This window comes from Mytilus trossulus, chromosome 8 (assembly GCF_036588685.1).
Source record: "Mytilus trossulus isolate FHL-02 chromosome 8, PNRI_Mtr1.1.1.hap1, whole genome shotgun sequence".
Lineage (NCBI taxonomy): Eukaryota > Metazoa > Mollusca > Bivalvia > Mytilida > Mytilidae > Mytilus > Mytilus trossulus.
The window spans coordinates 80,199,684-80,343,862 of record NC_086380.1 but is presented as its reverse complement, the minus strand read 5'-3'; the positions used below and the strand labels follow the sequence as shown (position 1 = coordinate 80,343,862).

Here is a 144,179-nt window from a genome sequence, read left to right as displayed (position 1 = left end):
CCAAGTCAGGAGCCTCTAATTCAGTGGTTGTCGTTTGTTTATGTGTTACATTTTAGTTTTTTCGTTCATATTTTTTTTATATAAATAAGGCCGTTAGTTTTCTCGTTTAAATTGTTTTACATTGTCTTATTGGGGCTTTTTATAGTTGACTATGCAGTATGGGCTTTGGTCATTGGTGAAGGCCAAACGGTGACCTATAGTTGTTAGTGTCTGTGTTATTTTGGTCTCTTGTGAACAGTTGTCTCATTGGCAATCATACCACATTTTTTTATTTATATTGACAACAATGATTATTGGGGTATATAGTTTAAAAACTGTGGTCTATGACCTGGCCAACCATGGCTAACAGAGTAACATAGCAAAATATGCAGATTTTTTGCCTATATCTCTGAAACTAAAGACTTTAGAGCAAATCTGACTTGAGGATAATTGTTTATCTGGTCTAGATCTATCTGCCCTGAAATAGTCAGAGGAATAAAACAACCCGTTGCTGGGTTGCTGCCCCTGAATTGGTAATTTTAGTGAAATTTTGCAATTTTTGGTTATTATCTTGAATATAATAAAACATAGAGATAAACTGTAAATAGCAATACTGTTCAGCAAAGTAAGATCTGCAAATAAATCAAAATTACAAAAACTGTCACTTTTAATTTCTATACAGTATGCATAATCAAAATATGTATAGAAATATATCTTCTTGAGCCGCTTGTAGGCATATTTGAGTTTTATTTTAACCTGGTAGAGGAGAACAATTCCTGAAGTTAACACAGTCATTGCAAAATATATATGGAAACCATGTGTTCTTTTTTTATTGGAGGGGGAGTGGGACAAAAGTAAACAATCTTAAGGCAAAACACTAGTACAGTTACAATTTGACTGTTTTTATCAAAATTAAAAGCACATTTATAAAGTTTCTCTGAAATTCATGACATTTTTGTCTAAGACGGTAGACATTAAGATAACACATTTTTTATATTTCTTTATACAAAACTTAATACCGAATACAATAGGCTAAATGAAGTAGAGATGCGATTCGTCAACTGAAGACCAACACAAAACCACTACACCCTCCTTACAAAATTCAGTTACAAATTGAAACAAAGTAAAAGTTATGCATTCATTACGAATCTTAAATAAAATCACGAATAGCTTGTGCAAACTAAAGAAAAAAATTGTTAAGCTATACAATTATATGAATTAAGCATGTTAAGTGCAAAATTACAAATACAAGATTTTTTTGTGATTTCGATTAATTATTAAACGTGGATGTTGATTTTCCTTTTAAAACATTCAACAAATAATGCTGAATTATATTCCTAATGTCTCATGATTGAAATTAAAACCATAAACATACAAAACGCACATTTATATGCCAACTGACACAGAGCTGCGTACAGGTACAAATATAAGTAATTATCTACCCTTGTCTTACTTGACTGAATACACTGTTGTAGGCTTCAGAACACAATTATTCTCCCCCTTAGCTACAATGCATTTTTTGATTAAAGTCAAAGTGAATTAAAAAATTTGCACCGCCATAAACATGAAATAAATTTAACTGCTTATAGACCATTATTATTCCAATAAAATATGCTTGTCCCAGGACAATCCATAAGTGCTTTTTCTTTTGAGAGCCGTATTGACATGCCAATAGTAGGATTTGAATCTTGAATAAATGACGAGGGCTAATTTCTACCCTACTTTCATTTTGGCCAAATCACTACTTTCACTTTCAACAATATTTGTTTTCCACATGTTTTACTTATTTCAATATATATGCAACTGTGAGGACCAATCAAATAGTAAACATTTCAAAGATAACAGTAGACATATTACCTAGGAAGAAAAACCCCATATAATAATTAGGAACTATAATCCTAGACCACGAACAAAGGGAATTAATTGCAGTGCTCTAGCTAGAATTCAAAAGGGGCAGAGTGCCAGTGAAGGGCAGGGCGTTTTTGTGATAGGAGAAGGCACTGCTCATTTCTTTTGTCTACGTCCCCGCCAAAATTAATTTCCAACATGTTTACGTTTGCTTGTCGCTCACAAGTTGAGATGGACGATGTTTCTGTGAAGGCAAAGTTGATTACTTCAATTCAATTCTAAATTCATGAAAGTCTTCATTCATACACTCTTCCATTGTGACTATATTTATGACAAAAAGGTACATTGTCTTAATTAAATTACCTAGTAATTAACACCTTTGAAGTCTAATCCACAATAATTGATTGTAATGACATGATTAACCTCGTTACCTGGGGGCAATCACCAGGTGTCATATATGTAATTTAACTTCTAATAAGAAATCGACGAAACAAAAAGGCAATTTTACCAAAACGGCACAAGGTTTTCTTTTTAGAAAACGGCGTCAGGGCAGAAGGGAGCGACTAAGGGCACACATGGCGCTGCTTAGGGCACCCAGTGCGCGGCGCCCTTCTATTTTGGGCTAACGAGACCACTGAATTGTGATTTTAGGCCTATAAGACCTAAAAATAAATAAAGCATTCTTATGAAACTTCACAGTTACTTAGCATGATATCTTAGTAGAATAAATGCCAAATTTTATTACATTCTGACAAATATTAAAAAAGTTTGGAAGGTTTTTAATGAGTATATCTGTCTGAGGAATATGCTATTTGCAAAGTTTTAAGAATTCAGTAAATATTTGATTCAGAAAATATTTTGTGGGTACTTTTTTTTTACCAAAATAAGCCTTGATCCAGTAAACATAAACTGTCTTTAGTTGAAATAAGACAATTTCTAAAGCAAACTGCCACTTATGTGGCATTACTTTTCAAATTTATATCTATGGTTATTAAATCAGAATTGGTCAGTATGATAAAGAAACAGACATAAAAAGCACAATTGTGGATAAATAAACACTGAAAAATTGATGTATTCCCTTTATTCTATCCCACTCATTGGTTATTTACTTCTAAAAAACTAAAAGTAATTAAGACTTGACAATTTTAAATTTTTGAGACATTTTACTTTTCATATTTTTAAATGTCTCTGTATGTTATGTTATGTCCCAGGATCAACTCACTTTTGTTAAACCTTATTTAATTTGCATTTATAAAGTACCCTAACTGATTAAATGAAATAATGTGGTGCATTCTTGCAATTTTTTTCCTTTAATTTTCATTAGAAATCATGTAAACTATAAAAAAAAATGCCAAAATCTGCCTCATATGCCCAAATATGGTAAAATGTCTTATTTTGATACATTTTGTGTAATTTCTTTTATCTTTCTTAAAAAGTAATCAGACAAAGATCATGTTATACCTGTTAGACCCTTTATTTACAATAATTGTGTGTTGTCCAAACTCATCTCCTAGGCCTCAGAACACAATTATTCTCCCCCTTGGCTACAATGCATTTTTTGATTAAAGTCAAAGTGAATTAAAAATTTGCACCGCCACAAACATGAAATAAATTTAACTGCTTATAGACCATTATTATTCCAATAAAATATGCTTGTCCCAGGACAATCCATAAGTGCTTTTTCTTTTGAGAGCCGTATTGACATTCCAATAGTAGGATTTGAATCTTGAATAAATGACGAGGGCTAATTTCTACCCTACTTTCATTTTGGCCAAATCACTACTTTCACTTTCAACAATATTTTTTTTCCACATGTTTTACTTATTTCAATATATATGCAACTGTGAGGACCAATCAAATAGTAAACATTTCAAAGATAACAGTAGACATATTACCTAGGAAGAAAAACCCCATATAATAATTAGGAACTATAATCCTAGACCACGAACAAAGGGAATTAATTGTGATCTTAGGCCTATACTGCAACAATATTGATTATAAAACTGAGGAAAAACATCGGTAATTAATCTACTACATAAGTGGATAAGGGCAGCTTGGTTACAAATTATAACATGGAAATAGCACAAAGAAACCTAAGTTTAGTAATCATTGGGAAATACACTTAAGAAAAGACGTGAATAAAACGAGAATGAAAACCAGGATATACTTCCTGGTACAAATTCAAAACTAGTTACTTATACATGGGTGTAACAGTCACTGTCTCGCTATGGCGGTCTATATCTATCATGTCTATCTTAATTGTTTTAAAAGATATAGAAGCAATTACATTGATTTGAGATCATTCAAATCATTTAAATATTACGCATTGAGAAAAAAAATGTTTTGAACAAAATGTTGTGATACACCTTGGACTTTTATACTAACGGGACTGGAAACTGATCGATCTGTTACGATTTCAATGCCCCGATAGCTGGATTTTTTTATCGTTTAAAATGTCAAAATTCACTAATTTGTGGAGAATATAATGCGCTCATTTTTTACATATTTAAAATTTTGTATATTTTGTCTTTTCTAGGATATGGCATCAAAATCCCCAAGCAAGACGTGCTGTGGAATCTGTTCTAGAAGAAGTAGAACCCCCAAAGCTGTAAAGTACTGAACAGACTGCGAGTACGGGCTATGTACAGAATGTTTAGATTTTCATTGACACATTAAAACATTTGATACTCATCATATAATAGACATTGGTGTCGTTGAAGGTGAATCATTTGTTGTCAGTAAATCCTGCAAAGTTCATCCTGATATGGTTTTAGAATATTTTTGCATCGATCATGATAAAATTTGCTGTCGTTTATGTATGTCTAGCGCTCATCGCTCGTGTGAAAAGTTATTACCAATTGAAATGTCTGCAAAGGGAGTCAAAAGTTCAACCATGTATGAAGAAATTGTCAAAGATGTCACCACACTAAATTCTGCAATAAACGAGCTTCAAGATAAACAGAGAAAAGGTATGAGAAATCTTAAGGAAAGTAACATGGCTTTTATGCAAGACGTTAAAGCAAAGTTGCAAAAACTCATTCAGGAAATAGAAGCAGCTTTAATGTCTGACATAGACAAACTCCATACAGACCTCTCAAACGAAGCTAACGATAACCTTGACAATATATCTGATCAAAAACAAAAGATACAAAATATAACTGAACAGTTTGAATCTGTATCGAAACATGGATCTGAAAGTCAAATATTTATGCTGATAAATAATATCAAAGAAGAACTGAACTGCAGTACGAATGATTTCCAAGAACTCATGTCGGCCCAGAAAGACGTTTCACTCTCGTTTAGAGAATTTGATTCACAGGCCCTAATGAAATCATTTGGTTCAGTGGAAATTAAGGAGGCGTCCCTTGTTACCAATTACAAACCGTTTAAATTCCAATGAAATTTGCGTTAGATGTCAAATTCAAAGTAGCTGGTTCATACCTTGTCGGCATTGGTGTGACTAAAGACAATAGATTATCCCTGTGTAATTGGAACGGTTCCACTTTATTTGTGATGTCTGACAAAGGAAAACAGCTGGCAACAGTTGAAATTGATGGGAAACAGTGGGGAATAGCTATGGAAGAAGACAAGAATACAGCATGGGTGACACTACCAAATCAACAGTCCGTCCAGGCAGTAGATTTAGCTACAATGGAAAAAGGCAGACTGATAAAAGTACCATGCACTTGTTATGGTATTACTTTTTTTAACGATCAAATTGCTGTTGGAGGGTGCGGCAAGATATACATTCTAAGCAAAACAGGTGACGTACAGAAAACACTTGATGTTGATATATTTAAAGTTTACTCCATATCAGTTGGACAAAAACATCAACTTTACTATGCTCAGGCTGATATAAGGAAATACATTGGATTAGATGGAACAGTTACGTATGTCTCTACTGAAGTGGTCATGGCGTGATTGGTGTCAACAGCGATGGAATAGGAAATGCATATTTTCTTGAATGCGATGATTCAAATCTTAAGCTATTTTCATTTGAAGATAAATCTATCAAAACTTTATTGACATCAGCAGATGGACTTAATAGTCCGTATGGCATCGCTTTCAGTAAATATTGGTCTAAACTTTTCATTTCAAATCACACTGCAGGTGGGATATTAGTATTTTTGTGTAATCAGAAATAAAAAGAACTGTAACTTGCATAGAAAACGAAATCTAGGCCTCTATATAATATATTTAATTGTATCAGATTGAAGAAAGTATACCAAATTGTTATGGCCATAGAAAAAGTAGTAAAAAAGAAACATGTTGGTAGGTCCAAACAATTGATTGCTTTGTACTGTTTGATTATTATATAAAATGAATGCGAATAACATTTATTAATAAATAATACTGAGTGTTAATATTCGTTTAAAAGTGAAATGGAGAATATTGTATACAAACGTGACAAATATTCAAGAATAATATAGCTGTTCAATATCATATCATAAATAAAGAAGATGTGGTAAGATTGCCAATGAGACAACTCTCCAGAAGAAACCAAAATGACACAAAAATTAACAGCTGTAGGGTACCACATGGCCTATATTAATTATACCCCCGCTTTAAAAAAGGAGGAGGGTATACTGTTTTATCTCTGTCTGTCTTTCCGTCAGTCCGTCAGTCCCATGAATATTTTTCGTCGCATTTTTCTCAGGAACTACAATACAAGGATTTCTGAAATTTGGTTTCAGGGTTTATCTAAGTCAGCTATTCCGTGTGATGCGTTGATCACTTGACAACTTCCTGTTTACCGAACACTTGTAGGTTTTTACACATGCTAGCCAAGTTGAAAATTTTCATCACATTTTTTTAAGGCACTACAATAGAAGGATTTCTGAAATTTGGTTTCATGATTTATATAAGTCAGCTATACCGTGTGATGCAACTTTCTGTTAACCGAACACTTGCATATTTTTACACTATTAATATTATACACTTGCGGCGGGGATATCATCAGTGAGCAGTAGCTCGCAGTTTCACTTGTTTATATTGAAATAAGTTCTTCGCGATATATAGTTTAGTTAAGGTCTAGATAAAGTCAAGATACGTATATAAAACTAGTACACTGTCCTTTTTTCAGTCGGAAACTATTGAAATAATTGCTGAGACAATGGAAACTGGAGTATTAACATGTTTAACCCACATCGTAATAAAAGATAGTTAATGCTTTTGCCTTATTCCCCCCCCCCTTTTTTCCTCGGATATCTCAATTGAAACAAAACATCGGTAATCATCATTGTTATTTATTTTATTGAAATTTATACCAAGTGAGAAGAAATACTACATGAATCTCATTTACAATACAATATATTAAAATATAATACATTATTTTTACTCTTCAAAAGAGTTGACTTCGGAGAAAGTCTCTGGGTGTCTTATGTTTTAAAGATGAAATAAATATAAATGTCAGAGAAGTACGAACAGAATTGAAATGATAAAATTCTCGTCATGTCGCTTTTAATTTGGAATTTGAAGATTACCAATGCGTTATTGAAAGGTTTCCACCAATGACTGTATCATTAGTATGGACTTATCACCGACTTTATTTTACAATGAGAAACACAATGGTTGTCACTATGGTTGCATGATCTTTTGACTTTCTTACTGCACTTGAGATGGTTCCGGGTCTTTAGACGGTTTCATATTGCTCTGTCAATAATTTTATATGTATTTTGGTTTTTGTCTTAGTATCGATGTTCTATATAAAGCAGATTAGTCGGCCCTGGGTCATAATAATGTGTCGAGATAGGACGGCATGACTCCTATTGCTTTTGTAAGATGAGTGATGTAGTAAGTCGTTTAGTTTTTGCAAAACCTTTCAACTCCAATCTTAAATGACGGATATTAGTATTGATTTCTGCTGATGGTCGTAGTGTCTCTCTATGTAATTCAGCTTCCTCTAAAAAAATACATGGCCACCAAGAATATCAATTAACCAATAGAGATGAAAGTGTAAAAACAAACGATCAATATATCCTTCAGAAAGATGTTTTGTGAAATAGCATTTTGAAAATTTGTCGATAAAGAAAAACAGTGTTCAAACATATAATTTCGTGCGGATTTGCATGTAAGCTTTTTCACTGGATTTTTTTACATATCTCAAAACAAATCTGTGGGGCCCTGAAAAATTTCTAAGTTCAGTATTTTTGTGATTTTACTTTTTTTTCTGCACTATACGAGAAGTTTGTTTCAACAAAATCTATCAATTCAGTTCAAAATCTCAGAATAAAACGGTTTAAAACGTTTACTAAACATCTTTTTTTACTTCTACCCAACATTAATACTTATATACAGATAATTTCAACGTTACAAAAAATCAATGCTTTAATATAACAACAGCAAGCTAAATAACATATCAGGAAAATGAAATATTGAAGCCTCGAACATGTGAAAAGTAAAATAACAAAAATACTGAACTCCGTGAATAAATTCAATCGTAAATTCCCTAATCAAATGGCAAAATCAAATGACAAAACACATGAAACGAATGGACAACAACTGTCATATTCCTGACTTGGTACAGGCATTTTTCAAATGTAGAAAATGGTGAATTGAATCTGGTTTTATTGCTGTAAAAGAAGCACGAAAGATACTAGAGGGACAGTCAAACTCCTAAATCGAATATAAACTGACAACGCCATGGCTAAAAATGAAAAAGACAAATAGACAAGCAATAGTACACATGACACAACATAGAAAACTAAAGAATAAGCGACAAGAACCCCACCAAAAACTAGGGCTGATATCAGGTGCTTCAAAAGGGTAAATAGATCCTGCTCGACATATGGCACCCGTCGTGTTGCTAAACCCCTCACTTATATGACAGTCGCATTAAATTCCGTTATATTTACAACGATGCGTAAACAAAACAGACATAGAATATTCCTCAATTCCTCCATTTTTTTTAAAATATTTCTCAAACTTAACTTCGTCTATCTGTGCTGAATGTGAGAGAGTTAATTAGGCAATTCCTACCACAGCATTACACACACCCCTCCTCATCCCAAAAAACAATCTAGAGTAATAGTAAAGGCTGGCACAATTCAAATTCTAAATAAATTAATTTTGGTTATTAAACCTCAAATGTCAAGTGGATGTTAATATTATAGTGTTATTAACTGGCTGTTTCTGTATTGGCACTGGTATAGATTCAAGGTTTGCTGTATTGGCCGCGAGACCCGTAGGTCAAACCTCGCACTTTAATTGGCAAAGTTAAATATAACATTGAAATGACAACATAATATTACAGGAATACAATACAAATAAATAGGAGAACATATTAGACAAAGAAAAACATGATAAATAGATAACAAAAAGCATCAGGTTTAAAATTCACCAGTGACGCCTAGATATAAAAGATCGAAAGTGAAAAAAGTACAAAGTTATACAGAACTGAAGATCAAAAGTTGAAAAGGTTTCGCCAAATACGTCATTGTTTTTATGCCCGGGATAAGAACATTCTTATTATATAGAACAATTCCTGCTATTGCAAACAGTAAATTTAATCAAATGAATATGAAAGAGATATACATAAAGAAACTGAAGTATTAACTAATTACAGAAAACTAAACCCGAATACATAACGCCCAGATATAAAAGATCGAAAGTGAAAAAGGTACAAAGTTGTACAGCACTGCAGATAAAGTTGAAAAGGTTTTGCCAAATAAGGTATTGTTTTTATGCTCGGGATAAGAACATCCTTATTATATAGAACAATTCATGCTATTGTAAACAGTAAATTTTAACAAATGAATATGAAAGAGATATACATAATGAAACTGAAGTATTAACTAATTACAGAAAACTAAACCCGAATACATAATGCTAAGTTTATCACAGAATAGACACACCCGAATCAGTCCAGGCGTCAACGTAATTAAAAAAAAAGATTTGTGTTTACACTTTTATTAAATGATTATAAGAAAATTAAAAACCGGAAGTGTCCATGGGCCAATACGGCTTTTTCACGCTTTTTTCTGTATTGGCCCTGTTTTTTTTCGTTTCAAAACTTTAAGACGTTACAAAACATTGCACATCATTTCACCTGTTTATTTCATGATTTTAATTTAAAAAATGTTATACAAATGTTTTTATGCATAACGATACCTTCAAAATTAAGTAATGGCGTAAGAAAATTGAAACCGGAAGTGAACGTCCTGTATTAGCCCTAGGGCTAATACGGCTTTTTTCCCGCTTTTTTCTGTATTGGCCCTGTTTTTTCCGTATTGGCCCTGTTCGAAGAGCAATATTAAATCTTGATTTTTATCGACAGTGGGACGTTTTCAGTATTGCACATGCTGATTTATCCGTATTAGGGCTTATTTGCTCATATCATTTAATAAAAGATCATACAACACTACCATTATAACATAACAAATAAAGGGAGTTGTGAAGACACATGCATACTGCCTGCCAGATGCCGGGTGCGTTTCAGTGACGACGACAATGACGGTAGGTCGTACTTTGCTTTAAATATAAAAAAAAGAAGATGTGGTATGATTGCCAATGAGACAACTTTCCACAAGCTGATTTTAAACAAACTATTAAAAACAAAATATAGCTGTATTTAAAATAAACTTATACATTTTTTTTATTGTTCACTAAGTCATGTTAGTGTTCTCTTCCCTTTTATTGATGCAAAAGGCAATACACAATATGAATCCTATGTCTCCTTGTAAGATGAACAATTGTCTGTAACATAATCTAAAGATAATAATACGTGTCGATTTCGGAACGAGAACATATCGATTATTATCAATCAAAATAGTATTTTGTCCAAGGGAACAAGTCAATGAGAAATATCTGTTTATTTTTATGCTTTTTTCATACCTTTTACTTAAGAATCGAACAGTAAAGTTACATTTGAGAAATATTTAAAATGTTAGAAGGAATGGAACAATATTCCATGCATAATGTCATTTATTAACGACAGAGAAACCAACGATAAACACTGAAGAATGCTTTCCATTTGTTACCACCATTCCGTTCGTCATAAACTAGGTCGTTAGTTTTCTTTTTTGGACTGTTTCACATGTGTTGTGTCGTCGGGTTTGATAACTGACTATATATAAGGTATTGGTTTTGTTCATTGTTGAAGGCCATACATTTATTTCCTATGTATTAAATTCACGTTTTTAGTTCGTAATTTTGACGCCCTTTATATTACTGTTATTTGATCTTCGTCGCAAAGATAGCGTAAATCACACCTCTTTACAGTATAAACAATTACAAAATAAGGAGGACATTAGTTATTCACTCGAATGGAACATATCCGGAATAAGCAGCATTTGTCAAATATGTATGAAATGCAAAAATGGTTAATCATTTGTTAAAAGAATATAGTTTTTATTCTTAAATGATTTCTAAAAATTATCACTAAGAATATAAAAATAAAGGACGGAGTACGATTTTGAATGAAACAACTGTCCACGAATAGAAAAGAATCGAAAGATAAATGTACCAAAGGGGGATCCAAACTCACAAGTCGGAAACAATTTAAACTGACAATATCATGGCATAAAACAAAAAACACACAAAAAGACAAACAGTATATAACACATATCATAGACGACTCAAGTGATTGGTAGAGTGAAGTGCCATTACCACATTGCACATTTTGAATAGAAGTGGCACATAATGCATGCAGAGTGAAAATTGTCGGCGCCAGTGAAGCGCTTACTATGTTACACTACGTATCTAAACTTTCAGTATCTAAACTTTCAGATATCGTAAAATGTATTTCTGATATTGTTTCGTGTCGCCATATATTTATGTACAAAACGCGCAGCAATGACAGTAGCACCACCTACATATCAATGTGCGGAATATCTGATTACCTTAAAAACCTTATTAATCATCGTCCATCATCCAGATTTTCAAAGTAAACAACTTTAATTCTGTGAAAGTTGGCTGGTAAAGACGAGATGTTCAGAAATAATAATCTTCCAAGTAATCTGGCTATATGCTTTCTATTGAAAACCCAAGAGCCTTTGTAATGCAGTATTTGTCTTCACAAGATTGGCTTAGCTCTCGTTATTTATTGCTAGGTTCATTTATAAAGTTTGAAAACATGCCTGCAGCAAATTGTCGTGTTATTTTATTCTAAAAAATCTTTCTGTCTTTTTTTGGTTGCGATATATAATAACAACTATACAATATATATGTACCTGTATGTTAAAGTTTCGTATGTTTTCAAAAGCTTAAGATGAAATCAAATATCATAGATTGTTGAACAAATAATGGTACAGATTTATAAAATCGGTCCAGATCAAGTATCCGTTTTTGAGTTATCAAGGGTACCAGGATTATAATTTAGTACGCCAGACGCGCGTTCCGTCTACATAAGACTCATCAGTGACCCTCAAGCAAGTGAAAAGTTGAAGAACATTGAGTTTTCAAAATTTCCAAAAGTTGTGCCAAATAAGGCTAAGGTAATTAATCTATGCCTGGGATAAGAAAATCCTTAGTTTAAAAATTGACCACTGGGCTGGTGATACCCGCGTGGACGAAATGTCCACCAGTAGTGACATCGACCCAATGGTGTAAATAGTTATCAAAGGTACCAGGATTATAATTTGGTACGCTAGTTTTCTTCTTAGCGATAACGTTACATTTCATGAACATTCTTTGTTATATCAGTCCATGTTTTGGTGGGGTTCGTGTGGCTTAGTCTTAAGTTTTTTATATTGTGTATTGTGTTCAATTATTTGCCGGTTAGTCTTTTTTTCTTTTGTAGTCATGGCGTTGTCAACTTATTATCGATCTGTGAGTTTGACTGTCCCTCTGGTATTTTTTTTCGCCCCTCTAATATATCAAAGAAATATATTTTTGTAGGTCTTAAGCCACAAAAATCACCATGAACTAAATTGACTTTTATTCACCGAAACTACACAAGCACTAGAACAATACCCGTGATATCAATTAAAGATCAATAAACTCATACAAGTTGGTACTTCTTTGTTGAAACATACTCTTTTTCAGTTTTTGTTATAAATCAATTACCCACTTTTTTCACAATATGGACCATTACTTCTAAGAAGATAAGGGTGGCGACCATGTACCCATAAAAATAATCTTTCCAGAGTACTACAGTATGTTCTTGACTTTTAAAAATAAACTTTTAAGGTAATCAAAAAGTCGAAGGAAATTTAGATGAACGTGATGAGAGATTCCAATTTTAATGCAATAAAAATGCATGCAGAAAAAGAATCAACCATTGCTTACCTTCTTTCAATAATGACATGAAATTCCCGAAGCAGTAGACACTCGATTGGAAAGTAAAAATTTGGCCAATGTCTTTTTGGCCTAAAAGAAGAAAACCCCCATTTTAAGTGCTGTAGTAGTCTTTTTTGTTATTGCGCAATATGACATCATAGACTATGAAGATATTTAAAATCACGTATAAACCCTAACCCTAACCCTAACTCGAGAAAAAATTTAAATTAAAAAAAGATACCATACTATGAACCACTATTAGTAGATAGTATGTGCCTCTTCTACTGTATCGTATGATAGTACAGTTTCATGTTGATAACGAATTTATGTCATATGACCGAACACTGCTGTCGATTGGAGTAACACTCTGAATTAATATGTGTGTCAATATCCAAGACTCATTTTTCTAACACTTCGAAACAAAAACTCCTATAGATGACTCATTGTCAAATCTGGTTTCTAGAACAGAAGTTTACCATGTAATAAGTAGAAATGTTTATTTATGAAGATGTTATGTCTGTCGTTTTATTCTATGTCGTTTATGCTTGGATTGTTGTCCCCGTGACGAAATATTGAAATTCACATTTAGTTATGCCATTTTGCATAATGCTTCATATGTTTGACCTGCTGGTACATAATTCTTTAAATAATAAAACTATAGGATAAACTGCAAAACATTATACGCCTTCAAAATCGACATCTTAACAAAATTAAAAGTATGCATTTATCAAGTATCTGTTTATGACATTTGTGTGGGAAAAGTAAGCATTTAAAATTACCCTATGTTTAATTTGTTCTACACAACTTTAATACAGAATAAAAAGCCTAAAATGAAAAAAAAAAGACAAGATTCGTAAATTCAAGATCTATTTAGAAAGTATGTATTTTTGTATATATCGAGAATTCTGTTGAATTTTAAATCATAGATATCATGGATAATGTTCATCGTGTTTACCTGTAGAGAATGAATTTTTATGGATCGAATATAGGGTCAATCAAATGATTTATCTTTGTTCCAATTTCAATCTTGACATTCTGTTCCTTATATAATAATAACAAGTACAGGGACAATGAGCGCGTTTTCCATCTATAGCTATGGGATTGAATTGAACTTCAGAGGAATACGGTTTTAAAGGGGCACTAGCACTAGCTAACGAGATATGTAAAAAATCTAAAGTATGATTTTTTTGTTCAATCATTAGTTAAAGTGAAATAGTGAAATACTAATTTGCTTTTATCAGCTAAAATGGTTCAATTATGTCAAATTAAGCTTATAAACATTGATAATAAATTATTTAATTGCAAATGAATAATTTTAACCTCATTAAATCTGTATTCATGTGAACTCCGATTTAACCCCGTAAAAAGAGATAGAATAACGAATGCATTACCCGTGTATGGTTATTTAAAGGAAAAGAAAGTCAATATTGATGGTAAATAATTTGATTGATTAACTCGATCCACACATTTTTTTTATCTCATAAAGGTAAAAACGACGATAAACATAAATTTATAATCTATAAAATAAAATTTAACAGACCGAAAAATCCAATTACACAAGTTGCCAAATCTATTTATATCTATGTTTATGTTTATGATCATAAAGGTCAACTCGATAGTTAATTATATGGCGTCTTGGCTAAAATTCTTACGAAAAGAAATAACATTTCAATTGTTTATTTTATACTATTGAATAGTTTGGAATAATGTATTACATTGCTATAAATAAAATATTAGAATTTTAGTCAAATCGGTGAACATGAATTTGACAACTATTGCCCTTTAATGATGTCGAATTACTCACTTGAAACTATTATTTCATTATTTAACGTTCATTAATGACTGAACAAAAGAAATAGTTAGTCTTTAGATTTTTTTATATATCTCGTAGCTAGTGCCCCTTTAAACAAAGTAGGCGTTTTACAATTTGAAATTATCATTAAACATAGATAGTAACGATGGATAAAATAGAACAATAGAGCAAACCACAGCAGGGTTACGTACAGGTGGAAAATATTTTTAGTAGTTATCTACTCCTATCTCGACTGAATACATGGGCGAACTGTGATGATATTGATTAGGATATTAAGGTAAATTGTGTTTAATTAACTAAATATATAAGTATATAATTGTGGTCCAGTAACAAATATCAACAAGTAAAATAACCACGCGTCTGAATTCGTTAGGAAAAATGTTAAGAAAAAGACGTAAATAATCGAGACTGATAATCAGGATATACTTCCTGGTACAAAAATAGTTAATTGTGTCAGTATTAGTCACTGGATCAACTCTGTCTCCCAATGGCTGTCTTTTTTTTTTAATTGCTTTAAAAGTTTGAAAAGCAATTTCAATCACTTGTAAATGATTCCAAACATCACTTACGTGTCGAGAAAAATTGTTTGAAAAGAAATTTTACATCTAGGCTTGATAATTTGCTTTAATTTCTTTGTGTATTAGTTCTAATAATAGTACAAAATCTTTCATACGCTTTCATACGCTATATGTTCAACTTGAATGTGTCTGTCTTATCATCACGATGCCTTCTGTGAGTAAGAGAATGAAGTTTGCATCAGTACTTTTATTCTTGCTAGTAGATGACCGCAAATTCGCGGTACAATTTGGCAAGTGTTGAAAAAAGAGGTTTTTTTTTAATTTCGCGGTCAGTACGTCGACTGACTATGTGCGGGCGTTTTCTGTTGTAAAAATGTTGATTTAAAACATTGTAAGGAAGTACAAAACACTACATTTATACATTATATCACAAATATTTCCGACTTTGTATGGTTTTAGAGAAATTTCGGCTCTATGAAATCTTTCTCATCATACTGCACATATCTGAAATTCATTTAGTTTCTCTCATTTTTCCCTTTTTCAAAAGAACTTATATCTTTATCAAATGCGGTTTTAATAGATATATCCATATTCACAAGCGGTCGTACTCAAGCAATAAATATTTATAAGAAGAATGTGTCCACAGTACACGGATGCCCCACTCGCACTATTCTTTTCTATGTTCATTGGGAACATGTGTACTGAGTTTTAAGTTGATAAGACTTCAACTTCATCAAAAACTACCTTGACCAAAAACTTTAACCAAAACTAGCACTATCTTTTTCTAAGTTTAGTGGTTCATAAAATTTGAGTCAAAATTCTAAGTTGGCATTTAAATTAGAAAGATCATATCATTGGGAATATGTGTACTAAGTTTCAAATTGATTGAACTTTAACTCCATCAAAAACTACTTTGACCAAAAACTTTAACATGAAGCGGAACAGACGGACGGACGAACGAACGAAGGAGTTATTGTGCTTAAACGACAATGTTAAATTACAATTTTGTTCACAAATAGAACCTGCAGACAGCAAAATACTTTTAGCGAAGATAGCCATTTGTGGCTGCCTGCTCTTAATAAAGGTACTTGATTGAAGAGAGTAATTAGGTGTGATACATGAATAATTTTATGCTGGTAAACTATACTTCGAGGATTATCGTCTTCCTTTCTCGATAAGCTATTCATTCCATAATTGCGTTCTGGTTTTACCCCCCACGTAATTGGTGAATAGAGTGTTGATTGTTGAATCGTAATTTCGCCGATCCTCGTCATATTTTCCATACAAATGCTCATCTATTTTGAAAGATTACAACAACAAAAAATCAGAAAATAAAAGAGACAAATGCATTATTGTTGTTATTTTTCAGTTTTCAAGGTTGCATGAATATTTTAACAAATCTGTGACATAGCCTATTTAATGTAACTTGTCAAGTTGACCTCAAACCATTAAATACCATGTATCAGATATACATACACTGTCCACATTACTCTACAAGACACACTAATTTCGAATTTGATTAGTTGTTCAATCATTAAAGAATTATGGGTAACTTTTAAATGCTCAAACGATTACCCATGGATTTCGTAGAGTAAGTTCTGAACGCATGGTTTTGTTGGTAATTAACATGTATTGACCCGTGTAAAATGTCAACACTAACTAATTTGCGGAGGAGGGTATAAGTAACTATTTTTTTAAATATTTATAAAATTTTAGTTTTTTTTATCTTTTTTAGGATATGGCGTCCAAATCCCCGAGCAAGTGTTGTGGAATCTGTTCCAGAAGAAGTAGATCCACCAAAGCTGTAAAGTATTGTACAGACTGCGAGGACGGGCTATGTACAGAATGTTTAGATTTTCACGGACACATTAAAAGTTTTGATACTCACCATATAATAGGCATTGATGTCATCGAAGGTACTTCCTTTATTGTCAATAAATCCTGCAAAGTTCATCCCGATATGGTTTTAGAATATTTTTGCTCCCACCATGATACAATGTGCTGTCAGTCATGTATGGGTAGTGATCATCGCTCATGTGACAAGGTACTCCCAATTAGAGTATCTGCGAAAGGGGTCAAAAGTTCAACCATGTATGAAGAAATGGTCAAAGATGTCACCTTATTAAATTCCGCAGTAAACGAACTGGAAGATAAAAAGAAAAGGTCAATTGTCAGACTTAAAGATAGTAAGAAGAATGTTCAGCAAGACGGTAAAAACTTCAAAGCACTATTGCTAAAACGCATTGAAGAAATTGAAGCAACTTTTACGTCTGAAATAGAAGCAAATCATAAAGACCTCTCACATGAAGCAAACGACAATCTTGAAAAAATATGTGATCATAGAAATAAAATACAAAATATATCCGAACAATTCAAATCAGTTTCGAAATATGGATCTGAAAGTCAAATATTTATAATGATAAATAATATAAAAGAAGAACTGAACTGTAGTGCAAATAATTTTCATAAACTGCTGTCGTCTCAAAAAGATGCCACTTTATCGTTTAAAGAGTCCAATTTACTGTCCGTTATGAAATCATTTGGTTCAGTGGATATCAAAAAGGCTTCCCTTGATGTCAAATACAAACCGTGTAAAGATCAGCAAGCGCAATTCCATCAACAGCAGCGAAAGCTTCCATCGAAATTCCAGCTAGATTGTAAATTCAAAGTACCTGGTGCAACCATTGCTGGCATAGGTGTGACAAAAGACAAGCGATTATTCATGTGTCATCGGAACGGTTTCGATTTATTTGTTATGTCTGAAAAAGGTTTACAACTGGCAACAGTTCAAATGGGCGAGAGTCAATGGGGGATAGCTATGGAAGAAGACAACAATACAGCATGGGTCACACTACCAGATATAAAGTCCATTCAGACTGTAGATATAGCTACAATGCAGAAGGGGCCGCTGATTAAAGTACCCGAACAATGTTATGGTATTGCTATTATTGACGATCAAATCGCTGTAGGTGGGTTCGGCAAGATATACATAATTAACAAAACCGGTGACTTAAAGAAGACACTAGATGTAGGAGGAACCGCAGTTAACTCCTTATCAGTTGGTAAAAAAAATCAGCTTTACTTTGTTCAGGCTGATATAGGAAACTCTAAATTGAAATACATCGGATTAGATGGAACAGTTGCGTCTATCTCTGCTGAAGATACTCATGACGTGATTGGTGTTTTAAGCGACAGAATAGGAAATGTATATTTTCTTGAATTCAGAGCATCGAATATTAAGCTGTTTTCATTTGAAGATAAATCTATGAAAACTATATTGACATCAAAAGATGGACTTAATGACCCCCGTGGCTTCGCTTTCAGTAAAGATTGGTCTAAACTTTTCGTTTCGAATTACACTGCCGGTGAAATATTGGCATTTTCGTGTAAATAGAAATTACAGACTTGTTAAGTTTTATAGTTTATGAAAGTAATGTCCGTGTACTTTAGTATTCTAGAAATTAAAAAAAAAAGTATTTTAATCTTTTTTTGCCACAGAAAATAAGTAAGGAGAAAAAAATATACTAAGAATTCATAACAATCATAGTGTCTTTTATTGCAATTCATAATCCTGCCAGTCATCAATTGGAATGAGTTCCTTGATATTCAATAATACCACTACATGGGGGGGGGGGGGCATTATTATGTTGAAATATAACGGGATTGACAAAAAAATGTACCTTGGACAGATAAAAGTGTCAGTTTCATTATACTTTAATCAGAATCGCATCTAGAAACAGAGTAGATCCAGATCAGAGTACATGTAAACCCCAAGGGTGACTATAAGGTCACTTGGTCTTCCCCCGACCGGTATTAAAACGCTTGCTGAAATTGGGCGTCCGTTTGGCTGAGCAGGATATATCAAGTTCGCAGTCACGTCCGGTCAGAATAGGGACGTTTAATCAGATGCCACGTGTAAAGAGAGTGCCACGCTTCTTTGACCGTTAAGAACCCTTGCAACAACTCTTTAAAGTCTGTTGCAAGGCAAAATTTCTGTCCCTATCCAATCTATCCTCATTTTCTAGTAGCAGTCCAATTTCTCCGACCATCATCCCTAATAGCCTCTATTTATTTTTACAAGACCTTCCTATCGTATTTATTGTGAACTTGTTATAGTCCTGAATATTTATGAAGAATTTGCCACATCGCTGGACGTTAAGCAACCAACACTCAATCAAATCAATAAGAGTACATGTAACAGTAAGTTTAGAGATAAGCCTTGAGCTCGGATCAGGTCTCCAATTATACCGTTAATTATACGATTTTGATTTAATTACATATATAAACTTCCTGTAGCAGACGATGCATTTTTGAAAGTCATCATGACAGAAGATTCTCAAATTATATCAATTAGAACTCTTTTGTTGCTCCACAAAGACGAACATTATGTGTCTTCCATTGTGCTAAAGGACAGCGAAAACTTCACTGACAAACAAATTTAAAAAATATGTTATCAATTTTTGAATTAATGAATCGGCCTGCGAAAAAGGGATGGGGAGAAATGTTCATACAAAGATAGGACGACAATACAAAGATATCAAACATTTATACACAGCATCAATGGGATCACATTCCTTCAAACTGAAAGATCAAATTTGATAGGTACATGCAGAAAATTATCTCTTTCTGTTATAGTACTAATTCACGCAATCAACTTGAAAATATCGTTTGATGTTTGTTATTAAAGTTGTACATATACAAAACCTACCCCCCTCCTTTTTTCCCTAATCGTGTGCATCCAGTTTCTTATAAGGCTAAATTCTTGTATTGACTTGAGCTTGAGTTGGCCAATTTTCTGACTGGCTACTGAAGATTTATGTGAACAAAACTAGTCAGCTTGACGTTACGGTTATACTGATTATACATATTCAGATTGTTTACGCTGAAAGACTTTGAACATCAATCATACCCGAGACGTTTAAATCTTAAGCATTGAAACTTTAAACTTAAAAATTGGGGAACACATTTATCGGGATCGGGATTTTTAACAAAATATGTCCGGGATTTCGGGATTTTCCGATATTAAAACCGGGAAATCGGGATGAGACCCCTCTAGCCCCCCTCCCTACATTGTGTCATAGCTACAGTAAACGGTCGTTAGAGCTTTAGCCGTCACTTTGCGTACGTCGTCGTATCTTTAAAAATATGTATTTCTCTGAACCAACCATTTTAAAGGTTCATCAAACGTTGTAGCTCAAAATAAAAATGTATAGGTAAAAAAACCTTTTTCGTATATCTCATAAAAACTATTTGTTTTAGCAAAATCGTGAGGGAAAAATACCAACAGGTCAAGGTTCAACTCCTATATAATAAACAGAAAAGTAGGACGACCCATTTAGGATTTAATGCCTCTCAAATATAAATTGTTGGCAATTAATTATTTTTTTAGCGAATAATATAATGCATAGAAAGACATTGCGAAGATAAAATGTTAAGAAAAATAAGATCAACTAATAAGACAACAAGGCAAAATTGATAGTTTAGCCCTTACAAGAATTATTGTCCAGATTATTTTTACCCATCTTTGCGGAATCAATAAACGATCGAGAGAAACTGTTAGTTCATAAATGTTCAGCTCAATACGATCTACATGTAAATAACTAAAACTGTTAATTTCCCCGTAATTTAAATAGTTTTGATAATTATGATGTTAGTCTTTTATGCCCCCGTCGCAGCAGAGAGGGCATTACGTATAAGATATAGGAAGATGTGGTGTGAGTGCCAATGAGACAGCTCTCCATCCAAATAACAATTTAAAAAGTAAACCATTATAGGTTAAAGTACGGTCTTCAACCATTGACTGTTTGTCCGTCAGTACGTCCGTCCGTCCTTCCCAAAATAAGTTTCCGTTTATTTTGCCACAACGAAATGTTTTGAAACTTACAATCAATCCTCAAAACACAGATTAAGTTCGAATTTGTGTTGCGTGACTGTTACATTTCTTGAGTTATGTCCCTTTATGCAAACACATTCTCCATTTATTTGCATAAACCATAATATAAAGATTTATATACCTATATGGAGTTATTTTCTTTCAGAACGTCAGGTCATCCTTTTTCAGAATCAACCCGGACGATACCATGTTTCAATGGTATATGCTCCAAGGCAGAAAATAATTACCTGTGTAGGGTCATTATTTTCCTTGATAAACATGCAATTTATGATTTACTTCAAAATTTTATACGTCTAATAGTTTTTTTGCTTGCCGATTTGGAAATTTATTTTCTAAAGTACAACCGATGATAGATGTAAAAGAAACCGTCATTGTAGACCCGCAATTTAATTTTAGAAACAAATAACGAGAAGTTTTGTTGATTTACCGCTTTAATAAAGAAACATTATCATATAGGTCAGATGAATTTTAATGAAGACTTTCATAAAATAAATCCAGATTTAACATGTGTAAGATTTTGAAAATCTAAATAGATTGATTGCTTAACGTCCAGTGGCAAACATTTCATGCATGTTCAGAACGATACACACTGAATAGAAAATCATACTGTGACCTAGATGTATTTATATTCGTCTTCGTGTCAGTTCGTAACTTTTTTTCAATTTATGTATACCTTTTACTCTATCAAATGATCAACTAATAAAATAATCTTATATTCTATTGAATAACATAAACATAACTCACGAAAGGGTCGGGTGCGGAGGGGATATCATTTTATCCTGATTATCTTTTAATAAAATGTATTGCTATTCGAAAGACAATCTTTCTGAATTTTTCATTCGATTCAAGTAAAATGGTTAAATAAATAACAACTTTTCCGCGATAGAAATAAAATAACAAAACGAAACGAAAAAACATACCCCTCCCCCTTTTCCATAAGCTAAGAGGTACAATAAATAACTTACAATGTGTCTTGTATTTGTCATATACCGTTATCGGGTGGTAATAATACATTTGTGTCTTACTTCATGCAGTTACAGTAATATTTTTATTGTGTATGGATAACAATTTTTAAAAGGTTTATATCTTAATTATTTAGTGAGTTTTATTTCACATTTTAAATGAGCCACAGGGCGTATTAAAACCTGAACGCATTAGAAAGGAATATCCCACTTTTAAATAAGTGTTGTCGGTAAAAAAGGATACTAAATTTTACAAATCTTTATAAAATTAATATTTTTTGACGGTATATAAGTCAGATAATGCATATTTTAAGGTTTTCCTTGTCGTAGAACACACCTCGGGGTGTCAGGATTGTTCAAAGAAAGACCTCCCTCCGGTCGGTCTTTCATTTGATCAATCCTGACACCCCTCGGTGTGTTCTACGACAAGAAAAACCTTAAAATATGCATTATCTATAACAGAAATTGTAAATAGCCAAAATATTCAGAAAAATACAATCTACAAATAGGTTCCCGTTCGAATAGTTTTACACAAGTATTTTTTAGGGGCCTATATAGCTTGCTGTTCGGTGTGACCCAAGTCTCCGTGTCGAAAACCGAACCTTGACCTATAATGGTTTACTTTTATAAAGTGTGACTGGATGGAGAGTTGTCTCATTGGCACTCATAACACATCTCCCTATATCTATTTACACGGCCCCAATCGCGTATTGACATAGCTTTTGACTTCCCTTTGGAGTTATTGCCCTTGAAAGATAGTTTTTACCGATTTTGTTTGTAGAATGCCATATTCGATAGAGAGAGATTGTATGTATCAAAGATGGTCTTTATAATAATATCTAGAAAGAGCTCAACATTGCCAAAACTGACAATGTCTCCTTATACATGTAAGATTTATTACCGCTGAGTAAAAGCAAGGAATTGTATATTTAGATATACAATTCCTTAGTAAAAGTAAAAGTGACTACAGAAATTAACAACTATAGGTCACTATAGGTCACCGTACGGTCTACTCTTCAATAATAAGCAAAGTCGATACCATATAGTCAGCTATAAAGGGTCCTGAAATGACAAATGTTAAACAATATTAAACGATAAAACTAACGACCTGATTCATGTACACTTGAAAGAAATGTACAAAAAAAAATATGATACATAGAAACAAACGACAACCACTATATGTATTCGGTTGACATTTGTTTGTCCTTTCGTTGTTTTTGGAAAATGACGCAGTCATTATTCCAATACTGGCGAACTGAACTTCATTACATGTCTTTGCCTACCGCGCTTGGTTTCGTATTTACTATTTTCCATACAAACTGAATCTGCTTGTGTAATCATTATGCATGATCATTGTGTAGTAATCAGCCAGGAACCAGTTTACACTCGGTTTCATATTACTGATTTCTGCTTGAATTCCAATACACTCGAACAAAGTGTTGTAGTTTGACGGGAACCAGTTTAGAATTTGTAAACTACAAAACGTAATCGGTTATTGTTCATTCCGTTTAGGTGTTTCATACCGACTTTGAATAAGCTTAAGACCCTTCCAACATTAATGTTATAGGTATATTAAAGACTGTTTACAAATCCAAGTGATTTTGAAAAAGTTATTAGAAAATTTAAAGTGTACTATCTCTATTTTGTCCGAAATTGCAAATCCTAGCTTTTTTTACCAACATTTCTTTAATTCTTTAATTTTACAGCAATACAATAAAAAAGTAAATGAAATAAGATTCAGTAAGCTTGATATATATCTAAGATAGCTGCATAGTTTGATGAAAATCCAAGTGATTTTGAAAAAGTTATTAGAAAATTTAAAGTGTACTATCTCTATTTTGTCCGAAATTGCAAATCCTAGCTTTTTTTACCAACATTTCTTTAATTCTTTAATTTTTACAGCAATACAATAAAAAAGTAAATGAAATGGGATTCAGTAAGCTTGATATATATCTAAGATAGCTGCATAGTTTGATGACAATCCAAGTTGATTTGAAAAAGTTATTAAAAAAATTAAAGATGCCTATCTCTATTTTGTCCAAATTGCAAATCCTAACGTTTTTTACAGAGATGACTTTAATTCTTAAATTTTACAGCTATACAAAACAAAAGTAAATGAAATGGGATTCAGTAAGCTTGACATATATCTAAGATAGCTGTATAGTTTGATGACAATCCAAGTTGATTTGAAAAAGTTATTAAAAAAATTAAAGATGCCTATCTCTATTTTGTCTGAATTGCAAATCCTAGCTTTTTTACCGAGATGACTTTAATTCTTAAATTTAACAGCAATACAACAAAAAAGTAAATGAAATGGGATTCATTAAGCTTGATATATATCTAAGATAGCTGCATAATTTGATGAAAATCCAAGTGATTTTGAAAAAGTTATTAAAAAAATTAAAGATGTCTATCTCTATTTTGTCCAAATTGCAAATCCTAGCTTTTTTTGCCGAGATGACTTTAATTCTTAAATTTCATAGCTAAACAACAAATAAGTAAATAAAATGGGATTCAGTAAGCTTGCTATATATCTTAGATAGGTGCATAGTTTGATGAAAATCCAAGTTGATTTGAAAAAGTTATTAGAAAATTTAAAGATGCCTATCTGAATTTATATAATAATTTTTATTTTTACCTATTGTAAAAAAAATTTTTTTATTTCACAGCCAGTAATCAAACTACCTAATAAGCTTGAATTTTGTAAGATCAATATTTAATTTAGTTAGATGGGCTTCTTTATACCAGTCAAAACTAAATTTGAAGGTCAAGACTAGTCGAGACAGGTCGAGACTGGTTCAGACTGAGTCGAGACTAGTCGAGACAGGTCGAGACTGGTTCAGACTGAGTCGAGACTAGTCAAGACAGGTCGAGACAGGTCAAGCCTTGGTCAAGACCATTTCAGACTAATTAAGTAAAGTCGAGACCTAGTCGAGTACACTTAAGTACAGTTAAGTCCAGTCGAGACAATGTCGAGACTAGTCGAGTAAAATGTGTGCTCGATTTTACTGGTCGAGCACAAAAACTGGTCAATTCAGACTCTGAGCAGTTTGTAGTGAAAAGGATGGAACTGTTTTACTTTCAAAGTCGTACTATAGTGATATCTGTCATGTACGGATTTCCACTCTTACCGGTTAATGTCTTCATTTACACGTGCTTTTGAAACTTCCTGTTTAAACATCGGAAGTTTCAAAAATGTTTTTTGAGTGAATTAAACTTATTTTAACAATCCTAAACGTTCCAGAATCATTTTAAAGCAGTTTCTTCTTCTCTTCGATGATGGAAAAATTCCTCAAGAAAATACCGCAAACAATCGCAGAGGAATTGAAACGTACAAGTCCAGTCGGCACCTGGTTAAATTGGCATCTAGTCAAATCGGCACCTATTTGACGTCCATTCGGCATCCAATAATATTTGTTATTATATTTTCTATTCAATTAATTAATAACTGTTACCAAGTACATAGTGAATATGTTGTTGTGTATTTTGGTAAACAACGAAACCAAAGTGAATATGTTGTTGTGTATAAAGGTAAACAACGAAGCCCTTACCCAAGCTGTAATTTTAACAATTAGAAAATTTTTAAAATAAAATGGAAAACTATGAGTCCCTTTCAATAAATCAAACTTTCATGCCAAATAATTAGCAAATTTAAGGGGTTTTTTTTCAGTGAAGTTTAAACAGCATTAAACCAACAATCCTGTAAAATGCTCAACTGGTTAAAATAATGCATAAAAATATCCAATGTCTCATGTATTAGTCCAAATAATTATGACGTCTGGCAAGGCTATTTTATTTTTTTCTGGGACGCCTTCCTACGATGTTCTTTGGAAGGCGTCCCAGAAAAAAATTAACATAGCCTTGCGGTCATATGAAGGTGTCCCAGAATAAAATTTAAAAAGCCTTGCCAGACGTAATAATTATTTGGACTACTCATATATATATCATTAAAAATACACCAGAAAGTCATTTAGTTGAGAAAAATAAATATATACAAAATGTACATGAACACCTAAAAATGTGAAAGTTAGTATTTAACTCTTTTTGCTTAAATACTGAAAAAAAATCTGGCAACCCCTTTCTTTTTTACTCTTTTTGCTTAACCAGGTGCCGGTTTGACTAGAATTCTTTGATAAATGTTTGAAATTACCTGAGTTTCATTAGACCTGTGATAACAGTAACAAAAAGATTAATATATACTTAATATTTTGTGGGAGAAGGGGGTTCAGACTATGTGGTATCAGGTCTGTTCGCGCCCAATACACTTTCGCACCCTACACGTTTGCACCGCGAACGTTCGCACCCAAGGTCCGTTCGCACTCTACTCATTCGCGCCCAATTGTAATTCAAATTCAAGTTGAATAATTCGAAAATCATGATTGTTGTTTTAAATTGCTTTGGTGTAAATACTGAATGTATTTATAGCTTGGTATGAGTAAAACATTGAAGATTTTAAAGGAAAAACACAAAAGATAATTGTTTTTGTACCTGTTATCTTGACACTGAACAGCCAACTGAAAAAAGTCAGGGAAAAAGCAACAACTATCATAGCAAAACCTAAATGGACTGACTGCGACCATCAAATTTATAAGGAAGTCATCAATAAAGAACTACCAAAACTCATGCAAAAATCAAAAGGAATTATTGAGAAAGATATAAAAAATCTAGAAAAACTGCTACATAAAGCCGGAGAAGCAGCAATCCCAAAGTATAGAAGAAAAATCAAAATCAAATCAAAGGGAAAGGCGATATGGAATTACGTATAGATAAGGCATCAAAGCAGTAAAAAACTGCATTTAAAGTTTGGAGGCAACATGGAGCACCTCAAGAAAGAAGTAATGAGCTCAAAATCAAAATGACAGCTGCAAAAAGAATACTTCGAAAAGCACAAAGACAAGCTTATGCCTCGCAGAGAGAATCAACAGCGGGAAAAATTATGAAAGCTTCAAACTCAGATACAAAACTTTTTTACAAGCTTATCAATATGCAAAGAAAAACACCACTTATTAATACCAAGATACTGAAACTAAACGAAAAGACTGCTGAAGATGGACCAAGCATAATGAAAATCTGGCAAGAACATTTCCAACAACTAGCTACTCCAACAATAGAGGAAAATTTTGACACTGAAAAACTAGAGCTAGTAGAGATACAAAACAATATAATAGAATCCATAGAAAGGGAAAAAGGTCAAGGCATAGATCTTGTTAATGTAAAGGAAGTTAATAAAGCTATAGAAAAACTTAAAGCAGGAAAAGCACCCGATGAAGATGGAATTTCGGCAGAACACTACAAACATGGGATGGAAGAGTTAACTCCCTTTATAGTACATTTGCTAAATTTAATCTTAACCTATTTGGATGTACCAATCTTCCTAAAGACAGGGATTTTAACACCAATCTTAAAGAAAGAAAAAGACAAAACATTACCATCTAGCTATAGAGGAATAACTGTAACTAAAACCTTTGCAAAAATATTACAAAGTATATTGAAGGATAGAGTTGACTCTGTATTTAACAACATACAAAACTCCCTGCAAAGAGGCTTTACAGAAGGAGTATCATCACTATGTGCAGCATTCCTCACATCAGAAGCAATCGAAGAAAGTAAGAAATTAAAGATACTGCTGATCTTAGTAACTCTTGACGCAGAAAAGGCATTTGACAAGCTAAACCATGAAATATTATTCAACAAACTGTACCATTATGGAATAAAAGGAAAACTCTGGATATTATTGAGAAACTTGTATAAAGGAATGAGCATCAAGGTTAAATGGGAAGGGCAATGTACAGAAGATGTCATGGTTCTACAAGGAATTCAACAAGGTGCAAAACTATCTACAACGCTATATAAATGCTACAACAACGTCATACTTGATAGCATATTAAAAAGTGGACTTGGAGCATGTATCGGTGATATACAAGTCCCTGCACCAACATGTGCCGATGACATTGCTGTCCTGGCAAATAGTACTGCAGATGCACAAGGAATATTAGACATCGTACAACACCATACGAGCAGAGATCTAGTCAAAATCAATCCAACTAAATCTGAAGCGGTTCTATACAATGCAAAAGGCTCAAACATATCAACGTTGAAATTTGAAGACAATGACATCAATATAACTAATGAAACCAAACATCTAGGTATCAAAAGAAACGAACAAAACCGTACAAATATCTCAGAAAGAATAAGAACCGGAAGGGCAACAATATACAGCCTTCTTGGAGCTGGGTTACATGTCAGAAGGGGATTCTCACCCATGGTTGCATACAAGCTATGGAGAACATATGCAGTACCAAGAAGCATATACGGACTTGAGGTGATGAACTTACTTGCAAAAGAAAAGGATATGTTAGAACTGGCAGAGAGAAAAATCCTCCGACAAATTCAAGGACTTCCAAATAATACAGCAAATATGGCTGTATATACCCTGGTAGGAGCAGAACCTATTGCCATCACATTAGACAAAAATGTACTTACCTTCTTCATGAATATTGTTCGAAATCCAGGAACCATAGAATGTGAAATTCTGCGCCGACAAATAGGATTCTCAGACCAAAGAGGAAAAGACTTTATCAACAGAGTAGAAAAAAACTCTATCAAAATACAATTTGAAATCCAGTAGCTACTACATAAAAAATCCACTGAATAAAATGGAATGGAAAAGACTAGTAGGAATAAAGATCAAGGAATACTGGAAAAATGAATGTCATAATGAAAAAATGGAAAAAACATCACTTAAATACATAGAGATACAGAACAATCAATTAAATGAAGCTCACAATATATGGAAAAGTGTAAAAAAACAATAGTAAAGATGTAAAGGCAGGAGAAATAAAAGCAAGAATAAGTACTCAAACGTACATATTCCAAGCCAAAAGAGCTAAGTTCGATCCAAAAGTTAACCCTATGTGTACAATTTGCGAACAGGAAAATTAAGATCTAGAACATTTTATTCTACACTGCAAAGAACTAGAGCAAATAAGATCTAAATACTGCTCAAAAATCGAACAGACAATGGATGAAATTGATACGTAAACATACAAGAAGATCAAACAACAAGGGAATTTACTGCAGCTCATAATAGACTGTACTAGCAAGGACATAAACTGTTACCCAACTGTGTATGAAAACATTGAAACTCTGGCTAGAAATATGTGTTATGAGATGCACTTGCTGCGCACAAAACGGATAAAAAAACCTGATCACAAGTACAGTATAAGTAAACTTCTTAAAATTGTTACTTACAAATAGTATACAATCCAACTATTTTACGGCTTATAAGTTTTTAAAAATAAATCTTCCCTTTAAAATTGTAAGATATCAGTTATAATTTAAAAAGAGTAATGACAAGATCTCCATATAGAAATGAAACTGTAAAGAAATTTTTTGTATATATTATACCTTAAATTTTGTCCAAACCCCAACCACTTTACATAAGTCTTACAGGAAATTTTCATTAGTATTCCTGATATATGTATAGCACTCTCAGCTATGATTATAAGTAATTTTAAACTTTTGACCACTTTAATTCTTGTAAATACATGTATATGCAGTTGTTGTTTTTTAACATTTTCCTGCACCCTAGCACATATAAATTATTATATATTTTTTAAAAACTTTATGATGACAATCCTATGAATTAATTATGATATCTATTATTTAGTGATCATTTTAACCAAATTCAGTCATCTGTATAATTATAATATAATTAATTGTTTCCCTATGTTTTAAGGTGTAAATAGTTGCTCAAACCATACCCTTTGGGTAGTGCTCCACATTTAATGGAGGAATATACAAGAAACTGAACTGAACTGAACTGAACTTTAACAGCTTGGCCCCTTTGATCTGAAACAACGAAACAATATTAAAATATAGGAACCAAAATATAGCAATCAACTATTAAAACCAAAACATGATAAAATGTATTCAACACACAGAAAAAAAACATAGTCAGAATCTCACTTCGTTTTGAAACAAGTCAATGAAATAAAGTTATAGCAATACACTAACCAAAACATGATTAAGAGTTATTCAACACAAAATATAACGTTGACAAAATACCACTTTATTTAGAAAGGATTACTATTATTTTTAACAATACGCTATCCAAAACATGATTAATATTTATTCAACACAACAAAAAAAATGCTGTCTCACTTTATTTTGAGACAATGACAACAATTAAACTTATAAGAAAACACTTGCTTACAGAGTTATTAAACACAAAACCAATTAAGATTGGGTGCGAACATGTGGGGTGTGAAAGTGAAAGGGGGCAAACATGAGTGGGCGAAAACGTGAATGGGCGCGAACGGACCCGGATTCAGACTATGTACCAGTGAGAAATATACAAGCCTTTTTACGGTATTTATTTGTACAATTCAGGTAGTCTTGACCTATTCATTTGTCTTTAAAACAGCCAGTTGTCACCTTCACTTCACAAACACACATATACGAATATCAATTATATGCTTACGAGACATGTTGAATTGTTAAACTAATTATGGTATGTGAAAATCAAGACTTGCATAAAGACTATCCCAATATTAGAGACAGTGGCGTCATTTTTCCTCAGAGCTTTCAGCTTTTTGATTAAGAGCTAAGACTACATAAAAATTAGGAGATGTGTCATGATTTCCAATGAGAAACCGATCAATCAAAGTTCAAATGAAGTGGATGTACAAGCAATTATAGGAAACATTACGGCCTTCAATAATAAGAAAAACATATACCGTGAAGTCGGTTATGAAGTCAGGAGCCTGTAATTCAGTGGTTGTCGTTTGTTTGTGTGTTACATATTTGTTTTTCGTTAATTTGTTTACATAAATAAGGCCGTTAGTTTTCTCGTTTGAATTGTTTTAAATTGTCTTATCGGGGCCTTTCATAGCTGACTATATGCGGTATTGGCTTTGCTCATTGTTGAAGGCCGTACGGTGACCTATAATTGTTAATGTTTGTGTCATTTTGGTCTTTTGTGGATAGTTGTCTCATTGGCAATCGTACCACATCTTTTTTTTATATTAAGGATTCGACGCGAATAATGTCAATCAATTCAATTGAGAAAACCAACAGCATGGTTTATACGACAAAACAATTTCCGTAAAACAAATATCACACACATAAACCAACGACAACCACTGAAGTGAAGGCTAACTTGTTCTAGGTAGCATGTTATGCCCTGGAAGGATGACACACATAAACCAACGACAACCACTGAAGTGAAGGCTAACTTGTTCTAGGTAGCATGTTATGCCCTGGAAGGATGACACACATGAACCAACGACAACCACTGAAGTAAAGACTAACCTGTTCTGGGTAGCATAGTATGCCCTGGAAGGATGACACACATGAACCAACGACAACCACTGAAGTAAAGACTAACCTGTTCTGGGTAGCATAGTATGCCCTGGAAGGATGACACACATGAACCAACGAAAACCACTGAAGTTAAGACTAACCTGCTCTGGGTAGCATAGTATGCCCTGGAAGGTTGACATGCTTTCTTGAGGCATGTTACCTAGTAAATAAATGAAAATGGCACTTTATAAATTGCATGCGCCCGGAACGCATTCTGGATTTACCTTTATCATTCTAAAAAAAATATTAACGGACTATTTTAGAAAGATTTGTTATAAATCGTGTCAGTACCGAATAATCTAATGAAAGTACACATTTATTTAAAGCACGTGCTCGTACCAAAGGGACTTTATTACATGGCAGATATATAGCCCTTTAATCGTCTACGTGCACTAAATACTATGTCCCTACTGGTGTTGGATAGTAGGGACAAGGATTTTTTGTAACGTAGACGATTAACGGACTATATCTCTAACATGTAGTCAAGTCACTATGGCTCGTACAAATAAGGATAACGAAATCAGAGAGAACTATATTTTAATTAAATTGAGTATCCAAGTACCGACTACTAAGCTGTTGCTACCCCCCGGGACTTTTGAACTCGGATGTTGAAGTTCGGCTTAACGTTTCGGTCTATTAAAAAAGATGATTCGTATTCATATCATAAAACATATTAGTTCTATGTATGTAACATTTGTCACTGCATAGTGATAAAAACCCTTAAGAAAATTTGATTTGCTTAAATATTGTTATATCAACGATATACAACAAGTTTTGCAAAAGGGACGAAAGATACCAAATAGATAGTCAAACTCGTAAATCTAAAACAAACTGACATGGTTAAAAATGAAAAAGACAAACAGAAAAACAATAGTACACATGACACAACATAGAAAACTAAAGAATAAACAACACGAACCCCACCAAAAACTAGGGATGATCTCAGGTGCTCCGGAAGGGTAAGCAGATCCTGCTCCACATGCGGCACCCAAACTATAATCAATTTCAGATTGAAATGCATATTGCATAGTTAAGAATTTTCAAAGCGTTAATCAAATGTCAGCGTACTGCTGAATTCACTAGCAATTTGACCAAGAAGTCATATTTTACCAGAAGTTACGATGATCTGAATTGTAAATCGATAAATGTCGTCTACGGATTAGAGTGCAACCTTTGCGGCTTGGTATACGTCGGTGAAACGAAAGGAAGGCTAAACAAACGTATGTGCGGTCATAGATCAGACATTAACCTCAATGCTAACGACATTCTATACCAGCATTTCAATCAGCCCGATCATTCCATCGTTTCTTTGACAGTTCGAATTATTGAAAAAATATACCATAGCTCGAACAATCCTAATCTTTCAACGACTCTCCGTAGACAAAAAGAAGACTACTGGATTAGACAATTGGGAACTGCAACACCGTATGGCTGCAATGACAAAATTGATGGTATAGGTATTATATCTAGTCCTTCGTGTAACTCGGTGAATGTGATGAATATTTTCAACTCGACTCCTCGACGTAGACGTAGTCATGGCCATCGTCATTATACATCACCCTCTCTGCATGATGTCTCTAGTAATGACTTGCTGCCATGCATACAAAAACCGTTAGGTATTCATCACATTCGCACGAAACTTTATTCATTACCCCTTTCAAAACTTCATTCTCTGTTCAATTTATGTTTGGAATCCACTGTAACAAACCCTCATTTAAACCAATACAAACTACAAGCTATAATTTCGGATATTGCTAGTCACAGACTTTTCAAGCCAGTTCGCATTGGAAAAGATGAAAAAGAGAAAAGATCTTTTCTAAATCTTTCCTTTGCCAACAAAGGTCTCGATGGCGTCAACCTAGGCAATATCCTTCATCATAAATTAGTTCAATCGAAAATACCTCCTTATTTCAAAGACCAGTCTGTACCAATAATTTCTTATACCTATACCAAACCTATTGCAACTAAAATTTTTAATTACAAACGCGTTTTGCAGGATCTCGATATTGACGACTTCAAGTCTAAACCTCCTGATTGCACTTGTGCTAGTTCCCAATTCACATATAATCCTGCTGGCCACGTTATTACCGGTGACCTTAACATTGTTAATAACACTTCTCTACGAAACGTGTTATCGAAAGGTCCGAAATATCGTGAGCCTAAATCCATCAATTGGAAACACAACTTTAAAATTTTGATGGATTCAGTCGAGGATTATGCCAGGCAATGGGCTAAGCGCGAGAAGGAAGACGTAGACACTCTATCCGAATGGATTAAGGCAGTGAGGTCGTTAATACAAATCAGAATTAAGAAACTGAATGGGTCCATCAATGCCCATGCTACGTCAATCTTCAAAGATCCAAATGTTGCTAAACACCTATCTGACCCCCATGATGAATATGTTGTTGTCCCCGCAGACAAAGCCCCAAATAACATCGTTTTTATCTGTAAAAGTCATTACATTAATTGCTTGATAAACGAATTAGGTATAGACAATTCACTTGGAAACCCAACATATACCCTCACGACACTTACCAAAGAGGAAATCCTGGATAATCATAGGTCTGTTCTTTGTTCCTTTGGTATTTCAACCAAAGATGAAGAACTGGGTCTTCCATCACTGTATTGGATACCTAAACTACATAAGTGTCCTTACAAACAACGGTATATTGCTGGGTCTTCCAAGTGCTCCACGAAACCCCTTTCTAAATTATTAACATCCATTTTATCAGCAATCAAAGACGGGCTTCAAAGTTATTGTGAAACTGCCTATTCTAGAGGTGGCGTGAATCAGATGTGGATACTTAAAAATTCCAAAGATCTTTTAGAGTACATACAATCTAACTCTCTTTCATCTTGTAACAGTATTAAAACATTTGACTTTTCTACTCTTTACACAAGTATTCCACATTCCAAACTAAAAGACAAATTAAAAGAGTTGGTATTACTTTGCTTCATAAAAAAGAATGGCCAACGTAGATACAAGTATCTTGTCTTAGGGAGGGATAAATCATACTTTGTAAAGAACCATTCTGATTCAAACAAAAAATTCTCTGAAACCGATATTATCAAGATGCTTGATTTCTTGATTGACAACATACTTGTTACGTTCGGAGGACGTGTTTTTCAACAGACTGTCGGCATCCCAATGGGAACAAACTGTGCCCCTCTACTTGCTGACTTGTTTCTTTATTATTATGAGGCTGACTTCATGCAGGAACTTCTTAGGAAGAAAGATAAGAAGTTAGCAATATCCTTTAACTCTACTTTCCGCTATATAGATGACGTTCTTTCACTAAACAATTCAAAATCTGGTGACTATGTGGATCGCATCTATCCCATCGAATTGGAGATAAAGGATACTACAGATACAGTTAAGTCGGCTTCATATCTTGACTTACATCTAGAAATTGACAATGAGGGTCGGTTGAAGACAAAACTTTACGACAAAAGAGATGATTTCAGCTTTCCAATTGTGAACTTTCCATTTCTAAGTAGCAACATTCCAGCACCACCTGCATACGGGGTATATATCTCCCAATTGATACGATATTCCCGTGCTTGCATTTCCTATCATGATTTTCTTGATAGAGGGTTACTGCTCACATGGAAGCTATTAAACCAAGAGTTCCAAATGGTGAAGTTGAAATCATCCCTTCGTAAATTTTACGGACGCCATCACGAGTTGGTTGACCGTTATGGAATAACCGTTTCACAAATGATATCGGATATGTTCCTTACGTCGTAACTACAATCCCCTTCCCTTTCATGAATTTGACCTACCGAATTAGACTATTTACCGGATTTGTAATCACATAAGCAACACGACGGGTGCCGCATGTGGAGCAGGATCTGCTTACCCTTTCGGAGCACCTGAGATCACCCCTAGTTTTTGGTGGGGTTCGTGTTGTTTATTCTTTAGTTTTCTATGTTGTTTCATGTGTACTATTGTTTTTCTGTTTGTCTTTTTCATTTTTAGCCATGGCGTTGTCAGTTTGTTTTAGATTTACGAGTTTGACTGTCCCTTTGGTGTCTTTCGTCCCTCTTGTATAACGAAAAGGAAACATTTACCAATTACTTACTCTTTGTTCAAGATACGAGTTAATTTATGATGCAATAAAAACATTATGTAAAAGAGGGACAAAAGATACCAGAGGGACAGTCAAAATCATAAATCAAAAATAAACTGACAACGCCATAGCTAAAAATGTAAGACAAACAGACAAACAATAGTACACATGACACAACATAGAACACCAAAGAATAAGCAACACGAAGCCCATGTATTATGTAAATTGTGCAATGGAAATATAACATTTATACACGCAATCTGAATATAAATAAGAAGAAATAAAAAGCCTTTATAGTATATAAGTATTGGGTATGCTCAGTGAATGTATACAAGATGTATGTATATTGTTTTTAACTTGACAGTGAGCTTCTCAGACTTTCATCATTATGAGACGGAGGTCATCTTCGATGTCTCTCCGCGTGTACTCCGATGTTTGCAACTGACCAAAACTTCATGGTTTTTGCACGTTTATGGAAATCAATACAAACTGTCATTGTCTCTTCAAATAAATGTCAGTGTCTCTGAATTTTACATTGTCTAAATGTTTAGTCTATTCTCACTTGAAATACAAATATAAGTGATTGGTAAGGTGTAATGTGGTTTCAAGTATTTTTTCCGATTTCTTTTTTATTATTATATATTTATATTGTCAAAATGACAAGCTACTTTATAAGGATCGTTGATGATAACCTTTTTTTCAATTTTATTGAATAACAATACACGCATGAACACGAGGGTCTGGTTGTGGGCTGATAATTTCGTTTTCTCAATTATCTATTTTTTACATTTTTTATGCAGATATTTTCTATTCATTTTTCTTACCGTTTGGCTTTTACCAATGTTTACCTGTAGTTTTCTTTATTATTTATAATTTAAAACCAAACATTCTGAACTCATTATTGCATGTCCTTTTTTCTACATTTTTTGACCATTATTTATTTTACTGTAAATCCTATCATAATACACTGCTATACTAAAGAAACTCGATCTTAGTTTCCAGTATAGGGACATGGATACATCGTGTAAAACTCAACACGCGTGGTGTTGGCTATGTTATTAACGGTGGTTAACGTCTCTCGATGGTTAACAATAATGTATTGTACGCAAGGAATATAACCAAACTATATTTCAAGCAAGCAGATTCAGACGTTTACAAAGCTCTGTTTTCTCAATTATCTCCTCCAAGTTTTCCGTGAGGAACATTAACCTAATACCAGTTTCTTGGTAAACATTTATTATTTCACGGCTTCTCATCAGGCGAGTGGCATTTATTAAAAAAGAATAGATTTGCATATTTGTTTTGAATTACAAAGTATCAGAAAAAGGCCGAATTATATGCAAATCTATTCTTTTTTTTAATAATAATAACTTTATTTGCGGAACAAACAGTTTGGTTAAAACAAATACATATGACAAAACAAATCTATTCTTTTTTTTATAATAATAACTTTATTTGCGGAACAAACAGTTTGGTTAAAACAAATACATATGACAAAAAAACATAAGAAAAACTCAACAAAAGTATTTTGGATACATGTTTTAAAAAAAACATGCAGTTATTTGAATCCTTTCCCAAGTTCTAATGACTCTTTAATAAAAGAAACAACTGTTTTATAACATTTAGTGCTGATAGATTTAGAATAATCACGATCGAGTTTATCAACTCGCGGGTACAAAAATTTCAGCAAAAAATTTGTTTTTTCATAACTCATTTTATTTATTACACTATTAGATATTACGTTATGATATGATCCAAATTCAACCATAAAAATCGATTCGGTTTGGCCCCAGATGACTTTTAAAATGTTTATATATCATCGAAAAAGCTCCAAATTATCTCCCTTTGGTGCAAAAATGCTACTTTTTTGGCATTAAAATTGAAATATTTTTGTTTACTCATCAGTGACCTATATTTTTTATTATTGTTTTCAATCAAGCTTTACATTAACTAAATAATCGTAAAATTTAAGCGATTTCTGTTATTAAGTTCTTTTTTTATTTCGATATTACCTCTTTTTCTCCTATTAGCTCAACAGAAAAAAAGTACGTTTACAAAAATGTATGCTTCTTTCGAAGGCAGATTGTAAGCGTAAATGATCGACGACCCCTCTTTTTTTATTTTATTTTTCTATAAGTTACAAGATAAAGTATATTTATAGAAAACAAGAATGTGTCCATAGTACACAGATGCCCCACTGGCATTATCATTTTCTATGTTCAGTGCACCGTGAAATAAAAAAAAAACTAATTTGGCATTTTAATGAGAAAGATCATAACCTAAGGAGCATGTGTACTATGTTTCAAGTTGATTGGACTTCAACTAAATCAAAAACTACTTTGACCAAAATCTTTAACCTGAAACTTGCATTATCATTTTCTATGTTTAGTTGACCGTGAAATTGGGGTCAAAAGTCTTATTTGGCAATTAAATTAGAAAAATCATATCATAGGGAACATGTGTACTAAGTTTTAAGTTGATTGGACTTCAACTTCATTAAAAACTACCTTGACAAAAAAACTTTAACCTGAAACTTGCACTATCGTTTTCAATGTTCAGTGGATCGTGAAATTGGGGTAAAAAGTCTAATTTGGCAATCAAATTAGAAAGATAATATCATAGGGAACAAGTGTACTAAGTTTGAAGTTGATTGGACTTCAACTTCTTCAAAAACTACCTTGACCAAAAACTTTAACCTGAACGAACGAACGGACGGACGGAAGGACAGACGGAAGGACGGACGGACGCACAGACAAGAAAACATAATTCCCCTCTACTATCATAGGTGGGGCATAAAAATAGCGCTGAAATCTTATATTAAATAAAAAAAAAAATGATTTAGACCCGTGAGCCCCCTTTTATTTCTATCAATTTTACAGTTTAAGAAAATATGATCTACCTCAAGAATACATTACCTAAAGCTGGGGTCACACATTCACGATTTTCACTGCGATCCTTGACAGGATCATTCCCAATTAAAATTTATTAACAGTCTGATCAAGATCCTATGAATCGTGGATGGAAATTCAAACTTTTATTAAAATTTGTAAAAAAAAATAATTTAATCACGACAACAATCCGATATTGTTCAGGAAGCGTCGATATTCAACCGTTTCCAAGCGAATTTATACAGATAACCCCGTTCTAAATCCGCTTCTAATCCGATTTGTATCTTTCGCCAGGTAAAATTCGACCGAGTCTGTCACGACTGCGTCCCGATTCTACCGAATGTAATCCGACAGAGATCGGGTAGTGACAAGACAGTGAACCGACGCTGACGGAAGTTATCCGTTCGAAAACTGTCGGCATACTCGGGATGATCAGGTACTGTCGGAACGTCATCCTATCATGGTCCGCTCTATCGAATTGCAAAAGGCTTTGTCTGGTCTCAGTCGTTTTGTATTCTGTAATTGTCGGGACTCTGGCGTGGGTATTATTGACGAATTTCGAATTAATAACGGGACTGTTTCGGAACGGTTTCGGTAAAAACGGTTCGCAATCGACAAGGTCTGGATGCAATCTGGACTCAATCGGCAGAAAAACAGCAATGAAAAATTTCTCCGGATCATTTCTGTTCCACATGACACCGTCCAGAATACACAGAACATTGTTAGGAATTCGATCCGATACAGCAGAATCTGTAACGACATAGGCACAATTGTAATCCGACTAGACAAAATCGGCTGAGTTTCCCCGAATGTTACGGGACGCACCTAACTGTCGGGGTGCTTTGCCGAACTATTCGGACCCTTCCCGACCAGTAGGAATCTGTTACGAACTAAAACGACTGCGTTCAGACAATAATAGGACATTCCAGATAGTTGAGGATACTAATCCGACTTTTTCACTTTTCGTGTCGTATCGCTGTCTGATCTTAAACGGGAGCAATAATCGGCAATGTGTGAACCCCGCATTAATTTGGCTGTATTAACTGTATTTGGCAATTTTTTTAGGAATTTGGTCCTCAATGCTCTTCAACTAAGTACTTTATTTGGCTTGTTAACCGAAGTTCTTTGGATTCGAGCATCACTGATGAGTCTTTTGTAGACGAAATGCGCGTCTGGCGTAAATACAAAATTTAATCCTGGTATCTATGATGAATTTAAACAAGCTATTTGCATGTTAAACATTTTCTTTCAATTCTTGATATTTGTGTATCGATCCGATCGTCCAGTTTCTATTAAAGAAACTAATTCATGGCAGCCGTAGCCATGGTTTGGGCATTTATATTTGATTATTTAACTCTTGATTGAAAAAAAATTCTAACAAGCATTGCAGCTTTTAATTTGGTTAAATTTGGCGCTCTACACGGTGATATAGTAACTGTTCGTTGTGTTCGGAGTATTAGCCGGAAAAAATAACCGTGAATCCGAAACTAGAATCCGCTTGTATTCGCCACACTAAAACAAACGAACCGGCAAAGTGTAGTAGTATGTATATACTTCGAGATTCCGCCAGTATAGACGCACCTCGTGAGACTGCAAGGGTACAGCGAATCCATGTAAACTCCCTACGGATTAATGGAAATGTGTCCTTTACAATATTAATCCACCACCAGAACAATCCCCATCCCAACACCGCCCAGGGGGCAGAGTGTGGCCATACGTATTCGAAATGTTCCTATTACTGTATAAAGCATTAGCAAGACCAAACCTTGAATATGCCAATGCTATATGGAGCCCATTCAAAGTTAAAGATATAACAGCTTTTGAAAATGTTCAAATTAAGGCGAGCAACGAAACTGATACCAACATTGAAAGACCTAGAGTATGAAGAACGGTTAAAGAAGCTTTAACTACCAACACTTAAATACAGACGCATGAGAGGTGGCATGATAGAAGCGTACAAATTAACATCTGGCATATACAACGAAGCGCTACCTAACCTACTCACATACAACACCATATCTGCAACTAGAGGACACAACAAAAAACTGACCATCCAAAGATGCAATAAAATTATAAGATCGAACTTCTTCACACAACGAATTGCACCAATATGGAACAGCTTACCCAGCAATGTTATAAATGCACCAACTATTCAGACATTTGAAAGCCGCCTAGATCATGAAATGGTGGACAATTAGTGACATGAAATATGACTATAGAGCAAAAGCTGACACAGGAACCGGAACCGAAACAAGTCAGCAAATAACTGAAGATCTGAACATAGTGGAGTGATCCAGCACTCAGTTACAGACTATGTAAGACTATGTAAGTCACTTGAGATTTTCGCTATATATATTGTATATAAAACTACATTTTTTCCATTTTTTCAAAAAAAAAATTGGGGTCATTTTTGGTTTGATTTTAAGCAACTTGGTACCAATAGAAGCAGAATTGTCACAGGTTTTCTTGATTTGGTTATACTTTTTTTGTGAATTATTTTCTTTTTTTCACAAGATAAACACAAATATTTATATACCACGAACTCATTTGTAGTCAGCCGAGAAACAGCTTACGGAAAGCCAAGTTTATCCGTTTTCCGATTCAAAAATTAGAATTTAGTGACATTTCCGGTAAAAGATTTTTCGCAGCTGTTTCTACTGAAAAAAAGGTTTTCCTCTTCAAAAAGTTTTAATCTTGTTGATGCATTTTAGATGAAAAAAGATACTTTTATTTTCTTTAAATACAATTTGTCCTGTAACCCTCAAAACTTTGAAACATGTAACAGGTTGCAAAAATTATGCACTCCTCTGCTCATCCCATGACAAAATAATTTGATTTTACGTGTTTTAGTATGAAACAATATTAAACATATCGTTTGCTCCACTTTCACAATTACATAGCTTTGCTTTTTAGCAGTGGCCTCGGTGGCCAAGTTGTCTAAGTAGTTACTACTGTAATCACTGGGAGCGTAGCTATAATCCGACAACCTTAAATTCCGACAGTCCAGTAGTCTGACAGTCCGATGGTCCAATATTCTGACAGTCCATGAATCCGACAGTCCGATGGTGCTACACGAAGCTCTTCTGCTGAGGGGAGGGGGGCTCGATCTTCTGCTGCAAAGGTATGGATATTGTCCTATATAAATTGAATACATTTTTAGTGGAAGAAGACGTGAAGTCTTCTGAAGACTTAAGGGGCCGACCCTTGGCATTGAGTCTCCGTATGCCGCATTCATTTCGTGTATTACAATTTCAAAACAACTTAGATTCCTGACACCGATTTTTACACATGATTAGGCATCTGAATCATTTAATTTGTAAATTATGATTGTAAAACAATCACTATCGTAAATATGACCCTTTAATTTATGTAAATTATTAGATTTCATCTCATCCACATGAACGTTATTTGTTTACTTGTAACAGGACGTTTAAACTGTAGATATTTGTATTACGCATGCATGAATTTGGTATCGGGACAACTCGCCCTGTTTACAAGTTCGCCCTTGAAGTTACGAATTTGCAATCCTGCAGACAAGAAGATTTTGTTTTTATATACTTAAAAAGGATATATAAAGTTTTGTCTTTATTCATGGTTTTCCTTTGTCATGTGAATTAGATGCCCTTCGTAACATACATGTGATTTCCCGTTTTCAGGGGTCTCCTCCCGTCCTCCCGTTTAGGAGAAAAAACTCCCGTGTATGAAATATTTCATGAATGAAAATTTTCAGACGCCATATTTGATCATTTCTTACTACTGTACGGGTGTAATTGACACCTGTGTTAAATTTTACCTGAACATCAAAGAAGATGTATAATTATATGGCTTCACTTGACAGCTTGGGTGTCAAACATACTGCCATTACTGGTAATCAACGATGTTTACCTCCGGCTATTACTCAATTTATTTCACTTGACTGGGTGGAGTTTAACCGGTTCGCTCATAATAAACCAGTCCATCTATAGATAGGTGTATTAGGATAAACTCATCAATGAAGTGTTCAGTAATTCTTTTGTAAATTCCTTTGATGACACTGATAGGTGATTAGAAATCAGTAATAATTATAACGGCAATCATCCTTATCACACACATCTTCAAATAGACTGTCCTTATGCAAATTAAAACCTAGCTCCGCCCGATCAGTTGAAATAACATTGGTAATAACTGCCGTTGTGTTATCAAAACGATGTGTATTGGGAATATTGAAATACTTTTTTGTTACTTCCCTTTGTTTTAGCCTGTTTTCAGTTATTTTGCTTTTAAAAATGTAAATTGTAAAAAGACTATAAATGATTAATATTTTAATCAAATAATCATAAAATGATGTTGATTAAATGAATTTAAATGATTTTGGACAAATAAAAAAATTAAAATTTATAAATTATTTTAGCAATCTAGACCTCCTTTCAAGGATTACATTGAAGTTTATATGATAAATTTGTTTCTTTCTAATTAGAAGTCAACATTCAATATGTGCAACTAGACGCATTTAAAGTCTAGTAGTTAGATTAATTCCTAGTTAAATCTTGAAATTTAAATTTGTAAATGTTAGTATATAAGAGATTTCATTGTTAGTATATAAGAGATTTCATTGCGTAAGCTAAGAAATAGCAAGACATTTTACACTGTTTTTAAGTCTTTTTAAGCTTTCTACAAATATGACTGTCTTATTGCTTAAAATCCACCAGTACTAGTGCTAGTGTGTTATTTTTTTAATTAATTTACGATGTTGCAAATATACATGTGGAGCTTATTTCTTTCTTATTTGTCTATACATTTACAAATGATAAGGAGATGGAGACATGAACAAAAATATATACAGATAAGATATATAAATATAATGATTCATTTGCAAGCAGTGAACAATCATTTGTCAAAAGCAAAACAAAACAAGAAACAGATTCTTCTTATTATTTTATTTTATTCAAATAGAGAGGCAATAAGGGAATTATAAACATTACAATTTGATGGAAATTTGAAGAAAAAACACAATTTCTACATCATTTGGTTACATTTACGACAAAATTTATGTCGATAAAAAAACATGATGTTTTGACCATTCAGTACTTAATAGATGCATAGTTCTTGGGGAAAAGTTTCATCAAATAATATGAATATAAATGACTTTTTTGTGCTCATTTTTTACAGTGGGTTGTGATGATCTTCCAGTTAGGTTACCCTCATTTGGAGTGTTGTTCCCAACCTGTTAAAGGTCCATCTTTGTGCATTATTCAAAATTGGAAATTTCAACAAGCATCTAATATTCTTAATCTGGAAAATAAACCCTGGTCTGCTAGCTTCATGTATATTTTTTCTACTGATTCAATATATAACTAGAATCATGCAAACAGACTTAAGGAAAAGGCATGTAAGTTCATCATACAAATATGACACTTTTTCTAGACAATCCAGATCTTGCAAAATACGTCGCTAAAAATTGTAACCTTTAAAATTGTTGTTGTGCAGTAAAAACCCATATGGGATCTTTCAAAAGTTAACGGGTATGTAACAAGTCTTACTATTTTTATGCTCCATTTATGGGCAATATGTTTTCTAGTCTGTATGTCCGTCCTGCTTCTGGTTATAAAGTTTATGGTTGAGGTAGTTTTTGATGAAGTTGAAATCCAATCAACTTGAAACTTAGTACACATGTGTTCCTCTTGATATGATCTTCTTAATTTTACTGCCAAATTAAAGCTTTTACCTAATTTTCATAGTCAACTGAACATAGAAAATGATTGTACAGATGGGAAATCCATGTACTTATGACCTTTTCTTGTTTGAAGAAAAAAATACATTTTAACAATAACGGAACAAAGCAGCCTGGGTAAGTGGGGCTGCTTTTATGGTAATTCAAGTTACTTTTTATTCACCTTCTTCCACTTCAGAGCTATCAGCTCTTTGATTGTAACTTCATTGGGGTGTAAAAGCGTTGACCGAAGTACATTTTGTTTGAAGCGCGGAATCTTTGCTCTCACCCCATATATCTCGTATTAGGTCACTAACATACCATGTAATTAATAATATTGAAGGAGAGACACTATTATATATGTCTCTGACGGATGTTTTGACGATCTAGACTGCCTATACATTAACCCATGCACGGTTGGTTAAATGCTCTTACTTATATTTGAAGTTCTAATTGGCCAGTCCGTTTCCAATGTTCAACAAGTGGAAGTTTTTACCGACCTTGACTTTCTAATGTAGATTATAATAAAAAAAATAAAGTTAAATTAGTAAAAGATGTATTATAGATGAAAAAAGTATTTTTTGAATATTTTTATTTGCTTATTGTTCTAAGGTAGAAAAATGGTGAAAGTATTATAATATTATGCCCCATATATGGTTTTATGATTTCTGGTCTGGGCGTCTGTTTGTTCGTCGTACCGTTCGTCCGTCCCTTCGTCCGTCCCGCTTCAAGGTCAAGTTTTGGTTAAAAGTTTAGTCGAGGTAGTTTTTGAGGAAGATGAAATCCAATCAATTTGAAACTTAGGAAACATGTTCTTTATGATAGCCTTTAAGGATATTTCTAAATTTAATGCCAAAATGATAGTGCGGATGGGGCATCCGTGTACTTGGGACACATTCTTGTTCTGATATGTTTTTGCATTCAATTTTTTCTAGATTTAATCTTTTTAAAATAAGGCGAAGGAGTATATTGTGACAGGTAAAAGTCAAATTATTATTTTAAAACAACTGTTGTAAAAGACACAATTATTAACGACAAAATAATAAAAGCATATGTAATGACTGTTAATCAACAGTACGTGTGTTTGACACCAAAGCTGTCAAGTGAAGCCATGCACTGAAATGGGTCAGGTAATTTGAGTTTACACAGCTAGTTGAATTCCTTGTCCAAGGAGAATTACGAATTTACCGGTGTTGCAATCATTTATGAAATCAGTCTGAAGGCTTTGAATCTAGTGAAATCGGGTCATTTTCAGAATTCCAGTGTTATTTATTTTTCTCACGTCACACCCGCAAGATACGGGTCAGTTCACAGGTATGAAGACGTCTTACTGATCAAATTGACACATGAATTTTTTGCGTTAAAAAATAAACTACAATCGTTCCATGTCTTTGTAGACATGTTTTTAAGAGACAAGTGACTGTGAGTAGGACTATCGGGCTGTCGGATTAAAGGACTGTCGGACTATTGGTCTGTCGGATTATAGGACTGTCGGACTACAGGACTGTCGGATTATGGGTCTGACCCCGTAATCACTAGTCAGTCAACACTGACAATGACTGAGTGTGTGAGTTTAGACGGTATCAGGTCTGTTCGCGCCCAATTTACTTTCGCACTCTACACGTTCGCACCCAAGGTCCGTTCGCACTCTACACATTCGCGCCCAATTTAAATTCGAATTTGGAAAATCCTGATTGTTGTTTTTAATTGCTTTCGTGTAAAGACTGTTTTTCTCTGTTATAATGTATATATATATGCCTACTCTAAATAAAATTTACTTACTTACTTACTAGACTGAATGTATTTGTAGCTTGGTATGGGTAAAAGATTGAAGAAAAACACAAAAGATAATTGTTTTAACAGCTTGCATTGGTCCCTTTGATCTGAAACAATGAAAAAATAAAAACATAGCAATTCGCTATTATAATTCCTTGTTATAACCAAAATATAAAATAAGATAAAATGTATTCAACACACAAAAAAAAACGTAGTCAGAATCTCACTTCATTTTGAAACAAGTCAATGAAACAAAGAACTTTAAAAGTTCTAGCAAAACACTAACCAACACATGATTAGGAGTTATTCAGCACAAAATAAATGTTGACAGAATCCCTCTTTATTTGGAAAGGAATATTATTTTTTTAACAATACACTATCCAAACCATGATTAAGATTTATTCAACACAAAAAAATGCTGTCTTTATTTTGAGAAAATGAAAACAATTACACTTATAAGAATACTACTTGCCAAAACTTGATTGCAAAGTTATTAAACACAAAACCAATTAAGATTGGGCGCGAACATGTAGGGTGCGAACAGACTTTGGGTGTGAACATGTAAGGTGCGAATGTGAAAGGGGGCGAACATGAGTGGGTGCGAATGTGAATGGGCGCGAACGGACCCGGATTCAGTTTAGACCTAGCTGTCTGATGTCTTGAAAGGCTGTTATATTTTTTCTTTGACGAGTTACGAAAGCATCAAAGCCAAAATTTAAAAAAGCATAATTGTGCTTATAGAGGGCACTAACTACAATGAACTAATAAATATAGAAATCACCAATTGACATTTCAGAAACACACTTTCATGTACATTTTCACAATACACTTAAAAGCATTTGACAATGTTTGAAATCAAATCTGTCATAATATACATGATATATGTTATACATGTACTGTAAATTTAGAATTATAGAGTATTATAGGCACTTACTTTTAACTTCATGTACATTTGTCATTTATGTTTGAGAAAAAAGGATTAATAGCAAAAACGTTATTGTAATGTTTGAACACTAATCAGCTAATTGCAGGGATATTTTTTTTAAACTAGGCTGGGTGAGGACCCTACATTGTGTACATGTATAACTGTATTCAGTGTATAGTCTGTTATAACAAACATAATTATACTATTTGTGTCTACAGTTACATGTGCATTCAATTATTGTTCATTTTGTTGTTTGATTAGATTTATTAAACTTTTAACCAACGTTAATTTTGTTACTGAATTCTCCATTATCAGGATTATGCTATTTGTTTATAAACTATTCATTCTTTTAATTTTATTCAAGATAATAATACATGTACCGTGTACGTACATGTAGTAGTGGGTAAGGCAAGGAATATCATGAATATATATAGTTCAAATTGGTACAATGTTTAGGAGAAAAGATTTAACTTTTATCCTTTGTTTATGCATCAAAAGCAAAGTTGGAAGGCAGTGAACTTGCATGTATGCATGTATCAAATATTCATTATTTCCATGAAGGATGTAATTCCATTTCAAATTCCAATTGAGTTCATGTATGTAATGCAGCCAAGGCCTCAAACCAAAAATAGTGTTTTTTCTTCCTTTATACAAATATCAATGAATTAATATCAATATGAAAGTTAATTACAATGTTATTTGATTCATGCTATAAATTGAAGTTTGAAGTGAAGCAGACCTCAAAACAACTATGGTAAAGTTTTCCTAGTTTTTTCCCCTGTTTTGCCAATCTGAAATCAAAGTAGACCATTTTTTTTTCTGTCTCCTGTGGCATGTGTGTCCATATTTCGACCTTCCGATATTTTGTTTTCCTCATTTTGACCCTTTTTACCCTTAATTTTTTGTTGAACCTGTCTGACATGTCTAAGTCTGTTGGTATCAATATACCAAGAATACAAAAAAAAAATCACTTGATGCATGGCATGAATTAAACAAACATGTTTTTAAAATGCTGGTATAATTTCTAAAAGGGAAATTGCAGAGTGGAACGGTTTAGTGAGAAAACTGACATGCACATTGAGGCATCATCTGGTTTTCAAGTTGTATTTCGATACATGTATATTGCATCCTTTAACTTTGTCTTAACTTTGTGACATTTTGTACATGTATATGACTGAATAAATAGTCAACGATCAATCTTACAGGGCGATGGATCATATGATTCTGTACACTACATGATATACACAGATACATGTACATGGATTATATATACTATTATGGGCATTCTATAATATACATTAAGGTATCAATAACATATCAATAATAATCATAGACAAAAATATACCATGTTTGTTTTCATGGATCTGCCTTCACATGCATGTATACATGGTATATAAAAAAAACTTATTCAGGATATCAATTTCTATTTCAGAAATATAATTAGCATGGCTTGAGAAACAGACTAATGCTATATTATGGGTTCTTTGGTTGTCTTGGTAACAGGAGGAAGTGGGTTTCTGGGACAACATGTAGTCAAACACCTTCAGTTATATGGTGACTGGGTGAAGGAGATCAGAATATTAGACCGCTTACCATTCAAGAAAAAATTAGGTAAACATATAGCTATAGATATAGATTACATTAGCTGTATTTGGCAAAACCAATGGGAATTGTAAGTCTTCAATATAAAAAAAGAAGATGTGTTATGATTGCCAATGAGACAACTGTCCACAAGAGACCAAAATGACACAGACATTAACAACTATAGGTCACCATACGGCCTTCAACAATGAGCAGAGCCTATATCATGTATATCGCATAGTCTGCTATAAAAGGCCCCAATAAGACAATGTAAAACAATTCAAACGAGAAAACTAACGGCCAGATTTTTATAAAAAATGAAATGCTCTTTAATTTTCTACTTAATTTTGCCATGCTAAGTTTTTTATTTGAGTGCCACTGATCATGCTGATAAGTCTTTTGTAGATGAAACGCCCATTTGGAGTAAATCATTTTAATTCTGGTATTATTTTATAGAGAAAACAAAAATGAATCAGTAGGATATTCAACTATTTCACACGAAAGACAAAAATAAAATTCTGATGTATCAGGAAACTTTATTTCAAAATCTTGTATTACACTTATAGAATGATGGCATATTTGTTTTTGATACTGATTTTATTTAAACATGGTATACTGTAGCAAGAACATCTAGAGAGCCTGCTGAGCAAGCTGATATTCCTTATGATGAAGTCGGTATTAAAACAAATTTTTATCAGCAATTTATTAATTTTGTTTCCACATTATGTTTTTTGTTGGTAAATTTGAAGAAAAAAAATTAAGTAGAAATTATAACAATTTTTATGCATTTAAAAACATTGCGATAAGTGTTCTGTTGTTTGGATAGAGTCACATTTTATTGATTAATTGAAGAAAATGGACAAAACCTGCTACATCATTGCTTACTTTTTTCAAGAAATTCAAAGACACAAGTTAATCTTAAATATTGGGATCATGAATCATGATGTCAGGTCTACAATAGCTATTAATAGTGACATCGTTTATTTATGTTTTTTTAATTTTATTGCTTATTCTCATGCATAACTTAGCAGGAAAAGTCATGTGACGTGTGCTATAAACTATTATACAGTCACTACTGACCACCCACAGATCCACAGAGAGATATTAAAATCAATAGATTTGGCCTTTGGCCTTACCCTTGTAGATTTTGAAAAAGAGCAGGCTAATGCCACTACAAGGCAGCACTCGCACTTGCATACGTAAGAGTAAGACATTAAGAGATAAAAATCTGACTTTTCATACACACAAACAAATGTTGATATCTTATAACAAGACCATGTATTTTTCAGACTATGCTGATTCTAAACCCGTCACCTCTTACACAGGCAATATAACAGATGAAGAGATAGTCAGTGAAGTCTGCAATGGTGTGGATGCTGTCTTACACATCGCCTCCATCATCGATACAACCATGTTCCCAAACAAAGAACGTCTTCATGAAGTTAATGTTAAAGGTAAATTGACCCATTGTGGAATTGATAAGTATATTATGCATAGTATTATTATAAAAACGCAAGTGAGAAAATTTGCCCCAGAGATCAAATGACATTTGATTTAAGTTGATATACATGATATAAGAAGATGTGGTATGAGTACCAATAAGACAACTCTCCATCCAAGTCCCAATTTGTAAAATTAAAACATTTAAGGTCCAAGTAAGGTCTTACACAGAGTATTGGCTTACACGGAACAGCAAGCTATAAGGGGCCCCCAAAATTACGAGTGTAAAACCATTTCAACAGAGAAACCAACAGTCATTTCTATATAAAAAAATATGTGAAACACTTATGAACCACAACAACAAACTACAACCACTGAACATCAGGGTTCCTGACTTTAGAACCCATTTAAACTTTTATACATACATCATATCACAGTAAATGCAGTTAGATTGTCAAAACAAACACTCTAAATTTCATGTCCCTGTGAAATTATTTACCATTATGTTTGCCTATGAGCATAATGAGATCAATATACACTTCTCATGTAAATATTTTCTTGCATTTGGTACATGTGTAGTTTTCATTCTCTTCTTCATACTTCCCAATCACAAAATGTTTCCAAAATAAAATCTCATGTTTAATCATATAGTTTTGTATGCCAGATGCCTATTTGATCCACAAACTTGTTAAAAAGTTAAGGGCCCAATAAAATACAAAGTTGAAAACCATTGCAGACCCAAAATTTCAAAATGTTTTGCCAAAAACAGCTATTTAAATGTGATTGAAATTTGAAACCTTTTTTGTCTTTCTCAGTTTAAAGTTAAAAAAAAGTGAAGGCAAAGTGAAGTAAAAATGTGAAGAAAAATGATTACCAAGTACATGTAGTTGACTGATTAATAATATTTTTGGTTTTATTTATCAAGTATTAGTTATGCATGTATACTTTATATATTTGCAGGAACCCAAACAATGCTGACTGCATGTAAGAAACATAACATTGGGATATTTATCTACTGCAGTTCAATAGCTGTACTACAAGGTTTTGAAGATGTCCAGGCTGGCACTGAAACAACGGTTTCTGTCCCCTCATCACTCATGTTCCCAAGTTATGGTTCAACAAAATATTTAGCACAGAATACAGTACTTAATGATAATGGTTTCCAGTTGAAAAATGGTATGAAATTAAAGTATGAAATATAAGATCAGAATTTTTAATACTGACTTAGATATACACAGACTATATAGTTCAGGTTAAATAAAGACCTATAATAATAATAATTGTGATATGAAGCCCCAAACACAATTCTCCCTCCTAGTCACAATAGAAATAAAAAGATTTGGTATAAGCTCCATTGAGACACCTCTCCATCCAAGTCTCAATGTGTGAAAGTAAACAACAAACTTAAATTTAAGTACGGCCTTCAACACAAGAGAATTGGCTCACACCAAACGGCAAGCTATAATAATAATGTCTTGGATAATTCGTAGGGACTCTTCAGAATTCTTCTATTAAACTTGGATTGCATAGTGTAGGCCAAAGCTGTGATAACTCATCCAGTGTTCCTGTTGGTGGTGATCTACATCTATTCTATTGATGATCCAAAAGCAGTTTATTTAAGATTTAAATAAAACATATTATCTATTTAGTACCAAATAACGCCATTTGTGTATCTGATCTTCTGTTATGACTTTTTGAAGATATACATGCAAGAACAATGTTTTCCTATTATGTAGATTGTAAAACTGACATAAGAAATGTGATCATTAAAGAAGTTACATTTGGAGATGACATTTAATGAATATTATATATGATTCTAATATGATGTCCTTATTACGCTTTGTAAACAAATCCGTGTTCTAATGAGCATAAAAAATATGTTTGACACATGCGCACGAACTTACTGTGTATATAAACGTTATTTCCATCGTTATCCTTTAAAATGTATACATTTAAGCAGCAGAAATAAACTTTTATTATATAATTTTTATAAAACCACATGTATTTACCCTGCTTGTAGTTTTTAAACTTATCAAATATGAAATGTAATGCACAGACTCCTCGGGAAAAAAACGGGAAAAGCTATAACATTTTTACGGTATTTTCGTACGTTTCGACCTATAAAATTACTGTATATGTCCTATTAGAATCGAAATAATTCCTTCGTGTCATGCTCTATGCTCATTTTAACATGGGTAGGCATTATATTTGACCACATTTTACAACTCGCTAACGCTCAGTGTAAAATATCGACAAATATAATGCCTACCCATGTTAAAATGAGCATAGAGCATGACAAGAAGGAATTATTTCTTAATTAGATATGAGTTATCTTCCTTAATAGACAGACAGAAAATAAAATGTGTCTTTGATATAATATTATTACTTTTGGCACATTTTTAGCTCACCTGGCCCGAATGGCCAAGTGAGCTTATGCCATCACTTTGCGTCCGTCGTCGTCTGTCGTCGTTGTAAACTATTTCAAGAATCTTCTCCTCTGAAACTACTAGGCCAAATACTTCCAAACTTTAACTGAATGTTCCTTATGGTATCTAGTTTATAAATTGTATCCGAAGTTTTGATCTATCAACAAACATGGTCGCCATTGCTAAAAATAGAACTTAGGGGTCAAATGCAGTTTTTGGCTTATATCTCAAAAACGAAAGCATTTAGAGCAAATCTGACAAGGGGTAAAAATGTTCATTAGGTCAAGTTCTATCAGCCCTGAAATTTGCAGATGAATCAAACAATCCATTGTTGGGTTGCTGCCACTTAATTGGTAATTTTAAGAAAATTTTGCAGTTTTTGGTCATTATCTTGAATATTGTTATAGATAAAGATAAACTGTAAACAGCAAAAATGATCAGCAAAGTAAGATCAACAAATAAGTTAGTATGACCAAAATTGTCAATTGACCACTTTAGGAGTTATTGCCCTTTATAGTCAATTTTTAACCATTTTTCTTTAATCTTAATTAACTTTTACAAAAATCTTCTCCTCCGAAACTACTAGGCCAAATACTTCCAAACTTTAACTGAATGTTCCTTAGGGTATCTAGTTTATAAATTGTATCTGAAGTTTTGATCTTTCAACAAACATGGTGGCCATTGCTAAAAATAGAACATAGGTTCAAATGCAGTTTTTGGCTAATATCTCAAAAACGAAAGCATTTAGGGCAAATCTGACATGGGGTTAAAATGTTCATTAGGTAAAGATCTATCAGCCCTGAAATTTTCAGATGAATCAAACAACCCAATGTTGGGTTGCTGCCACTTAATTGGTAATTTTAAGGAAATTTTGCAGTTTTTGGTCATTATCTTGAATATTATTATAGATAAAGATAAACTGTAAACAGCAAAAAAGATCAGCAAAGTAAGATCTACAAATAATTTAATATGACCAAAATTGTCAATTGACCCCTTAAGGGGTTATTGTCCTTTAATGACAATTTTTCACCATTTGTTCATCATATTTGCTAACTTTAAAAAACCTTCTTCTCTAAAACTACTCTACCAAATTCAACCAAACTTCAACTGAACGATCAGTAGGGTGTATAAAATAAAGTTTGTGTTTTATTTTCTATTTCGTCAAAAAACATGGCCGTCATGGCTAAAAATAGAACACAGGGTAAAATGCAGTTTTTGGCTTATATCTCAAAAACTCCAGCATTTAGAGCAAATAAGACAAGAAGTTAAAGTATTTATTAGGTCAAGGTCTACCTGTCCTGAAATTTTCAGCCGAATTGGGTAACTGGTTTTTCAGGTATAATGATCCTGAATTGATGATTTTAAAGAAATTTTGCAGTTTTTGGTTATTATCTTGAATATTATTATAGATACTGATAAATTGTTAATAGCAAAAATGTTAAGCAAAGTAAGATCTACAAATAAGTCAATTTGACCAAAATTGTCAATTGACCCCTTTAGGAGTTATTACCCTTTAAATACTTTTTTCACAATTTGTTCATCAGACTTACTTTAAAAATCTTCTCCTTTGAAACTGCTGTATCAATTTCAGCCAAACTTAGGCTAAATGAGTTTCAGAGTATCTAGTATAAATTTTATATTTAATTTCCTTGTATGTCAAGAAACATAGTTCCTATGGCTAAAATAGAACATAGGAGAATTTTTATTTTTTTTTTGCTTTTGAAGAAATAGGACGATTCAAAGAACATTTAAATAAATTGGAAAGCCAAAATAATCATTGGTGAGAGATTTAACCAAAAAAATTAAGGTGAGCGATTCAGGCTCTTAAGAGCCTCTTGTTTCCTGATGTTGCTGTTATAGAGAGCCAAATAAAAAAAAAATAGATGTGGTATGACTGCCAATGAGACAACTATCCACAAAAGACCAAAATGACACAAACATTTACGTTTTTTTTATCACTTGACCATTAATTTTGTTATATGCAGAAAACACTTTGTAAAATGTTTTGAAAAAATTTACAGGTAAAAAGATGAAGACGCTAGCAATCCTTCCATTAACTATGTATTGTGAACTTGACAGCAATTTAACACCTTTGATGAAGTCAATCAAAAACAAGACATTTCCTCGTATTGGACCAATGAAAGCCTATGCCCAGTTTGCATATGTGGGTAATGTAGCCATGATGTTTGTAAGAGCGTTAGAAAGATTGGTAAAAAATCCTGAATTGGGCGGGCAATATTTTTTTGGTGCGGACGACACCCCAGCCAATCCAATGACAGGATTTCTACAGCCTTTTCTGGGATGTCTTAATTCTAAAATATCATCATGTCATCTGCCTTATTGGTTAATGTACATTTGCTTGACTCTTCTTTATGTGATCTTGTTGGTTCTTAGACCTATCAAAAAGTTAAATGTTCCCATGACAACCAAGTCTTTAGCTTTCAACAACACAACCTTTTATGTGACTTATGATAAGGCTAAAACCTTACTTGGTTATAAACCTTTGTATGATTATGAAAGCTCTCTGGAAAATGCAATTAAATTTTATTCAAATGTATAAAAATTATCAATCAGAAATGAGGGTATAGATTGTGTTCGAGGAAAAGAAAATTAGGGGTTGGGAACAGAAATGTGTTTTAAAAAAAAAAATAGGGAATATTTTTAAAAACAAAAAACAAAGTAGAAAAAAAGTTTTTAAAAATAATAAAAAAATATAGAAATGTAGATTCTCACCAGACCCTCTGTTATATCCTAAATGATTATCTAATGGTTATAAACTCCATTATATGGATAAGTCTTAAACTTTCAAAAAGTGCTATTTTAATAGCATATAATGTCTTTAAAGATCTGTTTTATGTAATGCTATTTTAGCAATTAACATTATTTTTAGTTTTATCAAAATAAGTTCAACATATTTACGCACTTAATCACAACTGCTTTGTTTTTGTCTATAGAACAAACACACAACACTTTTGACAAAGACCTATGCCTCAATTATACTTGTCACTAAAGTTTAAAAAAAAAAAATGTGTTTTTTTTATGCAAAGAGATTACAACTGTTGTTATTTTTTTATCTATTTTCTTTTTAATGTTATTGTATAGATATTTTATGAATTTGTTATTGTTCTGAGATTACAATTTTTGCAAGAGTCATGATTTTATATCAATCTCCATCTAAATGTTGGTCAGACAGAATTATATTAACATTAAGTTTGAAATCAAACCACATTGACACTGTATGTTAGCAACCAACAATCAGTCAATTTTAAAACCACTTATTTAAAATCCCATTAACCAAATACATGTATGTTTTCACAAGTCACAAAAAAAATGATACTCATAAAATGATAAATTTCTTTCTGTTATGATTTTTTATTTTAAATGATATAAATATTTGTTTTAAACTACAGTTTATCTTATTCATGTCTCTGATGTTACCATCACTTAAATATGTCTTCCATCATCTGTCTTATATTTGTCTTCTTTCAATATACCAGTATGCCTACAATTATTTATGATAGGACCTTGGATCAAAGAATTGTCATTCTAATAATGAGATTTAAGTGTTGATCAAAGACTCATATTCTCATTTTGAATTCTTTTATTAGATAGACTTGCACAAAACTTTTTTCTAAAAAAAAACTTAATAGTGCATATATTTTGTCTAGATGATTGATTAACACATCTTTTGTTTTGTATCATTTGTTTCAAAAATACAAACATGATTAGAATTAAAATTTGTATTTTGAAATCACAGCAAACATTTTTAGGTCTAACTTTGATAAAAAAAAATCTAAATGAAAGTTTTCGTACTGTTCAACACAGTCTTTTGGTTTGGTTTGTTTATTTGTTCATCTTTTTCTCAAGTTTGTTTATTTAAGTGTTTCTGGTGTTTGTAATTTCTTTTTTCTTCCTTTAACCTCAATTTGTTTTTAATATGTAAATTTTAACATTTAAGGAAACACAATTTTGCATGTTTATTGGACAAAGGTGAGGAGTCTCAGGATCATTACCATTCTAAAAACTCATTGATAGAAAAATAAACGTTTGCTTGTTCAATTATATTGTGCTTTTTATTTGATTGAAATGTTTTTGAAATGCAATACCCCCAACATACCAATAACAATACCTGTAGAATGACATTTGAATTTTTGACTTATTGAATTTGAGTGTCTCTGTTAAACTTTATAGAAGAAACACAAGTCTGATTTACACAATAATAAACCTGGTGTTTTTTTATGAGTTTATTACATCGTTGACATTTGATGTGAACTCCAAATGAAAATATTTATTGTATTTGTAATATTTTAAGTACAAAATGGATTTTTACATTTTGAAGAGAACAAATTGTCATCTATAACATTTATTACATTTAGGGAACATTTAGCAAATAGGCTTCTTATTACTTTTTTGTTATGTTTTTTTATTATTATTTGTGGTATACTGTTAATGTTAATTGGCTTAGAGATGCTTGAAGGGAACTAGAAATTATTTGAAAAAAAGTTCTTCTATTCAAAATATTTTAGTATATTGTTGAAATGCAACCTGTTATTATAATTTAGAGATAGTATAGCATGGTCAATAAACTTATTTCAAACAGTGTCTGACTGTAACTTAGTTACTAGGAATCATGTGTAGTCCTATGCAATATATATATTAAACTGCTGTAAATATTTATTATTCACAAGGCCAGTAGAGATTGTACTCTTTATATCAACTGCTGATTATACAACAGCTGTTATACAACTGTTTTAATATTGTTTAAATTTAATAGATATTCTATAATAAGAGAGGATTTTAAGCTAAGCTTAAGTATTTTGATAATTGGTTAAGAAGTGTATACTATTTTGTGAGAAGAACATTGTCATTTTATTATGAAGGTCTGTTAATGGTTTTGGATTGTTGTATGAATTATATTTAACAACTCTTAGGAAGAAGTTCATTGTTTTTTTTATCTTTTACTGGTGTTTAGTTGTTAATTAGATTGATTTTACTTGTGAGGAAAAGTGCATTTTTATTGTTTGTTATGAATATGTTATGTTGATTTTTGCAAAGAGATTACTTTTAAATTACTATTGTAGTTTAAAATAGCATGATTTTTTTTATTCTTATGAGATTGTATCAAATGTTTGTCATTACGAGAGAAACCAAATAGACATGCTTAATCTAATTTAATATTCAAAGATCAATACTGAGATTGTCATCAATCAACTTTTAAACTATTTTTATTAAGTCTTTGAAAACTAAATGTTGCCTTGAAAATTATTATTATAAGTTGAGATGTCCATATTGGAGACAAAAACTGACCATATTTTTAGATCATTATATATGAATAGTTCAATTTAAAGGACAATTTGTGATCATTAACTTATTTGGTCAAAACATTTCCTGAAATTTCAACTTTGATTTAAGGTTTCCATTGATGTCTGTTTTGAAGTTTATGTATTTATGAAATTAAAACAGTTATTTAATTTATCTACCCTTGATGGCACAAGAAATGTAGTTGCACCATCATGGAAAGTGTCCTTCTATGTGTTTTGTAAAAAATACACAAGTTTTGACCCACATTTATGATTCCATTCAAGAACCAACCAATTTACTACTATGTTTGTCTCAAGTTAATATAGCTGTGGTTCTTACATGTGCTTAAAATGTTTACATGTCTAGTCAAATCATGAAATGAAAGAACTTACGGTAGTATAGAAAAACATGTTACATGTTAAAGATAGAAGTTTGTTTGCACTGATGTAAAAGTACTCTAACTTTATCGACTTAATTTTTTTTTTAGATACCTTAATTTTTAAGTTGATCACCCGACCATTTAACTGTAAAAATACTATATTTTTTTTCATTACTGGATGTAAAGGGACATGGATAGAATTTAGGTGATTATTATATCAATTTTAAACTTGATCAACTTTATATGAAAACAAATGCTCATTTCAAGGGATATTGCAAGATTCATTGATGATATTGATGCATAAATAGTTTATTTAAGGTTGTGACTCACATAGAATAATCAATGTACATTATTTGAAAGGCTCCAAATTTTCTTGCACCTAATTATATACTGTAAACAGGGAAATTTTCCCGGTAGTTTTATTTTCGCTATTTTCGTATTTTCGCGGTAAGAAGTGAAACGCGAAAATAAAACGACCGCGAAAATATCAAGGAAAAACTCTTTTAATTACATTAATTTTTACAAATTGTGACTTTGATGGAGTGTTGCCTAATTGGCACTCATACCACATCTTCTTAAATCTATGTATATGAATAGAATATCTATAGGACTACTGTATAACACTGATTTCAAAGACGAAAAATATATTATTTAGATTATAACTGTATCTCTTAATGAATAGCAATGTTAAAAGTCATGTCTTTAACTCAAATCAGTTATTTCACTGAACCGAACATTACGGATATTGTTATGTAACCAACAACACTCATTAAAATTATGTTATAGACACCTGTCATTCAGTAATAAAGGTATCACCTCGTTGAATCTACTACACAGATTGATCAGATCAAAAGATCGATTAATTAGTATTAATCCTGACAGCTTTTTATTTTAATTTATTTCTAATTAACTTTACTTTTCTATTATTGTGTATGTCTTTTTATGAGCATTGAAACAGGCCAGACTCTTAATCTACTTTAACATTAATGAACCGAAAACAAAAGATTTCTGATTGATTTTATCATTTGCTTTAAGATATATGTAAAGCTGTTCACTTTCCAAATCATTTATGAAATTATTTATCTAGGCCACTGGGACGTCGCGAATTCAAAGTGGCGCGAATTAGGATCGTGTAAGTAAATCGCGAAATAAAGACGGCGCGAAAATTTCCTGGTTTACAGTATTTTGTATGGTAATACATCCTTGTAAACTGGCATATACATATTGTTAAGTGTGTTGTCTACTCTCCAAAAAACTTTTATGTATAAAAGATGGCCCTTCTGAATGGTACATTCATGTTGCATAGTCCTCTTAATTTTATGCCCCACCTACGATAGTAGAGGGGCATTATGTTTTCTGGTCTGTCCGTTCGTCCGTCCGTCTGTCCTGCTTCAGGTTAAAGTTTTTGGTCAAGGTAGTTTTGATGAAGTTGAAGTCTAATCAACTTCAAACTTAGTACACATGTTCCCTATGATATGATCTTTCTAATTTTAATGCCAAATTAGAGTTTTTATCCCAATGTCACGGTCCACTGAACATAGAAAATGAAAGTGCGAGTGGGGCATTCGTGTACTGAGGACACATTCTTGTTGGGATCTTGATTAGTCCTGTATATGAATACAAATTTTACCTCCAACATACAACACTTTAGTTTAGCTACTTATGAAAACAATAACATTAAGGTACATTTTGTAAAGATGAACATTTGCACCATGTAATATCATCATAAATACCAATCAAAACTTAAAATAAACTCATCAAATATACCAGGTTTGAAATTTTATATTTACACTAGGCGCTCGTAAAAAGAGATCAGTATATACATTTTTTACTATTATTTTTAGACTAGACATTGCAATTGAAAAATGCACTGAATGAGTCTGTTTACGATGATTCATACCTATTATAAAAAACAAACAGTTTAGCTAGCTATAAAACCAGGTTTAGTCCACCATTTTCACATAAGAAAATGTCTGTATTTTTTTGTTATTTTACTTTTTCACTAATCTTATTGAACATCCATATCACTATCTTAACAGATTTTTACTAAGAACTTTTTTTATAAATGTTCAGATAGATATTTAGGGATTGAAGTTCTATTTTGTATATAGTATTAGTTATAGATAATTTTTATTTTAGTTTTATCAATTGTGATTAAATAATACTTTTTTTTTTTCTTTTTATCAGTGATCATTTAAATGAAATGATATTTGTTTTTACTTTATATTAGATAATGAATACACATTGTTATTTTAAATTGACATTAGCATAGTAGAATATTTTGTGAATGTTGATCTAGTAAATGATACACCTTTTTTCACAATATGAGAAAATGCACTATGCATAGTTTATAGATCTGCTGAGATTATATCATTTTTATGTAAAATATTTTACAAACTAAAACCTATCTTAAATTGATATATGTCTTTCTGATTTAAGTTTTTCCCCATTTTGGGGTCTCCTTTTTATTGTCCCTATATTTATTTTTAGTTATATGGAATAATATGTTTTAATATTCTTTATTGTCTTTTCATTAAATATTATCACAATAGAGATTGTTAACCTTTAATACAAGGAAAAATAAATAGCAAGGTCTACTGACAATGTTCTAGATAGTGTTATAGCTATGTAGCAATATTTGATTCTGTTTTTTTGGGTATACTAAGAAAAAAAATGATTTGTGTATGTTTTTGTTTGTTTTTTTATTTACATACTTATGTGACTATTGTTTTTTCTTATGTTTTGTCTTATGTTAATTTCTGCAAATAGGGTTAAAATTATTTTTTTTGACAAAGATCATGTTAAAAAAAAAACTAAACTATGTAAATTGTTTCGATCTTACATGTTGTTTTGGAATACACTATTTTATACATGAAAAACTCTGGTGGATAAAACCCTTATGTACAAGAATTTTATCTTCTATGTTTGTTGAGTTGATCTGAATACTCCACAGTGCTTTGAGTTGATCTGAATACTCCACAGTGCTTTGAGTTGATCTGAATACTCCACAGTGCTTTGAGTTGATCTGAATACTCCACAGTGCTTTGAGTTGATCTGTTCATGAATATTTTATTGAACCTTTTTTCTTTTTTTTCATAAATAATTGTACTAAATACTTAAACCATAATATATATATTTCAACAGTTATTATTTGTTCAGTATCTAGTTTACCAATTGGAAACCAATGGTTGTTGTCTCAGTAAATATGAAAATGCAGAAATTATATGAACTTATACTATGATAATCTAGAAATAATGTAAAATATTATACTCAATTGTGCATTTTCACTCCAATATCTCTTTTTTTCCCTGTACATTAAGCAACCTAAAGTCAATATAACCAACTTATCTGTTAGCTATTCTCAAAGTGTAACCTATTTAAGGATGTACTTAGGTGAGTTCAGGTAAAATTAGATAAATTAAGAATTCAAAATTGATTATTGAAGCTGGAAGAGTATTAGTTAAGGATCGAAATGAGCTAAAAATGGAGCTCCTTTTCTAGATATTTGATTTTTAAAATATGGTGGGGAAAAGGCTGGCTCGGACTTTCACCTTATATTTGCTTGGTATTATTTGGGTCTCAATAAAAAAAGAAAGGAAATCAAGTATCTGTTTAAATTTTGTCAAATGGTCTTTTATGATCTAGTAGGTTAAATTATAAGATAAATAAGTGTTATGGGGCAAAATATTTTACATTGTGTTGTATGGAAAAACACAGAGGAGTCGAACATTTGACACTTATTCCAAAACCTCATATAAGTACATCCTTAAAATGTATGATAAAATTTTGTAAAGAGAACTAATTCCATTAAAAGAGATGTACAAAATAAACACTGAATTGTCTAAATGGATAATGTTTTGATTTTTTTAACAGTATATAAATGTAAAAGTACTCAGGAAAATATGCACAGTATTTTGTCAACAATTTGTTTATGATTTACTTAAGTACTATACTCTATCCTATTATACTCAGTATTATTTATGCATAATTGTTGTTGTATCTATAAACTCGAATTTGGAAAATAAACAAGTGAAGACTTGAGACTTTTTTGTTTGGTGATGAGTTGACGTACCTCACTAAATTAAAGTGAAACATTGCATTTGTCTTTCAAGTTTTATTGAAACATTAGTATATTATTATTGTTCTTCAGTATTACACCAAAGGTCTTATGATATTGAAATCAGTGATAAGATGACCTTGAACAAATAATTTATTGTTTAATTAGTTTCTTTGACCGCTGGGATGTTGTCACTGAGTGTGGGTTGTTATTAGCCTGTAATCTTTGATCTGTATCACTTAGTTGACCCCACTGATGAAGATATTTTATCCCTGAGATTATCACCAATCCAGTTTTTAGAATTCCAGTGCTGACATGAACAATGGTTAATACTGCTTTTATCTGCTAATTACCGTTTTTCATAGTTGAATTATTCTTCTATCCCAAAGCAGTGATGACCTTTTAAGTCTGTTTTGACACAAACTTTTTGAACTTTTGATTTTCAAAACCCTATTACTTTCTTTTTGGATCTGTCTGGCCTTCTAACAATTATGAATGCGGCTGAGATTGATGGGTATGATGCTGAATGGTAAAGCCTGGTATTTTTCATGAGTTCATTTAACGTGTATGTACAATAATACACCATTATAACGGTTTGTGGCATGATAGAAAGGATGCATTTGTGCTTTTCAATTTCAAGTTGTTAAACTGTGTAATTGTATCATACTAATATTATAGGGGTTAATTTCTCAAACACAAATTTTACCTGTTGTGAATTTAACTGTTTTGGTAAGACCAATTTAATACCAGTAAAGAAACAAGTTCTGGGTGACATATGTTAAACTCTAATACGTGTGTTTGTTCATGTACACTGTAAGGGCTTGCAAACAAATCTATTATGTTTGTTGAAATCTATCTGAGGATGTGAATAACAGATTATGAGGACCTTAGTTAGGAAGAGAATATTGAAAACTTTCAAAAAGATACAATTTTTATCGTTTTCGATACTTGAGCCTAATTGTACCAGACAATAAGCTTATATATGTTATAACCATTTACATACACCAAGCTGTATTGTCTACTGAAATGTAACATAATGTTGTGTTATAAGTCAGTAGTAAACACAAAATCAATCATGACAAATTTATTCATAACATGTAATAAACATGATATAATATATACAAAGGAAGCAAACTAACACATTTTTAATGAATCAGTCGAATGTGTATATTCTTCAATTGCAGTATGAAGAATACACTTTGCTTATGTTTTCAAATACTGGGACTAGACGTACACTGTGTTAGTATTTGAGACACATCTCGAATCAAAATTTTCCTGAGTAATACATACTTGAAATTTGTTCTTTCAAGAAAGCGTTAAATCGCTATAGTTCATGCAATTAAGTGCAGATGCATCATGGGAAAGATGTGACCATCTTTTTTATATTTCAAGCAGCAATGGGAATGCTGATCAGTTCATAAAATTCAAATAGTTTTTTCAGGTCTTATCTCCTGTTAGAAACGAGAAGAAATTCGTTAATTTCGACGGTCTGTCAGTTCGTGGACGATGATGTTCCAAATATCTTTTTCTGTCTGCAAGAAATGTTTTTGCTGTTTTGTCCCAAGACTTACGTTCCACAAGAACCTGCAAATATTAAACAGAAAAGTGTTATTTGATTTCCATAGTTATAAACAAATTATAACAAAAATTATTATGGCAACACTTATGTTACCTCCTGAAATGTCTAAATAATATTCAAATTACTAAAAATAAATGACATATTTTAAACTTTTTTTCCCCATTGTTCATTGGTTTTGTTGCATGAACAGAAACCACTCTCTCCCAACGAATTCGCTGATGCTTTGCAATACATGAACAATACATTTTCGCCTGTCACTAATCTATACAATTTTCTTTCGAATATCCTCATTTAAATTATGATGGCCTTCGATGCACTATTTATTCTTATTCTAAAAGACGGCAAGCTTTAGAAATGTGTAAATTGTTTGCTTTTCTTTTCCGTTCTTCCTCAAATTTTCGAACAAAGGTGTTTATCGTTGTACGTCTACAGTGCTGTCACATTATAAAACGCATTTCATTGTCACACATTTGAAATATTAAAGGAAAGGGGGTGCGATATGGTTGCCAATGAGACAACCTTTTTACAGAATTCCAATGACGAATGAGGCTTTTGATTTTTAGATGTAATTCATGACAACGATGAGACAGTTGTATATCATTTTATTTATAAAATCTAGTTCAGATATTGCCATTTTTGTTATATGTTTATGTTTGAAAAACAAAATCGGAATAAATAATTAAATAAACGTACCTGAAATGGTCCTTCTAAACTTGCAGATGGTCGTTGTAGCGCCATCATCACAACAGATGCAGAGTCAACAGTTTGTGACATTGATATTTTGGGAATAGAGGAGAGACGAATCAAAACTTCTCCAGCAAAGTCATCATTCCCAATCTTGTCATAATCAAATACACTTAACAATACCACAGCTCCCTGGATATCAATGTAGTCTCGTGGAACATTTGGGCTGTAAATAAACAAATAGTTGTAGTTGTTGTTGATATATGCAAAACCAACAATGACAATTGATATTGCAAACATTGAACTATATTTATCATATGAACATATAGATTATTTATGATTAATTTATCGAATCAACTTTAATAAGACTATTTTGATGTAGTTTGCTGTAATATGTCGTAAAGTAAATAAGGACACATTTGAAATTGTTTAAAACTTCAAAAGTGTATCAGAGCATTTAAATATATAAATGAGAACGACTAAAACAAATACATCCAATAATAGAAAACTTACAATTGAAATGAAGTATTAAACACTGGATTCAATGTTTGTTCTACGATTCTGGTTCTCTGGGGCTTTACATGACCAAACATTGTTGATGGATGTAGACTAAGTATTACATACGGATCACTTAGACCAGTAACATCTAAGCCGGGTAAGTCACAACCTCGTATAACTGTTCAATTAAAAAAACATGCTACATTTTAAAGGAACACAGTGCCAAAACATTAAAAGTAAAATCACACAAATACCGAACTCCAGGGAAAATTCACAACTGAAAGTTCCTAATCAACTGGAAAAATCAAATTCTCAAATTAAGGTGACAGAAGGATAATGCTGTTTAGAAGTTTAAGACATCTGAATATGATTATGTAATTTAAACGTTTATGCTTCGACTCTAAAATAATGTTTATATCTAATGATTGCTATATGCATATGTCATTTGCTATAATATATTTATATGAAAAGATAAGTGATTTATTTTCAAAGCTTTGTCTTATACCTACCCTTGACATATATTGTAATATTGCCTCTTGTCTCCTCAATGTAAGCAAATTTTAATGCAAGGTGACCAAAGTACTCCAGTGGTGTACCCTATAAAGACACAAACCAATTCGATTAGTTATGAAAAGATTAGAAACAAAAGTATGTGTGCTAGCGTTTGCATTGATATAAACATTTGACATGTAAAAGCTCCTAACATAATAACATAAAACAAGCAGAAGCGTTTTTTGAACAGTTTCATAAATATACCCAGTATTTCTTTTATCAAAAATCTGTCATTTTGTGGAATTTGACATAAAATATTAATGAAAGCACACTTTTATATAATTGTTTCATACAAGTGTCATAACTTATAAAGTTGAGAATGGATATGAGGAATGTATCAACAACCCGACAAAAGATCAGAAAACAACCGAAGTCCACCTTTGAGTCTTCAGCGTGTTTCAGCTGTCCCCAATACAAAACAGTGTACTGCAACTTCACAAAAATGTTTACAAATGCGTACCATATCGTCAGCTATGTTATCGTAGTAAGCCAGTAACAGATCCTCAGTCGACATAGTATTGTAGTCTAGACGTGTTTTCAGAGCTTCAAATACAGGGTTGTTAACCTGTCTCTCCAGAAGCCCGCCTCGTACAAAATAAGATATCAAAGCTTTCACATGCTGAAAGATAAATTTAATTGTCATAACCACTCTGAAATGTGAGTACACTGCTGATAAAAACACTGATCATACAAACTTTCATTAAAATTGAATTACAATTTTCGATTTACTAACAGAACCAAAAAATATTCATTTATACATGTGTTCCATACAATTCTAATAATTGATTATTCGAATAGTGAGGTTTATTCTAAATAACATTTTTTTGTAATCTTCTGCCGACAGGGAGTTTAGCTCCGCCTATCAAGTTTAAAAAAAAAGTGCATCCAATTATGGTTTAACCTAGCACTATGATCTCACTTAAGACTTCAGATAAACATTCGAGTAAGATGAGTGAGAACAGCTATAACTGACAATGCTCTTACAGCAACACAATTGCACTGCGATACACACTTCTTACGTTAACAATTTATTACTTACTAAATAACATATTCCTTCGGATCGTTAATGATTACCGTTTCAATTGACATGGGTAGTTTACCGGTGCATATGTGGTATTTTACTGGTCTCTTAGACCAGCAGGACAAACACAAGACTTTAAAATTGGTGTTTGATGCTTTTCCGCAGTATAATTAGTATAACATCCGAAATAACTTTACCTATACAACACTAAACAATGAAAACTTACTTGTTTCATCTGATAATAGTACTCGGGTCTTTCCTATAAAAGAAAAATACAATATTTATTAAATAGTAAAATAAACAAGATAAATAAAATGTGTTTTTGTATCCCATTATTCCAGAAAACTACGTATAGTGTGTCAATTGCGTATTATTTTTTTTAATTTTCTTCTTGAACATTGCTATTATGATTATGGGACAAATTTGTACTTGCATTTCAATATTCATAATCACTTCAGATAAATGAGTTATGTACAGAAATTCGTTAATTATGACTCACGATTCAAATCTCACAAGAAGAGATGAACTGTAAGTGAAATAAACAGACAATGGAATAGTGTTCATTGCGGTTTACTGTAGGCAAATACAATGATTGGGAAAACTTACCCCTGAGAGCATCTTCTGGTCTAACAAAGTAACCATGGTTGGCCACAGATGTTCTATCATCCTGTAATATGTTGGTGTCATCATTTTGTCATGGAGGGTCTTCAGATTAACTGACATGTATCCAATAAGTTTATCAACGGACTGAAGAAAGCAAATATAACTGTTACAATTAAAAGTTGACATAATCAAATTTTGTGTTACTAGTATACAATTTGTTTAAACGTAAATCGTGTTAGTATTGTCCAGGAAAATAACATACTGCAATCGGCAGTTTAATGATCTGCGTAACTGCATAACAAGATGCCACTACATACGAAGGATTTGAATGCAAATCTTGCCCAGTTTTAATGGTAAATTATATGTATTTATCACTCAAATAAGATTGTATATAGTAATTTATTTCCAATTGAATAATTTATAAACTTACGGATGCCTTTTCTGGTCTTTTTCTTGTAAATATATCCATATAAGCGGCCATGTCTACTTTCATTTTCTCCGTAATCTGTGTCAGTAACAGGGAACTTTTCATTATAATCTCCTTATTTGTGGTACTAAGAAGTCGTGCGAGAGTCGAGAGAGCTTGTGTTCCTATGCGATCGTTCTCGTGTGTTGAAGAGATTCTTGAGACCACAGTTTCCCATTCCAATAATTGTGGAAGTTCATTTAAGTATTGACGAACGTGTTCTATGTTGTTAAGTGTGATACAAAGCTGAAACAGATAACTTACGAAATAAAACATTACCATGCAAATTATATTCAGTCTTGTAATTGTTTAAAATGTTCTGGAAAATTGATCAAGGAATTTTATCATAAAGAATCGTTAAATACTTAGCTTAAAGAAAGGAAATCTGAATTTAAATAAATACTAGTAGACAAAACACTGAACTATTATATATGTGTTGAGGGGCCAGCTGAAGGACGCCTCCGGGTGCGGGAATTTCTCGCTACATTGAAGACCTGTTGGTGAACTTCTGCTGTTGTGTTTTTTTCTATGGTTGGGTTGTTGTCGCTTTGACACATTCCCCATTTCCATTCTCAATTTTATTTTTAATATCCATTATTTACTAACTTCGACTTTCGAGTTTGAATATCCCTTTGGTATCATTCGCCTCACTTTTACAAGAAACTATGCCTTACATTATCGCCATTGTGAAATGCAATGCTGTTCAAAACGTGATATACGTGAAAAACTCACTTCAAAAACACGGTAAAAATACTCATCAAATAGACAGGATCATAATATAAACATGCAAGACGCGCATTTCATCTACAAAAGACTCATGAAGACGATCAAATCAAAAAGGTTAAAAGCCAAAATAAAGAAGAGCATTGAGGACCGAAATATTCAAACCTTTTTACAAAAAAACACTCTCGTTTTCTAAATAGGTATGAATAACATAAAACATAATTTCCATTTTTAGTTGATCTGTTAGAACTTACCCTATCAGTAACATTAAAGGTTTTTTCTTCATCATCATAATAACAATTCCTCTCCAAAATGTTCTGTATCTTCTGAACATACAACCGGGCACCATCACAAATTAACTGTAAAGACAAGTTTACAACTGATGTAGAGGATGTCATAAAATAAATTTACTTGTGATAGTTAGTCAGTTGCTAAAAAAATCTGCTAAATACAAAATACAGCTATGTATCAATGTTGATTTCAGATATTGAGAAGCCCAACTTCATAAAGAACTACACTTTCTGTATCATTTGTAGTGAGAGATAATAGAAGTTTGTAAATGCTATTTAAACTATTAAATATCACACAGGCGTTACATCTACATATGACTTATCAGTGAAGCTCAAATTTAAGCGTTGGAAGTCATCTGTCATTGTTATTAACTTAATTTGTCATGGGAAAAATTGAATGAACGATAGTACCGAACTCCTCAGAAAATTAAAAAAAAGTTGGAAGTTCATAAAAAGGGATAAAGCTAATGATAAACTATATTAACCGATTGGAAAACAACTGTCAACCTCCTAGGTACAGACGATTTCCGAAGTTAAAATAGAAGAAATAGATATATAACTTACATCAGTTATTTTTGTGACACCCATTAAAGATGAGTCAGGATCATGGAAATCTATAGCCTTCCATTCTTCTGTTATCTGGAAATACATTATTTATTAATATACGGAGCCGTTCGAGATACATGATATTTACAGTTAACAACTTATTGTCACCATTCCTTAATTATATGACATACTGAACCATAAAGGAAAAGTAGTGGAAGAATAATTCAGATTAAAATCTCAAAAGTGTATACACTAATCAAATATTTCAAACTTGATGACTTTATAAAAATACCTTTAAAGATTCATTTCATCTATCGTTTATTTAATAACAATGAAAATTATTAATCAGATGATTACAATATTTTAGTTCACAATCTTACCTTTGCAAAACAGGCAAGAACATCCACAGAAGAATTTGAAAATTTACAACGTGATGTTACAAGAACAACCTGTCAACAGAAAACGAGAAATAAATCATTAGATGAGGAATGGTGTGAATAGCTTTATAAATAAAGTTATTTGAAATTAAAGTAGCATATTTTTCTAATTTGAAAAACAGTAATGAATCGCAAGAAGGAGTTGCTTATATACAATTGACTATTTATAGAAGCCATAGTGAACGCCAACATTAGTCATGTTAAGGAAAAGTTAACTTGTTTACTTGTATCTCAAGGCTATATGATAAAGTAAATATTGTAAATGCTTGTTATAGTCGCTTTTCGGAATTGTAACTGAAATACTGCCAACTTACACATTGTTACATGAATATATTTTTTGAGGAAATTTGTTTTAATGTTGTTTATTCCTGTTGCCTTTGATATCTGAGGTAAAAGAGAAGAAATTAGTTTGAATATATGCTCACATCTTTATCTATCTCCAAAGCCTTTTCTATCCGAGTCATACACTCCGTGCGAAATGTCTGAATCCAGAAAACAAGAGTCTCTTGAAACCATTGTTGATAGTTTGATATTGCTAGTCTAAAAACATCTCTGAAATCAAATTTTAACACAAAATGAAAAGATATAGGTATTTCGAATTGAATCTATGTGAAAGTGAATGCAGATTTTTTGAATCGGCAAGCTTTAGATAAAAACATGAAAACTGAATCCACAATATATTAAACTCATGCAAGTGATATTATTCAAATTAAAATGCCAGTGATTACCCAACAACATTTTAAAATGGATGAAAGTAATTTCAGTTTTTATGGAAGTTTACATGCATACAGTTTTTATGGAAGTTTACATGCATACAGTTTTAGTAATCTGTAGTATTTACTCTGTATTTGTCGAAATTGATTTGAAATAAATTGGGTGACGACAGCAACCTTCTTTTTTGTTTTGTTCTGTTTCTGTATTTGACAAAGTTGTCCACGTAAGGTATCAAATATTATAAAACATAGATATAGTATATACCTTCTACTGATATTATCCCTTGTAATATTATAAAACTTTCTAACAAGGAAGTATATTCTTAGAGCGAGTTTGCTGCTTTCGGTTATGTTAACTGAAAACTTGTGATATCTTCTTTGGTATTTGTCCAACTCCATCATGAGTTCCCTGGTTTTTGTACTTATCTGTAAAATGTAAATCAAAATATACATGATAACGAATTTTCTAGTTGCAAACAAAAACATTAAATCATTATGTAACAATAAAAGATAACGTGCTGAATTACCTCCATTCAGTTATGTTATATTTAGTTGAGTTAGAAGCAGTAGAAGTTTACCGATGAATGAAATATGTTAACCCTGTGGGAATCACTTGAAAGCTACAAAAAGCAAGACCGGTTAAATCGATAGGGAATTTTTTTCTGATATCCATGCAGCACCCATCATACGAATGGACACTCAATCGAAATGTTACAATAGAAAATGAGGCATCTTCGATACATTTGCAAATAAGACAACTAAATGAACAAGTATTGTAAATTTCTTTTGGCATGGCAAATGTACACAATGGGTCAAAAACAAAGTATTCTTATAAATGTTTTACGTTTTTTTTTAGAAGCTGAGAAATATTTAAAGGAAAACTGCAATATATGAAAGGTATATGTGAAGAGTTTATACACACAGCACAACAGATCACATAAACTGCCAAGCTACAAAGTGCACCAAAGTAAATACAAAGGCATGAAACAAAGCCAAACAACACATGATCGAAATAATTATTTCAATAGCAAGTAAGATCTTTGACAGAAATAAAACTGTAAACACGAACATATAATTGAATTTCGAATCAAGCAACTCACGTTTTTCTCTGCTGATAAGGATACAATTCGGTAATAGTTGATGCCTATCGAGTTGTAAAAGGTTCTAACAACTCCCATCGGGTAGCAATGAGATGACAAATTATCCACAATTTCTCCGAGAATATTTAATTCAGGTATTACCGGGTCCTTAACCAAGTCATGCATAGATATGGTTTCTACTTTGTTGTGGGTATAGGTATCAACATCACTCTAAAACATTGTAATTGATAATTGTTATATTACATAATCTGTTAAACATGCTATCGGAGTATTCTAATTTAGATCTGCAAATATTTGTTTGGCAATGATTACAAATCTTTTACGTTTATGCATTCGTACATTTAGAATACACATTTAAGATCATGCATACACATTACAGAGGTATGTCTTAAATTGTAATTTTTTTCAATTCTGTAAACATTTACAGAATTGATTCTCAAAATGTGCATATTGTTAAGATGATAATAAATGTATTTCAGATTATCCAATATACAAAAGATATACAAAAAAGATTAAACAAATGGTTGCAAAGAAAAGTTAAATAACCGAAAATAATAATGAAAGGCCTTTATCGAATGGAAAAACTCAAAAACATCAAACAAATGGAAAACAACTGTCATATTATTGACAGGCATTTCCGTAGAAAATTGAGAAAATATTATGGCCATTACCTGAAGTTTATGCAGAAGTAAATGTGCTAGATCTTTATGTGGAGAACTCTTTGATTCCCATAGATCCAATTCTAAGAGCTGTACTGTAACACTAAAATGAATAAGTTAAATTATAATTTTGAACACCCAAAAAGGAAAATAAAAAAAAACATAACTCCGAGTAATATTCAAAACGGAAATTCCGTAATTTATATGGCACATTTAGTAACGTTAATTTTAATCATCGTATTAATCAAGAAAGATTAAATTGCACGTCCTTAAAGCCTAGTTGAGTGTTGATAACATGTACCCAAAAACAACGTTAAGTTGGAGATGAAAATACCATATTGTAGTATTTTGGTTTTAAGAAATCATTCATTACCCTATTAAAGTGTTAAATTCTTTTCGATTTTACAAAACATTTGATAATTTCAAAAACATGTCAACAGTTAATCAGGATCGTTTAATGAAATACTTACCACAGTTTTCATGTATTACTTACCCTATCTTTGCTTTAAGTAGGTTAACATTGTCAACAGAAGGTGGAAAGAGTTCTGGTAGTTCTTCTAAATGATCACTGATACACTTTATGTAACCTGTTGCTGCTTTTCTATACCAACCTATCTGTAGATAGAATGAATTTATGAAACTTGTGTTGATGTACACATATTGGAACATCATTTGGTATGTCAAAAAAGATAAATAAGACAAACATTCCAAAACCGCAGGCTCGTGTTAATGAAGGGAGAAGTGTGTGTTCAAAACAAAAGCAAATAGTTTAACTCTTTATTATTCATTCATTTGTATTTTTCTAAATTAATGCAGCTTATTTTTTTATCGTAGATCGAAAGAATAACATCTATTCATGAACCCGGATAATTTAATAAATAGTCCCTTAATAGTACCTCAGCATCGGTTAATGGCATCTTTTGTGCTGCTGTTGATATGTTGAACTGCTTTGTGACCCAGGTCATTTGTAATTCTTGTATATGCTTCACAAGAGCATGTTGTGTATGACTTAAATTGTCATTTTCAGTTGTCCATTCTAACAAAATGATCACATGACTGAAAGAAAACAACACAAAAAAAACTTAGAAGGCCTTTCATATTATGTGTCTGGCAAAAACAATTAATTCTTGAAAATTATTTTAATTCAAGTATTTTGATTTTGGTACATAATAAGGTTATTTCGCTACACGTATATAAAAATAATAAATAATAAATAAACTAAAATCTTGCATATATATAAAAATTACTTGCTTTTCAAGTATCATCACAATAATTTATCTTACATTGAAAAAGAACGAAAGATACCAGAGGGACAGTCAAACTCATAGATCAATACTAAAATGACAACGCCATGGCTTAAATACAAAAAGACAAACGGACAAATAATAGAACACAAGATACAACATAGAACACTAAAAACTAACAAACACGAACCCCACGAAAACTGATCTTGATCTATTTTGAATTTTGAAATAGACATTACTTTTATAGGTTGTGACTTAGACGGAGAGTTGTCTCATTGGTCCTCATATCACTTCTTTTTATATCTATATGCATGTTTTACAAAAAAAATTAACATCAATTACCCTTTAATTGTGGAAATAAACAACAATTGCTTACATAATAGCTTGTGATAGGTCTGATATCTGATGAGATGATGCAAATGTATTAAGTATTCTTCTATCTTGTGGTTGTATCTTTGCCTCCATTGTCATGTCATCTTGCTATTAAGACATAAGTTACAAATATAAGTTAATCATTAAATAGAATAAACTCAAATCAATAGTAATAAATAACTAAGGTTTAAATGTCTTGTTTGAACCTTTAACGTTTGATTTAAAATGCATTGCAACTTTTTTTTAAAAATCAGATGATATAATTAAACGTTTCAGAAAACAGTTTAAAAAAAATCTTACCAAACATCTTTTAGCAGCGTAGCTGTAGACTTGTTGGGCAGCTTGGTAGTAGTCGTCGATAGAAAAATACTCTTCGCTCATTATATCATCCTACAAAATATAATAATATCATCCTACAAAATATAATAATGCCAGTTTGTTAGAGACTTCAATGTGCTTAAACTTTCAGCGAGAGAATGCAAATCTTTGTAGTTTGCATCGAACCAAGCTTAGTTTACTTATGTTCAAAGTCGTACCGGGAGATGATAAAACAAATGATGTCGTGTACCTTTGAGCAATGATGGATCCTTCTTTTTTTTTTTTTTTTTTTTATATCAAATTCAGATGTTGATAATTCATTGATATCTTATTTCCCCCGAGGGTATCACAACCCCAGTAGTCAGCACTTTTTGTGCTGACATGAATTATCATTGATATGGTTATTATATTTATAAATTAACTGTTTTCTTCCTTAGGCATAGATTACCTTAGCTGTATTTGGCAAAACTTTTTAGGAATTTTGGAACTCAATACTCTTAAAATTTGTACTTTATTTAGCTTTTTTTTTTATTCGAGCGTCACTGATGAGTCTGTTGTAGACGTGACGCGCGTCAAGCGTATATACAAAATTTAGTCCTGGTATCTATGATGATTTTATTTAACCAGAGTTTCAGTTTACAAGGTTAATATAATGCACAAACAAATTACCATTGGTAAATTTGAAAGTTAAATCGTTTTATTCAATTAGATTGCAACAACATATGTATTTTCTAGTTTAAATTTGCTATCATTAGTAAAAACTAATTACCTGTCTATGACATAGATTGATCTTAATACGACATTTGGCAACAACAACATTTTTATTTCCACATTCAGTCACGTCAAACCATTTATCAACTCCCTGTGCAACCACATCCTAAAAATGCAAAAATATCTCAAATATCATTTCATACGAATTCTTACATTTTTCGTTGTGCACATTCATTTTTGGTACTTGTATAGCATTCATCAGGACCACACTTAGCTGCTGATCACATTAACTTTCTACTCTTTATGTTTAGCCCACCAAAATATCTCAATGTAAAGGAAATATAATAAATCTGTTCTGCATGTGGGATGAATATCTAGCTATAATACCAAGTTTAACTCGCCATTATTTTCAAAAGATGATTGTACCAAGTAATGTTTTTTTAGTGAACGTTTTTTTTTAAAGCGTCCCAAATATATATCATTTCTTTGCTATCTATGGATACCATTCCTATACATCCCGACTATTTTTTTACCTATTCTAAAGTGTCCCAAAATATATACATAACCTTACCTTAACATTTATAGATACCATTCCAAAGCAACCACATTTCGACTTGTCATGCTCACTAGAATGCCATATCATACGAAGCAAACTAAAAAATAAGGTAACGAAATTTTAACGAAATAATAACACGAAACTGGTTTCTTTTATTTACACTTTTTGGTCAATTACCAGTTTTATAAGTACATAGTTACGTAGTTAAAAGATAGGAATTCAGTTTTATTTATCTAATACTATTTATAAGTATTTTGTCCACAGATTTTAAAAGATTCCAAAGAACCAGATTGACTACAGCTGAGTTTGTACAATACTTAATTTCCAGCAAGCAAGAACATTTCTAAAAAAATGCTTGAAATCTATATAATCAGCTGTTTCACATTGTGTTCATAACAAATTTCCAATTCAGTTCAAGGGATCTCCACCTTCATATTATGACTGCCAAATGTGTGTGTCAAAGAAGCAGTGCCAATAAACTCATCGTAGTTACCTTTTAAATTTATGTTCATGGTGATGTCTATCAACATGGTGTCCTAAAGCTTCTTGTTCCACAGTTTGGTCACGGATATAAATCTTTATCTCATCAGTAAAGAAATTATCGATATTTCTGAAATAAAGAAAACAATGTCGAACTACAAACACCATTTTCTACAAAATGAAATGCCAGTAACAAGTCAGGAATATGACATTTGTTTGATCATTTTTTGTTATCAGATACAGAACATTCTGTTTGGAAATTCTTTGGAGTTTGGTATAAGTGTTATGTTACGTTTCACGAGTGTTCTAACACAACTTGTGGATAAAAAAGGCCTATATATGCCTAATATTAATATTTTGCAAAGATTTCAAAAATATATTTTTCACATATATTGTTCTTGATTGTAGTTTATGTTTTAATACGAAACAATGCCGTATATGAGGACATAAATCATAACACACGTATTGTTTTCTGATCTTGTTAAACGTTTTTATGAATCTGTCTCTAACCTCAAAAAATATTCTTCTTAATTAAGCTTACGATTCATTGAGTATCGGATGGCAGTCATTCAAGATATAAACGCGTCGTGAACATCGATATCTGTATGAAACGGATGGTTGACTCTTAGCGTCAACATAGTTTATTTCCATGCGTCAAATATTATGTAATTTGCCATTTATTGTAATATGTTTCATTATAATCTGATAAACATGGAAACACCGACATATCCATAAAAATCCCTTTAAATATTGCATCATCATTCATTGCAGGAAACGCATACTTTGTTGAGGAACCATGTCTTGTTCCGTTTGCAGCTGACATGCAATTCTCTTAGATTTGTTTGCTACCGTGGAAAGTGTTTCAAGTATGTATAAGTGTTTGGTTGCAAATATATATACTGAAGCGACATAAATTGTCGAATGTGCATGTGGTGCAATAACATCTGTACCGTGTTTTATAGTTCATCAAATTCAAACAGTAAAGTCATTTTAGCGTCGATCGGACTTGTTATAGATACATGTGTGAAATTTATATGTCATAAGAAAAAAAGACAAATAAATAACATTGGAATCACTTACAGACTGAATTCTTCATTCCATTGTGGATTTGAACAATTCTTTACAGTTAGTGTTTTGGAGATATCGGCTTCATCAAATGAGCCTGATGAATGAGTCATCCGAGGTGATAACTTTGGAGAATTTTTTGGCGATATTTTTGGTGATTTCTTCCCATGATGAACAATTCTTGCCAGGCAGTAAAAATCTCCTGTAATATATATGGTTTTTACACTAACAGTTCATGATGACATTTGAATTGCTTTGCATTCGCTTTACATCTACATGTGTATTTTGGTTCAAGGGACAGTGAGTGATGTAGACGAAATGTTGGCATAGCAATGCTTAAATATACTAGGTCTTTGAGGTTTAATATTAGTTTTGGCAAACCTATAATGGACCAAACTGTTCTACTTGTGCTATCAAATCTTTATTTTTTTTGCTTTCCAAACTTGTGTTTACTGAATAAGGTTATTTCTGAAACATAAGTTTTACCATCAGACCTCAGACTACTTAATTTTGTTAATGCAACCAATACAGCAAAATTGTACTTTCAGTGTGTATCAAATAATTTATAAATGAAAAATTGTGCTTGGCGACATTATTTGCATTGTATTGCATAGTAAAAGATGAAGTTAAACATGAGAGATCCTAGTTTTACACATTCGTTAACACTTATGTTTGCGTTCTTTTATTTTTGCGCGAATAATATGGTTGACAACATTCAAAAACATTCATCGTTTATACCTTTCTTTTCACCTGACCACGCCAGGCCTTGTCCTTCAATAATAGACACTTTGACTTGTACATGCTTTGGCTGTAAAATAATAACAAAAAATATTCTTTGTATTAATGGTTATTTCACGTTTTCTAATAAAGTCTTAGCCTACTGTTTTCTGATATGAAGGTTCAAGAAATAAAAAAAAACCGCCACAAATACCGAACTCCAAGGTTAATTGAAACAGAAAGTTTCTTATCAAATGGCAAAATTAAAAGCTCAAAAATTTCAAAAGTATGGTAAACAACTGTCATATTTCTAACTTCGAACAGGCATTTCCCTATGAAGTATAAACTTAATAACTTTTTTTTTCAAATTTACATATATATATATGCTGTTCAATTGGTTTTTTTTTTAATTTATTTACATGTGTGCAATATATAAAATAGATATTTGTATTTACAAAACATGCAATATTAACGTACCCTGTGTACAAGTTCCTCTCTAATGAAATATTCGTGTTCATCTCTGTCAACTTCAAATATCTAAATGTATCGAAAAAATATCAATATATAAACATTATCAAACTCAGAAGAAAGAAAATATGGACTTTCTTATTTGATTGATGGTCAAATTATTTAAACAATATTACGATGAAGTGAGTCCTAATTAAAGTTTCTTTTCTAATTCCATCATCATGAGGGTTTCAGTGGGTTTTGCGAAGTAGAGAGTTGCGATAAAAAGTGAAAAAAGGGATAAAAACGTAAATAGATAATAAAAAAAAAAATAAAAAAAAAAAAAACAGGCTTAAATTAACATGATTCTAGTAAAGGGGTGTTAAGAATGGAGAATGATGGACAGAAAATATAAAAAAATAGATATAAATAACATCAAAAGATAAAGATTACAGTACTAATTAAAGCCCCAATTCTTAAAATGACAATAACTTAATTTGCAGAAAAATGTACTTTTCAAAATCATAACATAACTAGATCATAACTGAATAGTCAACTAATATTTGTAGTGTAATCGTTTCTGCCCTACACAAGGTCGGGTTATAAATGCGATTGACCTCATCAAGGTCTTTTAAATAACATTCCATATGATGATATAATAATAAACTCCCTAGCCATATATTTATCTTTGAATAAACATTCAGAAGTCATTTAAATCTAAGGAAGCATTAAACGAAACATCGCCCATTTAATTCAAACACATGTGTGACGTTTACATCTTATTATTAGATAAAATCTACGTCATAAGAATGTTTAACATATCTACCTCTCTTAAATGATCAATTAGATCTCCCGGTCTTAGTCCTGGACTTTTGTCTGGTATGCCAAGTGGATGTAACAGTCCTCGTAGTAAGCCTCGGTAAATATTCTCATTCTGAAAGAAACATGAATTTATCAAGACAAATACTCAATGCGCAAAGTTAACAGAAAGTATGACGTTTACTGTATTTCGTTCTAGATGGAACATTAAGAGTTCAACTAACAGTCTTCACAATGAACAAATGTCTATCCTAAAATAAATCTTTGTGAACTCTAAAGGTGGTACCCAACACTTTCACTAAAATTAATTTTGCTCGTTTACTGTAATTTTCATAAAAATTTGACAAAAGATTTTATTTAACCCTTTGATAAAAATATAAAAGTTTCAAATAATTTGAACCAATCGTTTTATTAGAAAAAGTACACTGGTTGTATAGCAGTTTGATAAACATATATTTAGATCATTGAGAAGCTTAATATTTTCTCAACAACACAACGTAATTAAAACGGTTAGTTGAGTTTACAGAGTTATCTCCCTGTAGTGTTAGGTACCACCTTAGTTGCTCTCGAAGCGAGAAAATATGTGAACTGACACTGTTAAAGATCGACCTCTGGCGACAATTTTCTAGACAAAAATCATCAAGTAAACCATGGAAGAAAGATCGAGTCAATATAATATATTTACTACAATGTATGAATATAAATAATAACGAAAGTCACTGAAATGATTCCCCTTTCGTACATATTTATTTATGGACAGAGTGTCGAGATTAAACCGATTTACAACTTTTATCGAAGATCTAAATAGAACTAGAGTTAATGTCAAAAGACTGTATTCTAAAAATAATTTCAGGCACAGCACTTTACTTAACATCATAACAAAAAAACAAACAAATATAACCAAGAAGAACCAGAAGTATAGAAAAACTCGGAAATGGAATAAGAGGTATACACATGGTAGTTATAGTCAGATATACACATGGTAGTTATAGTCAGATATACACATGGTAGTTATAGTCAGATATACACATGGTAGTTATAGTCAGAAACAGTGGAATAAGAGATATACACATGGTAGTTATAGTCAGAAACAGCGGAATAAGAGATATACACATGGTAGTTATAGTCAGAAACAGTGGAATAAGAGATATACACATGGTAGTTATAGTCAGAAACAGTGGAATAAGAGATATACACATGGTAGTTATAGTCAGAAACAGCGGAACAAGAGATATACACATGGTAGTTATAGTCAGAAACAGTGGAATAAGAGATATACACATGGTAGTTATAGTCAGAAACAGTGGAATAAGAGATATACACATGGTAGTTATAGTCAGAAACAGCGGAATAAGAGATATACACATGGTAGTTATAGTCAGATACAGTCGTTTCCCAAGCTTAAAAGATATATTACGAATCTGTCAGTGAAAGATCAATGGATTACATATAATAGATTTAAAAAGATCTGGTACGAGTGCCAATGAGACAACTCTCCATTTAAGTCACAATTTATGAAAGTAAACCTTTATACGTCAAAGGACGGTCTTCAACGCAGAACCGTGGCTCACACCGAACAGAGACTTGTTCAGACTGACTTTAAAACGTGAATTTTCAATAGCATTTTTAAACTTGAATTAATTCATGATTTCTTGTTCTTATATCGAAATCAAAACCTATAAAACATATCAATTTTTAAAATGCAGGAAACACGAATTCTGAATCCAAATTAAATCTAGATACTATTAGAGTACCTTCATTGTATCGTAAAGATTGTTTGCAAATAAATATTTACCCGTTTCATGACTACTATAACTATACAGGTACGGTGTATGTTAGTGAAAGTGTGATAAGTATATCACGTTAATTTTATAGTCCACCCTTAATATACTAGTAGCCATGTAAAGTTTATCATAAAGTCGCTCATACTTAACAACTGACGCCCCGGAAATTAGAGAGTGGGAGGGATTGTGGGTGAACTGTTTGATCCTCATCGATTATTAAAAGGTGTACATGAAAGAAGTCAATGAAAGATTTACTATCAACAAGAATGTAACCCAACATCACACGATAGTAAACAATTAAAACTAGTAGTTTGTATCACAAAGTACAGAAATAGTATATATTCAGTGTGGCAAAAGCAATTTTCCTTTACACAGACATGAGACAGTAGCATTACCGACACAATTTATTCTTGCTACGAAGTGTCTTATAACTAGAGGCTCTAAAGAGCCTGTGTCGCTCACCTTGGTCTATGTGAATATTAAACAAAGGAAGCAGATTGAAAATTGACTACAAAGGTCAATAACTCCTACAGGGGTCAATTGACCATTTCGTTCATGTTGACTTATTTGTAGATCTTACTTTGCTGAACATTATTGCTGTTTACAGTTTACCTATATCTATAATAATATTCAATATAAAACAGCAAAATTTCCTTAAAATTACCAATTCAGGGGCCGCAACCCAAAAACAGGTTGTCCAATTCATCTGAAAATTTCAGGGCAGATAGATCTTGACCTGATTAACAATTTTACTTCATGTCAGATTTTCTCTAAATTATTTGGTTTTTGAGTTATAAGCCAAAAACTGCATTTTACCCCTATGTTCTATTTTTAGCCGTGGCGGCCATCTTGGTTTGATGGCCAGGTCACGGACACATTTTTTAAACAAGAAACCCCAAAGATGATTGTGGCCAAGTTTGGATCAATTTGGCACAGCAGTTTCAGAGAAGAAGATTTTAGTAAAAGATATATAAAATTTACGAAAAATGGTTAAAAATTGACTTTAAAGGGCAATAACTCCTAAAGAGGTCAACTGACCATTTTGGTCATGTTGACTTATTTGTAAATCTGACCTTGCTGAACATTATTGCTGTTTACAGTTTACCTATATCTATAATAATATTCAATATAATAACCAAAAACAGCCAAATTTCCTTAAAATTACCAATTCAGGGGCCGCAACCCAAAAACAGGTTGTCCAATTCATCTGAAAATTTCAGGGCAGATAGATCTTCACCTGATTAACAATTTTACCCAATGTCAGATTTGCTCTAAATGCTTTGGTTTTTGAGTTATAAGCCAAAAACTGCATTTTACCCCTATGTTCTATTTATAGCCATGGCGGTCATCTTGGTTAGTTGGCGGGGTCACCGGACACAATTTTTAAACAAGATACCCCAATGATGATTGTGGCCAAGTTTCAAATAATTTGGCCCAGCAGTTTCAGAGGAGAAGATTTTTCTAAAAGATAACTAAGATTTACGAAAAATGGTTAAAAATTGACTATAAAGGGCAATAACTCCTAAAGTGGTCAACTGATCATTTTGGTCATGTTGACTTATTTGTAGATCTTACTTTGCTGAACATTATTGCTTTTTACAGTTTATCTCTATCTGAAATAATATTCAAGATAATAACCAAAAACAAAAAAATTTCCTTAAAATTACCAATTCTGGGGCAGCAACCTAACAACGGAATGTCAGATTCATCTGAAAATTTCAGGGCAGATAGATCTTGACCTGATTAACAATTTTACCCCATGTCAGATTTGCCCTAAATGCTTTGGTTTTTGAGTTATAAGCCAAAAACTGCATTTTACCCCTATGTTCTATTTATAGCCATGGCGGCCATCTTGGTTAGTTGGCGGGGTCACGGGACACAATTTTTAAACTAGATACCCTAATGATGATTGTGGCCAAGTTTGGTTAAATTTGGCCCAGTAGTTTCAGAGGAGAAGATTTTTGTAAAAGTTAACGCCGGACGACGACGACGGACGACGACGGACGACGACGGACGACGGACGCCAAGTGATGAGAAAAGCTCACTTGGCCCTTCGGGCCAGGTGAGCTAAAAAGGATTGATAAGAAAGAAAATATTTTTTGAGTACGATTATTGTTAGTTAAAATTGGTAGCTTTTTGGGTAAACCATGTCAAATATGATATGATTATAATCTCACATTTGAACTATACTTTTTAAGGGCTTAAAAACAAACACTAACCAGTAACTGTTATCAAAGAGATGACCCCATTATTCCATATCAGATGATAAGTATTATGTTTTCCTTGACCAGTTAAAAGAATACAATGATAGAATGGTTGTTATTTGCTTAATATCCAGTTGCAAAGATGGCATGAAAATTCATACTGCAGATGAGGTTAAGGGGGGAACATCTCCCTATCTGAAGTTTTTTTTTAAAGATTTTGTTTTCAACTTCGTACCTGCAGTTGGTCTGTAGTCATATGTGCTTCTCTATTATACAATGCAGCTATACATATATGAGCCCAGGTGGTCGTGTGGTCTAGCGGGACGGCTGCAGTGCAGGCGATTTGGTGTCACGATATCACAGTAGCATGGGTTCGAATCCCGGCGAAGAAGAACAAAAAATTTGCGAAAGCAAATTTACAGATCTAACATTGTTGGGTTGATGTTTAGACGAGTTATATATATATATAGTTTTTCAATTTAGACTCGTTTATATTTTTGTTTGGGCATGTATCATATTTTCCCTCCGCTTTATATGATCCGTTCATCCTATATAAACTCTTAAAATTTAAGAGTTTATTTAAAAATGAGGGTACTTTTTATATGGCCTTCCAAATACCGTTTCGATCCCTAACATCACTGAAGAGACATTTAATGTCGAAATCCGGATCTGGTGTACTAAAGAAATATTGACACCGAAAGTTTGTGGCACAACATCGTGGCCACAAGTTAACAAAAAATGCTTAAGTTACGTATCAAATTTAAATTAAGATCCATTTTGTTACATCTTGTGATCAATTTTATTTGGTAATCGCCAATGGCAGTCAGCAGGATTAAAGAACATCAGTTGTTCGACCTGTTAGTCAAATGCGTTTTGTTTAAATATACTTTTTCACTTTTTGGGTCTTTTGGAAAATGTTGTTTGTGCTGTTTTTAGACCCTTCTACAACGAAATTTGTTTGACATGCACACGTATAAAAATTGCGGTTTTTATCCAACGCAATCATAGGTTTGAACGTAGTTTTTCAATTTAGACTCGTATATATATATATATATATATAGCTGCATTATATAATAGAGAAACATATATATACTAGTAACTTTTGTATAGAAGAGGGGTTTGAATGGAGTTTGCAGAATATAAAATAATAGCTCAAATTTAAACAATTGAAATGAGAAAAATAGCAAATTATATGACGAACAGAGAATAATTGGGAGCAAAAGACAGTGGTAAATTAACAGTTATGTACAATACAGATTACAGAGATGAACTATGTACAGACAGAAGAAATCGTCTAATAACAAAGAAAATCTATATCGAGCAAGTTTTACGAGAATTCAACAGTATACACGTTATTTTTAAAGACATAGTAAAATTGATATAGGAATATATGGTATGAGTGACAATGAGACAACTCTCTATCCAAGTCAAACTTTATCAAATTAAACCATTATAGGTCAAGATACGGTCTTCATTTCAACACGGAGCTTAGGCTCACATCGAACAGCAAGCTATAAAGGCCCCAAAAATTACTAGTGTAAAACAATTCAAACGGGAAAACCAACGGTACAATCTAAATGAAAAACGAGAAACACTTATGAACCACATCAACAAACGACAACTACTGGACATCAGATTCCTGACATACCTATATATCTTTATACAATACAGAAATGAAGAAGCCACAATCAATTATAGTACCCTCAGATATAGAATCTTGAATAGTAAATAAATTTATTCCGTTTTGCAAATAAGACTTGAATTACATTTTTTGTAAGGCACGTTGGTCTTACTGTGCAAGGCTAAATGGCACGTGCGATAAGATTTTGAATTTTAAACCATAAGCACGCGACTGAAGAGCACTTCTCCTTAAAGAAATAAAGTCAAGGAGTGTTTTAAAAGGGCTGCGACATTTTGAGTGTGTGTCCGTGATAAATTGCTTGGAGTCCAAGGGATGACATTCAAATTCACACCTCTTATCAAATTGACTTTGAATTGTTGACTTTTCAATATATATTTTTAAATTAAAGCAAGATTAGAAAATATCTAGTAAATAAAAATGTATATTAAAATCTTACCGTTCTATGCTGTTTTATATATTGCTTATCATGATGTTTAATAAAGTACTTATCATGATGTCTTTTATGTACATGTATTTTGAAGATTTTCCTAAAGTGTAAATTCATTTTGAGGTAATACTCTAGTTAGTAAAGGAAGAGATTTGTTTGTGTTTTATGTATAAATACAATAATCAAAACATTTCAAAATATTTCAGTTGACAGTGTAGGACGGTGTCACAGGGGAGTCTGCGTCTTTTTAATTCGAAATAAAAACTTCACCTTAACCTTTACCCTTTCGTTTTTTATTCTCATTTAAAAAAATGTACTTATATCTTATTCCAGTATAACTTAACAAAATCGTGTTGTGAATTTTATTGAATCTACAAATTTAAATGTTTGATACGTTAACGGTTATGACAATCCGTATTTTTCTACATACGGGTATTTTACCACCCGTATCTTGACAATCGTGTACTAATGACAAGGTAATACACCTTTTGTAATTTTGAATTAACTTACTAAATTAATAAATGTCTCAGGTACACGTATCTATGACATCTATTATCATTTTCTTTTGAGGATGTTTTATGTCACATTTTTGAAGTGAATTAATAATTACATGTATACAAAAGATAATTTACACCTCGAAACGTGAATTCAAAATTCATCTTAAACTCGTGTTTTCATTGAACGGTCGACTCTTGATATCTTTACATGATCTGTTATTTTATGATTTTATATTTTAATAAGTTTCTAAACTAAATTATCTTATATCTTTAGTTTATATTGTCACTATCTTATTTAGGTTTGATTTATTAACTTCGTTTGTTATTTCAAGATTTTAGATTTTACCGTTTTCATGGTTTTACTGTATGTCTATTATTGGTATAAAATTCTCACAATCTAAGTGTGTTAAATGCCAGTAACGATTTCAATTTGAATTTTAAGTTTTAAAGTTTACAGTCGAAATTGGGACAATTAGCTTCGTTACAAATAGTTACAATTGTGAACCGACCGTAAACATATTAACGCGCAGTTCGTTTTTGTAAAACTGAATATTATCATATACATGTAGTTGTAAATGGGTCATAAAACTAATTTTAGTATTATCTGCATACTTTGAGCATTTATTTAAAGATTTTTATATTCAACAATAGACATCGACAGAAAATGTATAATGAACTATTTACAAGATATGATTTTTCAAGTGGATTACATTTCCGGTGCATATGGTAAAACCCAATATTCAATACAGGTCAAAATTAAAGCGCTAAATGTTGCGTAATGTTCCTATCATAATGTAAAACATGCACATATTTTGATTTGCCAAGGACATATAAAGTACTCACAAAATAGTCTCTTGAGGTTGAGAATAAGATATATAGTAAAATCAGGAAATGTCTTTATAATCGAAAGACTGGATTATATCTGCAGAAGTACGGACAAAAATATTGTAATAAAATGTTTTAAAATAAGACGATATTCCGCAAAACTTTTGTCGTTATATCCGATATATATATATATATATATATATATGAGAGTCTGGATCGTGTTAACACTAACTGTATTTGAATGATTGTTGGTTGCTAAACGTCCAGCGGCAAATATTTCATGTATGCCAGGACAAGCCACAGACGCTAGAATTGTTAGCAAAAAGACCAGAATAAAGGGCAGACATATAAAAAATGAAAAGAGAAAAAAATGAAAAATTGAAAAAGAAAAGAGAATGCACGTTTAACAACCAAGAATCAATTAATATGATAGGCAAAATACATAACAATCGTGTACTTATGACAAGGTAATACACCTTTTGTAATTTTGAATTAACTTACTGAATGGATAAATGATAGTAACGATTTGTATTTAAATTTGAAGTTTAAAAGTTTACAGTTGTAATTGGGACAATTAGCTTCGTTACAAATAGTTACAATTGTGAACCGACCGTAAACATATCAACGCGCAGTTCGTTTTTGTAAAACTGAATATTATCATATACATGTAGTTGTAAATGGGTCATAAAACTAATTTTAGTATTATCTGCATACTTTGAGCATTTATTTAAAGATTTTTATATTCAACAATAGACATCGACAGAATATGTATAATGAAATTTTTATAAGATATATTATTCAAGTGGATTACATTTCCGGTGCAGATATGGTAAAACACGATATTCAATACAGGTCAAAATTAAAGCGCTAAATGTTGCGTAATGTTCATATCATTGTGTAAAAAATGCACATATTTTGATTTGCGAAGGACATATTTAGTACTCACAAAATAGTCTCTTGAGGTTACGAATAAGATATAGTAAAATCAGGAAATGTCTTAATCGAAAGACTGGATTATATCTGCAGACGTGTGACAAAAATATTGTAAGAAAAAGTTTAAAATAAGGCGAAATATCGCAAAACTTTTGTCGTTGTATCCGATATGAGAGTCTGGATCGTGTTAACACAAACTGTTTTGATTTATTGTTGGTTGCTAAACGTCCAGCGGCAAATATTTCATTATATGTTCAGGACAAGACATAGACTAGATAGAATTATTAGCAAAAAGAGCAGAATGAAGGGCAGACATATAAAAATGAAAAGAGAAAAAACTGAAAAATTGAAAAAGAAAAGAGAATGCATGTTTAGCAACCAACAATCAATTAATATGATGGGCAAAATAAATAAAGAAAATTTGTCTAAATAATTAAAGCAAGAGAAGTAAAAGACCCCATCCAGATCCTGACTTTAACACACGGCCATGTATTGACATTATTACAGACGAATCGATGTAATTTTTCAGTTAAAGTGATTATTATTGCATAATGTCCAGTAACACATATTTCATGATTAATCAGGACAAAAACAAAATATTATTCATATGTCCGATAGGTATTGAATCTTTGACGAATTTATAGAATCTAACATCTTTGAAGTCATAAGGACAGTATGGAAAAAAACAAAATCACAAAAATACTGAACTCCGAGGAAAATGATAAACGAAAATTCCCTAATCAAATGGCAAAATAAAAAGCTCAAACACACCAAAAGGAACGGGAAACAAACTGTCATATTCCTGACTTGGTACAGGAGTTTTCTTATGTAGACAATGGTGGATTAAACCTTGTTTGATAGCTAGCTCAATCTCTCACTTGCATAACAGTCACATCGAATTCCATTGTATTGACAACGATGTGTAAACAAAACAAACAGACGTATTAGGTAAAAACTAAAATATATGGAAAGTGCATGCGCAATACATCGTGTACTTAATTTAACTTTCATTTTTTTGCTAATCTTTCTAGTTGTAAAATTATACGACGGAACTTTATAAACACATTTTTTCGACCCCCTCATTTAAGCAATACCTATATATTTATTTGCTATTCAATCTTATTATGTATGTATCTTAATGAATGACCCCTTAAAAGTTATAACATTATAAAACAACGCTGTTATATAAGTAATATAAGTAGTTATATACATGTATCTATAGTGGGTTTATCATAAATACACTATGGATCAATTCTTATCATTGCTATCACCAAACGGGTTTAAGGTGGTGAAATGTTAAAAAATACCTTGAACTCCTTGGGAATACTATCCCTGGAAGAATTGCTTAACCTCCTTCCGACATCATTATTGAATAAAACGCCCAAGAACAAGTCCTCTGATCCTTTCCTATCCCTCCGATTTTTATTCTTTTTCCTGGAGGATAATCTCCTTTTAAGTTTAGTGAAAAATCCCCCGTCGGGTAAACTGTCAGCACTCCCCGGAGACGGTGAAGATTCGGCGTAATGTTCATCGAGATCGTCTAAAGACGAACAGGGTTTTAGGTACTGTCCATACTGGCTGGTTCTTAATGATCCAGTACACGGTAAACTTCCAGTTCTCTGCATAGCTTTACTTGGCCCAAGAGATGTTGAAGGGAGACTTAATGATCTCGGTGGAGATGCCATAGTTTCACTTATATTCCAATATCAAAATCGTGAATAGTTTATTCTATATTAAAACGGTCCAAAGATCACGAAAAAAAGCACATACAAATCTTTCCGTAATTATTTTTTTTTAAATTAAATAATTTGTTTTATGTTTAAACTATTAAAAGTTTGTTTTTTTACACGGCACGCAACTGCTTTTATAAAAAAGTACTTTAACTTCACTATATTCTGTTGTGGATACTTCACGAATAATGGACTGGAAATATTTGATCAATGTTTTAGTAGCTATAAAATCTCGATCAAAGATAAAATATTTCAATCAGAAAAGTTATTTGAACGCACCTTTATTACTTAGCTAAAATTTATGAAATATTACAAGCAGTTTGATTTATACCACGTTATGAACAGATTATATCCATATACAAACAAATGGTGTCCTTACCAATACAGAAAGAGGTAGTTGAGGGGGTAGATCTACCAAGAGCAAAGGTCAAGATTGCCAAAGGATTTAAAATAAAAGAAAAATCATGACAATGCAATTCTGAATGAAATAGAAGGAGGAAAGTTGAGGAATACTAAAAGTTGGAAATTATATAAAAAAAATAAGATTATTTATCTAATCTGTATCCGGTTTCTCTCAGGCTCTCAAAAGAAAGAATAGCAAAGAACGGATATTTCTATAAAGAAGATACAGTTTTGTAGTTTTTGTGTGTAGAAACATTAGCAATACAAACATTACCATCACCCTACATGTAACAATATCAATTTACACTTGACTAAAATCATGTTGGATTTCATTATATATGTATTATTTTTAGGGGAGGGGTGAAATTGATAATTTGATATGATACATCTGTAATCATGAATTTTTTCATACGTGTATGACAAAAACATAAATAACGTTACATTGTTTTCGGATCTCCGCAAATTGAAAGAAATGGTTTACGATGGTTTAAAACAATCTTTATAAAATTGAATGTTAAGCTCAGCTCAAAGAATTTTCAGCTATTTTCAGCAAAACGTAACATAGATGTACTAGCAGTATAGATAGTATAGCGTGGCACAGCAGAATGTATAATCTTTTTATCCTAGTAATTTACAATCGTCCTAAAATGGGTTTGTCATCATTTACTGACCACATCGCAAGAACTGAACAATATTTCAAATGTTGGAGAAAAATCTAAATATGAATGTTCCCTCTTTTGTACCCCCGTAAATCGCTGATAAATGACAAGAGCTCTCTACCACTTGATATTATAGATTCTTTTCTATTTAAGACGTTTTTATCAGAAGGAATTTTACCTACCCCCTGATAAAGAAATCCAACTGTCATCTTGATATAATATACGTCATTTATCTCAATTAAATTTCAATTTATTCTAAAATTAAATATTTGTCTTGTATTTGCATATACTGAAAATATCCCGTCGACAGGCAGAGGTCGCTGTCTTGAACACGAAAACTACTTTTACATAACTTTTTTTATGTTTTCATCCAGACAATAAGGTTATAAAAGTCTTATTTTGGCGGTGGTTTTTCTAATTATAAACCTAGTTGTCAGCGGACTAAAATACAATGAGTAAAAGTAAATACTACCATAACGGACATGTTACGTGCATCATTGTGGAATTATGTTGCTTTTATTTTTAAATCTTAAAAAAATAAGACATTTGTTCATTCTTTCAGAGTTCAGAAAGTCAGATGTCAATATCCAAAAACGTGAATGTTTGTTTCCATTTTTCTGGTGTGTTATTCGTTACATCATTCGGAACTTCTCTAGTTCCATGTCGTATAAGTAATGCCCACCTTTTTAATGCATTAGCTTTTGCTCTTCTTTTGTGCACCAGCTGAGTAATCTTGACAATATTGTTTTATTACACATGCAAAATAACGCATATTATCTTTGTCTTCTTTGTTCTTTTGCATCTATTTTATTTCCAATAGTATTATATCATTTTCAACTTCTCATGCATAAGAAATATTCTCCTCTTTGTTTTAAATCTTTAGGAATCTGAGTATTGTCGTATATCATAGATTTGATTGGTCAACGTTCTAAGTCATTTCAGGGCAGTTTATTTTAATGAGTGGATGGAGTCCGAATGCCCAGTTCCTACTCCACTTGTGACCTCTGTGTTATGGTCTTATGTTATCAGGTTCATATATGTCTTTTGTCAATACAAAAGTAAAATCATGAAGCCGATGACTATAGGTGACCAAACAAGAGGAACTTCCGAGACGTGGTTGTTGGGATTTCCAATAAAACAGGAACCCACCAGTCCACGGGTACTGTCCTTTCCATTTCAATAATAAGGTTATACATATTTCTTAATCGACTAATTATAACCTTATTATTGAAATGTTGATAGGTGTGCTGGTGCATGTATATGCATACATGCACCAGCACACCTATCAACATTTACAACACATGAACATAACAATACGATACACATTTGTATAAATAAATATAGCATTGATTGATTGATCATTGGTTGTTTAATGCCCAATGCAAATAGGTCATGTATATTCAGGAAGAGATAAATAACAATATAACATCCAGCATAAAAAACTGCTACAACATAGAAGTACCAAAATGTACACGACGTTTAAAAATGCCATAAAATAATAATTATCTTATTTTAGACCAACACATAATTGTTCATTAATTCCTGTACTGGACAAGTTTATATTTCAATAACTATTTGCAATTGCATGGTGTTCTATTGCGCTTGAAGTCACGTGACTTCATATAACACCTGCTCATTTTACCGTGAGAAAGCTAAACAAATTAACATAAAAGTTATGCTGATTTGTATCATATAAAGTATTCACATGATTTCTTTACATAATGTCCAACAGCACAAAATACAACATTTGAGTCTTACATATGTATTATGATGTTTTTGGTTATCGGTTGTAGGAGCAGTTTTCTCTGATTAATCAATTAACTTGCTGGTTGGCTGTTATTTTGAAAAAAAGTTATACATAAAAAAAAACATACTTTTGCAGAAAACTACGCTATATATTATTCATTTCAATAATAGTGAGTATGACTATATTTATAGGACTATATATATAGCTATCATCATATTAATCATGATTACAAGGAATGTTGCAGCTCGTCATAAATAATAAAATATTGACCAACAGATAAACACTCATTTCGCTTAAGGCAAATAACAAACTGGCACATGAACGAAAGCATTTTATAAAAATGTAACGATCGTTTCTTGATATATTGTAGAAAAATAAACCAAATGCGTTACGTGTAAACATACCGTGCTTGTAGTATAAAAAGAGAAGATGTGGTATGATTGTCAATGAGACAACTCTCCACTGGTCACCGTACGGCCTTCAACGATGAGCAAAGCCCAGCTATAAAAGGCCTCGAAATGACAATGTAAAACAATTCAAACGAGAAAACTAACGGCCTAATTTATAAAAAAAATATACGAAAAACAAATATGTAACACTTCAAGATATACCTGTTTTCTATAAAGTTAAACTTAAGTTAATGTTTAAGAAAGCTGTGAAAATAGCAAAATTTGGTGGAATTGAAAAGGATTTTGAATTGGTGTTCTGTTATACTGTTTCATATTTTTGGGAATTTCTGTTATAACTTCGGAAGGAGTAGTTTGAATACAATGAGTAAATATGCACTTGTGATGACATAATTAATATATTGATATCCAACATTCTAGATGTTCTTTGACATTTTTCAAAAAGAGACAATTAAAGATATATGAGTTTGAACTGCAAACTTCCTGGTCTATGTGTACTTTAGTATCTATATGTCTCCTCAGGATTACATTCTTTTTAAATTTTGAAACAAAGTAGACCAAAACACAATAGTAGAATCAATTGTTGTATAACGTGTTCACATTTAAATGATACTCCTTTACTATGGAGGTGCACTCAAAATTAAAAGGCTATTTACAAAACAACGCAATACATGAATATATGCGTACAATGACCTTATTATACTTATTTTTAATACGGAATATCAATAATAGTGCCTAATAAAATGTATTTTCAGTGCATTGTCAGAAAATACTTTTTAGAAATGTCTATCAGTGGCGGATGTAGAAATTTTCATCAGTGGGAACCACTGACTGCTCCGGTCATGCTTCATTGTTTCCCTATGCAAATAAGCAAAACTTTCCCACAAAAAGTGTGGCCTGGGCACATTGCCCCCTTTAGGGACTTATAATTTTTTACCTGGGAGGGGGCTGGTCATTTTGAAATCAAACATACAAAATATTTCACTATTTTTATTTCATCCCCCCCTTTATCAAACATGTCAAAATTTTAACATGCAAATCACTTATCATGTTATTTCACGAAAATATTGAAAATGAAATATTTTCAGGGGATTGGGTCCAAAACTTATTTGAGGGAAAATTGTCTTGAAATAGAGCTCTTCCACAAGGCCTCTTCCATGAATATAAGTAGGTAGAGCAAGCCAGTGCTTTGAGTAGTTTTTTCTGACTTTTTTTCTAATATCCTATATTGTGCTATTAAAGAAAACTTGATCCTAAGTAACTCTAAAAAATAACTATATGAAACAGTAACAACACATTATTTAATAAGACGAATTCTATTATATGATCCTCTCTTGAACGCTGCTTAAACTTAAGTTTTACGTTAGGTCTTATTAAAACCTCAATTGAATCACTAAATTTTTATATGGATAGTTCATGCTTTCAGTTTGAACAATTAAATTACTCCTTTATTGTCACATTTCATTCATAAACGTGTGATAGTAATTTCAAAATGTTGATGTATTAGCCTAAAAAGTACAAATTTTGAGGGAGTTAGAGCATAAATGGACCCAAAGGCATCTTGTAAAATCAAAAAGATACATTACAGGTGTTTATCATCTCGGAATCTTCTCGTGTATCAATATTCAACTGTTTGTATGCAGATTAGATGACTGTGTAATCATCTATTGGAGAATAATTTGCTCTATAATATATTCTTTCATGATGCGGCGTATCAGATTTGTATTTTTGGACAAATTTTTTAACCATTCGCTGTAGATTTCGTTTTAATTTATACTTCATTTCTCTCAAACTATTAAGTTTATTAAAACAAAACTTGGCAGTAAAGCTTGTAAATTTAGTGATCAAAATGAGTGAAATACATGTATAACGACTGAATTATAGGGATTATGAACCACGTATGCAGCTTCCTACATCACCATAGTCTTAAAATGTCTTTTTTAAATGATAAGTCCCTTTATCCGCATGTTTATTGCGCGAATTTAGTCCACTTTACTGACATTTCCCAATTCTAAATCACGACACTAATGGGCTTACAAGTGATTAGCATTATACGGAAAACGTTACATGTCCGTATTCCTGTCCCATGTTTTAATGTATCTTGAGAAAATTTAAATGCATTCTCAAACGTGTTTCGATAGTCTAGCTGATGATATTTATACAATATAACGTTCCCCCTTGTCTTCAAGTTATGTTAAATTATACAACTTAACAGGGAGCTGTACTATATATGATGTAAAATTCAACTGTGACTTAAATTTATTTAATCAAAATCTGTTGAATAGACATAAGAAGATGTGGTATGAGTGTCATTGAGACAATTCCCAATTAAAGTCACAATTTATAAAAACAAACCCATAAAAAGTCTAATACGGTCTTGAACACGGAGGCTTGGCTCACACCGAACAGCAAGCTATTATACAGGGCCCCAAAAATTACAAGTGTAAAATCAACAAACGACAACTACTGAACATCAGATTCCTGACTTAGGACAGGTTCCAAAAATTAATTGCAGCGGGTTTAAACGTTTTAATGGTACCAAACCTTCACCCTTAACTGAAACAATAGTGTACCATCACAACATAGAAGCTCTGGATACTGTTTTACTTACTTCCATATCGTTCTGTATAGAAAGGGTTAGTTGATTGTTGTTTCCTAACCGTTCAGTGGCAAATATTTAAACATATATTTTCGGCTGCAAACACATTTATAAATGCAATAAGCAATTTCTTCACATTGAATGAGCAGATATATGGGCGGAACGTTTAAATTTCAAACCAAAAGGAGGCCATGTTAGAAGCAAATAAATGCTGGTAACAAGCCACCTTCGAACTTCTCAAAAAGTTGCTGCAAGAGTTCTGTTATGTAGAGAAAGCTTGTCACTTTCGATTTCCAACAAGAGTATCCAAATTAAACGTCCTCAACGTTTTAAACTAATTGCAACATAATTATATTATCATGATTATACATGAAAGCATGTGCTCATAGAGCAATTCAATAACTTATACGATCATTTAACAGAAAATACACGAAAACTGGATTTGTTTGGGGTAAATTTCTGTTCTTTAAATTATTTGTTATTTTTACCATGATAATTCTCCTTTTTAGCATCCTTATAAGTTATAAAAATACCCCAAAAATTTAAATGGATGTCGAGTGGTAAGGCAACACTTACCTGCCTCTTTCCCGTGAAGTTAACACCGCGATATGCCGGATTAGATCTACGTAGAAGGCGATGTGGATTTAACACTGACGTGTCTTTTGTTGTGTTAGCTGTTCTCCAATGAGGATCATTGCGATTAAGAAAGTGGACGACAGAGCCGTCAGTACTGTTTCGTCTTTCTTTTTTACAGTCTTTTTCACACAATTTCTGAACAGTATCAATACTATATTTCCTATCATGACGCCGGTTCATCTTTTAAATTCTAGCAATTTGTAATAATGAATTATATCAATTAATAAATCTGAAAATTATCGAACAAACTGGTATCTACCTTTTTAAACAAATTACAATTTATATGAAAAGTTTAACCAATTAAATACAACCTTTTTGTTATTTCAAACAATTACAATCTATCGAATTAAAACCTATTTAATTCTATTATAATGCCGCCTGATGAAGATAGGTTTTAACTAATCTTTTACACCATGTTAACCTTTTTCAATTTATTTAAGATGTAACTGATAAGTATAAAATTTATAATTTCGTATAATATAAAATGCGTGTTTCATAATATTTATTTGTTAAAGTTAATGTTCTCACAATAAAGAAGTATATCAAGATCCAGACGAATACAGTCTTCGTAAATCAAAACAACGCAGAAGGGGAAAACCCTAAATATTTGACAATAAGAACATTAAACGTAGAACTGTTAAAATAAATAGAAAAAAAACGAATTAAAACAATCTAGAAATTATAATTCGACATTTTCAATGTTTTACGGAAATCTGTGAAATTTGGTTTATCTTCTCATTTTCATATATCGTCCAGACCTTGCATGACATATTTGCCACTGGACGTTAAGCAAACAACAATCAATCAATCTATCATTTTCATATAAACAGCAACATCATTTATAAACAAAAGAATTATTCGCTATTTGTTACTCGCCATTCCGCAGCTTTACCGGAAGGTCCTATTGTATTAGGTCAAATTTGTGTTTTTAAGTCTTTTGCTGCAATGTAAGTATTTTGATAGTGCCAAACGTTTTGTACATGATCAGTTAAAACATGTCAATGTCAGGTCACGTATATTTATGAATTAAAACATTGACTCATGAATAAACTTTAGCTCCATTGAGTGTAGTATTTCTTAATTGTGTAAATTAGTTTTAATATTTAAAATTCTATTTCTGATAACAAGTGATATGGTTGTTCTAGATGAAGATAATGTCATTTATATGTATTAAATCATTCCCCCCCCCCCCCCAAAAATAGGAACGGTAATTCTCCAAAATGCTTACCTGAAATGTCAGGACCAAACATCACTAACGTATATGGCTTCTTTTTTTGTGTTGAAGATTTAATGAATATAAATGAGAAGATGTGGTATGATTGCCAATGAGACATTTGTCCATCCAAGTCAAAATGTGTAGAAAGTTAATAATTATAGGTCAAAGTAAATGTTCTTTAATATTTCAAATTGTTTTCACATATTTAATGTTAGCTTTCTTTTATCCTTACAATCTTACAGTTACTGTTTATACATGTATGTGGTGGCTCTCTATTCTTATTTTCCAGTAGAGGAACAAGATGTATACACTTCTGTTATTATAAGCTCGAAGGGATAAGAGCAAGTTAACTTAATTTGATTCAGTGGAAATAAAATGAAACAAATTCAAATCTACTAAGAATAATAAAACGGGGATACTTTGCCCCTAGAGCATGTGACAAAAAATGTTCCTGTCATAAGCCTTCTATCTTTGAACATTACGTCAAGGCAGATTAGGAATATGAGGGGGACAAAAGTGAAAAAGTGTCAGACATCATCATAGCCATACTAATACACAAAGCAGTTAATTGGTATAGTCCGAAAACTATTTAAGAAAATTCTGATCATCATAAAACCCACTACAATATGTACATCATGAAGAATGAGTTTATTTTGCTAAATGAAAACATGATACAATGGATAAGTTCCAAACAGAATCCAATATCTGTAAAAACACATTCTCCTCTGATGGAGTAATGACTGGATTATTTTCTTCTCAGTGACCTAATGAATTGTGCATGCACAATTTGATTTTAATTTTTACATGGCCTTTTATAAAAAATCTTAAACATTTGCTTTGTAGCTCTTTATGACTTAACAGAAAACAATTATTAGGTATATCATTGGTTGATAACGCTAGAAAAAGATTGATGTTGTTTTCAATTTTGTTCCGCATATATAAGGTTTTAAAGAAAAATGCAGATGATTTAAGTAAAAACTAATTCTTTAAAAAAAAAATTCGGATAATTACTCCTTTTATAAATATAGTAGGTCAATTGTCTTGGTAACGATGGTATAATTGAAAATGACTAAGTTACGGTCCTTATAAAAGTACCACCCTAAACGCCACGAATTAAACTGATGTGCTTTTAAATAGGACTATTAGTGTCAAGAATTTAAAATTTAATCTATTATTGGTGTTCTAAACATGATAACGGTTAATGATGTTGACCTTCAACCACGAGTTACTATTAAATGTATTATGATGGAATTTGCGTTAATGTTGAATGTTCTTAACATCAACATATGAGAGAGATAACAAACTATATATATATATATATATATATACAAATACAGATGAAAAGGGACCTTCTTATGAACGAAGACTGCACTACGATATGAAAATTGTCCAGGTTGTAAATGATCATTATATTTAAGTATTTAGGGGGGGGGGGGGGGGGGTTGTCGGGTCGACATTATGGCAGAGCGTTGTAAAAATGCGACAATGTTGAACCAGCTCAAAATGTATGTAGCGAGTTCATGGTGTTTAAAAGTTGCAATGCCATGGTATTAAGATCGCAGATGATGCGCAGTGGTAATAGTTTCAGTGTTCACGGTAGCAAGTAAGACTACGCTAGTCGCAGTTCAAACTACGATTGTTTCCCGCTTGTATTACGACAGGTACGTTTGAACTACGATAATACTACGTCCATGCTGTGCGCGTAGTACGGACATTGCAACTCTCGCTATAATCATGAGCACTACATTTCATTTTCAGGACGAGTCTATTATGAATGTTTGACGCTGTCGACACAATTCTCCAAGTGGCACCAATTCTATTAATCAATGTATGCAAGGCAGAGCATAGTTGAAAGAAAGCTCGTCTTCAATCGTTAATTTATTCATTGCTGAACCAGTCTCCAAAATGCAAGTATCTTTCACCAGAAAGAAATTGTGCTCTCTATCCCTGCGAGGTCATTACCCTTCTGAACATGAGAATGTCTTGTTGACCTTGCAACATCTAGCAAGGTGTATTATACATGTAGAATGATAATACATTTTTAACGTGCATCCTTTTTCTAATCAACATAAAAATTACAGCGGAGGCCCCAAAAAGTTCCATATTATATATATATTGAACGTCCGCTGAACACGACAAAGTCGTAGAGATAACGTAGCGTAGACGTGAGACTTTTGGTAGCAACGTAATTCTTGCGTTATGCGATTTTCTAGCGCAAAGCAGTGCTCAGCCGGAAACAGTCGGATGATATCGTAACACTATCAGGTTCGCAGCATGGTTTGTCGTGATATGATTGGATTTTGGAACTGACTGATGACGTTAAGTGTGTAGCGCAGGCTTAAAAGGACGGGGAATGGTGTGGGGTGTCATAAAGGAAAAAATACATAAAGATGATTGTGCGTAGTAGAAGCGTAACAGTGAAGTGTAGGTCTACACACAAAAGACAATTTTCGTAATTTTTCATGACCCCGCTTGGACTGTTCCGGACAAGGAGTTTGTCGAGAGTGTAGTAGAGTTTTCATCCAGTGCTAAGAGGCCTTTCTCTTTGTGTTAATAGAAATATCACTAAAGATTCATTTCAATTATTATTATAAGAAAAACTACGAATGATAGAATGATAGAAACTGCTTTGTGTGTTTGAAAGGGGGTCCATTAGAGCGACAGAGTAACTACAAAACTAGACATGACATTAACCCACGGTCTGCTTTGATTGACATGTCGACTGATCAAAAGACAGCAGCCAAGCGTAAATATTTGAAACTTTGCTAGTTCAGACATCCAGGTCGCAATTTGTCCAAATTATATTTCTCTTTTATTACAATATTACATGCGTGGGGTACTTTGTTTAGATGATTGTTCGTAATTGACAGTGCTATTTGACTTATGTCAATTTATCTATAATATACACATACATGTAGTATACGATTGCTGCCTTAAAACTATGCCAGTAAATAGAATAATACAAAGAATTGATCGTCATCTTTAGTGCAGTACGTCAGTTCTCTTACTTAAATTCTGTTTTACTTGTTACTTTGTACATTCGTGTCAACACGGCCGATTCCGTACCCTCATCTAAGAAGGAGAGTGGCGGATTATACCGAGGATTGCCGAATGTTACTTTGTGGTGTTACGTCTTACCTCTTTGTTTTGAAACGTCTTCCGAAGGAAATGAGCCTCCGATCTGCAAAGCTTCCGGTGAAAGTTTTCTTTCCTTCCGGCCGGTATATCGCCATCACTACTTGATAAAATGTCGGTCATCTTACTGATTGATTTACAAAGAGTTTCATCAAAACTAGTACTGCCGTGTGTGAACGATCGAAGTCTTCGCTCCGTTTTGTCCTGTTGCGGAGGAACGTACAAGCTGAAGCACCTTTGCCGCCGTATCCCGTGACGATTCATGGTGCTCAACAATAAATTTAATCTCACTTTATTCGTAAATAATTAATGTGAATAATTATAATTTAAAAGTCACAGTGATCTCTTCTCGCATATTTACGTCAGATTTGAAGCATCCATAGTGAAAATCATTTTAAAGTAATTTAAAATTAACTTCGCCAAATATTCAGTAATTTTACCATCTGCAGCGAAATTACACATACTATATCACAATTATTTTACAATAATCTTCTGAATTGTCCCAGCGGAGACGAACAATTTTATATGTGTTGTTTTTATTATTTGAACACGAGATAAATGGATGAACAATGAATTTACTTGTCTAATACATGTGGTGGTTGAAGCTGTTTACAAGTTAAATATTTCCCCTTAAGGCTGATGAAGCGATAGGAAAACAAAATTTCTAAATTTTCGCACATATTTAGGTATTAAAAGATATAAATTTGAATCGCCAACAGCGAGGAAGATGATAATCTTTTACAACTGTAAACACGTGATTACGCCGCAAAAAATATAATGAGAAAGATCTACTTCATGCAAGGTGTTACTTGTCATGCATCTAGTAGGACATATATGTAAATGTTCTACATCTGAAACAGTTTCTGCAGGTCATTTTCTATAATCGTATTGTTATCAAATTTACATTAATTAAAATCAAAACACCTGTTTTGGGAAATACGTAATTTTGCATAAAAACAAATTGCAACATCTCAACCTATTTCTGCAGGTAATTTTTCTTTAACCGTTATGTTAATAAATTTACATTAATTGAAATCAAAACACCTGTTTATAATTTTGTATGAAAACAAATTGTAAAAATAGCCCTGGTCTAAATTTCTGTATAACGAATGTCAACATGGGTGGGTTTTCAACCTGTTTTCCAAATGATAAATAGTATTTTCTATTTAACGGTCAGTATTGTAAAACAGAATATGGCAGGTTGTTTTTCATCTGTTCTATTGATTGATAGCGTTTGTTTTGGGAAAAAAATATGGATTATCCCTTTTAGAATAAGCCTTGGAGGTCGATATATTTGCTATTTTGTTTTCTAGGTATTTTTACTTAATGAATTGCTCAGATATTTGGCCAATTGAAAAACTTATTCAGCTTATATTCCACAACATGATTATACAACACAGTCTTTCAATATTTTTGTGTTGTTAGATTACTGTCCAAATAAAATAAACAAACATTTCCTATAATTATCCTATGCAATATCACCTATTGCCCTTCAATCGAAAAATCTGCAAGTAAACAATTTCATACAATAATACAATAATAAAATCTTTACATATTTACCAAGACGGTTAGCTCCTTCTCTGAAATTGGGATTACAGTTAACAATAACCCAAGCTCTGTGTGGTACAATGTGTTGGTGAATTGTATGGAAAATGCCGAAGTCACTATCAACTAACATTCTTAGTCATCTGTTATCCTTAGAACTCGCTTTGGCAACTGAGATGTACATGTATAAAAAAGAAGATGTGGTATGATTGCCAATGAGACAACTATCAACAAAAGACCAAAATGACACAAACATTAACAACTATAGGTAACCGTACGGCCTTCAAAAATAAGCAAAGTCCATACCGCATATAGTCAGCTATAAAAGGCCCCGATAAGACAATGTTAAACAATTCAAACGAAAAAACTAACGGCCTTATCTATGTAAAAAAAAATGAATCTGTTTGTTTGTCTGTATCTGTTTCATACATCCTTACTTGGGAAGCTGCCTAATTTCATGAAGAATTCAAATACAAAAAGGGTGGTATTCATGAGACAGCTCCCCACAAAAGACCAAGGGACACATAAATTAAGTGAACTTTAGGTCATCGAACGGCCTTCAACAAAGAGCAAAGGTCATACGGCATATTCAGCAAAAAAGCCTCGAAAAGACAATTGTTCAACAATTCAAAGGAGAAAACTTAAGGACTAGTTTATGTACAAATAGTAATGACAAGATCTTAAGGTAAGACTATCACTTTTTTTTTCAAATTTATTGTTTTTTTTATCTATTGTTTGTAGCTTTAAAGCAATTATGTTAAGCGCAATATTTTATTTAGTAATACTGATTAAGTAAACGAAACGTCTTCTGAACACACGAAGGGTATAGGATATCTTTAATGTTTTTCTTATTTCAAAATCTGGTATGCTTGATTAATAATGAGAGAACTTTCACCAAACACCAAAATGACGTAGCGATGATATTTAGGAATTTTGGATTTTTGTTATTTTTATTTTTTAACATATTTCACATTTCAAACTGTTCAACCATGTTAAATGACATCCATAAATCAATATTATAAATTCAAGAATATGGTTTAAAAGTCATGACAAAAAAAAACCAAATAAAAACTCACCAGTTAAATATTTCAGAAGCAAGGGAATGGTTAATTCTTTTATAATTGCTCGGGGAGGGGCACTTCCAATATACAAGGTAATAAACGGACGTGCCGCTTGAATATTATACCCTATTTAGGTTAATAATATGTGAATAGGTCACATTTTTACCTATGCAATTAATGAAAAGGTATAGATTTCTAAAATCTATATTATATGAGAAGGGTGTGGTCACAGAACATTTTATAGACATCTAATATTACAAAGCAAACTGCATATGAAAGTAGCTTTTACAATAGTAACAGTTCATCATTTATAACATCCAGCGAGACCTTCAACTTGTTTTGAAAGTTGCAGTGTTTGTATTAAATTAAATAACATTTGATATTTGCGGGCAAAAGTTCATTGAAAAATTTGAAATGAAAGAAAAAGAGAATTATATTTATAAAATGACCATATAATTCATAATTGAAATATAATGAACAAATGCCATAGCGTGAGTGGTCAGGAAAATAACAATTATATTTAGCTGCCTAGATTCAATATATATATTGACGTTTCTACACACCAAAAGTTCATTCTCAAACAGGTCTTAAATTCGGCAAGTCAACAGTGTTATCTGATCATTAGTCTATAACACGAGGTAAGTAATTTTTTGTTAACATCAAATTAATATGCATCTTGACAGTAGGCCAATGATTATGAGATATCAACCGAACGAAGTGATTATCGAATTGAGTAACCATGGAAACAACAAAAATGTCAAAATTTTCAAAATGCTCCAAACTTAATGAAACTTTATTAAACTGATAATTTGCATGTGTAGATGAACTCTTTGACTTTGGGAATTTCTAAATGGCTGCCACTCGCCTGGCAATGAGGGAAGGGTGCCATCCGCTATTGCTGGCAATGGCAAATCTAGTTGTATACAATAAATTAAGGAAGCTTCATCAAATCAATTTGAAAAAAAACTCATTTTAAATAATGAATGTTATCTTTGTAGAATCGTATTATTGTTTATGTGATATATCTCATTTTCTATGATGTAGATAGAAAATTTAATTTACACCTCTCTTTTATAAATTAGTACTATAAAAATTGTCTTATAGAAAGACGTAAATTACATTCACAAAACACATGCATATGGAGAAAGCATAATTTTAAAGAGGAAAACTATTTATGCTCTCTTCATTTGCGATTGATACCATACATACGTACTGTTGGAAACGTGTGAAAAACTTGAAGCGTGTGTAGACACAGTTTGAAGCTAAAGTACATTTGAAAGTGTGGCCACTTGACGTTTAGTAAACGAAATCAATCAATCAAATATTTAATTGGCAAAAATAAACCACATGCATACAACATATAGTTGATGGTAATAAAATTGAGAATGGAAAGCCACTTTCCATTTTTATATTTCAATTTTACAAATCATTGTTTCAGAACAGAAATGGCAGCTGTTGTTTACATTCTGGCAATAGCCTTCTTCACATTTGGAACTGTATCAGCGGATTTACAATGTAGAAGTGAATGTGCGACAGGTTTCTTCAAGTGCATTGAAGCGTATAGTTGCATAGAACGAAAAGACGATAACCAGTGTCGCAAGTATTGTGATGAAAGGTCAAAGAAATGTGAGAAAACATGTGACATTAATGATATAATACAAGACTAATTTGATCTGGTGCAAAAATGCATTTGAATAAAAAGATTACTCAATAAATTAGTTCTTAATTTGCATGATAATAAACACGTGTATGAAACCATACGTATTTTACTTTTTAAATATATTGAAAATATTATAAGTTATATGATTCGCTACTGGTATAACGAATTTATCGCTCGCTAAACTTTTTCGGCAGCGTTTTGTTGAAAAATAAACAACGAAACACAACAACGTTAATAGATGACGTCACCATTAACGCGTCATGAACCCCCTATGAAATTAACTACCCCCTACGGTCTCATATGGGTTCACCGCATGACGGCGTTAAACCAATCACAACATGGTAAATAAACTCATCAAATATACCAGGACTAAATATTGTATATACACAAGACGTCCGTTTTGTCTAAAAAAGACACACCAGTGACGCTTGAATTCCAAAAAGTTAAAAAGGCCAAATAAAGTACGAAGTTGAAGAGCATTGAGGACCAAAATTCCTAAAAGGTAGCAAATACAGCTAAGGTAATCTATGCCAGAGGTAGAAAAGCCTTAGTATTTAAATTTAAGTAATTTACCCGCGGTGCGGTACAAATATATATGCACAATCTAAAGAATAATGCCACAATTATGCGACGTGAATAATATACTACAAGAGAATGGTTTACAAACAGTCCTGTCTTGACATGATGCACAGTTTCAGATTCCGACAGAGATGCGTCATAATATAAAGTTCTGGGTAAACAAGTGTTTATATATATCTATGATTGCTCCAGTGATTCATAAACTGCACAGCTACACTATTATATTGTAAACAACGTTCTCTAATTCTTCGTCAATTTATTCCTTTCTGCACCCATTGTATAAACAAAATCAAATCAACGTGTGGTTCTTTTGATCTTAGTTCTTTATTGGTTAAAATCTGATTATGACGTCGATTCTTTTTTGCCTTCCTCTGAATTTCCTATTGTGACGACATGGAAAAAGGCGACCATGCCTGATGACGTCACAAAGAAAATACGCATCTTTTTGCAGATCATTCGAAAAGAAGGAATACTTTTGCCTGCATATTGTTTGAAAATCATTAGAGAAACAGATTCTGCCACCTAATTTCGTGTAATACGATATTTATCCACTCTCGACAGTTAAATTTTAAATATCTAAAACGTTCGGCGAGCCTCGCGTTTTAACTTTTAAAATTAAACTGTCGAGAGTGGATACATATCGTATTACAATCGATGCAGTGGTAGAATGTATATATATAAATTTTATATAACAATAAACTCCTCCTAGTCCACCTCTGGTTCTTGTTTCTAATTGTTATGTATGAAGGTGGAAGGTTATGATTAGTATAAACAAAAGGTGGGATTAAAATATACATCAAATTTGAAGTTAAAACAAGAGTGCAAAACTATTTTCAGTAGTTGAATTATGTTTCTGATGGTTAACCAAATTCTTAGAAAAATATGATATATTATCATTAGTTTCTTGATATATAAAAGGGAACCAACTCCTACATCACTTGCGCCTACAGAAAGTTTGAATTGATTTTCATTGTCTGTGTGATCGGAACTGGACTGGTAATTAAAGGTGACTGTGTATATTTAAAAAATCATGACAGTTATCACTCCTGATGAAATTAGTATCGTTACGTAAAAGATGGGTCAATGGTTATACAACAGTAGCAAAATTGTAATCACAAATCTGTAAAGTCCAATCAATGCTAAATATATCGTAAGTTGTTTTTTATTTGTAGGAGAAGGACATTTGGAAATTGTATCCACTTTAGTCAAAATACGTTTCACTGGACCTTGACCAACTGTAAATTATCTACAGTGGCCTGACAAAATTCACTTTTATCAAGATTAACAGTCAAATTTGATTATGACAATCTATCAAAGTATCATATAAATGTGTTAAATACCCGTCCCGGCTATCACTACATACAATAAGATCTTCAATATAAGCATAACAACAATATAAATCTTTTATAACATTATTGATCATTCTTTGAAATGTAGCTGAAACACTTTCCATACCAAAGGGAACGACAGTATATTGAAATAAGGCATCTGATGTGACAAAAGCTGATTTTTCACGAGCTCTCTTTCTGTCATTAACCTTATAATAAATCAATTTTTTCACACATTTTGTTTGTCTACTGTTATCAATGCAGTCGTCTATCATTGGAATCGGAAAGGAATCAGCTTTGGAAACTGAATTTACTTTTCTGAAATCAATTACGCAACGAATGTTTTTTTGGCACAAGGAGACACGGAAAGCTCCATTCACTGTTACTCGGCTCAAAAATTATCAATGTCAGGCATATATTTAATTTCTTGCCTTATAAATTGAAGTTTTAGTGGATTGTGCCGGTAAGGATGTTGTTTAATTGAAGACGCACCACCTACATCAACGTCATAACAACCAAAGCAATGCTTTTGTTTGGTACACCAGGAAGAAAAGATTTTTTAAAAGAAAACACCAACGTTTTCATATTTACTTTTCGATCAAAAGTAAGACGAGCAAGTTTTGACTTTAATTTTGACCAAATGTTTGAACTTTGCAATTTAACAGTTTGTTCCATTGTGGTGGTTCAATTATATCTTGTTTGTCATGGTTATTCACCGATTTATATAAATATCTAGTATGACAACTGGTTTACTCTCACCTTCATTTTTACGCTCAAAATATTGTTTTAACATACTTATATGACACACCCTATTTCGTTTACGCCGACCTGGATGTTTTTACAATATAATTCAAATCATTGATTTCACTCTGCTTTGTAAAAGGACCACAGTAATTAGCATGTAAAGGATGTCCAGGGACTGGCAAAAATACAAGTAACTTATCACCATGCTCAAAAAATCCATGGCATCTTTACCACTATATTTTCATTTCATTCTGAACAGCTCTTAAATTTCTCTGTGCAATTTGACAAGCAGTACAGTATACTTTTTTTTCTTTAAATTTAGATACATAGTCTTAGAGATGCAAGTCAGTGTGTTAAGTAAGCAGTTTTCCTTAACCAATTTCAAATGTTCTCTTACAGTATGACAAAATTACAACTCAAAGGGACTAAAACCAAGGAACAGCCTCGAGGACCGCATCAAGAAACAGTGAACACCATCATCCCAGTCCCTCTCAAATTGAAGACAAATGCTCTTCAATATTTGATAAACAAGTTCTTGAGTTTCTGGATGATAAGCACTTGACTTATAAATGTACTGAGGAATCCCGAATTGGGAAACGACTTGCTGAAATAAACTTTAAAAAAAATGAAATTTGAACCCTGGTTAGTATACTCCAAGGAAGCCCCACTCACGCGACAAATTGTATAAGAGCTTTGATATTTATTGATGTCTTAATATTCATTATCAGTCTTGGTTTATCGAAAAAGGTCCAACCAATCAAAAAGTAACCTGATGGAAGGTTCTTCAAGGGCTGGAATTGGTAGAAGTGGTGCTGGTGGTATTTTCTGGTTAGGCCTACGATCAATCTGGCTTATTTAGAATAATTGGAAGTATTTTATAGCATCATTTCAGAGCTAGTAGAAACGCTGCATGATCTTAAGGCAAGTCTTTCTTAGACCTAAGTATTCAGTCGAGGGAATGTAATGGCAAGACTACTAATGTTTGCCTACATGTATAGACTTTAAGCATCACCACTTGGTAAACCATTCTCCATTTCTTTTTTGTGATAGCATCAAGTGGCCTTTATTTCCACATCAAAATGACGTCAAGCTTGATAGTAGTAGCATGCGGCACTTTGTCTACTTCCTCCTGTGGTTGAGCCCTATTCGGAGCTGAAGAACATCAAGGTTTATGTTTAGCTCTTCAGCAAACTTACTTTTAACTACTGAATGGCTGTCCATGTCTGGCCACGGCATAATTACATTCTTGTTAGTACTAGATGGTCTTACTGTTGCTTTTTTCAGAGCTACCGGAACCTTTTTTGTCGGCAAGGGAAGTGTCAAAAAGTTCCATGTAGTTAAACTGGTCTTCTTGTAAATCCTTACTTAGTTGTTTTCTTGTCAACTCCCTGGTAAAAACACAAGCTGAATACAGTTCATCACCATCCATCACCGGTTCACTAGTAACATTTGGGTCAGTAATCACTGTGTTTCTACCTAGTTCATATAAAAAAAAATAACGGAACAGCCTCAACAGGGAGGTTAGGACGTGCACCCACAACAATTGGTCCAGTAATTTAACCTGACTTCAAATAAATACGATGGAGGAAAACATTTATACAACCTAATTCCACACCTTCTAACAAAACAAAGGCATCAAGTCTCTTCTGACAATGGAAACACAACTTCTAACCATAACGTCTGAAAAGCTTTTAATATGATCATGATGATGAGAAGTTGTATTATCAATAATAGAAACAAACCAATCAGACATAAAGGGTTCATAATCCTCCTTGTAATAACAAAACTGCACTTTCAAACCTGCAATGTATGCGCAGAACATTCGTACTTATTGGTAACAATGGGTGTTGTACACGCACTAGACTAGAACTTCTTATCTCTGTCATATTTATTCTGGAGTCTTTCAATCAACCATCAGGTGACCATTTTTCCTACAATAAGCACAAGTTAGTGACTTTCGAGAATACAAAAATGATAATGTATAATCTGTAATTTCGGTGGTATATCAATATATAAATAGTGCAGACGGAAACTTACTTAGCCCACTGGGCTAATTAGACTGAAAAAAAAATCAGATTTAGGTGACCTAGACTAAAGGGTTACTCTTTTCTCGTCAGTTTTATATTAGACATGAGTTGAATTGCAGATTAGATAAAGTAATTGTCGAAGGGGATTGTAAGATGCAGTCACATAGAGTAGGTCTAAACAAGTGACAACTCGGCGGAAAATCCATTCATTGGATCACCAGTGAAGTTGATACACGGCTGCAAATACATAATATTATATTCATAATTACTGTAAATATCATACCAATAAAGTAAAATCAGCTTTCGCTAATTTTTGTTTTCCTCTCGCCGGCTATTGATATTATAGACAACTTTCGAATTCGATGCATTTCCGTCAAAAACTTTTGTCTTAGTGAACGTCACTCGTGCGTTTAGGTGCGTCGTGACTTCCGTTTCAATGTTGGTCGAATGGTTGAAAAACTATAAACCTATATTGCACTAATTATTTGGCAAATTAAAATGTCATAATTGACAATCTGCACCGCTGTCATTAGGGAATTGTGATTAAGTACCTTCTGAACAAACTTTATTCCTAGTTTATTCTGCACCATGGCGATCACTAATACGCTTGATAAACGCGTATAGTGCAGGGATACATGCGAGCCCTTCTATCTGGTAATGACGTCACAAAGGCGCGTATAATTGACGAGTTTTTCCCGGTGATGGATTACCTCGAAAGTGGTCTATCGACCAACCAGTTTATTTATTTGTTATGATATCAGGTATCTAGAATAAATTTAAAACTGTTATACAAATAAGATTTAAAATCGGAAAGACCATGTGAAATACTGTTTAATTTTGATATTAGGTTTTACAGAATTCTACGTATCATCATGGTTGTTTTTTTAAGTGTCACTTCATAAGAGTTCTGCCAGTCATTCCAGTAAATGCCACCATACATAGTTTGCCTCTCTTTTAAATACTCTCCATTAAGGTTTGAGTGTGTACAATCTTCCGTTAACCACCACGGACCTTCGTCGTAATTTGCACAGTTCATGTTTTTTAAATTAACATTGAATTTATCCATTGTTGAAAATGGCTGATTATTGTTTTTCTGTAAACTATTTCCTGTAAAAGACAGATAAGTATAAACAAACATGTTGTATGGGTGCCTCTTCGTAAGAGACCAAATTACACATACATCAACAACTCTAAGGAGCTCACAATAAAAAAAAAGAATATAAAAAAAGATGATGTAGTATAATTGCTAATGAGACAACTATTAACAAGAGACCAAATGACATAGAAATCAACAACTATTGGTCACCGTACAGTCTTCAGCAATTAGCTTAACCCATACCGAATAATCGGCTATAAAAGGCCCCGAAATGACAACGTAAAACAATTCAAACGAAAAATCTAACGGTATAGTTTAGGCTTATCGTCGTTGTTTTAAGAATTTTGTTCAAACGGATAAAATCTTCCAATTTTCATTGTAAATAAATTTCCAATTAATGCAAAATGAACATTATTTACCAAATTCAACACTATAAGTTTCTAAGATGTGCTTATAACTGATAATTCATACCATTGTTTCTTTATATTTTCTCACTTTTTTATTTGCCCTTTTTATTTTATTTTTTTGCCCTTGAATTATTGGGTTTTCATCGGCTTATCATTTTTGATTGTCTGTTGTTTGAAATTGAAATGTGTTATGACAATATCTTGCCAGTATTGTAATATGTTTTTTGGGGTCTCCCGTTACAGGAGTAACTTCAACCAACTTGTCTAATGACAAAGGGAACAAATTTGTTATATTCCTATTTTAACTGGTTGTATTGTTTTGTTTTAAATGTATCATTAGATAAACCATTATACATTTCTAATGACCCTTCAAAAACAGTTACCACTAAACTATGATCTAAAAATATCGGTGAATGATCAGATTTATAAATATTTCGAATTTCTATTTACATATTTTGACGGAAACCATAAGATATTATGAATAATTAAAGCAGCCTAGCTTGGTTCAATGCAGCATGTTTCAGAAATTGGTTGTGATTTCTATCTAAAAAAAGTTGTCCGAAGGAATAAATTACACCAGGAAATCATAGTAGTAAGAACATTCCAAAATCTTTTATCCCGATCGTGGATTATCATTATTATAATAATTTTGATGTTGCATTTATCTTATGTCCATTGTCTGATAAAATTAAAATATCTTGTTCCAAAATGTACTATAATGTCGTACTTGACTTTCAGCCTATGTCGTCTGGACTTTAGCTGGCCTGGTAAAAACGAAGAATTCCAAAATAACTATATTTTATTACAACTGAGATCTCATGGCAACTCTTATAATACAAATTCAAATAAATGCATACAATATATTTCACAATATTTAAATTTCATCATACATAGATAATGTCAAGCTGTAATATATTAAAAGAGGGACGAAAGATACCAAAGGGACAGTCAAACTCGTAAATCTAAAACAAACTGACAACGCCATGGCTAAAAATGAAAAAGACAAACAGAAAAACAATAGTACACATGACACAACATAGAAAACTAAAGAATAAACAACACGAACCCCACCAAAAACTAGGGGTGATCTCAGGTGCTCCGGAAGGGTAAGCAGATCCTGCTCCACATGCGGCACCCGTCGTGTTGCTTATATGATTACAAATCCGGTAAATAGTCTAATTCGGTAGGTCAAATTCATGAAAGGGAAGGGGATTGTAGTTACGACGTCAGGAACATATCCGATATCATTTGTGAAACGGTTATTCCATAACGGTCAACCAACTGGTGATGGCGTCCGTAAAATTCACGAAGGGATGATTTGAACTTCACCATTTGGAACTCTTGGTTTAATAGCTTCCTTGTGAGCAGTAACCCTCTATCAAGAAAATCATGATAGGAAATGCAAGCACGGGAATATCGTATCAATTGGGAGATATATACCCCGTATGCAGGTGCTGCTGGAATGTTGCTACTTAGAAATGGAAAGTTCACAATTGGAAGGCTGAAATCATATTTTTTGTCGTACAGTTTTGTCTTCAACCGACCCTCATTGTCAATTTCTAGATGTAAGTCAAGATATGAAGTCGACTTAACTGTATCTGTAGTATCCTTTATCTCCAATTCGATGGGTTAGATGCGATTCACATAGTCACCAAATTTTGAATTGTTTATTAAATGTTTCTTGCTATTACGTAATACGCAAATATTTCTGTTCTGGAGATCAATCTTGCATCGGTACGATTTCAATATACATAAAACAACAAATATTTTCTTTGTGTTCTGTTGCGTTGTCAATGTAAACCAAAGTGACAAACAAAGATTTCTCTAAACTTCGTTGAATATTAAATATAACCAAATACCAGATTAAACTTTACTACGAATAAATTATGCGTCAAATTCACAAATCTCCTGTAAACAAATTTGCATGTAATAATGAAAATTAATGAAATAAATAATATTTACGGAATTTATCTTTACTGTATATTTCACTTAAAAAATCATCTATTTAATCGTAATGTAATAAACTAAAAACGCTCATTTTAAATAAATAGATCTAAATGAAAAAAACTTAATTAAAAGTAAATGTGAAATGTAATTTTCATAAAAAGAATGCTTTAATATATTAAATATGATTTACATGGTAAAAACGAAGAATTCCAAAATAACTATATTTTATTACAACTGAGATCTCATGGCAACTGACGAATAGCCCAAAACACTAGCTTAAAAAGGTCGTTGCTCACGTGCTTAGAGATCCCAGGTTTTCTTCGTTTTACCAATGAAAATTATCGTTACATAATTTCATAACTGACCACAACATTTTAATTGGTCACTCATAACTTTGTCTTGTCAACCAAGCTGGAACTTAAATCTAAATTATTGATTTTCTTATACCTACGTTGCGACAATCTGTGTAATTTTGACAATAGGCCTTATTGCCTACACTCTTTCTTTTATTCAAAATATAGCATGTATAATTAATGAATGAACAATTATCAATATTTGTCAAACATCTGTAAAATCTATTTTCTTCTAAATTGTCCATTTTTACAAATTCATTTATTTTGAGAATAAAAAATTAAATACTTAATAAAAGAAAGTTTGCAAAGCTGTTATATTTCCTATTTTGCAAATTCGGAATTTCAAAATATATTTATAACATCTCCCCTCTGCCTTAATTGGCTTTGACCCCAAAGCCACATAACATCAACTACAAATATAAGACATATAAGATTAGAAAATCAAGTTAATCAATTTTATATACACTCATGAAAAATATATACATTGTCACAAATAAAATGTTCTATTGTTTTCTGCTATTGTTGTGTAAGGAAGTATGCCCATTAAGCCACATTTGTCAATAATAGGTGCTGTATAAATGCCATTAATATTCGAGAAGATGTTATAGATATATTTTGAAATTTTGCAAAATAGGAAATATAACACTAGAACTAATGGTTTCTCAGATAGCTGTATGAAATATATATAATATATAACACATTAAGCAGAAACAGCACAGTAAATAAAAACTTTATCATGTATAAGCAACATGAAATTTATTATTATATATAGTTAAATAAAACAGCAGAGAACATAATTAAAAATATGAACACTATGTTATTAAAAAAAAAGATAGGTTTGTCTGTACTCAGAGGAAAATTTAGGGTGAAAATACGGCCATTTTAGCCAAAGGGTACTTCGAACCTTAAATTAAGTGACTCAATAAATGCATGGTTTCAATTGACAACTTTGGTGTCAAACACATTACTATATATTTTTTGTAATTAACCGTAATACCCTAGCTTAAGGTCATAAATAGTTTGTGTAAGTTGATTGAAAAAAGATTAGTTACGCCCCCTTTTTTAGTTACTTTCACAATATGTTCCTTTATTTATGTTTTTGTGATATTTGTAAATTTAAGGCAAATCGAATGCAAATACATATCAGAATATCACGTTCTTTTTTTCTACTCATTAATGAAGGCAGTACGGTTTGACCTAACCGCTGCATTCACTTCATTTGGACTTTGATGGATAGTTGTATCATTGGCAATCATACCACATCTCCTTATTTTAATATGGTCATTAAATCTTTATATCTCTAAAATATAGTTCACTTACCAGCTGTTCCGCTATATTCTCCAATAGACAGTTTGTAATTCGAAAATTCATCGCCTATTTTGAATGAGTTGTATCTTGCAAATGCTTTGCTCGTATAAAAGTCTTCTATCATTACCATTAACTCATATCTACCTTGGGCTGTAATGATATAAAGGTTTCTGTTACCTGAAACAAATAAACAATATAATAAATTATTGCGGATTGTCGTGCAATTTGTTTTAAATCCGACATTGTACAATTTATATATATACAAATTGACTGATATTTTCCGATGTTGTCATGTGAAGATTTTAATGAAAATACTTGATTAATAATATGATACAAACCTAGCCAGAATTCTGTTCGTATATTACCAAAGCCTTTTTCATAATCTATCCAATCAAGACTGAAGTCCTCTTCGCCAGTTTCTCTGCGTTGAAAAACCTTGAATTAATTGTAAATGGTACTAAACAACCCATTATAATGCTATCACTCATGTAGGCCAAATGAATCCCACGGCTTCGAGATACGATAATGGAGTAGCATTTTATATATCGTATCATTAAAAAAACTAGATGAATTATTATGATTTTTTTAAGATAAATTATTCATTAAAAAAGATAGATGAAATGAGATCATTTTATTTCCCACATTTTTGTCAAAGGATCAAAGAAAATATTTTGTTATTTTTTTGTATGAAACTTAAACGATCCTGGTTATCCAAAAGGATTCCTTTTTCTTCTTATTTTTACAACATTGCAAGGGTCGAGGTTCATCCATCATTGAGCAAAGTCTTGTTGAAGTTCACCGTTTCCTTTTATTAATGTTAAATTGAAAACAACCAGTTTTGTGATACTGAAAAAAAAGGTCAAAAACACTAGTAGGCATATCATGATGTGTGTTTTTGCACATGTTTCTATGAGAATACCAACAACTGTTCAAATGCAAAATAGAAACATATTTCCAAGTTAATCGGAATGTTTTGGTAATAGTGGTAGCCAGAATGTAATTAATCGTTAACAAATATGGAATTCGTCGAAAATTCTCACATAAAGCTCACATAACACATGTTTTATTTAAACTTTTCCAGACTAATCATATAATGCTCAAATTCCTTCCAAAAAAAATGCTGAGGCAATTAATGTTTATGAACCATAAAAAATCACAAACTGTTACATGTATTAATTTGAGCAGTAAATTTTCCAAATCTTCCACTAATTTGTCATACAGACCTAAGAAAATAGAAAAAATATTTCAGTACCCTTGGGAGGAATTTCATACCAATTTTATAATACAAAATGGTGGTTTCCCACCCTGGAACTTCAAAATGTTCCTGTCAGCAGATGCTTTATTAATGTTGTGATATAATCTAGTACCATCTTTGTGTTAATGAACACGGACTGTTAGCATTACGTGTACGGAGATGGATTGTCAAATCATATCAACCAATTGCTTAGCACTGAAATCTTTAAACTTTATCATTCTCTACATTATTTTCATTTTCAAATATTTTTTTTTCTAAAAGTTTTAAGATTTAACTGAAATGAAGTCATTCCAAAATTCTGCTCGGTTCATAGTTTTTTTTCAAAAATGTTTAGAATGGAAACGGGGAATGTGTAAAAGAGACAACAACTTGAGCAAAGAGTTGAGAAAAAGCATTTCAAGTATAAATTTTTCTACCTTTCCTCTCTTTTCAACTTTTGATTTTTTAATCTTTAAATAAAAAGAATGTAATTAATTAATTTAATGCTTATTGGAACGAACATTGGACAATTTTCTAAGACGGGTCTTTAACATTTTAATAACTAAATACAAAAGAAGACAAAATATACTAGAGGGACAGTCAAACTCATATATCGAAAATAAACTGCCAACGCCATGGCTAATAATAAAAAAAGACTAACAGACTAACGATAGTACACATAACCCAATTCGGAAATTTAAGGAATAAGCAACACGAACCGTACTAAAAACTGAGGGTGGTCTCAGGTGCTGCTCGGGAAGGGTAACCCGATCCTGCTCCGCATCTGGCACCCGTCGTGTTGCTGATGTTATAACAAATCCGGTAAATAGTGTAATTCGGTAGGTCATATACAAACTTGCATACACTTAAATGATTGATCACTGTTTTGATTACTGCTAGGTTAAATGCACAAATAACTTCTAGTACCTTTGTGAGAGTTGTTTCCCATACCCAAGTATACACCCTGATAATGAAGTCATTAAAATATCATGTTTGGAAATATATTTTTCCACATGAATTTATTTTGTAAAAATTATATCCGGCAACAATCTCACCAATTCAATTTTCGCTTCAATATCTTAGAATATGTGGTGCTGAACACCAATATACAGTACTGAACCAGTCCATGTTTTATATGTGCCTTATCATGTATCCGTGACGTAGGTCACAGAACACATGATTCGGAACTCTTCACCTTACCACATGTATAGACATATTGATTATTTCCATTATTACTGAATTTATGTATTATTGTTGTATCACCTGAATAAACCCTGGTGAGTTTCATATATATTGTGTTATATTATTAATTATATGCTCGGATCACAACAAATACGATAACTAAAATAATATTTAGCAATCGTTTTTAAAGTGTAACCGTTGCGTAACTGCAGTTAACACGATCCCAATTTAGTGGAGGTTAAAAAATAAGGTAAAATTGTTTTCTGTTAATTTTTTCTGGGTAAACCTGTTGTTCTCAAGAATTACTCAATCGCCATGTTGACCTGAAAGGTTATGTTTTGTTTGTATAATCTTAATATCATATTTTGCCAAAACAATTCCACCAAAAGCATAATGAAGATACTCGCCACTCCATGAATTTTGTTTGATATGAATCATATGAAAATCGCACCTGAACAGATAGTTATTATTTGGATAAACAATTATAGTAACTTATCAATAACCGAAAGTTTAACTGTTGATGGGAACGCCAACTATATATAAATCGTGTCCAATGTCATGGTGTAACCAGAATTATTCAACAATTGGTTATCTAAGACTACTTTACTATTTAATTGGTAGATAAAGTCTATCAACTGGACTGGTGATACTCTCTCTGACTTACAATTCAGTAACATATATATAGACCAGGTGGTAGTTATAAAATTACCAGTACCACTTTTTTTTGGACCAGATGTGTATTTCGACAACTCATATTTTGTCTCTTCAGTGATGGTCGAAGCTAAAACATTTTGAAAATCCAAAACGTACACAAACATTGAAAAGCTTATAATTCTAAAAAAAAAGATCTAAATTTAGACAATCTCGATATAGAAATTTAAGTTTGTTTTCGAGATTCCTTGCAAAATTGGAGTTTATACTTATGTTATGATATTGTAATTATTATGTTTATTTATGTTGGCCTAATTTGTGTTGTATGGCCTGATAGTTGTTTACCAAATAATCTTATAACTGTGCAGTTTAGGAATCACTGGAACATTCACAGAATGATTGGAACTTTCTAGAATGATCCTTATAAAAGATGCGTAATTTAAACTTCTACGTTATTCCAGAAACTTCCGTTGTAACTTTCCAGGATTTTCCACAATGTTCCATTATAGAGTGTTCTAGAATTTTCCATGACAACACTATATATACAGACACTAAAGTTAAACTCTCATAATTAAACTTGGACATAGACATTGATAGACATTAGTATTCACAGCATTTGGATTGACACTTTTATTCTACAAACAACATCATACTGGATTGTGACATTAGTAGTGAACGTAATATTCAAATTGGATTCCGAAAGTTTTCCGGATACAGATAAAGATAACAGATTGGACTCATATTTTGACAGTTAAGTTAACAGTAATATTTGTGTAATACCTTTTGTAAACTTTTGTATATTAAATATTGTTAAATTTTACTATTGATTTGTGTCTTTTGTTGGCTACAATTTAAAGGCGATTTCTGGCCGTAACAGAAATTGGGGGCTCGTCCGGGATGTCTTAAAATTATTTTATTCAAAATTTGTTTAGTATTTTTATTATAACTAGCCAACAAAATTCTACAAAAATGGCATTTGATGCTGGTAAATTTTGGAAAACGCCAGACCTGGAGAGTTTTGATAATTTAAAGAAAGAGGAATTAGTGTTGCTTGCTAAACAACTGAAATTAGTTTTTAAAGTATCTATGAGAAAACAAATTATAAAAAATTTGGTGATAGACAAATTAGTTGACGCAGAAATTTTAGGTGAAGAGGCTCTTGTTCTTAAGGTCGAAAATGTTGACGCCTTTAAATTAAAACAGCTTGAATTAGAACATGAACTCAAACTAAAAAAACTGGAAATGAATTCGAAGGAGATGGAGAAAAGAAAAGAAGATGAATTTAAATTAAAACAGGCAGAACTGGAAATGAAGGAAAGGTTAGAAATGGAGAAAAAAGAAAAAGAAGATAAATTTAACGAACTTGAAATGAGAGAAAGGCTAGAGATGGAAAAACTGAAAATTGAAATGGACAAAGAAGAAAGCAACACTAACGTCCAGTCAAAATCATATTATTTTGATGCAGCAAAAACATACGTTTGGTTCCAAAATTTTGTGAAAAAACAGTTGATAAATATTTTCCACAGTTTGAGAAAATTGCTAACAATTTGAAATGGCCGATGCCGTATTGGACTACAATGCTTCAAAAGTGTTTTTGAGGGAAAGGCCGCTGAAATATACTCTGCACTTCCATCAGAAAAAAGTTCCGATTATAACACGGTAAAACAGGAAGTTTTGAAAGCTTATGAGCTAGTACCAGAAGCATATAGACAGAAATTTAGATCTTATAAAAAGTTTGATTCACAAACCTATGTTGAATTTGCTCGGGAAAAAGAAGATCTATTTGATAAATGGCTTACGTCAAAGAAAATTATGTTAAAGAAAACAGATAACAATTTTGATAACCTAAGACAGTTGATGTTATTAGAAGAGTTCAAACAATGTGTTCATTTGGACTTAAAAACACATTTAGACGACAAAACTGTTGAGTCAATACATGATGCAGCTGTTATTTCAGATAATTATACTCTTTCACATAAAAGAAGTTTCAAGGGTCAAAATGTTAATACTTTGAGTGGAAATTACAAAAATCAAAGCACTGAGCGTACTGATAGTAAGCCTGTTGCACAGAATAAGAGTCAGTCCAGTTATAATATGTCTAGTCCAAAATTTGATACTTTTGAGAAGAAGTCACTGATTTGTGCTTATTGTAAGAAGAATGGTCACCTGATGGCTGATTGTTTTAGACTCCAGAAGAAGAATGAACGAGATCATAAGCCGAAGACCAGTGCTTGTACGACATCTTACATTTCCAATGCTTTGGAATGTCCTGCGAGTCATGATTTTAAGTCCAGTTTTTGTGATTACATGGAGGAATATAAACCATTTATGTCTGATGGGTTTGTTTCTATTGTTGATGATACCACTCTTCAGCCTATTAAGATTTTACGGGACACTGGAGCTTCTCGGTCGTTATTGTTAGAAGGTGTGTTGCCTTTGTCCGAGAAGACTTCTGTTGGTGCCTCCGTTTCGTTACAAGGTGTAGAGTTAGGTTGTATAGATGTTCCTCTCCATCGTATTTATCTGAAGTCAGATTTGATAACTGGACCAGTTATTGTGGGTGTTCGTCCTAATCTCCCTGTTGAGGGTGTTACATTATTGCTAGGAAATGATCTAGCTAGGAACAAAGTGGTTGCTGAACCAATTGTTACCAGTGAACCGGTGGTGGATGTTAAATCACCTGAAGATGATGCTGAATTATATCCAGCTTGTGTTGTTACTAGGGCGATGACTAGAAAACAACAAGATGAGAATTTGCAAGAAGACAAATTTGATTACATGGACCTTTCTGACACTTTCATAGCTGACATTGAAGGTCCTGGTAGCTCAGAAAAGGCCATAGTAAGACAACCTAGTGTCAACAAGAATGTTATAATGCCATGGCCAGACGTAAACAGCCATTCATTAAACAGAAAGAACCTTTTCGAAGAACAAAATAAAGACATTGAAGTTCTTCAGCTCCGCAAGAGGGCTCAACCACAGGAGGAAGCAGAAAAAGTGGCTGAATGCTATTTCCATCAGGACGGCATTTTAATGAGGAAGTGGAGGCCTCCTGATGCTACCCCAGAGGAGGAATGGAGAGTGGTATACCAAGTGGTGGTGCCTAAAGTTTATAGACAAGAAATTATTGGTCTTGCCCATGACACCCCCTTGCATTGGCTGGACACTTAGGTATAAGGAAGACTTGCCTGAAAATCTTGCAGCATTTCTATTGGCCAAGACTTAGAAATGATGTCGCAGAATACTGCAAATCATGCCATATATGCCAGGTTGTTGGTAAGCCTAACCAGAAAATACCACCAGCACCACTTCTGCCTATTCCAGCCTTCGACGAACCTTTCAGCAGAGTTCTAATTGACTGCGTTGGACCTTTACCAAAGACCAAAACAGGAAATGCGTATTTGTTGACAATCATGTGTACATCTACTCGATTTCCTGAAGCTATTCCGCTATATCAAGACACCTACTATCGTCAAAGCTTTGATCAAATGTTTCACATTAGTAGGACTTCCTAAGTCTATACAGTCTGACCAGGGATCAAATTTCATGTCAGGTTTATTTCAGCAAGTCGTGTACCAGTTAGGGATTGCTCAGTACAGATCAAGTGCTTACCATCCAGAATCTCAAGGTGCCTTAGAACGTTTTCATAAAACATTGAAAAACATGATTAGAACTTTTTGTCTTCAATTTGACAGAGACTGGGATGATGGAGTTCACTTTCTACTTTTTGCAGTCCGAGAGGCTTTTCAAGAATCCCTTGGATTTAGTCCCTTTGAGTTGGTATTTTGTCATACTGTAAGGAGACCGTTAAAATTGATTAAGGAAAAGTGGCTTACTGAACATACTGACTTGAATCTTTTAGACTATGTATCTAGATTTAAAGAAAAACTATACACTGCTTGTCAAATTGCTCAGAAAAACTTGAAAAATGTACAGAACAAGATGAAAATATGGTATGATAAAGATGCCAGGGACAGAGTTTTTGAGCCTGGTGATAAGGTACTTGTATTTTTGCCAGTCCCTGGACATCCTTTACAGGCTAAATATTGTGGTCCTTATAAAATAGAGAGTAAAATTAATGATTTGAATTATATTGTAAAAACTCCAGGTCGGCGCAAACAGAATAGAGTTTGTCATATTAATATGTTAAAACCATATTTTGAGCGTACTCATGAATGTGAGAGTAAACCAGTTGCCACTTTAGGCATGGTTAAATGTGAAAACAATCATGACAAACCAGATGTAATTGAACCACCTTTTAGTTTTAAAACTATGAAAGAGACAGTAAGATTGAAAAATTCAGAAATTTTGTCCAATTTAGATTCAAAACTTGCACATCTGTCTTTTGAGCGTAGAGAAGAAATAAAAGCTTTGGTATTTTCTTTTAAAAACCTTTTTCCAGATGCGCCAAACAAAACAACTGCCGTTTGTCATGATGTTGATGTAGGAGATGCTTCTCCAATTAAGCAACATCCTTACAGGCTCAATCCACTCAAACTTGAAGTTCTGAGAAAAGAAATTAAATATATGCTTGAGAATGATATTATTGAGCCGAGTAACAGTGAATGGAGCTCTCCTTGTCTCCTTGTGCTAAAACCAGATAAAACCTTTCGTTTCGTGACTGATTTCAGAAAAGTGAATTCAGTCTCAAAATCTGATTCCTATCCGATTCCAATGATAGACGATTGTATTGACAATATTGGTCAAGCAAAATTTGTGAGTGAATTTGATTTTGAAAGGTTATTGGCAAGTTCCATTGACAAAGAGAGCTCGTGAAATATCTGCCTTTGTTACACCAGATGGCTTATTTCAATATACTGTAATGCCGTTTGGCATGAAAAGTGCTCCAGCTACATTTCAAAGAATGATCAATAATGTTATAAAAGATTTAGACTGTTGTTATGCTTATATTGATGATCTAATTGTATGTAGGGATAGCTGGGAACAGCATTTAACACATTTGTATGATACTTTTGATAGATTGTCAAAATCAAATTTGACTGTTAATCTTGGTAAAAGTGAATTTTGTCAGGCCACTGTTGATTATTTAGGGCATACAGTTGGCCAAGGTCAAGTAAAACCTTTAAAGGCTAAAGTGGAAGCTATTTTTAAATTTCCACCTCCTACAAATAGAAAACAACTTATGAGATATTTAGGCATGATTGGATTTTACAGAAAATTTTGTTCAAATTTTGCTACTGTTGTTCAACCATTGACTCATCTTTTACGAAAAGATTCTAAGTTTATCTGGAGTGAAAATTGTCAAAAAGCTTTTGAAAATAGCAAATCACTTTTAATTAATAGCCCAGTTCTGATTACTCCAGACTTTGAAAAACAATTTAAACTTGCAGTTGATGCAAGCGATGTAGGAATTGGAGCTGTTTTATATCAACAGACAGATGATAATGTTGAAAAACCTATATCATATTTTTCTAAGAAATTAGATAAACATCAGAAAAATTATTCAACTAAGTCTATTGAAAAAGAGTGTTTTGCAATGTTGTCAGCACTTCAACATTTTGATGTATATTTGAATCCCACTGTATATCCTATTCTTGTTTATACTGATCATAATCCTCTCACCTTCATGCATAAAATGAGACAAGAATCAGAGGTTGACTAGGTGGAGTTTATTGTTACAGGAATATGATGTAATTGTAAAACATATTAAGGGTAAAGATAATGTAATAGCTGATGCTTTATCTAGAGTTTATTAAATCACTTTGTATATATTATGTATTTTTGTTCATATTATTCATGATAAGTTTTTGTTACACTAAAACTTCTTTTAAGGGGGGAGGTGTTATGATATTGTAATTATTATGTTTATTTATGTTGGCCTAATTGGTGTTGTATGGCCTGATAGTTGTTTACCAAATAATCTTATAACTGTGCAGTTTATGAATCACTGGAACATTCACAGAATGATTGGAACTTTCTAGAATGATCCTTATAAAAGATGCGTAATTTAAACTTCTACGTTATTCCAGAAACTTCCGTTGTAACTTTCCAGGATTTTCCACAATGTTCCATTATAGAGTGTTCTAGAATTTTCCATGACTACACTATATACACAGACACTAAAGTTAAACTCTCATAATTAATGATGGACATTAGTATTCACAGCATTTGAATTGACACTTCTATTCTACAAACAACATCATACTGGATTGTGACATTAGTAGTGAACGTAATATTCAAATTGGATTCCGAAAGTTTTCCGGATACAGATAAAGATAACAGATTGGACTCATATTTTGACAATTAAGTTAACAGTAATATTTGTGTAATACCTTTTGTAAACTTTTGTATATTAAATATTGTTAAATTTTACTATTGATTTGTGTCTTTTGTTGGCTACAATTTAAAGGCGATTTCTGGCCGTAACAGAAATTTTTATTCAAATGATTATCAAAATATCATAACAGAAAATATCAAACGATATCCGAATACAAATGCCAGTACTGATGTGGGTGATCTTAGCATTAGACGTTATTGCACAAGATGTGCATTTCGACTTTATTGATGCGTGAGGCAAAAATATCTTGAAAATCAAATACCCATTACAAACGTTGCTGATAGGAATTAAAGTATACCCGATTCAGGGAGATATATTCTTTTACTTAAATGATGTCTTATATCAGTAATGAAAATCAAGACCCGTATGTCGATAATGACAGCAGATGTAACAATGTAACAATGGAGTTGTTGAAAACAATTTTTTTTTCTCCACTTCAAAATCAATCACTAAACACTGCAGTTTGCTCGTTGTTTGTGACATAATACAAAAATATTTATTTTTAATCTTTAGATGACAATTAAAAATTCAGATGGTAGATGCCAAATGAAGATCTTTACTATACACTATTAAACGAGAAGATCTCATATTTTGTGTCGCTTCTCTTCCTTCCACAATAAATAAATCAGCTTGCCTATTAGTCTTATAGGCATAGTTGCATTTGACATCCTCGCTTCAGTTTTTCCGTTTTTATTATTTTGTGAGAAAAACGAAAATAAAGGCGTTCGGATATTGTTTCCTTCATCGGACGGTCTTTTAAGACAGACAGGACTGTTGGTCTCTAGGAAGATACCATGTGAGTTTATGAGGGAAAAGGGAAAAGAGGGAGGGGAATACAGGATGAAATTTGACCAACACAGCAGTTTTGAGTAAAAAAAAACCATAATGCGCAACTTAGCAAAAAAAGGCAGGATGACAATCTATGTAAAATAAAGTCAGACTAAAATGATAAAAACGGCAAGTGAAAGATTTAAAGGCATAACTAAGATTACAACTAAAAAGGAGGACGTTCTTTTCCAGCCTACCCCCTCCACTAAAAATAAACACCATGAAAATCGAATGGTAGCTTCCTTACACCGAATTTATAAAACTATAATCTACTTATTCTGGGTAATTCAAAACAGTCCTACACAGAAGTCTCGCAATATTCCAAGAGATAGATCTATAAGGATGAAACGGTCAGCCCACACACTGGATTAAAAACAATGTTTAATCATATATACAATATATGACCTTTATATGTATACACACATTCCGCATAAAGAAATTTGTGTTTTCAGTTACCGGACCAACTCATATAAGGCAAACTGACTTAAATTTCGCGGTTATTTTCTAGTAGTTATTAATTTGAAAACAAAATGATTGATTACGTTGATTACGACTTTAAGAACCAGATTAAATAGTACAAAATCAATGACCCTTCACTGTGTCTGTTGCCAGTGTTGGCACATGCACCTCCTTCCTACACATATCCTTACTTATTTAGTTTATTGATATTGTCCAATTAAACTGTAACAATTTGTAAACTGTAAATGTAAATATAAATTGTAATGTATATAAACGTTAACCCGAAGACAGAATATACTGTTCTTTTTACGTTTGTTATTGTTATGTGTTTCATAGCGATTAAGATTATAACACAATGTTGACTTCTGTACCTCTATTTCGAAATTTTTAGTATTGTGTCACATTTGTTCACACATCGTTGTCAATATAATGGAATGTTATGCAATTGCCATACAAGTGAAAGGAATATCTAGCTATAAAACCAGTTTTAATCAATCATTTCTTACATGAGAAAATGTCTGTACCAAGTCAGGAAGATGTAGTTGTTTTAATCCATTCGTTAGAGGTGTTTAGACGTTTGATTTTGCCATTTGATTAAGGACTTTCCGTTTTGAATTTCCCTCGGGGTTCGGTATTTTTGTTATTTCCTTTTTTCTGTACTTGTTAAACATAGTTAATAATCGTTTACGATGAAAACAGATCCATTATGTACATGTTATAGTGTTATTTCTCATATTTAGATGTTTACAAGAAATAAAAAAAAAAAACAGGTCGTTTTGTCATAGTTCACTTACTGTCCAACCTCCTCCACTGTTGTTGGTGTCAAGGTCACAGTAGACGTTTATGCTTCCAATGCCCTTTGGATATATAGTATAGATACCACTTCCTTGTCTCACATGAATATCAGTACAGTCAATAGGGTTTTCTAAAGGAAAAATATGTTTTGTTTTCTACATTATTTTTTTATCGACAAAAAGTACAATAAGCTGTTATGAAGAGAGCAAAACAATAGTGTATTTAATATTGCATTTTTTTTGTTTTCCGACTGCACTTCTTGTTGTGTACTATTTCTCCATTTGTGATCCAAATGTATTGATCATGTTGAAAGGACCTTCGGATTTTAACTTAATCTAGTTTTATTAACTGCTACATGTATGTATGCAATTAAATATAAATATACAACCGTTGTTTTTCTGGCTAAAGTAATTCAAAGACCGAACCTAAACTGACCACAAAATAACATACAAAAGGTATATATGTTTAACCCCGCCACATTATTTATGTATGTGCCTCTCCCAAGTCAGGAGCCTGTAATTCAGTGGTTGTCGTACAATTATGTGTTACATATTTGTTTTTTTGTTCATTTTTTACATAAATAAGGCCGTTAGTTTTCTCGTTTGAATTGTTTTACATTGTCTTATCGGGGCCTTTTATAGCTGACTATGCGGTATGGACGTTGCTCATTGTTGAAGGCCGTACGATGACTTATAGTTGTTAATGTTTGTTTCATTTCGGTCTTTTGTGGATAGTTGTCTCATTGGCAATCATACCACATCTTCTTTTTTTATATAAATATAAACAGTATCTATTGAAAAAGGGTGCATGTCCAACGAATAAACATTTTGCGTCAAGGTAGTTTCCATCTATACGACATACATAAAATAAAGAATGAGCATTTGACAGAGTAATAGAGTTTGTCAACGTACAGCTTCGAGACATTGATCAAAAGGCAGCTAGCTTTATTCGGTGTACGCAATAAGTACACGAGCAAAATCGTTATTATATATGTCACGTATAATTTTATCAATTAAACCATTCTTAAGCATTGACAAAATAAGTATGCAAACACACACTCATCAGTCACAGTTCCGATTGAAGAAAAAAAACCATGTAAGAAGCAGTTATCAATAACAACACGTGTAATAAAATAAATGTCTTAGAAATACAGCTGAAATACATAGAGCAAATATGGATCTGAACTGCTGGCACGTGACTGCTGTACATGTACAACACTTACATGATCAAACCCTCCCGTCAAAAATCATTTCGTATCGTAATTGAAAAACTATTTAGTATAATTATGTTATACACATTATAGATTTTAATAAATCAATTTCAGAAACATCTGCCGCTTAACATTTCAACATGATCAATAATTGATAGAAAACATTTGTCTATCTCTGTATTAAGACTCCAGACTACTTTACAAATATTCGGAAAAGAATTACGATAGAATTACATCCATTAAAAATAACATTAAAAAGTGTCCTGTTATGTCTCAATGATAATATTGACTTGTGTTTGAATATTTTTTAAAGTTAAAAACATTTCGATGTTTTGGTTAATTCAGTTTTGAGCATGCGGTTTTTTTTCTTCTAATTTATAGGAACAAAATTAATCAGAAATGTCAGCTCGCATTTTATTTTTATACGAATGATAAATCAAATGAGGAAAACATATTGAAATAAAAAATGTATTTCATACATTCATGTCATCTGCGTATTTGCATAAAAAATACCTTCAGACACTCGTTCCATTCTTCCCTGCATATTTCCCAATTGCAATGACTCCTTTAAATCTTCTTTTAATTGCAATACCAACCGTTCGGTATGATTAACATATACAGCCATCATAAGAACTATCAAAGAATTAAGAAGTAAAAAAAGTGTGTCGATCATGTTGATATATTTTATCTATTTGTTTTATGTACGTTTCATGGGCAAGTTTTCTTACTAGTTATCCCCCTTACACTTATTGTGACAAATGTATTTAGATATTAAAGTGGTAGACTAACATAATAAATTAATTTTACACACAACAGGCACCAAAAAGAGAAAACAGGGCTATCGAACACAAAAATGCGTTCTTATGGCATACAGATAATCCAGCTCGTGTTATCCTCAACTCAAACTGTTTTCCTTCAAATATTTTTTTTCAAAGTGTGTCTAATTCAATTGAACAGATTGCAAATTACTTCCCTCCTAATATATAGAGGTAGTTGTTTTTTGTTCATTTAATGAAACACTATACCTAAATTGTGTGGTTATTTAACTGTTAACATTTCTTTCTTCAAAGTTCGTAGTTTTTGTAATATAAAGCACGGCAAAAGATCGTCTAATTTTTATAGTTTTCTTTATTTCTCTCTTAGTATACACGAGCATACGTTTATGCTGAAAACACCTTAATAAATGATTCAGTCTAGGAATTCCAGTGGTACGAAGCGTTTGGCACAGTGGAGGCGGTCTTGTCTATGTCACAGCAGCACGAGTTCGAATTCAAGCAAGAAAATATGTTTCTGCAAATTTTTTAACATTGTTGTGCTGGTATTAAGAGTAATTATGTATAATATTATGTTAATAAAAAAGGTCAGTCCTGCAAGGTCAAGCTTACGAACTTATTCTGTAATAGGCAAATACTAAAACTGTTTTAAAATCACCCCTCTCGACATTCTTCTGGCAATTGTTAGTTGAAAATGGCACATTCATGTCAAATGGTAGTAAAAATTTGTTTTCATCCCTGTAATCAACCATATACAGTCTCCAAAACTGTGTCTTAGATTTTTGATATATGCCTCCAGTAAGAAGATATATTGAGTTAACTGCTGGGTGCCAAACCTCATTTCACCTTTCATCTTTGGAGACCTATACATTCGTTTAGAAACAAATTATCCAAAATACACGGTATTGTAGAAAATACACCCTTTAATCATATATATCAAAGTCAAGCCAAAAGTTTTTTTTTTTTTACAATTATCATGAAAAATTGATCTGAGAAATGACCTTAAAACTGAATTTCTCCCTTAGAACCCGCTATAAAGTCAATATAAATGCAAACATATCACTGGGAACACCCCAGGAGTGTTCTGATACCATTACTATATCAATAGAACCACACACCTTATGTCTTTAATGCTCTAATGCAGTAAATTTTGCATTATATATGAACTGTCCAACACTACTTGGCATTTGGCGGGAGTTTGACGTCACAGATATGACCAACATCTGTGATGAAGTAATAAAATATAGACAAAGCTCCGCCTCTTTCCAGACAGTCTCAGATAAGAAAAAAGCATGATTGACAAGCTGCATGTAATCAATGTTTAACATCATAATTGTCTATATATAAAGAATCATTTTCATTTGAATTTTAAAAAAGAAATAAACTATGTCTGAAATAAGCTAGACCATTAAAAGTGTGTTTCAAAAAACATGTTCATAAAAAGATTAAGACCACCCTTTTCTTGATGAAATGAAAATACATTTAATCTAATGGGACTTAAAAATACACAAAAACTGAAAATAAGTTAAAATTCATCAAACTGTATTTAAATGAAGAAGACCAAAGAGAAGAATTTTCTTTTTGGTAGATTTTTTCCCTTTATTTTTTTTACTTTTTCTTTGTTCACTCTTATGTTAAATAAATGATTTTTGTTGCAAAACAATGAGATAAGACTACAATATATATCTTGTGGTCAGGGATTAACAGCTGGACACTGGAATCAACAGATGATTGACATATTAGCCCCTCCCAAATGCCTATATATTTAGATTAATTACCATGTGCTTTTATTTACATAAATTCATTATCTATTTACTCCCTGTTGTGATATGATAATGACTTTGGGATTTTTACAAATTGTGCAGAATAATACTTACTTCAAAATTATTTGATAAACAAAATATGATAAAAAAATCATCGTTAGACTGAAGTGCTGCCTTAACAGTTATTATGCTAATAAGAATTTTTAAATAATTATGTCTACGTGATAAAGACACGTATATAATTAATTTCTTAACATGGTCTTTGATGTTTTATTTTTTTATTTTAGTTTGCATGGATGTATTAACCCAGTTCTACAGTTCTACATGAAGTCATTGCACGTATTCTGTTTTAACGGGGCATTTGATGAGGTCGAAAATAGCATACAATGATTAATAAAAAATTAAACCGCCTGATTTAGAAGTATATATATGTTCCGGACCATATGAGTATTTGGACCATACGCGTATGGTCATGACCATATGGGTATATACTCATATGGTCCGATCATACGCGTACGGTCGGACCATACGCGTATGGTCGGGGTAATTAACACTCTGTTACACTCTATTACAATTTACTTTTTAAACTTATAAACTATTCATACGGTATTCAATTTTAAACCTGATTCTTTTTGTTATCTATTAATCATGTGTTTCTTTGTCTAATATGTTCTCCTATTTATTTGTATCGTAGTCCTTGTAATATTATGTTGTCATTTCAATGTTATATTTAACTTTGCCATTAAAGTGCGAGGTTCAACCCACCATTTTTATTCCCCTTTAAAAATGTCCTGTACCAAGTCTGGAAGAGGACCATTGTTATATTATTGTTCAATTCTGTGTGTGTTGCATTTTAATGTTGTGTCGTTTGTTTTCTCTTTTTTTTGAGATATTAAGATAAGACGTGGCACGGTACTTGTTTATCCCAAATTCATGTATTTGGTTTAGATGTTATATTTGTTATTCTCGTGGGATTTTGTCCGATGCTTTGTCCGTTTCTGTGTGTGTTGCGTTTCGGTGTTGTGTCGTTGTTCTCCTCTTATATTTAATGCGTTTCCCTCGGTTTTAGTTTGTTACCCCGATTTTGTTTTTTGTCCATGGATTTATGAGTTTTGAACAGCGGTATACTACTGTTGCCTTTATTTATATCTAAACACTCGATATTTAAACCACGAGTCCTTCTGTATTACGCAAATGTGCGATAACATCAAAACAGCAATGGTACAATAGAGAGTTGCCACATTGTGCATAAATATATAAAAGGGACACTTCGTTCAGAAAATCGGAACTTTGTGAAAAATACAGTTAAGTTCTTTATAAAGCACAAAGGTGTCAGTATTTACCTCAGAAACTAACAAAACCTTTGTATAGACTTATTAAGAAGGGATATAGTTACGAGACTGTTGTCAGGACATTAAAGATTGCATATTTTGGCGTTAATATTGATTCACTTATAGGGTCTTTGCATCGGAACTAAACACATTTATTCAAAAACCAGTTGTTGGCATGACACGGGTTATGTTGTTCTCATATATGTTATGATGGTATAATACTTTACCCCTAACGGGAAGGATTGTGCCTGATGTTCATATGATGAAATCATAATCTTTCAGTCAGTTTAATTGAAGTCTGGAGCTGGCATGTCAGTTAACTGCTAGTAGTCTATTATTTTTATGTATTATTGTGATTTTGTTTATTTTCTTTGGTTATATCTTCTGACATCAGACTCTGACTTTTCTTGAACTAAATTTTAATGTGTGTATTGTTATGCGTTTACTTTTCTTCATTAGCTAGAGGATAAGTGAGGGTTGAGATCACACAAACATGGCCTTTGTTAGTCTTGTATTATTTTAATTTTAGTTTCTTATGTACAATTTGGAAATTAGTATGGCGTACATTATCACTGAACGAGTATATATTTGTTTAGGGGACAGCTAAAGGACGCCTCCGGTTGCGAGAATTTTTCGTTACATTGACGACCTGTTGGTGACCTTCTGTTGTTGTTTTTTTCTATGGTCGGGTTGTTGTCTCTTTGACACATTCCCCATTTCCATTCTCAATTTTAGTTAAAACTACAGACCTTATTCCAAATTTAAATTCAACCACCGTCAATCGAAATTCCCCGTCTAAATTTAGCAGTTTTTATAATTGTGTTAAAGGTAGCAATGCTGCTGCAGCCAGATTATACAATAAAAATACACATGGATATCCACAAATATTTCCGTGCAATGCCAAAAAATGACAAACCTGTTCTAGATTATCTTCTGATAATGCTATAAGGTCAACAGTGAACGAGAGAGCTTTTTCGCTTTCCTTTTCCTGTGACATAACATGAAAAACCAAAAGCCTCATTTATCTGGTTACATGAACTAAGCCCAAATGTGGTATACAATATGTAGGACAAACAGGACGGAAGTTTTTTTAAACTAACACATGAACATCTATCCCGCTTCTAAAAACCTAAGAAATTCAAAAGCATAATTTATCAACATTTAGGTAAACACAACCACAATATTAAATTTATCAGATTTCAACCGCACGAAACGGTCCAGAAACAACAAGGGCAGTCGCATAAACAATTTGAAGATTCCAGTAAAATTATCAAACTGTCTTGGATTAAACGACTTCAAACAGCTTATCCCCTGGGTCTAAATGTCAATATACTTGGACAAGGGAACATATCTACTACTAACTCTATTGATATCGTGAATATAATTGATAATAAAAACAACGAAATAATAGGTATCATGGTAAACGTATCAATCAAAATCAACGAGTTAAACATGGTATAAATTATACACTTGATAATCTCCTATCTATATTTAAAATAATTGTATTCATCAATTATTATGTAAACTGGGTCAAATACCCATTAGTAAATTACACGATATTTTCAAAGAGTGTGACACCATCCCATTCTTCAGCCCACTGTATGAATATTCTCGTATAATTACAGCATTTTGCCACCATAGGCTGTTCCAACGTATTGACAAACTAACCCGAATAATTCAGTCGTTATATTGCGCTGATCTACGAAGGCTACATTAACTCTCGACCTCTCGTGGGAGAAAATCGGACTCGGAAAGGGCTTGAATTATTCGAGTTAATCGACAAACATGAAGATCATAAACGTCATTTTTTGAAAATTAAATATATTAGCAGAGGGATTGATTTTATCAACTTATCTCGTATATTTAATGACTCTACCGTTCAAAACTTTATTCCTCCCTATTTTGATAATATAGAACCACCTATAATTGCATACACATACAAAAAAAAACAGCAGAATTTTTAATTATACGTCGGTTACATCAGACATGAATATAGATAGTAATACTCTCTTAACCTGAAACTGTGAATCGTCGAAGTTTATATATGTTCCCTATGGCCATGTTATTACACATACCTTAATATCGTCCAGGACAGAGAGGGTAAAAACTTTTTGAAAAAAGGACGAAAATATCGTCCTCCATCTAAAATAGATTGGAAAGAGTGTCGTCAAGTCACCAAAGATGCTCTTTTCCATTTTGTAAAAAATGGTGTTAAGGGGAAAAATCTGATAAAAAATCTCTTGCTAGTTTTGTGTTTGTACCGGCCGACAAAGCAGCCAACAATGTGGTTGTGATATGACGTAAAAACTACACGGACGTTCTTAAGAACTAAATTTTAAATTCATCTACATTCAAGTCTATCCGCTTCACAGAGACATATATAGTAAACAAGCATATCACAGCCACATCAAAGCTTTAGGCTTCTTCTGAACATTTGAAGGTCCCTACTATGTATTGGCTGCCTAAACTACACAACAAACCATTTAAATATCGTTTCATCTCGGCCTCTAGTAAGTGTTCTACAACTAATATGTCAGTGCTCTTAACTAGTTCATTAACTACTATTAAAGAACTTATCATAAACTATTGTAATAAAATATATGAACAAAGTGGTATAAACCATTTTTGGAGTGTAAACAAATCTTTGGATGTTTAAGATAAATTACGGGCATTTGATGGTCCTTTCAATTCTGTTTATAGTTTTGATTTTTCTACTCTTCACACTACATGCACTTCCACACTATCTTATTAAACAAAAGTTGTCCTATTTAATTAAAAGGTCGTTTGGTAAAACTGAATGTAGATATATTCGCCGCAACTCATTTAAAGCCTTCTCCTCTAATGAGAAAGGTAAATATGCTAGATATACTTACTGGAGGTGTGATGAGATGATTGAAGCTGTTAATTTTCTCCTTGATAATGTTTACGTACGTTTCGGCAACAAAGTTTATCGACAGATTGTAGGTATCCCAATGAGACCTTATTGTGCCACTTTAATAACAGACTTGTTTTTGTACTGTTACGAATCACAGTTTATGACTCAGTAAAGACCCGTCAAAATTGCATTTAATTGATAAATTCATCAACAACACTTACCGTTATCTTGATGATATTTGTTTGTTTTTTCTCAATTAACTGCTGAAATTTACCCCAAGGAACTTACTCTAAATAAATCATATGAATTCGATAATAACTGTCCTTTCAAGGATTTAGATATGTCGGTTTTAAAAGGGAAACTACACACTAAAGTTTACGACAAAAGAGACGATTTGTCGTTCCCCATTGTTTTTTTATAATTCATTCTTTTGCATTTTTCATCTCATACAATACTTATATGCATTTTTTTTTATAAAGAAGAATACAATACATGTTTATTTATTTTGACCTGTCAGTGGTTATATTACCCCCCCTCCCTATACAAAATACCCCCCCCCCCCAAAAAAAAAAAAAACAAAAACAAAAAAAAAAAAAAAAACAAACTAAAAACAAACAAAAAAGAACAAAATGTACAAAAAACAAACAAACACAAAATAAATATTAAACATCATTGACTTATATTCATAAACGATTAAATTGGTATTAAACGATTATAATTATTTTTTATGCAACCAAATTATTCTATTCATACATGTACTCATATCATAATATATATATATATAAAAAATATAGTGACATACCCTAACAATATCCGGAAATCATATAACAAAAAACAAAAACCAACCAGTATTTCAACTCCTATTATCATAATATAGTAAGTCATATCTAATTCTTCCATACATACATATATATAATATCTACATGATGCACACAAACCACTGTCTGATTGTGATGTGCATCAAGTTGTGTTACATATTTATTTTCAGTTAAGTATGAGTTATCGTTCTTGTATTATAAAATCAGTTGTTGAAATGGTTTCCACTTTTTTTCTTTTTTATTTTACCTATTGCAGGAGAACTGTGAAAAGTGGAAGATTGTTTTTCAACAATGTAATAATTTTTCAATTTCTTTAGTGCAATCTGAACACAAGGTTACAGTGAGTTCAATCTACAAGAATAAATATACTGAGTACTTCATGAGAACAGTGAAAATATTATTTCCTGCGATACATGTATCTATAATATCTGATTCCAAGAGAACGTTTTGTTTTGATATCAGAAGCTCATAATTGCAATTTGAATGAAGTGTGTCAACTAGTTCAAACCACAAGTTTTTGACAATGTAACATTCCCAAAAAATATGTTCTATTTTTTCTTTTGTCTCATTGCAAAAACTGCATAGGTGTGTCTCTTAAAGTTTACACTTATATAGTAGATTATTTGTGCTTAAAGTTCTTTGCAGAATTTTGTATTGAAAAATGATCGTTCCCTATTGTTAATTTTCCATTTTAAGATGGTGATGTTCCTTTGGCACCATCTTACGGTGTTTATATTTCTTAACTTGTTCGATATGCCCGTGTCTGTTGTGACGTTTTTTATTTAAACGAACGCAACCCTTGTATAACTGGTAAATTATTAAATCAGGGATATCGCTAACATAAATAACTTAAAACCTTTACTAAATTTTTCCATAGATATTAAGATTTGATTTTGAAATTTGGTTGTACCTGTAGAAAACTTATTTCAAACGGGATAGCACATCCTCATTTTAACGGAAATGTTGTTAACCGTGCCCCGAAATGTAGAAATGATCCTTGTAAACTTGTTGCTCCTTTAACTAAACTTATTCGAAAAGGTTACCTATTCAATACTGTAATAAGATCACTGAATATTGTTTTTATTGGTATCAATATGGATTTTGTTATCAGTAGATTAAAAGCTAACTAAATATTACTAGTATGTCATATACATATACATTTGCAGGTATCTAGAATCTGTCGATACCTGCAACTAGGCATTGCACAAGATCATGTTTTTCTCTGGCTGTTTATGACGTCTTTACACTAAATCCATTGTATGTTGGATGCGTACGGATTGATTGTTTAGTCTTAGAGGCATGATTGTTTTATTAGTTGTTAGTTGCTTTGAACTAGCTGTCAGATAATTGAGAGAACTCTCAGATCTGTTCATTGTGTCTTTTTGTGTCGGGATGTATAAGTACCCGGCTACGTCCACTTGTATTTTTTGTCTATGTGATGAGTTAAGCCTTTTTCAACTGATTTTTATAGTTTGTTCTTATGTTGTACTGTTATACCACTGTCCCAGGTTAGGGGAGGGTTGGGATCCCGCTAACATGTTTAACCCCGCCACATTATTTATGTATGTGCCTGTCCCAAGTCAGGAGCCTGTAAGTCAGTGGTTGTCGTTTGTTTATTTGTTATATATTTGTTTTTCGTTTATTCTTTTACATGAATAAGGCCGTTAGTTTTATCGTTTGAATTGTTTTACATTGTCTTATCGGGGCCTTTTACAGCTTACTATGCGGTATTGGCTTTGCTCATTGTGGAAGGTCGTACAGTGACCCATAGTTGTTAATGTTTGTGTCATATTGGTCTTTTTGTAGGTAGTTGTCTCATTGGTAATCATACCACATCTTCTTTTTTATACAGAGATGTTCATTATAAAAAACATAGTTTACTCACTTTTTAATGTGCTAGTGTTTATTGTTACAAAACAAGTCATTAACAACAATATTTCAAAACAAAATTCGTATAAGGTCACTTAAGTCGAGTGCACCCTACACGGTGTACTTCGCTACAGATTAGAAAAAAAGGATTGCATGATAATTTATAAATTTATTATTATTGTTACCAGCAATCAAAAGATGTTTTTCAGTGGCGGTTCGAAGAAGGGTGTCAAACGGAAATAAAAAAATGAACTTTATAATGTTTATGTATGTTTCGGTAACAAAGTTTATCGACAGGTTGTAGGTATCCCCATGGGCACTAATTGTGCCCCTTAAATAGAAGACTTGTTTTTTGTACTGTTACGAATCACAGTTTATGACTTAACTCAGTAAAGACCCGTCGAAATTGCATTTAATTGATAAATATACTTCAAAGCTCGTTCGCTATGCCCGTGACTGTTGGGACGATTTTGATTTTAGCGAACGCAATCTAAATAATGTATTACTGGTAAAATATAAAATCAGGGATATCGTTACCATAAATTACTTAATCCTTTACTGAATTTTTCCATAGATATAAATATTTGGTTTTGAAGTTTGGTTGTACCTGTACAAAACCTATTTCAAACAGGATAGCACATCCTCATTTTAACTGAAATGTTGTAAACCGTACCCGGAAATTTAGAAATGATCCATGTAAACTTATCGCTACTTTAAACAAACTTATTCTAACATGTTACTGACTCAACACTAAATCCATTGAATGTTGGATGTGTACGGATTGATAGTTTAGTCTTAGATGCATGATTTTCTTTAGTAGTTGTTAGTGGCTTTGAACTAGCAGTCGGATAACTGCGAATACTCTCAGATCTGTTCCTAGTGTTTTTGTTGTTGTCTGGATGTACAAGTACCCGGCAAGGTCCACTTGTATTTTTGCCCAGTTTTTCAACTGATTTTTATAGTTCGTTCGTATGTTGTACTGTTAAACCACTGTCCTAGGTTAGGGGCGGGTTGGGTCCCGCCAGCATGTTTAACCCCGCCACATTATGTAAGTATGTGCCTGTCCCAAGTCAGGAGCCTGTCATTCAGTGATTGTCGTTTGTTTATGTGTTACATTTTTTTTTTTCGTTCATTTTTTTTTATAAAAATAAGGCTGTTTATTTTCACTTTGGAATTATTTTACATTGTCTTATCGGGTCTATTATATGTTGTGCGGGAAAGAGGGGGAAAGCGCTGACTTAGGCAGTTACCTCCCATTTCCCGTTGAAGGGTTAAACGTGTTGTAGTTCTTTGTTGTTTTACATGTCTGTGTTCTCTATTTAACTACGATAATTGGGAGACTATCGTTTGCGTTCTTTCGAGGCTCCTGGTGAATAAAACAAAGATGTCAATATATGTTTATTTGGAGTCCAACCATACGAGTAAATTAATCAAATACATTAATATGTAATAAAAGAGTTTTGATTCTTAAATGAAATTGAAATAACAATTATCAAAATACTTTATCAATTATTTAAAATAGTGTATCATTATAGTTATGGAACTTTAATCAAGAAAGACTTCTATATTATTTAACTTTTCATTAAACAAAATTTATAAGTTTACGAACCTGGTGAATAAAACAAAGATGTCACTATATGTTTATTTGGAGTCCAACCATACGAGTTAATTAATGTTTCATTCCTTAGGGTTTCCTATTTTAAACCCTAAGAACACGTGCTGGTTGGACTTGTTTTATTCACCAATCAGAATGACTTTTAGAATACTTATTATATAAGGACAGTTTCTATTGGTTTGATCTCTTTTACCTTATTCACATTTTTGCATAATTTGGGTTTACTATTTTTGATTACTTAATACTTTGTTTTTATGCCCATTAGGGAAATCCGATTATTTGGTTAGATAGAATTCTAAGTGAACAATAGAAAAGAATTAGATATATTTGCTAAAGGAAATACTTCTTAGAGTTTAAGCTGTCAAACCTTATTTATGTCGCTAAGTGTCAAATAGGAAGAATTTCACATCTAATACTTATATATTAAAAGTTACATAACATTAGAGACTTTCTAATTATATCTTTTTAAACAAAAAGCTTTATACAAGAATTAGTTATTTTCTACAATTACATAGAAGATTCACTTAGTTTTATATGAAATATTAAAATTTATTTCTTTAAATATTTTACCTCATTTTACCTTCATTATATATACCTGACTATGCGATATGGGCTTTGCTCATTTATGAAGGCCGTACGGTGACCAATAGTTGTTAATGTCTGTGTCATTTTGGTCTCTTGTGGACAGTTGTCTTTTTGGCAATCTTACCACATTTTCTTTTCATATTTATTAGACTGTTAGTTTTCTCGTTTGAATTGTTTTTTCATTTTTTTATTTAGGGGCTTTTCATAGCTAACTATGTGATATGGGCTATGTTCATTGTTAAAGGCCGTACGGTGAGTATAGTTTTCATTTTTTTTTATAAATTTACTTCGTACCAATGTATGCTTTGTAACGAAACACTTTAACAGATAATACGAATTCTGACCTATTTTTCATCCGACATATTGTGATTGCGTGAATGCAGTTACGGTCATCACCCTTACCCCATTGAATAAGGTGATGCTACTACATACTTAATTTGGAAAGTACCCATGCTACAGCAGTACGAAGAAGATATGTTTCAGAAAAGAAAATGTTTACCGTGTAAAATGCCAGTTCCAAGTCCAAACATAATTTTTCTTCTAATTGGCGCCATCGTATGTTTTATTTTTTGGGGAAATGATACCATGTAATTTTAAAACATGTGGCGCAAACGTAGCATTGGAGGGGAAAAATGTGGCGCAAAAGGACGCATTTTTTGGCGCAAACGGATCTCTCCCGAATCGGGATAGGCATATACATGTAACTATTTTAATATTGATTTTACGTTTTATGCAAAATAGATGTTGTTTGTTTACATTTTACATCAAATAAAAAAAAACATGGTCACAATGAAAAAACGTATTAAATCGCTGGCAAATACGCTCCCTTTCGAACGCTATACCTGCTGTACATTTAAATATCTCAAAATTGTGATAACACAAACAACTTTAAAAGGACAAATACACATAACCGTTGTATAATAACATTTCCTGTCTATTAATATAATATCGATATTTCTTAAATACACGGTGTGTATCTATGTTTGTAAATACTGTGTGTATTTATCCAACCCTTGAAGCGGTATGCATGTACATGGTTGAAGGTAAGTGTAACATTTTAACATCATAAACAAATGTTTTGTATAGACACAGGCTTATATTTTAAGATGAATTAATGACTTGAGTTTTAAAAGTTTTACTCCCTGTGGGAATTGTTCAATACATATGAAGGATGAGGACAAATTACCAATACATTCCATTGGCAAGTATGCCAAGGACTGAAACAAAATGTTTTTTGTTATGCAATTAAATTCTCAGTTTCGACATGTTCTAATCTGCTAACCATTTTTGACACTTCCTTTTTATAATTATATGTTTTAAACATCAGAATCAGATTTGTAATTTAACTTTATTCTTCAAGTTCTTATGAAAGTATACTAATTCTATAAAGTGAACAAAATCACTCAATTTGAGGGTTGTTTGATATGTGTATTCTTAGATATAGGAAGATGTGGTGTGAGTGCCAATGCGATAACTCTCCATCCAAATAACAATTTATAAAAGTAAACCATTATATGTCAATGTACTGCCTTCAACGCGGAGCCTTGGCTCACCAAACAGCAAGCTACAAAGGGCCCAAAATTTAGTAATGTAAAACCTTTCTTAAACAATAGTTTAATATCACAACATAGCAAAACACAATATAAAATAACAATTGGAAGGCTTAACTTAAGCCAAAAAAACATCTATTTAATTTTGTGTAAATTAATTTTGGGCACACTCCATCGCATATACAACTTTTCCATCCTGAGTTTTGAAATATTCACCGTGAGTTAGCTTTCACCAGTTTCAGTAAATTTTGGAAATTAAAAAAAAAAAAAAGGAATGTATTTTCCTCATGCATTTTTTTTTACTTTAGCTGTACTTTTTGGTCATTTTTTGTGTATAGCTCTTGCTATTTTAAAAAGCGTTAGATTTCAAATAGTTTGGTCTCGAGTATCACTGAAGAGACAGTGATTGTCGAAATGCGCATCTGATGCAGAATAGGGTACCGTTTATTTCCAGTAACAATAAACAATTCAGCCAGGCTCTTGTAACACAACCCCAAAGGTCACCCACTTTCCCACGGTGACAAATCCTAAACAATCAGTCTTGCTCTTACTCCAAAAAGTTGCGAGTTTTTTGAAGATGCAGTAAATACCAATATTTAAGTCTTTATTTCTTCTCGATGGGAAGGCAATCACGAGACCATCCGCCTGTATATTATAACATGGAATGGGGGAACATTTTATAGATAGACATTAGTTTTAAATATTGCACATATATAAGTCAATAAATCTTTGTTTTTGTTTCACTCTTTTTTTGTTTTGTACATCAATTTAAAAAATAATTCTGATAGTGGTTTCTTAAAAATAATTTCGAATAGAGCTTAAAAAACCACTTAAAAAATCATTACGAAAACAAACGTTAAACACTTACTGTTATTATACGAAATGATATGAACGCTATGAAGTGTTATTGAAAAAGTTATTAAAATACGTTGATAAAGAAATGTTGCAATGATTTTTATCGGTCAGAAATTTGCATTGTAGCATAACCTTTACACCTTGTACCGGATTTTCCACGGTCTGTGGCTTAGTATCATACTTCCTCTTTGGCGATAAACGTCATTGGTTGTTTGTTAATATCCAGTAGCCAATATGTCATGTCTTACATTGTACTTAGGCTAGTTCTGTCCAACGGACCAACCTGAGCAGAATTAGTTAACAGTTTGTATTGTCCATATTTCTGTCAGGTGGCTTGATTTTATTTTTTAAATCATTTTACACGTTTCTTTTATGTATCTTCTATTTTATTTCTAGATTTCAGATTATTGAAAAATGCACACAGTATTAGTGACAGGAGGATGTGGTTTTCTAGGTCAACATGTGGTCAAACATTTACAGCTATATGGAGAGAACATAAAGGAAATACGGGTTCTAGATTTCATTCCTTTTGAAAGAAAATTAGGTAAAATAATCAACAATAATAGAACATAAAAAAATGTGCAAGGCCAAATAAAAAATGTCAACACAGCGACAATATGGTCATTAGAACTGTACTTTATAGTTTATAACACACTTCTAAGATGTTTCGGCCGCGCCTTCTTTATATTTGATTGTTTTAACCCGACTTTTAATATCGCTTTAGGCTATTTCGTGGCGGACAGTTTTTATTGATGGAGGAAGCTGGAGTGCCCTGAGAAAACCACCATCCTTCGATAGGAAAACTGACCATCATATTTTATTAAGATTGAAGCCGAATGCACCCACACGAGCATGGTTCTAACTCACACATAAAAACTTTGAATAACAATACTCTTTATCCCGATGACTTAGCAGTAGCACCGAAACATGAAGGTTTAGATTGATGGTACTTCATTTCTGTATTAAACTATTTAGTCAATTTCTCTATTTAATTATTTTATTTTCGTTTCGGGTTCATGTTTCTCTATCATACATTGTTTTGGTCCATTTTTCTCCATTCTTAGTGTTTGTCCATTATTCATTGATATTCCCTATTCTGTAAATCCCTATCCAAAATATACTCAAACATGTCGTAAAAAAATCTTTACCAAACGGTGAACTACAATGTAGATGTTTTTTTTTTGTCATTTTCATGTTTTTGTATTACTCGATTTATTTCACTTGACTGGGCGGAGTTTAACCGGTTCGCTCATAATAAAACAGTCCATCTATAGATAGGTGTATTAGGATAAACCCATCAATGAAGTGTCCAGTAATTCTTTTGTAAATTCCTTTGATGACACTGATAGGTAATTAGAAATCAGTAATAATTATAACGGCAATCATCCTTATCACACACATCTTCAAATAGACTGTCCTTATGCAAATTAAAACCTAGCTCCGCCCGATCAGTTGAAATAACATTGGTAATAGTAAATGTTATTACTGATAAATTAATAACATGAGGCTTGTCTGATTTTTTGGTTTCAGAATACAACTGTGATAGGACGATAACGTCAGTCATTGGAGACATACAGGATGTAGAATTAGTCACACGAGCTTGTAAAGGGGTCGATGCTGTGTTCCACCTAGCGTCAAAAATAGACGTTTCCTTACTTCCTGACGTACAATCTATGTATGATGTTAATGTAAAAGGTATACATTTAATGAGATTCTAATTTGTATGAAATGAACTAAGCGGACACGTGTATGTGTTCACAGCTGCCAGGAACGTAAATGTTACATCAAGACCCAGATTCGGGATTTTTAAAAATGAATAAAAGATTCTATACTGCAACTAGTTGTGTTTATTTCCTAGATATAGTAACACAGCTACATTTTTTACAATGTCAATTTAATCATGGAACACTTTTTCCACAATCAGGGGTTCATTAAGGGATGCAAATAAGTTTGACATCTGGGTTACGATTTAAAAAGCTATCAATAAATTAGTAAAACCTCGCCCTTCCACAGTTTCTCAAGCCTCATACAAAAAAGATTATATTTTCCTGACATTGACCAAATATTGTGTATGCATAACTTAAGAATTCACCTTTTACATGTTTGAATAAACATCTTCCTATATCTAACACACATAAATTCGTAGGCTATTATATTAACTCCAATTATTCAGTTTCTCAACTGCTTCATTTAAAAAAAAAGTATTTCTTAGTTTAATCCTACCGCATATTCAATTGTATTTCTAAAGTCAGAAATACTTAAGTGGTTGTCTTATGTCCAGTAGTAAGCACTTCTGTGTTGATTTAAATTATCATTGATATGATCATGAGAATAAATTAACTGTTAACAAAACTTTGAAATTTTGAAAAACTAAGGCTTTTCTGTTTCAGGTATAGATCTTAGCAGTATCTGGCAATTCTTTTAGGAATATTTGGTCCTCAATGCTCTTCAACTTCGTAATTAATTTTGCCTTTTAAATTTTTTTTTGTTTCGAGCAAATGATGAGTTAATGTTAATATTTTGTGTGTTTTGCAGGTACACACAATATCATTAAAGCGTGCAAAGAAAAAGACGTGCAATACTTGATATACTGCGGTACTTTAGGATCATTTTATGGGTACGACGCTGTTCGGAACGGAACAGAAACATCTGTAACTTTTCCAAAGAAATGTTCACATGGCCATTACGGAGAAACAAAACGGAAAGCTTTGGAGATCGTTATAAATGAGAATGGATCATCTTTGAAAAATGGTGAGTAGTATACGGTTAGAACAAAGAATCAAATTATACAATGTGTTATAGATATGAATTATGTCCAAAAAAATTAACCTTGTAAACGGGGGACAAATATCCGTATCAAAAGATTAATCGAAAATCAAAAGGATAGCACGTGCATGGCTTAGAAAATTAAAAAATCAAAAGGCATTTTTTTTTGTAAAAAAATTACCATTTGCATATTAAATATGTTTAATGTTTGTGGCATTTTGGTCCTTAGTAGAAAGTTGTCTCATTGGCAATCATATCACATCTTCGCTTTATAGGGTATGCATACATGGTCACGAAAGCTTCATGGTATCGCATTAAACACATTCTTATTCTATAAATACATAGCTATGTCCAGTCGAATGTATATGTCACTAACTATTCGCACGCGGCCAAGTGTTAATCAGAATCTATTTTTACGTTATACATGTATGATTTAGCTGATTTAAGCGGATCCCATTTAAGCAAGGCCGAATCACATGCCATAATCAACTGAGGCAAATCGCTTAGCTTGCGGATCGAGACGACACAGATTTGAGCCGAATGAAGCGAGGCGATTTTTTTTTAAGGCGGTTCCGGTGCCTGAAACGGGAGAAGCTTATGTCAGCATTACTATGGGAGAGGTCAATGTATTTATAATAAAAAAAAAAGTAACAGAAATTCGTTTTTTTTATTAGCTAGCATAGTAAGTAACAATACAAGTTTCAATATTACAGTGAAACTCTGTTGGTCAACTAAAACTTTCCAATTCTCCTGTGACCTGTACTACCGAAAAACTTCAACACACGTTCAATTTAACTGTATTATTCCTATGCACATATAACATGACAAGTCCACAAAGCCTGTCATTGTAGCCCGTTCCCAGGTTTTCAAACGCCTTAAACTTGAAAACGATCTCTCACATCATACTGATGTGACTGACAGACTCAAAAGTACTTGTAATTTAATGAAAACATTTAGGTATAAGTTTTTGTTAGCTAGCTTAATAGCTGTCTGGAGGGTTCTTGTATTTCTATTGTCTTTCTTACCCACCTTTCAAGTTCACAAGTTAACTCTTTCATGTTTGTTACGTCCCGAAATGCTTGGAAAAGGGGTTCAATTA

The 144,179-nt window shown here is 32.3% G+C and overlaps 4 protein-coding genes across 6 annotated transcripts in view; 3 read left to right on the top strand and 1 right to left on the bottom strand.

The window, feature by feature from the left end:
* The first annotated feature begins 15,084 nt into the window (after window positions 1–15,084).
* On the top strand, window positions 15,085–18,839 carry LOC134682168 (E3 ubiquitin-protein ligase TRIM45-like). The gene is made up of 2 exons (XM_063541742.1): window positions 15,085–15,134; window positions 17,111–18,839. Exon 2 carries the CDS (start codon window positions 17,114–17,116, stop codon window positions 18,767–18,769), a length of 1,656 nt encoding a protein of 551 aa, XP_063397812.1. The 5' UTR covers window positions 15,085–15,134; window positions 17,111–17,113; the 3' UTR covers window positions 18,770–18,839.
* Window positions 18,840–48,416: 29,577 nt separating this feature from the next.
* Window positions 48,417–55,404, top strand: LOC134681500 (3 beta-hydroxysteroid dehydrogenase/Delta 5-->4-isomerase-like). Its single transcript, XM_063541137.1, has 5 exons — window positions 48,417–48,552; window positions 49,144–49,197; window positions 49,812–49,976; window positions 50,923–51,138; window positions 54,410–55,404. Exons 1-5 carry the CDS (start codon window positions 48,417–48,419, stop codon window positions 54,946–54,948), a joined length of 1,110 nt encoding a protein of 369 aa, XP_063397207.1. The 3' UTR covers window positions 54,949–55,404.
* Window positions 55,405–63,490: 8,086 nt separating this feature from the next.
* On the bottom strand, window positions 63,491–100,106 carry LOC134681449 (protein unc-13 homolog D-like). 2 transcript variants are annotated; one of them, XM_063541080.1, is made up of 27 exons: window positions 88,345–89,023; window positions 78,733–78,840; window positions 77,937–77,996; window positions 77,481–77,550; window positions 76,758–76,944; window positions 75,691–75,807; window positions 75,213–75,294; window positions 74,700–74,807; window positions 73,913–74,002; window positions 73,617–73,720; window positions 72,893–73,052; window positions 72,490–72,611; window positions 72,009–72,099; window positions 71,338–71,547; window positions 70,503–70,663; window positions 69,950–70,076; window positions 69,468–69,536; window positions 69,106–69,180; window positions 68,506–68,610; window positions 67,493–67,774; window positions 67,066–67,206; window positions 66,686–66,718; window positions 65,899–66,057; window positions 65,396–65,483; window positions 64,902–65,064; window positions 64,398–64,614; window positions 63,491–63,709 (listed from the first exon to the last, which is right to left on the bottom strand). In XM_063541080.1, exons 1-27 carry the CDS (start codon window positions 88,720–88,722, stop codon window positions 63,563–63,565), a joined length of 3,654 nt encoding a protein of 1,217 aa, XP_063397150.1. In that variant the 5' UTR covers window positions 88,723–89,023; the 3' UTR covers window positions 63,491–63,562. The 2 variants fall into 2 exon arrangements, with proteins under 2 accessions (XP_063397150.1, XP_063397151.1); XM_063541081.1 differs by lacking the exon at window positions 88,345–89,023 and adding an exon at window positions 99,572–100,106 and having other exon boundaries at window positions 63,497–63,709.
* A 38,025-nt stretch (window positions 100,107–138,131) lies between these two features.
* LOC134682167 (3 beta-hydroxysteroid dehydrogenase/Delta 5-->4-isomerase type 4-like) overlaps window positions 138,132–144,179 on the top strand; it is a 9,461-nt gene continuing 3,413 nt past the window's right edge. Inside the window, exons 1-4 of one of the 2 annotated variants that reach the window (XM_063541741.1) lie at window positions 138,132–138,161; window positions 140,711–140,858; window positions 141,845–142,009; window positions 142,850–143,065. In XM_063541741.1, coding sequence (XP_063397811.1) covers window positions 140,729–140,858; window positions 141,845–142,009; window positions 142,850–143,065 — 511 coding nt within the window. In that variant the 5' untranslated portion in view covers window positions 138,132–138,161; window positions 140,711–140,728. Of the gene's footprint in view, window positions 138,162–138,878; window positions 138,953–140,710; window positions 140,859–141,844; window positions 142,010–142,849; window positions 143,066–144,179 lie in introns of those variants that run through there. The other variant, XM_063541740.1, reaches the window with a different exon arrangement.

Excerpts from the sequence above, each read along its gene's own strand:
- LOC134681449 (XM_063541080.1), bottom strand. The coding sequence starts at position 88,722 with ATGGCATCTCCACCGAGATCATTAAGTCTCCCTTCAACATCTCTTGGG. Across the intron at positions 74,003-74,699 it reads TCAATCTATGTCATAGACAG|GATGATATAATGAGCGAAGA; the intron begins GTAATTAGTTTT and ends TATATTTTGTAG. Across the intron at positions 68,611-69,105 it reads GTGTCACAAAAATAACTGAT|TTAATTTGTGATGGTGCCCG; the intron begins GTAAGTTATATA and ends TTGTCTTTACAG.
- LOC134682168 (XM_063541742.1), top strand. The coding sequence starts at position 17,114 with ATGGCGTCCAAATCCCCGAGCAAGTGTTGTGGAATCTGTTCCAGAAGA.
- LOC134681500 (XM_063541137.1), top strand. The coding sequence starts at position 48,417 with ATGGGTTCTTTGGTTGTCTTGGTAACAGGAGGAAGTGGGTTTCTGGGA. Across the intron at positions 48,553-49,143 it reads ACCATTCAAGAAAAAATTAG|CAAGAACATCTAGAGAGCCT; the intron begins GTAAACATATAG and ends GGTATACTGTAG. Across the intron at positions 51,139-54,409 it reads TGGTTTCCAGTTGAAAAATG|GTAAAAAGATGAAGACGCTA; the intron begins GTATGAAATTAA and ends AAAAATTTACAG.